This window comes from Coffea arabica, chromosome 1c (assembly GCF_036785885.1).
Source record: "Coffea arabica cultivar ET-39 chromosome 1c, Coffea Arabica ET-39 HiFi, whole genome shotgun sequence".
Lineage (NCBI taxonomy): Eukaryota > Viridiplantae > Streptophyta > Magnoliopsida > Gentianales > Rubiaceae > Coffea > Coffea arabica.
The window spans coordinates 23,645,478-23,789,656 of record NC_092310.1 but is presented as its reverse complement, the minus strand read 5'-3'; positions in this window follow the sequence as shown (position 1 = coordinate 23,789,656).

Below are 144,179 nucleotides of genomic sequence, written 5' to 3'. Positions count from 1 at the left end.
AGTCGCAAGTATATCGACCTAGTTCTCGAGCGTAAATTTGGGCAGCACGCCCTTTGTATTTACCTATTTTCCAGCCATTTATGGCTTCATTCTTTTCCTCAATCAAACCCAAAGTCATATACAAAATCATCTCATTTCAATAGCCATTCCATAGGCTCCAAGTCATACAAGTACAAAATCAAGCTAGGAGCATGTGCGAAAATGAAGTTTGAGTCAAGAAACAAAAGACAGATTTGACGTTATTTTGTGTAACAGACACAACTAAAGCTACACTTATTGGATTGGGGTGAAATTTATACCGTTTCGAAGCTAAGGAAGAGAGCTACAACTTTTATGAAGACCACCTAGTCCAGTTAGTAGTGTATTTAGGTCAAAATTTGAAATTACTGAACCAGAATCGCACAAACAGGTCAGTTAACTGCGCTATGTTTAAACGACAAGAACTCAGGCTACCAAAGTCCAATCGAGGTGATTCCAGGGGCGTTGGAAAGCTAAGACATAGTAATATAACTTTCATGTTTTGACCAAAGGCTAATTCAGTACACATTAGGGTGAACAGACACGGTTAGTGTTGTGAAATATCAAAATTGTCCACTGGACTAAACCTATGAGAGTCAGGGTTATTTTTGTCTTTTCATAGGCTATGTTGCTCCGATTGAGTTGAAATTTTGTAGGCAACTATAAAACATCATTCCCTACAACTTTCATGTTTTGTGATAAGGCTCAAGGGACTTTTATCACAAGAACAGATTATAGCAAAGTTATGGATATTTTAGCAATCACGCAGCTATAAGGATCTCTCGGCCTCCCCTGGTGAAATATAGAAGTTTAGAACTCCATAAGGGATATAAGAAAACTTGGAATTTTATTTGATAATTCTCAGATCAAACTTCGATGATCCCTTCTACTGAAGGATGTCATCTATTTATACAAGTAGATTTGGCCTTCAAGACAAACGGCCTTTCAGAAAAGTAAACAACACTTGACTCTTCTGAAACGTAAACAACACTTGACTCTTCGGAAAAGTAAACAACACTTGACTCTTCGGAAAAGTAAACAACACTTTTTAGGGGGACCCTTCCATATCAATATCATTCCAGGCCCACTGGTAATCATCATCCGGTGTATTCGATGGAGTGGTATCTGGATCAGTAATGTTAAACATTTCAATGTGATGTTGATGTGCCTGTTTATTCTTCCTTCTATTTTCAATGCTTTTCCATTCTGGTCTGTTTTTGAAAATATAGGAAGAAACTGCTGAGGTTGCTGTGGAACCTTGTGATGTTCCTGTTCCATCATATGGGTCTTGAGAATCCTGCATTACAGTGTCATTCATTTTGTCCTGGTATTCTCTTTTTGCTCGTTTGATTTTAGTCCAATGAGGGTGACTAGAGTGATAGTTCCATGAGCCATAGTGACCAGGCCAAATTTCAGGAGGAATGCATCTGTTTTCCTGAAAAATATATCTCTGTGCCTCCTCATACTCATCATCAAGGTCTAAAATAGTATGATCCATTTCTCTATAAATTACTGCACTTGGACAGGATTGGATTTGAGTGTTTATCAAGTGGCAGGGTCTATGGAAATGAAAAATAACATATTTAGACTGAGTTGAGAATAATCCAGACCAATATGTCAATGGTCGAAACCATTTCAGAAAAGTTTGGAGGTTTGGATTTAATGGTTGATTAAAGAACGGTGATTGAAATTCCATAAGAATATGATACTGATGGCAAAGACACCAAAAATACCATAATAGTGGTTTTGGAAAATCATCATGTCTGGCAATGAAAATTTGAGAGAAAGGGTATTCAGGATTTGTTCCAAAGGGATTTAGGATTGATCCTCCATATGAACTAAATATTTCAAGTTCATATTGATTTTGGATTCTTTCAATATCTTCTTTTTCCCATGGATGAGGAATTTGATGAATATCTGGGGGTTCAGAAAAAATAGGTGAGAACATAAAACATGGTGGAACAGAGGTTGTCAAGGCTTGTTGAGGTCAAGGTTCTTTCCTTGAGAAGAAATCAGCAACAATGTTCTTTTTCCCCTTAATATTTTTGACATCAAAAGAATATTGGGAAAACCATGCTGACCATCTAAGTAATTGGGGATTAGGGACAAGGTTTTGTTTGAAGTGCAGCATTTTAGGAAATGATCCCATATCCATTTCGACCAAGAAATGATGAGATATAAGGAAAAAAGAGAATTTCTTTATACCATTCTTGACTGCAAGGATTTCTTTGAAAGTGGAATGATAATGTTGTTCAGAAACTTTGAATTTTCCACTGGCAAATCCACAACAATGTTTTGTTCCCTGTTCATCTTCTTCAAGTAGTACAGCTCCCCAATATTTATCACTGGCATCGGTCTGTAAGATCTTCTTTCCATCAGATGGGATATGAAGTGTAGGAAGATGTTGAAGTTCTTCCTTGAGAATTTGGATTGCTTGGGTTTGTGAAACACCCCATAGTGGAGGTTTCTTTTTGAGCATTTTAGTCAAAGGACTAATATGCTTTGAAGCCTTGGGAAGAAATTCCCGGACATAGTTAACAACACCAAGGAATTGTTGAACTTGTGTTTTTGAAAGATTTTCTTCAGGGAAATCTTTAACAGATTGTCCAACATGTTGTTCAGGAGTGCATTTTCCTTTAGCAATTTTCATGCTAAGGAATGAAATTTCTTGCTGAGCCAAAAACATTTTCTTTTCGGAAAGCATTATCCCATATTGCTTAACAAGATGATGAAAATCTTTAAGCAATTCAAGATGTTCCTCAAGAGTATTACTGAAAAGAAGAATGTCATCAATGTAAGTGCTGAATGTAAGATAGGCTGAAAGATCCTTATCATCGCTTTTTGGAAAAGAGAAGGTGCGGTTTTTAAACCAAAAGGCATCACCTTCCATTGGAAATGATGATTTGGAATACAAAATCCAGTTTTATGCCTATCTTCAGGATGAATTCCCAACTGCCAGAATCCAGATTTTAAATCAAATTTGGAAAACCAGTTGGCTTTGGATATCTGGGTGAAAATGGTAAATCTGTTGGGAATTGGAAATTTATCATCAAGTAGGAAATATTAAGAGGTTGGTAATTAATTACCAATCTCATTTTCCCTCTTACCTGTTCAGATCTTTTATTGACATAGAATGCTTGGCATGCCCATTGAGAATGAGAAATCTCAATAAGTCCAAACTTCAAGAGTTCCTGGCATTCTTGTTCTGCAAGCTTTGTGTCATTTGGATTCATGCCAGAATGACTAGCTTTTGTGGGATTGATATCCTCATTCTTTTTGAAATGGAGTCGGATATAAAACTCAGGATTTTCCCACAAAGGATGATCACATTTTTGTAAAAACTCTTGATGATTTGTTGAGCATGATTCTTGAATGATCTGATTCTGAATCTGCTAGAGTTGATCTTTTTGAAAACTTTCTTCTTGTATCAAATACAGCTTTGGGACTTCAATAAAAGGTTTGAAAAACTTTTTTGATTTTATCCTATGTCCTGTAATAAGATACTTGTTTTGTTTGTAAAGATCAAACCCTAATAACAAATCCTTACCAGTAAAATTTGCTCCCAAAAATTTTGAACTAACACAGCAATCTGGGAGAAGTTTGAGAGTGATGAGATTTTTAGTGATAAATCTTGTTTCAAAAAGATTTCCATCAGCTCCTCGAAACTTATTTACTTCTGGGATCCAATATGAGTCTAGTAGGATATCTTTCCTCATAATAGAAGTATGAGCTCCTGTATCAAAGAATGCAATAAGAGGTATAGGCTGAGAATATTTATCTAGTAGAATATGAATAAGAGTTTGTGGATAAACTTCCTTTTCAGTTTCCTCTCTGTTTGCTAAAGCAACAGGGCCAATATTTAGGATTTCTTCAGGGACCTGTAGAGCCAAGAGAGTAGTATCAGTAGGTTCTTCTTGTTCAGAAAATTCGGACTCTAAATCAGATATAGAAAAATGAAGTTCATTCTGAATTTCTGAAATTAATTTTACTCCCTTTTGATTCTGAGGACAATTTTTTGCAAAATGTCCAGGCTTTCCACAGATAAAACATTTGTTGCCTTTTGTGCCTCTGAACCTTTTAGACTTTCGTCTAAAATATCTCCATTTCTTTCTGAAGGATTTTCTTGGAAAGTTCTTGTATGTTTTGGTAAAGCTTTTGAATCTTTTGAACCTTTTGGATCCTTTTCTTTTCTGAGATGGAGTACAAGCTTGACACTTGCCTTTTGTTATCAATTCTGGCTTCTTGCAAGCTTGGTCTAAACAAACATCTCCTTTGAGGTATTCTCGAATAACCTTTCTTTTGTGACAAAGGTCATCAAGAGATAAGAAAACTGCTTGCTTGATTTGTCCAATGGTTAGATTTAAGATTGATCCATATTTATTATGGATATACATTTCTGCACCATCTGCAAGTGGCTTGGGAAGAGAACTGATAAAAGGTTGTTTGAGATTGATATCTGCACCAAGAGAATAAAACAATTTAATCATCTTTTTGAAATGCTTATTTAGGTCACGTCGATCATAAGATAAACATTTCATTTGGAAGAATTCTTTTCTTTTGGTCTCTTGAGATTCTCTGACATTTCCAAGAAATGTTAGCTGCAAAATATGAATGTTCTCCATAAAATCTTGTCTGGTCAAGAATGTCATTTTATCTGCATCTCCAATGGTTGTCCACCAATCTTTGAGGATTCCAGCCAGATGAGCTGTGAAAGTTGACAAAATTTCAAAGTGAGATTCTTTTGTTAGATTTTGAGCAAGCATCCAAGCATGAAATTCTTGGAATCTTGCTTCCCACTTTTCAGGTGGAATATTATCAATTGTAAACAGAGGTACTCCCTTTGATTTTGGAAAAGTAGCTCGCTGGGGTCGATCAAATGATGTTTCTCCTTGCTCTTCTTCATTTTCATCAGGTTCAATTATTTCAGGTTCTGGTTCTGCCATGTGAATCTGAGGAATTGTTTCTTCTTCCGATGAGTGTTCTGAAGAATTATCTGTTGATACTAATTCATCATCTGAGGATTCTGAGGAAATACTGTCTTCTGAGCTGGTATCCTTAGAGGAATCATCATGAAATTCAGTATAAGTAGAAATATACGGAACTGAATCATCATGAAGTTCTTCTAATACTAATGACAAAGGATTATCATAAACTCTAGTGGTCTCATTCGCTTTTCTTTCCAGTTCAACAGAAAAAGTAGGATTAGTATAAGTACTAATCATTAATGAGGATGGAGGTTCCTGTTGACTGTTGAGAGGATGACGGCTGTTCTATCGCAGCCTGCTTTGCCTTTCTTTCTCTTTCAGCTTCAGCTTTTCTTTGTTCTCTATCAGCCATTCTTTTTGCTATTTCAGCATCCTTTTGAATTTGTTTATTCCTACGATATTCTTGTAGAGTTGCTGCAATATCAAAAGGTTTTGTAGCCTGTGGCTGTGGTTCTGGGAAATAAAGAGATGGTGATGGGGTGGAAACCCCACCAAAGTAGAAAGATGTCGGCCAATTTCTAAGGGGTACTGCTCCATACATTGAACTTACCTTAGAAAGGGGTGTAGATGGTCCTACATCATATGTAGGAACTTGGCCTGTTGTTTTCAAAACATGCAGCTGATCTTGAATAAACTTTGTTTCTTTTTCTTTATTGAGAATAAAATCAGCTAAAGTGGATGGATCTGTTGGCATGATGTATTTGAGCTCTTGAAGTCTTTTTTCAAAAACTTCAATCATATGAGATACCTGTGATTGTTGGGTTGACACAGGGGTATCAATTTGTTCAATCTTGTCTTTGGCCTCTGAGATGTTCTTATGAATGGATATAAGGGCAGTGTTTTGGACTAGAGAGTTCTCAGTTTGCCAATTAAGAACATCTTCTGTAGGATTTGGTCTGGTAGTTTCTCCACTTGGCAAGACTGTTGAGGAAATATTTTGGATTTTTGGGGTATGCCTTGAACCATTTTTGTTAAAAGTTTCCAATTTTGGGAAATCTGCTTCATTGAACATAAAGCATTCCTGAATCTGTGGAGGATAAATTGGAACTAATGGTTCAGGTTTACAGAATGGCTTTGGATTCCATTTCTTTTTTGACTCCTTTGCTTCTTTATCCAAAATATCCAGACATTTTTGATAATAAGGATGAAGATCCTTTTTTGAAAAGGAATAAGGTGTATTTGGGATTTTGGAAATCCAATCAGAGGGAATTTGGTAACTATTGAATTGACTTATTTGGGAGACAAAAGTATCTGTATCTGGATCTTGTGGATCTAGATCTGGCTTGCAAGGTCGGGGCTCAACTTGCTTGGATTTTGATATTTTCTTACAAGATAAATCTGGTAAGTCAGACCAAGAATATTTTCCACTTGACTTTCCTCACAAACATTGCGGACATCAAAATAAATATGGCCTGAAATAGGATCCTGGAACCATGAGACTGGAAGTCCTTCTTTGTCAAAATATTTAATAATATCTTGACTTTGATGTACCTGTTGAAGGTTCTGTGGATGGTCATCATGTATCTCCCATTGTTTCTCAAATTCTGAGGGATAATACATAGGAACCTGTGCACACATAATAGAAGGAGGATGAGATTTTGAAATTAGTCCTTTAAAATGAGAATGATCAAATGAAATTGATGTTCTCCCTTCTTTTGTATGAGTGATCCTTGAATTAGATGATTCAAGGGGTTCATTGGCCTGGGTGTGTAGATCTTCATAATCTGTAATCCAATCATTTGGTAATAATTAGATTAGCTCTTGCTTTGAAATCTGCCGGGGAACATGGGTGCAGGATGCATCATTCTTTTCATCCACTCTTATTAAAAGAGCATTTTTGTGACGCCCCGAAAAGAAAGAGAGTGAGAACCCGGAAATTTTATAATTTTCTAAGGTTTATTTTATTTAATCGTCCGCCTTTTCTACAGTTTCTTTATTAGAAAAATTTCCCAAATAAAGTTTATGAGCAAAGATAGTTTTAAAATGATTTTTCTAGTATCGGTTAGTTTTTGAGAAATTAAGAGCGTATATCGGACGTGGGACCCGCTAGTGCAGAAAGTTCGGTAAAATTCGGCCAATTAGGTTAAGTTTAGTATACTGGGTTTTAGTTACTAGGTGCTAAGAGATAATTAGAGGTTACTTAAATGAATTGGTCTTGGAGAGACAAGAAGATAATCTCAAGCTTAAAGGGTGACAAGTGTCACCTTGTTAGTGAAGGTTGGACTTTGACATTTGACCATCTTACTACCTTTACCAAATAAGTACCAAATTGACCAAAATCATCTTCATTCTTCATGCTTCTTGGCTGAACACATTGAGAGAGAAAAGAGAGAAAACCTTTCATTTGGTCACTTCAATTCTTGTCCAAATCTTGAGTTCCAACCGATTAAATTGCAAACCACTCCATAAAACTTGCTAGCTAAGGAAGATTGAAGCTCTTGGTGGAGTTGTTTTGGAAGAAAAACCCCTAAGCCATCACCTTTCTTGATATTTGAAGGTATCATGTCTAGCCATCCTTTCTTTGTTCTTGATCATGTTAAATTAATGACTTGTGATGGCTAAAGAGATGTTTTTGGGGAAGATTGGCACATGAATGCATGAATTTCCATATTAGGGTTCCATTTTTCCCCTTTCTGCCCGTTTTTGTTCGATCAGGTTAGAGGCCGAATTAGCCTTAGCACAAAACATAAAAGTTGTAGATAATGATGTTTTATAGTTGCCTGTAAAATTTCAGCCCAATCGGAGTAACGTAGCCTGTGAAAAGACCGAAATACCCCTACTACCCTATTTCTATCCGAACATGCCAATCAGCTTCTGTAATTGGTTGTTTTGACCAGGAATATTACTGCTTTGGTTGTTGATGTTTTCTTAAGAATTATAGCCTTGTATCTTAGCTTTCTAATGGCTTTGCAATTACCTGAATTGGAGTTGTGTGTGCTGAGATATGAGTGAATAAAGCAGGACTGCTAGTTGATTTCCGCAGTGAATTTCGAACTGGAAACTCTGGAGTTGTTTTGGAAATTTGACCTAGTTAGGGTGAGAACTGGACTGAGTGGTCTTCATGAAAGTTGTAGGGAATCATATTTTAGAGGTGTCTGCAAACTTTCAGGTCAATCGGAGTAGCGTAGCTTGAGAAAAGATGGAATTACCCTTGCTGCCCTGGTTTTACCCGAATTTGGGAATTGCTTCTGTAATGGGTTATTTTGGTTGGGAATGCTTTGGAATTGGTTGTTGAGGTCTTCTGATGTATTGTAGCCCTGTTTCTTAGCTTTCGGATGGCTTTAGAATAACTTGATTTGGACTTGGAGAGCCTGAGTTATGATGTTTCCGCTAGAATACGTTTTGGTGAATCTGTTTTACATTTTTGGTGTAGTATCTTGCATTTTTGACCTGCTTACACTCGAAACTGGGTTGACTGACCTTCTGTAATATTGTAGCCCTGTCTCTTAGCTTCGAAACGGTGGGTCTTGCACCTTCATCCGACAATCGTAGTGCCTTTGGTACCATTACCGCAAAATGACGTCAAAACTGTTTTTCTGGTTTTGAGCTTAACTTTCATTTCCGGACTTTTCCCTAGCTTGAATTGTACTCGTACTACTTGGAGCTTATTGAACGGTTATTGAATGAACTTATTTGTGTGACTTTGGGACTGGCTGAGGAAATAATGAAGCCTTGATGGCTGGGAAAGTAAGCAAATTTAGGGGAAGTGCTGTCCGAACTTTGAAAGGACTTAATTGCATTGAGTTTGTGATCTAAGACTTGGATTTGAGCAAGGCAATGATATATGATGGATGGTTTCTGAGCCATAGAGGTGAGTGACCTCAAACTATTTCTAAAGTTATTTATGAACCGTTTCCTGCATTATTTACTTTTGAACTGTTTCCACAGTTACTTTTGAACCGTTTTCTTGCATTAGTTACCTTTAAACTGTTTCCAAAGTTACTTTTGAACTGTTTTCTTGCATATCATGCGTGCTTGCATATGAGTGTTCCTTGTTGCTGTATTCCTTGATTTATTGGCTTGTTATTATTGATTGATAATGTGTTAAGTGCTTTCAATGATTGTTAAAACGAGTTTTCTAGGCGAGTGTGTACTTTATCGCACTCGACCTAAATAAATACGAAATTTTCAATGATTAATGATTAAATGCTAGTTGCGCATGAATGTAAGCCGTTTGGCTGAACTGGCCACTGCCCTTTGTTACCGATCGACTCGAGCCAGAAGCGGACTCGGTCGGGCGATAGGGTGACCCTGGGTGAATTTGGTATACTCGAGTATTACCTTGTAGTCCGGCTACGTCCGGATGGGTGGAGTCCGGCCAATGGTCGGATGGGTGGAGTCCGGTCAACGTCCGGAAAAGGGGATGAACGAACAAAAGGATGAACGAGGGATTCTACTTACAAAAAAATGTATTTTCAAACGATTGGAGGAATAAGGGGAAATGTCAGGGGAACGAACGAACAAACGAATAGCTCCATGTGAGCCCGTATCCTTTTAATGAATGTTACTATCGCTTTCCATTGTAAATGTTCCTTGAATTATTGATACTCCATTTTAATGTATTGTAAATGTTGTCATTGTTTCTGGACTTATCATTTGATTTATGACATCATTGATTTATGACATCATTGAAATGAACTATTGTGAAACCGATTTGATTACTGATTTTAATGGTCACTCGCTGAGCTTCTAGCTCATCCCAAAATGTTTTATTCCCCTCCACAGGGCTCGTGGCGAAGGAAGGACTTGTAGTACTTGTTCACGTGACTGGATGGCATATATCTTGTATAATTTGGATTTGGAATCATTTTATGTATAGTTGAGAATCGTTTCCGCTTCGCTTATGACATGTAATTATTGGAGACTTGGATGTATGTTTGTGGACCGTGTGATGTATATTTGAGATTTATATTGTAATTCATTTGAGGATTGTAGTGAACGACTGAGTCCCGGCGAGAGTTGGGCAGGCGACCCGCCGAACCCTCTGGTTCGCCCTACGGGGAGGTGGGGCCGTCACAGTTGGTATCAGAGCTTAGGCTTCAGATCTCGGTAGTGTATCCTAGGCTTGAAGTTTAGGATGCCGGACTGTGGGTTTGGTTTGCAATATTAGTGATTCTTGCGGGATATCTCGACTTGATTGGTACAAGATGGAATGTCGAGGACGACATTCTTATAAGGAGGGGAGTTTGTGACGCCCCGAAAAGAATGAGAGTGAGAACCCGGAAATTTTCTAATTTTCTAAGGTTTATTTTATTTAATCGTCCGCCTTTTCTACAGTTTCTTTATTAGAAAAATTTCCCAAATAAAGTTTATGAGCAAAGATAGTTTTAAAATGATTTTTCTAGTATCGGTTAGTTTTTGAGAAATTAAGAGCGTATATCGGACGTGGGACCCGCTAGTGCGGAAAGTTCGGTAAAATTCGGCCAATTAGGTTAAGTTTAGTATACTGGGTTTTAGTTACTAGGTGCTAAGAGATAATTAGAGGTTACTTAAATGAATTGGTCTTGGAGAGACAAGAAGATAATCTCAAGCTTAAAGGGTGACAAGTGTCACCTTGTTAGTGAAGGTTGGACTTTGACATTTGACCATCTTACTACCTTTACCAAATAAGTACCAAATTGACCAAAATCATCTTCATTCTTCATGCTTCTTGGCTGAACACATTGAGAGAGAAAAGAGAGAAAACCTTTCATTTGGTCACTTCAATTCTTGTCCAAATCTTGAGTTCCAACCGATTAAATTGCAAACCACTCCATAAAACTTGCTAGCTAAGGAAGATTGAAGCTCTTGGTGGAGTTGTTTTGGAAGAAAAACCCCTAAGCCATCACCTTTCTTGATATTTGAAGGTATCATGTCTAGCCATCCTTTCTTTGTTCTTGATTATGTTAAATTAATGACTTGTGATGGCTAAAGAGATGTTTTTGGGGAAGATTGGCACATGAATGCATGAATTTCCAGATTAGGGTTCCATTTTTCCCCTTTCTGCCCGTTTCTGTTCGACCAGGTTAGAGGTCGAATTAGCCTTAGCACAAAACATGAAAGTTGTAGATAATGACGTTTTATAGTTGTCTGTAAAATTTCAACCCAATCGGAGTAACGTAGCCTGCGAAAAGACCGAAATACCCCTACTGCCCCGTTTCTATCCGAAGATGCCAATCAGCTTCTGTAATTGGTTGTTTTGACCAGGAATACTACTGCTTTGGCTGTTGATGTCTTCTTAAGAATTATAGCCTTGTATCTTAGCTTTCTAATGGCTTTGGAATTACCTGAATTGGAGTTGTGTGCGCTGAGATATGAGTGAATAAAGCAGGACTGCTAGTTGATTTCCGCAGTGAATTTCGAACTGGAAACTCTGGAGTTGTTTTGGAAATTTGACCTAGTTAGGGTGAGAACTGGACTGAGTGGTCTTCATGAAAGTTGTAGGGAATCATATTTTAGAGATGCCTGCAAACTTTCAGGTCAATCGGAGTAGCGTAGCTTGAGAAAAGATGGAATTACCCTTGCTGCCCTGGTTTTACCCGAATTTGGGAATTGCTTCTGTAATGGGTTATTTTGGTTGGGAATGCTTTGGAATTGGTTGTTGAGGTCTTCTGATGTATTGTATCCCTGTTTCTTAGCTTTCGGATGGCTTTAGAATAACTTGATTTGGACTTGGAGAGCCTGAGTTATGATGTTTCCGCTAGAATACGTTTTGGTGAATCTGTTTTACATTTTTGGTGTAGTATCTTGCATTTTTGACCTGCTTACACTCGAAACTGGGTTGACTGACCTTCTGTAATATTGTAGCCCTGTCTCTTAGCTTCGAAACGGTGGATCTTGTACCTTCATCCGACAATCGTAGTGCCTTTGGTACCATTACCGCAAAATGACGTCAAAACTGTTTTTCTGGTTTTGAACTTAACTTTCATTTCCGGACTTTTCCTTAGCTTGATTTGTACTCGTACTACTTGGAGCTTATTGAACGGTTATTGAATGGACTTATTTGTGTGACTTTGGGACTGGCTGAGGAAATAATGAAGCCTTGATGGCTGGAAAAGTAAGCAAATTTAGGGGAAGTGCTGTCCGAACTTTGAAAGGATTTAATTGCATTGAGTTTGTGATCTAAGACTTGGATTTGAGCAAGGCAATGATATATGATGGATGGTTTCTGAGCCATAGAGGTGAGTGACCTCAAACTATTTCTAAAGTTATTTATGAACCGTTTCCTGCATTATTTACTTTTGAACTGTTTCCACAGTTACTTTTGAACCGTTTTCTTGCATTAGTTACCTTTAAACTGTTTCCAAAGTTACTTTTGAGCTGTTTTCTTTCATATCATGCGTGCTTGCATATGAGTGTTCCTTGTTGCTGTATTCCTTGATTAATTGGCTTGTTATTATTGATTGATAATGTGTTAAGTGCTTTCAATGATTGTTAAAACGAGTTTTCTAGGCGAGTGTGTACTTTATCGCACTCGACCTAAATAAATACGAAATTTTCAATGATTAATGATTAAATGCTAGTTGCGCATGAATGTAAGCCGTTTGGCTGAACTGGCCACTGCCCTTTGTTACCGATCGACTCGAGCCAGAAGCGGACTCGGTCGGGCGATAGGTTGACCCTGGGTGAATTTGGTATACTCGAGTATTACCTTGTAGTCCGGCTACGTCCGGATGGGTGGAGTCCGGCCAATGGTCGGATGGGTGGAGTCCGGTCAACGTCCGGAAAAGGGGATGAACGAACAAAAGGATGAACGAGGGATTCTACTTACAAAAAAATGTATTTTCAAACGATTGGAGGAATAAGGGGAAATGTCAGGGGAACGAACGAACAAACGAATAGCTCCATGTGAGCCCGTATCCTTTTAATGAATGTTACTATCGCTTTCCATTGTAAATGTTCCTTGAATTATTGATACTCCATTTTAATGTATTGTAAATGTTGTCATTGTTTCTGGACTTATCATTTGATTTATGACATCATTGAAATGAACTATTGTGAAACCGATTTGATTACTGATTTTAATGGTCACTCGCTGAGCTTCTAGCACACCCCAAAATGTTTTATTCCCCTCCACAGGGATCGTGGCGAAGGAAGGACTTGTAGTACTTGTTCGCGTGACTGGATGGCATATATCTTGTATAATTTGGATTTGGAATCATTTTATGTATAGTTGAGAATCGTTTCCGCTTCGCTTATGACATGTAATTATTGGAGACTTGGATGTATGTTTGTGGACCGTGTGATGTATATTTGAGATTTATATTGTAATTCATTTGAGGATTGTAGTGAACGACTGAGTCCCGGCGAGAGTTGGGCAGGCGACCCGCCGAACCCTCTGGTTCGCCCTACGGGGAGGTGAGGCCGTCACAGTTGGTATCAGAACTTTGGCTTCAGATCTCGGTAGTGTATCCTAGGCTTGAAGTTTAGGATGCCGGACTGTGGGTTTGGTTTGCAATATTAGTGATTCTTGCGGGATATCTCGACTTGATTGGTACAAGATGGAATGTCGAGGACGACATTCTTATAAGGAGGGGAGTTTGTGACGCCCCGAAAAGAATGAGAGTGAGAACCTGGAAATTTTCTAATTTTCTAAGGTTTATTTTATTTAATCGTTCGCCTTTTCTACAGTTTCTTTATTAGAAAAATTTCCCAAATAAAGTTTATGAGCAAAGATAGTTTTCAAATGATTTTTCTAGTATCGATTAGTTTTTGAGAAATTAAGAGCATATATCGGACGTGGGACCCGCTAGTGCGGAAAGTTCGGTAAAATTCGGCCAATTAGGTTAAGTTTAGTATACTGGGTTTTAGTTACTAGGTGCTAAGAGATAATTAGAGGTTACTTAAATGAATTGGTCTTGGAGAGACAAGAAGATAATCTCAAGCTTAAAGGGTGACAAGTGTCACCTTGTTAGTGAAGGTTGGACTTTGACATTTGACCATCTTACTACCTTTACCAAATAAGTACCAAATTGACCAAAATCATCTTCATTCTTCATGCTTCTTGGCTGAACACATTGAGAGAGAAAAGAGAGAAAACCTTTCATTTGGTCACTTCAATTCTTGTCTAAATCTTGAGTTCCAACCGATTAAATTGCAAACCACTCCATAAAACTTGCTAGCTAAGGAAGATTGAAGCTCTTGGTGGAGTTGTTTTGGAAGAAAAACCCCTAAGCCATCACCTTTCTTGATATTTGAAGGTATCATGTCTAGCCATCCTTTCGTTGTTCTTGATTATGTTAAATTAATGACTTGTGATGGCTAAAGAGATGTTTTTGGGGAAGATTGGCACATGAATGCATGAATTTCCAGATTAGGGTTCCATTTTTCCCCTTTCTGCCCGTTTCTGTTCGACCAGGTTAGAGGTCGAATTAGCCTTAGCACAAAACATGAAAGTTGTAGATAATGACGTTTTATAGTTGTCTGTAAAATTTCAACCCAATCGGAGTAACGTAGCCTGCGAAAAGACCGAAATACCCCTACTGCCCCGTTTCTATCCGAAGATGCCAATCAGCTTCTGTAATTGGTTGTTTTGACCAGGAATACTACTGCTTTGGCTGTTGATGTCTTCTTAAGAATTATAGCCTTGTATCTTAGCTTTCTAATGGCTTTGGAATTACCTGAATTGGAGTTGTGTGCGCTGAGATATGAGTGAATAAAGCAGGACTGCTAGTTGATTTCCGCAGTGAATTTCGAACTGGAAACTCTGGAGTTGTTTTGGAAATTTGACCTAGTTAGGGTGAGAACTGGACTGAGTGGTCTTCATGAAAGTTGTAGGGAATCATATTTTAGAGATGCCTGCAAACTTTCAGGTCAATCGGAGTAGCGTAGCTTGAGAAAAGATGGAATTACCCTTGCTGCCCTGGTTTTACCCGAATTTGGGAATTGCTTCTGTAATGGGTTATTTTGGTTGGGAATGCTTTGGAATTGGTTGTTGAGGTCTTCTGATGTATTGTATCCCTGTTTCTTAGCTTTCGGATGGCTTTAGAATAACTTGATTTGGACTTGGAGAGCCTGAGTTATGATGTTTCCGCTAGAATACGTTTTGGTGAATCTGTTTTACATTTTTGGTGTAGTATCTTGCATTTTTGACCTGCTTACACTCGAAACTGGGTTGAGTGACCTTCTGTAATATTGTAGCCCTGTCTCTTAGCTTCGAAACGGTGGATCTTGTACCTTCATCCGACAATCGTAGTGCCTTTGGTACCATTACCGCAAAATGACGTCAAAACTGTTTTTCTGGTTTTGAACTTAACTTTCATTTCCGGACTTTTCCTTAGCTTGATTTGTACTCGTACTACTTGGAGCTTATTGAACGGTTATTGAATGGACTTATTTGTGTGACTTTGGGACTGGCTGAGGAAATAATGAAGCCTTGATGGCTGGAAAAGTAAGCAAATTTAGGGGAAGTGCTGTCCGAACTTTGAAAGGATTTAATTGCATTGAGTTTGTGATCTAAGACTTGGATTTGAGCAAGGCAATGATATATGATGGATGGTTTCTGAGCCATAGAGGTGAGTGACCTCAAACTATTTCTAAAGTTATTTATGAACCGTTTCCTGCATTATTTACTTTTGAACTGTTTCCACAGTTACTTTTGAACCGTTTTCTTGCATTAGTTACCTTTAAACTGTTTCCAAAGTTACTTTTGAGCTGTTTTCTTTCATATCATGCGTGCTTGCATATGAGTGTTCCTTGTTGCTGTATTCCTTGATTAATTGGCTTGTTATTATTGATTGATAATGTGTTAAGTGCTTTCAATGATTGTTAAAACGAGTTTTCTAGGCGAGTGTATACTTTATCGCACTCGACCTAAATAAATACGAAATTTTCAATGATTAATGATTAAATGCTAGTTGCGCATGAATGTAAGCCGTTTGGCTGAACTGGCCACTGCCCTTTGTTACCGATCGACTCGAGCCAGAAGCGGACTCGGTCGGGCGATAGGTTGACCCTGGGTGAATTTGGTATACTCGAGTATTACCTTGTAGTCCGGCTACGTCCGGATGGGTGGAGTCCGGCCAATGGTCGGATGGGTGGAGTCCGGTCAACGTCCGGAAAAGGGGATGAACGAACAAAAGGATGAACGAGGGATTCTACTTACAAAAAAATGTATTTTCAAACGATTGGAGGAATAAGGGGAAATGTCAGGGGAACGAACGAACAAACGAATAGCTCCATGTGAGCCCGTATCCTTTTAATGAATGTTACTATCGCTTTCCATTGTAAATGTTCCTTGAATTATTGATACTCCATTTTAATGTATTGTAAATGTTGTCATTGTTTCTGGACTTATCATTTGATTTATGACATCATTGAAATGAACTATTGTGAAACCGATTTGATTACTGATTTTAATGGTCACTCGCTGAGCTTCTAGCACACCCCAAAATGTTTTATTCCCCTCCACAGGGATCGTGGCGAAGGAAGGACTTGTAGTACTTGTTCGCGTGACTGGATGGCATATATCTTGTATAATTTGGATTTGGAATCATTTTATGTATAGTTGAGAATCGTTTCCGCTTCGCTTATGACATGTAATTATTGGAGACTTGGATGTATGTTTGTGGACCGTGTGATGTATATTTGAGATTTATATTGTAATTCATTTGAGGATTGTAGTGAACGACTGAGTCCCGGCGAGAGTTGGGCAGGCGACCCGCCGAACCCTCTGGTTCGCCCTACGGGGAGGTGAGGCCGTCACAGTTGGTATCAGAACTTTGGCTTCAGATCTCGGTAGTGTATCCTAGGCTTGAAGTTTAGGATGCCGGACTGTGGGTTTGGTTTGCAATATTAGTGATTCTTGCGGGATATCTCGACTTGATTGGTACAAGATGGAATGTCGAGGACGACATTCTTATAAGGAGGGGAGTTTGTGACGCCCCGAAAAGAATGAGAGTGAGAACCTGGAAATTTTCTAATTTTCTAAGGTTTATTTTATTTAATCGTTCGCCTTTTCTACAGTTTCTTTATTAGAAAAATTTCCCAAATAAAGTTTATGAGCAAAGATAGTTTTCAAATGATTTTTCTAGTATCGATTAGTTTTTGAGAAATTAAGAGCATATATCGGACGTGGGACCCGCTAGTGCGGAAAGTTCGGTAAAATTCGGCCAATTAGGTTAAGTTTAGTATACTGGGTTTTAGTTACTAGGTGCTAAGAGATAATTAGAGGTTACTTAAATGAATTGGTCTTGGAGAGACAAGAAGATAATCTCAAGCTTAAAGGGTGACAAGTGTCACCTTGTTAGTGAAGGTTGGACTTTGACATTTGACCATCTTACTACCTTTACCAAATAAGTACCAAATTGACCAAAATCATCTTCATTCTTCATGCTTCTTGGCTGAACACATTGAGAGAGAAAAGAGAGAAAACCTTTCATTTGGTCACTTCAATTCTTGTCTAAATCTTGAGTTCCAACCGATTAAATTGCAAACCACTCCATAAAACTTGCTAGCTAAGGAAGATTGAAGCTCTTGGTGGAGTTGTTTTGGAAGAAAAACCCCTAAGCCATCACCTTTCTTGATATTTGAAGGTATCATGTCTAGCCATCCTTTCTTTGTTCTTGATTATGTTAAATTAATGACTTGTGATGGCTAAAGAGATGTTTTTGGGGAAGATTGGCACATGAATGCATGAATTTCCAGATTAGGGTTCCATTTTTCCCCTTTCTGCCCGTTTCTGTTCGACCAGGTTAGAGGTCGAATTAGCCTTAGCACAAAACATGAAAGTTGTAGATAATGACGTTTTATAGTTGTCTGTAAAATTTCAACCCAATCGGAGTAACGTAGCCTGCGAAAAGACCGAAATACCCCTACTGCCCCGTTTCTATCCGAAGATGCCAATCAGCTTCTGTAATTGGTTGTTTTGACCAGGAATACTACTGCTTTGGCTGTTGATGTCTTCTTAAGAATTATAGCCTTGTATCTTAGCTTTCTAATGGCTTTGGAATTACCTGAATTGGAGTTGTGTGCGCTGAGATATGAGTGAATAAAGCAGGACTGCTAGTTGATTTCCGCAGTGAATTTCGAACTGGAAACTCTGGAGTTGTTTTGGAAATTTGACCTAGTTAGGGTGAGAACTGGACTGAGTGGTCTTCATGAAAGTTGTAGGGAATCATATTTTAGAGATGCCTGCAAACTTTCAGGTCAATCGGAGTAGCGTAGCTTGAGAAAAGATGGAATTACCCTTGCTGCCCTGGTTTTACCCGAATTTGGGAATTGCTTCTGTAATGGGTTATTTTGGTTGGGAATGCTTTGGAATTGGTTGTTGAGGTCTTCTGATGTATTGTATCCCTGTTTCTTAGCTTTCGGATGGCTTTAGAATAACTTGATTTGGACTTGGAGAGCCTGAGTTATGATGTTTCCGCTAGAATACGTTTTGGTGAATCTGTTTTACATTTTTGGTGTAGTATCTTGCATTTTTGACCTGCTTACACTCGAAACTGGGTTGAGTGACCTTCTGTAATATTGTAGCCCTGTCTCTTAGCTTCGAAACGGTGGATCTTGTACCTTCATCCGACAATCGTAGTGCCTTTGGTACCATTACCGCAAAATGACGTCAAAACTGTTTTTCTGGTTTTGAACTTAACTTTCATTTCCGGACTTTTCCTTAGCTTGATTTGTACTCGTACTACTTGGAGCTTATTGAACGGTTATTGAATGGACTTATTTGTGTGACTTTGGGACTGGCTGAGGAAATAATGAAGCCTTGATGGCTGGAAAAGTAAGCAAATTTAGGGGAAGTGCTGTCCGAACTTTGAAAGGATTTAATTGCATTGAGTTTGTGATCTAAGACTTGGATTTGAGCAAGGCAATGATATATGATGGATGGTTTCTGAGCCATAGAGGTGAGTGACCTCAAACTATTTCTAAAGTTATTTATGAACCGTTTCCTGCATTATTTACTTTTGAACTGTTTCCACAGTTACTTTTGAACCGTTTTCTTGCATTAGTTACCTTTAAACTGTTTCCAAAGTTACTTTTGAGCTGTTTTCTTTCATATCATGCGTGCTTGCATATGAGTGTTCCTTGTTGCTGTATTCCTTGATTAATTGGCTTGTTATTATTGATTGATAATGTGTTAAGTGCTTTCAATGATTGTTAAAACGAGTTTTCTAGGCGAGTGTATACTTTATCGCACTCGACCTAAATAAATACGAAATTTTCAATGATTAATGATTAAATGCTAGTTGCGCATGAATGTAAGCCGTTTGGCTGAACTGGCCACTGCCCTTTGTTACCGATCGACTCGAGCCAGAAGCGGACTCGGTCGGGCGATAGGTTGACCCTGGGTGAATTTGGTATACTCGAGTATTACCTTGTAGTCCGGCTACGTCCGGATGGGTGGAGTCCGGCCAATGGTCGGATGGGTGGAGTCCGGTCAACGTCCGGAAAAGGGGATGAACGAACAAAAGGATGAACGAGGGATTCTACTTACAAAAAAATGTATTTTCAAACGATTGGAGGAATAAGGGGAAATGTCAGGGGAACGAACGAACAAACGAATAGCTCCATGTGAGCCCGTATCCTTTTAATGAATGTTACTATCGCTTTCCATTGTAAATGTTCCTTGAATTATTGATACTCCATTTTAATGTATTGTAAATGTTGTCATTGTTTCTGGACTTATCATTTGATTTATGACATCATTGAAATGAACTATTGTGAAACCGATTTGATTACTGATTTTAATGGTCACTCGCTGAGCTTCTAGCACACCCCAAAATGTTTTATTCCCCTCCACAGGGATCGTGGCGAAGGAAGGACTTGTAGTACTTGTTCGCGTGACTGGATGGCATATATCTTGTATAATTTGGATTTGGAATCATTTTATGTATAGTTGAGAATCGTTTCCGCTTCGCTTATGACATGTAATTATTGGAGACTTGGATGTATGTTTGTGGACCGTGTGATGTATATTTGAGATTTATATTGTAATTCATTTGAGGATTGTAGTGAACGACTGAGTCCCGGCGAGAGTTGGGCAGGCGACCCGCCGAACCCTCTGGTTCGCCCTACGGGGAGGTGAGGCCGTCACAGTTGGTATCAGAACTTTGGCTTCAGATCTCGGTAGTGTATCCTAGGCTTGAAGTTTAGGATGCCGGACTGTGGGTTTGGTTTGCAATATTAGTGATTCTTGCGGGATATCTCGACTTGATTGGTACAAGATGGAATGTCGAGGACGACATTCTTATAAGGAGGGGAGTTTGTGACGCCCCGAAAAGAATGAGAGTGAGAACCTGGAAATTTTCTAATTTTCTAAGGTTTATTTTATTTAATCGTTCGCCTTTTCTACAGTTTCTTTATTAGAAAAATTTCCCAAATAAAGTTTATGAGCAAAGATAGTTTTCAAATGATTTTTCTAGTATCGATTAGTTTTTGAGAAATTAAGAGCATATATCGGACGTGGGACCCGCTAGTGCGGAAAGTTCGGTAAAATTCGGCCAATTAGGTTAAGTTTAGTATACTGGGTTTTAGTTACTAGGTGCTAAGAGATAATTAGAGGTTACTTAAATGAATTGGTCTTGGAGAGACAAGAAGATAATCTCAAGCTTAAAGGGTGACAAGTGTCACCTTGTTAGTGAAGGTTGGACTTTGACATTTGACCATCTTACTACCTTTACCAAATAAGTACCAAATTGACCAAAATCATCTTCATTCTTCATGCTTCTTGGCTGAACACATTGAGAGAGAAAAGAGAGAAAACCTTTCATTTGGTCACTTCAATTCTTGTCTAAATCTTGAGTTCCAACCGATTAAATTGCAAACCACTCCATAAAACTTGCTAGCTAAGGAAGATTGAAGCTCTTGGTGGAGTTGTTTTGGAAGAAAAACCCCTAAGCCATCACCTTTCTTGATATTTGAAGGTATCATGTCTAGCCATCCTTTCGTTGTTCTTGATTATGTTAAATTAATGACTTGTGATGGCTAAAGAGATGTTTTTGGGGAAGATTGGCACATGAATGCATGAATTTCCAGATTAGGGTTCCATTTTTCCCCTTTCTGCCCGTTTCTGTTCGACCAGGTTAGAGGTCGAATTAGCCTTAGCACAAAACATGAAAGTTGTAGATAATGACGTTTTATAGTTGTCTGTAAAATTTCAACCCAATCGGAGTAACGTAGCCTGCGAAAAGACCGAAATACCCCTACTGCCCCGTTTCTATCCGAAGATGCCAATCAGCTTCTGTAATTGGTTGTTTTGACCAGGAATACTACTGCTTTGGCTGTTGATGTCTTCTTAAGAATTATAGCCTTGTATCTTAGCTTTCTAATGGCTTTGGAATTACCTGAATTGGAGTTGTGTGCGCTGAGATATGAGTGAATAAAGCAGGACTGCTAGTTGATTTCCGCAGTGAATTTCGAACTGGAAACTCTGGAGTTGTTTTGGAAATTTGACCTAGTTAGGGTGAGAACTGGACTGAGTGGTCTTCATGAAAGTTGTAGGGAATCATATTTTAGAGATGCCTGCAAACTTTCAGGTCAATCGGAGTAGCGTAGCTTGAGAAAAGATGGAATTACCCTTGCTGCCCTGGTTTTACCCGAATTTGGGAATTGCTTCTGTAATGGGTTATTTTGGTTGGGAATGCTTTGGAATTGGTTGTTGAGGTCTTCTGATGTATTGTATCCCTGTTTCTTAGCTTTCGGATGGCTTTAGAATAACTTGATTTGGACTTGGAGAGCCTGAGTTATGATGTTTCCGCTAGAATACGTTTTGGTGAATCTGTTTTACATTTTTGGTGTAGTATCTTGCATTTTTGACCTGCTTACACTCGAAACTGGGTTGAGTGACCTTCTGTAATATTGTAGCCCTGTCTCTTAGCTTCGAAACGGTGGATCTTGTACCTTCATCCGACAATCGTAGTGCCTTTGGTACCATTACCGCAAAATGACGTCAAAACTGTTTTTCTGGTTTTGAACTTAACTTTCATTTCCGGACTTTTCCTTAGCTTGATTTGTACTCGTACTACTTGGAGCTTATTGAACGGTTATTGAATGGACTTATTTGTGTGACTTTGGGACTGGCTGAGGAAATAATGAAGCCTTGATGGCTGGAAAAGTAAGCAAATTTAGGGGAAGTGCTGTCCGAACTTTGAAAGGATTTAATTGCATTGAGTTTGTGATCTAAGACTTGGATTTGAGCAAGGCAATGATATATGATGGATGGTTTCTGAGCCATAGAGGTGAGTGACCTCAAACTATTTCTAAAGTTATTTATGAACCGTTTCCTGCATTATTTACTTTTGAACTGTTTCCACAGTTACTTTTGAACCGTTTTCTTGCATTAGTTACCTTTAAACTGTTTCCAAAGTTACTTTTGAGCTGTTTTCTTTCATATCATGCGTGCTTGCATATGAGTGTTCCTTGTTGCTGTATTCCTTGATTAATTGGCTTGTTATTATTGATTGATAATGTGTTAAGTGCTTTCAATGATTGTTAAAACGAGTTTTCTAGGCGAGTGTATACTTTATCGCACTCGACCTAAATAAATACGAAATTTTCAATGATTAATGATTAAATGCTAGTTGCGCATGAATGTAAGCCGTTTGGCTGAACTGGCCACTGCCCTTTGTTACCGATCGACTCGAGCCAGAAGCGGACTCGGTCGGGCGATAGGTTGACCCTGGGTGAATTTGGTATACTCGAGTATTACCTTGTAGTCCGGCTACGTCCGGATGGGTGGAGTCCGGCCAATGGTCGGATGGGTGGAGTCCGGTCAACGTCCGGAAAAGGGGATGAACGAACAAAAGGATGAACGAGGGATTCTACTTACAAAAAAATGTATTTTCAAACGATTGGAGGAATAAGGGGAAATGTCAGGGGAACGAACGAACAAACGAATAGCTCCATGTGAGCCCGTATCCTTTTAATGAATGTTACTATCGCTTTCCATTGTAAATGTTCCTTGAATTATTGATACTCCATTTTAATGTATTGTAAATGTTGTCATTGTTTCTGGACTTATCATTTGATTTATGACATCATTGAAATGAACTATTGTGAAACCGATTTGATTACTGATTTTAATGGTCACTCGCTGAGCTTCTAGCACACCCCAAAATGTTTTATTCCCCTCCACAGGGATCGTGGCGAAGGAAGGACTTGTAGTACTTGTTCGCGTGACTGGATGGCATATATCTTGTATAATTTGGATTTGGAATCATTTTATGTATAGTTGAGAATCGTTTCCGCTTCGCTTATGACATGTAATTATTGGAGACTTGGATGTATGTTTGTGGACCGTGTGATGTATATTTGAGATTTATATTGTAATTCATTTGAGGATTGTAGTGAACGACTGAGTCCCGGCGAGAGTTGGGCAGGCGACCCGCCGAACCCTCTGGTTCGCCCTACGGGGAGGTGAGGCCGTCACAGTTGGTATCAGAACTTTGGCTTCAGATCTCGGTAGTGTATCCTAGGCTTGAAGTTTAGGATGCCGGACTGTGGGTTTGGTTTGCAATATTAGTGATTCTTGCGGGATATCTCGACTTGATTGGTACAAGATGGAATGTCGAGGACGACATTCTTATAAGGAGGGGAGTTTGTGACGCCCCGAAAAGAATGAGAGTGAGAACCTGGAAATTTTCTAATTTTCTAAGGTTTATTTTATTTAATCGTTCGCCTTTTCTACAGTTTCTTTATTAGAAAAATTTCCCAAATAAAGTTTATGAGCAAAGATAGTTTTCAAATGATTTTTCTAGTATCGATTAGTTTTTGAGAAATTAAGAGCATATATCGGACGTGGGACCCGCTAGTGCGGAAAGTTCGGTAAAATTCGGCCAATTAGGTTAAGTTTAGTATACTGGGTTTTAGTTACTAGGTGCTAAGAGATAATTAGAGGTTACTTAAATGAATTGGTCTTGGAGAGACAAGAAGATAATCTCAAGCTTAAAGGGTGACAAGTGTCACCTTGTTAGTGAAGGTTGGACTTTGACATTTGACCATCTTACTACCTTTACCAAATAAGTACCAAATTGACCAAAATCATCTTCATTCTTCATGCTTCTTGGCTGAACACATTGAGAGAGAAAAGAGAGAAAACCTTTCATTTGGTCACTTCAATTCTTGTCTAAATCTTGAGTTCCAACCGATTAAATTGCAAACCACTCCATAAAACTTGCTAGCTAAGGAAGATTGAAGCTCTTGGTGGAGTTGTTTTGGAAGAAAAACCCCTAAGCCATCACCTTTCTTGATATTTGAAGGTATCATGTCTAGCCATCCTTTCGTTGTTCTTGATTATGTTAAATTAATGACTTGTGATGGCTAAAGAGATGTTTTTGGGGAAGATTGGCACATGAATGCATGAATTTCCAGATTAGGGTTCCATTTTTCCCCTTTCTGCCCGTTTCTGTTCGACCAGGTTAGAGGTCGAATTAGCCTTAGCACAAAACATGAAAGTTGTAGATAATGACGTTTTATAGTTGTCTGTAAAATTTCAACCCAATCGGAGTAACGTAGCCTGCGAAAAGACCGAAATACCCCTACTGCCCCGTTTCTATCCGAAGATGCCAATCAGCTTCTGTAATTGGTTGTTTTGACCAGGAATACTACTGCTTTGGCTGTTGATGTCTTCTTAAGAATTATAGCCTTGTATCTTAGCTTTCTAATGGCTTTGGAATTACCTGAATTGGAGTTGTGTGCGCTGAGATATGAGTGAATAAAGCAGGACTGCTAGTTGATTTCCGCAGTGAATTTCGAACTGGAAACTCTGGAGTTGTTTTGGAAATTTGACCTAGTTAGGGTGAGAACTGGACTGAGTGGTCTTCATGAAAGTTGTAGGGAATCATATTTTAGAGATGCCTGCAAACTTTCAGGTCAATCGGAGTAGCGTAGCTTGAGAAAAGATGGAATTACCCTTGCTGCCCTGGTTTTACCCGAATTTGGGAATTGCTTCTGTAATGGGTTATTTTGGTTGGGAATGCTTTGGAATTGGTTGTTGAGGTCTTCTGATGTATTGTATCCCTGTTTCTTAGCTTTCGGATGGCTTTAGAATAACTTGATTTGGACTTGGAGAGCCTGAGTTATGATGTTTCCGCTAGAATACGTTTTGGTGAATCTGTTTTACATTTTTGGTGTAGTATCTTGCATTTTTGACCTGCTTACACTCGAAACTGGGTTGAGTGACCTTCTGTAATATTGTAGCCCTGTCTCTTAGCTTCGAAACGGTGGATCTTGTACCTTCATCCGACAATCGTAGTGCCTTTGGTACCATTACCGCAAAATGACGTCAAAACTGTTTTTCTGGTTTTGAACTTAACTTTCATTTCCGGACTTTTCCTTAGCTTGATTTGTACTCGTACTACTTGGAGCTTATTGAACGGTTATTGAATGGACTTATTTGTGTGACTTTGGGACTGGCTGAGGAAATAATGAAGCCTTGATGGCTGGAAAAGTAAGCAAATTTAGGGGAAGTGCTGTCCGAACTTTGAAAGGATTTAATTGCATTGAGTTTGTGATCTAAGACTTGGATTTGAGCAAGGCAATGATATATGATGGATGGTTTCTGAGCCATAGAGGTGAGTGACCTCAAACTATTTCTAAAGTTATTTATGAACCGTTTCCTGCATTATTTACTTTTGAACTGTTTCCACAGTTACTTTTGAACCGTTTTCTTGCATTAGTTACCTTTAAACTGTTTCCAAAGTTACTTTTGAGCTGTTTTCTTTCATATCATGCGTGCTTGCATATGAGTGTTCCTTGTTGCTGTATTCCTTGATTAATTGGCTTGTTATTATTGATTGATAATGTGTTAAGTGCTTTCAATGATTGTTAAAACGAGTTTTCTAGGCGAGTGTATACTTTATCGCACTCGACCTAAATAAATACGAAATTTTCAATGATTAATGATTAAATGCTAGTTGCGCATGAATGTAAGCCGTTTGGCTGAACTGGCCACTGCCCTTTGTTACCGATCGACTCGAGCCAGAAGCGGACTCGGTCGGGCGATAGGTTGACCCTGGGTGAATTTGGTATACTCGAGTATTACCTTGTAGTCCGGCTACGTCCGGATGGGTGGAGTCCGGCCAATGGTCGGATGGGTGGAGTCCGGTCAACGTCCGGAAAAGGGGATGAACGAACAAAAGGATGAACGAGGGATTCTACTTACAAAAAAATGTATTTTCAAACGATTGGAGGAATAAGGGGAAATGTCAGGGGAACGAACGAACAAACGAATAGCTCCATGTGAGCCCGTATCCTTTTAATGAATGTTACTATCGCTTTCCATTGTAAATGTTCCTTGAATTATTGATACTCCATTTTAATGTATTGTAAATGTTGTCATTGTTTCTGGACTTATCATTTGATTTATGACATCATTGAAATGAACTATTGTGAAACCGATTTGATTACTGATTTTAATGGTCACTCGCTGAGCTTCTAGCACACCCCAAAATGTTTTATTCCCCTCCACAGGGATCGTGGCGAAGGAAGGACTTGTAGTACTTGTTCGCGTGACTGGATGGCATATATCTTGTATAATTTGGATTTGGAATCATTTTATGTATAGTTGAGAATCGTTTCCGCTTCGCTTATGACATGTAATTATTGGAGACTTGGATGTATGTTTGTGGACCGTGTGATGTATATTTGAGATTTATATTGTAATTCATTTGAGGATTGTAGTGAACGACTGAGTCCCGGCGAGAGTTGGGCAGGCGACCCGCCGAACCCTCTGGTTCGCCCTACGGGGAGGTGAGGCCGTCACAGTTGGTATCAGAACTTTGGCTTCAGATCTCGGTAGTGTATCCTAGGCTTGAAGTTTAGGATGCCGGACTGTGGGTTTGGTTTGCAATATTAGTGATTCTTGCGGGATATCTCGACTTGATTGGTACAAGATGGAATGTCGAGGACGACATTCTTATAAGGAGGGGAGTTTGTGACGCCCCGAAAAGAATGAGAGTGAGAACCTGGAAATTTTCTAATTTTCTAAGGTTTATTTTATTTAATCGTTCGCCTTTTCTACAGTTTCTTTATTAGAAAAATTTCCCAAATAAAGTTTATGAGCAAAGATAGTTTTCAAATGATTTTTCTAGTATCGATTAGTTTTTGAGAAATTAAGAGCATATATCGGACGTGGGACCCGCTAGTGCGGAAAGTTCGGTAAAATTCGGCCAATTAGGTTAAGTTTAGTATACTGGGTTTTAGTTACTAGGTGCTAAGAGATAATTAGAGGTTACTTAAATGAATTGGTCTTGGAGAGACAAGAAGATAATCTCAAGCTTAAAGGGTGACAAGTGTCACCTTGTTAGTGAAGGTTGGACTTTGACATTTGACCATCTTACTACCTTTACCAAATAAGTACCAAATTGACCAAAATCATCTTCATTCTTCATGCTTCTTGGCTGAACACATTGAGAGAGAAAAGAGAGAAAACCTTTCATTTGGTCACTTCAATTCTTGTCTAAATCTTGAGTTCCAACCGATTAAATTGCAAACCACTCCATAAAACTTGCTAGCTAAGGAAGATTGAAGCTCTTGGTGGAGTTGTTTTGGAAGAAAAACCCCTAAGCCATCACCTTTCTTGATATTTGAAGGTATCATGTCTAGCCATCCTTTCGTTGTTCTTGATTATGTTAAATTAATGACTTGTGATGGCTAAAGAGATGTTTTTGGGGAAGATTGGCACATGAATGCATGAATTTCCAGATTAGGGTTCCATTTTTCCCCTTTCTGCCCGTTTCTGTTCGACCAGGTTAGAGGTCGAATTAGCCTTAGCACAAAACATGAAAGTTGTAGATAATGACGTTTTATAGTTGTCTGTAAAATTTCAACCCAATCGGAGTAACGTAGCCTGCGAAAAGACCGAAATACCCCTACTGCCCCGTTTCTATCCGAAGATGCCAATCAGCTTCTGTAATTGGTTGTTTTGACCAGGAATACTACTGCTTTGGCTGTTGATGTCTTCTTAAGAATTATAGCCTTGTATCTTAGCTTTCTAATGGCTTTGGAATTACCTGAATTGGAGTTGTGTGCGCTGAGATATGAGTGAATAAAGCAGGACTGCTAGTTGATTTCCGCAGTGAATTTCGAACTGGAAACTCTGGAGTTGTTTTGGAAATTTGACCTAGTTAGGGTGAGAACTGGACTGAGTGGTCTTCATGAAAGTTGTAGGGAATCATATTTTAGAGATGCCTGCAAACTTTCAGGTCAATCGGAGTAGCGTAGCTTGAGAAAAGATGGAATTACCCTTGCTGCCCTGGTTTTACCCGAATTTGGGAATTGCTTCTGTAATGGGTTATTTTGGTTGGGAATGCTTTGGAATTGGTTGTTGAGGTCTTCTGATGTATTGTATCCCTGTTTCTTAGCTTTCGGATGGCTTTAGAATAACTTGATTTGGACTTGGAGAGCCTGAGTTATGATGTTTCCGCTAGAATACGTTTTGGTGAATCTGTTTTACATTTTTGGTGTAGTATCTTGCATTTTTGACCTGCTTACACTCGAAACTGGGTTGAGTGACCTTCTGTAATATTGTAGCCCTGTCTCTTAGCTTCGAAACGGTGGATCTTGTACCTTCATCCGACAATCGTAGTGCCTTTGGTACCATTACCGCAAAATGACGTCAAAACTGTTTTTCTGGTTTTGAACTTAACTTTCATTTCCGGACTTTTCCTTAGCTTGATTTGTACTCGTACTACTTGGAGCTTATTGAACGGTTATTGAATGGACTTATTTGTGTGACTTTGGGACTGGCTGAGGAAATAATGAAGCCTTGATGGCTGGAAAAGTAAGCAAATTTAGGGGAAGTGCTGTCCGAACTTTGAAAGGATTTAATTGCATTGAGTTTGTGATCTAAGACTTGGATTTGAGCAAGGCAATGATATATGATGGATGGTTTCTGAGCCATAGAGGTGAGTGACCTCAAACTATTTCTAAAGTTATTTATGAACCGTTTCCTGCATTATTTACTTTTGAACTGTTTCCACAGTTACTTTTGAACCGTTTTCTTGCATTAGTTACCTTTAAACTGTTTCCAAAGTTACTTTTGAGCTGTTTTCTTTCATATCATGCGTGCTTGCATATGAGTGTTCCTTGTTGCTGTATTCCTTGATTAATTGGCTTGTTATTATTGATTGATAATGTGTTAAGTGCTTTCAATGATTGTTAAAACGAGTTTTCTAGGCGAGTGTATACTTTATCGCACTCGACCTAAATAAATACGAAATTTTCAATGATTAATGATTAAATGCTAGTTGCGCATGAATGTAAGCCGTTTGGCTGAACTGGCCACTGCCCTTTGTTACCGATCGACTCGAGCCAGAAGCGGACTCGGTCGGGCGATAGGTTGACCCTGGGTGAATTTGGTATACTCGAGTATTACCTTGTAGTCCGGCTACGTCCGGATGGGTGGAGTCCGGCCAATGGTCGGATGGGTGGAGTCCGGTCAACGTCCGGAAAAGGGGATGAACGAACAAAAGGATGAACGAGGGATTCTACTTACAAAAAAATGTATTTTCAAACGATTGGAGGAATAAGGGGAAATGTCAGGGGAACGAACGAACAAACGAATAGCTCCATGTGAGCCCGTATCCTTTTAATGAATGTTACTATCGCTTTCCATTGTAAATGTTCCTTGAATTATTGATACTCCATTTTAATGTATTGTAAATGTTGTCATTGTTTCTGGACTTATCATTTGATTTATGACATCATTGAAATGAACTATTGTGAAACCGATTTGATTACTGATTTTAATGGTCACTCGCTGAGCTTCTAGCACACCCCAAAATGTTTTATTCCCCTCCACAGGGATCGTGGCGAAGGAAGGACTTGTAGTACTTGTTCGCGTGACTGGATGGCATATATCTTGTATAATTTGGATTTGGAATCATTTTATGTATAGTTGAGAATCGTTTCCGCTTCGCTTATGACATGTAATTATTGGAGACTTGGATGTATGTTTGTGGACCGTGTGATGTATATTTGAGATTTATATTGTAATTCATTTGAGGATTGTAGTGAACGACTGAGTCCCGGCGAGAGTTGGGCAGGCGACCCGCCGAACCCTCTGGTTCGCCCTACGGGGAGGTGAGGCCGTCACAGTTGGTATCAGAACTTTGGCTTCAGATCTCGGTAGTGTATCCTAGGCTTGAAGTTTAGGATGCCGGACTGTGGGTTTGGTTTGCAATATTAGTGATTCTTGCGGGATATCTCGACTTGATTGGTACAAGATGGAATGTCGAGGACGACATTCTTATAAGGAGGGGAGTTTGTGACGCCCCGAAAAGAATGAGAGTGAGAACCTGGAAATTTTCTAATTTTCTAAGGTTTATTTTATTTAATCGTTCGCCTTTTCTACAGTTTCTTTATTAGAAAAATTTCCCAAATAAAGTTTATGAGCAAAGATAGTTTTCAAATGATTTTTCTAGTATCGATTAGTTTTTGAGAAATTAAGAGCATATATCGGACGTGGGACCCGCTAGTGCGGAAAGTTCGGTAAAATTCGGCCAATTAGGTTAAGTTTAGTATACTGGGTTTTAGTTACTAGGTGCTAAGAGATAATTAGAGGTTACTTAAATGAATTGGTCTTGGAGAGACAAGAAGATAATCTCAAGCTTAAAGGGTGACAAGTGTCACCTTGTTAGTGAAGGTTGGACTTTGACATTTGACCATCTTACTACCTTTACCAAATAAGTACCAAATTGACCAAAATCATCTTCATTCTTCATGCTTCTTGGCTGAACACATTGAGAGAGAAAAGAGAGAAAACCTTTCATTTGGTCACTTCAATTCTTGTCTAAATCTTGAGTTCCAACCGATTAAATTGCAAACCACTCCATAAAACTTGCTAGCTAAGGAAGATTGAAGCTCTTGGTGGAGTTGTTTTGGAAGAAAAACCCCTAAGCCATCACCTTTCTTGATATTTGAAGGTATCATGTCTAGCCATCCTTTCTTTGTTCTTGATTATGTTAAATTAATGACTTGTGATGGCTAAAGAGATGTTTTTGGGGAAGATTGGCACATGAATGCATGAATTTCCAGATTAGGGTTCCATTTTTCCCCTTTCTGCCCGTTTCTGTTCGACCAGGTTAGAGGTCGAATTAGCCTTAGCACAAAACATGAAAGTTGTAGATAATGACGTTTTATAGTTGTCTGTAAAATTTCAACCCAATCGGAGTAACGTAGCCTGCGAAAAGACCGAAATACCCCTACTGCCCCGTTTCTATCCGAAGATGCCAATCAGCTTCTGTAATTGGTTGTTTTGACCAGGAATACTACTGCTTTGGCTGTTGATGTCTTCTTAAGAATTATAGCCTTGTATCTTAGCTTTCTAATGGCTTTGGAATTACCTGAATTGGAGTTGTGTGCGCTGAGATATGAGTGAATAAAGCAGGACTGCTAGTTGATTTCCGCAGTGAATTTCGAACTGGAAACTCTGGAGTTGTTTTGGAAATTTGACCTAGTTAGGGTGAGAACTGGACTGAGTGGTCTTCATGAAAGTTGTAGGGAATCATATTTTAGAGATGCCTGCAAACTTTCAGGTCAATCGGAGTAGCGTAGCTTGAGAAAAGATGGAATTACCCTTGCTGCCCTGGTTTTACCCGAATTTGGGAATTGCTTCTGTAATGGGTTATTTTGGTTGGGAATGCTTTGGAATTGGTTGTTGAGGTCTTCTGATGTATTGTATCCCTGTTTCTTAGCTTTCGGATGGCTTTAGAATAACTTGATTTGGACTTGGAGAGCCTGAGTTATGATGTTTCCGCTAGAATACGTTTTGGTGAATCTGTTTTACATTTTTGGTGTAGTATCTTGCATTTTTGACCTGCTTACACTCGAAACTGGGTTGAGTGACCTTCTGTAATATTGTAGCCCTGTCTCTTAGCTTCGAAACGGTGGATCTTGTACCTTCATCCGACAATCGTAGTGCCTTTGGTACCATTACCGCAAAATGACGTCAAAACTGTTTTTCTGGTTTTGAACTTAACTTTCATTTCCGGACTTTTCCTTAGCTTGATTTGTACTCGTACTACTTGGAGCTTATTGAACGGTTATTGAATGGACTTATTTGTGTGACTTTGGGACTGGCTGAGGAAATAATGAAGCCTTGATGGCTGGAAAAGTAAGCAAATTTAGGGGAAGTGCTGTCCGAACTTTGAAAGGATTTAATTGCATTGAGTTTGTGATCTAAGACTTGGATTTGAGCAAGGCAATGATATATGATGGATGGTTTCTGAGCCATAGAGGTGAGTGACCTCAAACTATTTCTAAAGTTATTTATGAACCGTTTCCTGCATTATTTACTTTTGAACTGTTTCCACAGTTACTTTTGAACCGTTTTCTTGCATTAGTTACCTTTAAACTGTTTCCAAAGTTACTTTTGAGCTGTTTTCTTTCATATCATGCGTGCTTGCATATGAGTGTTCCTTGTTGCTGTATTCCTTGATTAATTGGCTTGTTATTATTGATTGATAATGTGTTAAGTGCTTTCAATGATTGTTAAAACGAGTTTTCTAGGCGAGTGTATACTTTATCGCACTCGACCTAAATAAATACGAAATTTTCAATGATTAATGATTAAATGCTAGTTGCGCATGAATGTAAGCCGTTTGGCTGAACTGGCCACTGCCCTTTGTTACCGATCGACTCGAGCCAGAAGCGGACTCGGTCGGGCGATAGGTTGACCCTGGGTGAATTTGGTATACTCGAGTATTACCTTGTAGTCCGGCTACGTCCGGATGGGTGGAGTCCGGCCAATGGTCGGATGGGTGGAGTCCGGTCAACGTCCGGAAAAGGGGATGAACGAACAAAAGGATGAACGAGGGATTCTACTTACAAAAAAATGTATTTTCAAACGATTGGAGGAATAAGGGGAAATGTCAGGGGAACGAACGAACAAACGAATAGCTCCATGTGAGCCCGTATCCTTTTAATGAATGTTACTATCGCTTTCCATTGTAAATGTTCCTTGAATTATTGATACTCCATTTTAATGTATTGTAAATGTTGTCATTGTTTCTGGACTTATCATTTGATTTATGACATCATTGAAATGAACTATTGTGAAACCGATTTGATTACTGATTTTAATGGTCACTCGCTGAGCTTCTAGCACACCCCAAAATGTTTTATTCCCCTCCACAGGGATCGTGGCGAAGGAAGGACTTGTAGTACTTGTTCGCGTGACTGGATGGCATATATCTTGTATAATTTGGATTTGGAATCATTTTATGTATAGTTGAGAATCGTTTCCGCTTCGCTTATGACATGTAATTATTGGAGACTTGGATGTATGTTTGTGGACCGTGTGATGTATATTTGAGATTTATATTGTAATTCATTTGAGGATTGTAGTGAACGACTGAGTCCCGGCGAGAGTTGGGCAGGCGACCCGCCGAACCCTCTGGTTCGCCCTACGGGGAGGTGAGGCCGTCACAGTTGGTATCAGAACTTTGGCTTCAGATCTCGGTAGTGTATCCTAGGCTTGAAGTTTAGGATGCCGGACTGTGGGTTTGGTTTGCAATATTAGTGATTCTTGCGGGATATCTCGACTTGATTGGTACAAGATGGAATGTCGAGGACGACATTCTTATAAGGAGGGGAGTTTGTGACGCCCCGAAAAGAATGAGAGTGAGAACCCGGAAATTTTCTAATTTTCTAAGGTTTATTTTATTTAATCGTTCGCCTTTTCTACAGTTTCTTTATTAGAAAAATTTCCCAAATAAAGTTTATGAGCAAAGATAGTTTTCAAATGATTTTTCTAGTATCGATTAGTTTTTGAGAAATTAAGAGCATATATCGGACGTGGGACCCGCTAGTGCGGAAAGTTCGGTAAAATTCGGCCAATTAGGTTAAGTTTAGTATACTGGGTTTTAGTTACTAGGTGCTAAGAGATAATTAGAGGTTACTTAAATGAATTGGTCTTGGAGAGACAAGAAGATAATCTCAAGCTTAAAGGGTGACAAGTGTCACCTTGTTAGTGAAGGTTGGACTTTGACATTTGACCATCTTACTACCTTTACCAAATAAGTACCAAATTGACCAAAATCATCTTCATTCTTCATGCTTCTTGGCTGAACACATTGAGAGAGAAAAGAGAGAAAACCTTTCATTTGGTCACTTCAATTCTTGTCTAAATCTTGAGTTCCAACCGATTAAATTGCAAACCACTCCATAAAACTTGCTAGCTAAGGAAGATTGAAGCTCTTGGTGGAGTTGTTTTGGAAGAAAAACCCCTAAGCCATCACCTTTCTTGATATTTGAAGGTATCATGTCTAGCCATCCTTTCTTTGTTCTTGATTATGTTAAATTAATGACTTGTGATGGCTAAAGAGATGTTTTTGGGGAAGATTGGCACATGAATGCATGAATTTCCAGATTAGGGTTCCATTTTTCCCCTTTCTGCCCGTTTCTGTTCGACCAGGTTAGAGGTCGAATTAGCCTTAGCACAAAACATGAAAGTTGTAGATAATGACGTTTTATAGTTGTCTGTAAAATTTCAACCCAATCGGAGTAACGTAGCCTGCGAAAAGACCGAAATACCCCTACTGCCCCGTTTCTATCCGAAGATGCCAATCAGCTTCTGTAATTGGTTGTTTTGACCAGGAATACTACTGCTTTGGTTGTTGATGTCTTCTTAAGAATTATAGCCTTGTATCTTAGCTTTCTAATGGCTTTGGAATTACCTGAATTGGAGTTGTGTGTGCTGAGATATGAGTGAATAAAGCAGGACTGCTAGTTGATTTCCGCAGTGAATTTCGAACTGGAAACTCTGGAGTTGTTTTGGAAATTTGACCTAGTTAGGGTGAGAACTGGACTGAGTGGTCTTCATGAAAGTTGTAGGGAATCATATTTTAGAGGTGCCTGCAAACTTTCAGGTCAATCGGAGTAGCGTAGCTTGAGAAAAGACGGAATTACCCTTGCTGCCCTGGTTTTACCCGAATTTGGGAATTGCTTCTGTAATGGGTTATTTTGGTTGGGAATGCTTTGGAATTGGTTGTTGAGGTCTTCTGATGTATTGTAGCCCTGTTTCTTAGCTTTCGGATGGCTTTAGAATCACTTGATTTGGACTTGGAGAGCCTGAGTTATGATGTTTCCGCTAGAATACGTTTTGGTGAATCTGTTTTACATTTTTGGTGTAGTATCTTGCATTTTTGACCTGCTTACACTCGAAACTGGGTTGAGTGACCTTCTGTAATATTGTAGCCCTGTCTCTTAGCTTCGAAACGGTGGGTCTTGTACCTTCATCCGACAATCGTAGTGCCTTTGGTACCATTACCGCAAAATGACGTCAAAACTGTTTTTCTGGTTTTGAGCTTAACTTTCATTTCCGGACTTTTCCCTAGCTTGAATTGTACTCGTACTACTTGGAGCTTATTGAACGGTTATTGAATGAACTTATTTGTGTGACTTTGGGACTGGCTGAGGAAATAATGAAGCCTTGATGGCTGGAAAAGTAAGCAAATTTAGGGGAAGTGCTGTCCGAACTTTGAAAGGATTTAATTGCATTGAGTTTGTGATCTAAGACTTGGATTTGAGCAAGGCAATGATATATGATGGATGGTTTCTGAGCCATAGAGGTGAGTGACCTCAAACTATTTCTAAAGTTATTTATGAACCGTTTCCTGCATTATTTACTTTTGAACTGTTTCCACAGTTACTTTTGAACCGTTTTCTTGCATTAGTTACCTTTAAACTGTTTCCAAAGTTACTTTTGAACTGTTTTCTTTCATATCATGCGTGCTTGCATATGAGTGTTCCTTGTTGCTGTATTCCTTGATTAATTGGCTTGTTATTATTGATTGATAATGTGTTAAGTGCTTTCAATGATTGTTAAAACGAGTTTTCTAGGCGAGTGTGTACTTTATCGCACTCGACCTAAATAAATACGAAATTTTCAATGATTAATGATTAAATGCTAGTTGCGCATGAATGTAAGCCGTTTGGCTGAACTGGCCACTGCCCTTTGTTACCGATCGACTCGAGCCAGAAGCGGACTCGGTCGGGCGATAGGGTGACCCTGGGTGAATTTGGTATACTCGAGTATTACCTTGTAGTCCGGCTACGTCCGGATGGGTGGAGTCCGGCCAATGGTCGGATGGGTGGAGTCCGGTCAAAGTCCGGAAAAGGGGATGAACGAACAAAAGGATGAACGAGGGATTCTACTTACAAAAAAATGTATTTTCAAACGATTGGAGGAATAAGGGGAAATGTCAGGGGAACGAACGAACAAACGAATAGCTCCATGTGAGCCCGTATCCTTTTAATGAATGTTACTATCGCTTTCCATTGTAAATGTTCCTTGAATTATTGATACTCCATTTTAATGTATTGTAAATGTTGTCATTGTTTCTGGACTTATCATTTGATTTATGACATCATTGAAATGAACTATTGTGAAACCGATTTGATTACTGATTTTAATGGTCACTCGCTGAGCTTCTAGCTCACCCCAAAATGTTTTATTCCCCTCCACAGGGCTCGTGGCGAAGGAAGGACTTGTAGTACTTGTTCACGTGACTGGATGGCATATATCTTGTATAATTTGGATTTGGAATCATTTTATGTATAGTTGAGAATCGTTTCCGCTTCGCTTATGACATGTAATTATTGGAGACTTGGATGTATGTTTGTGGACCGTGTGATGTATATTTGAGATTTATATTGTAATTCATTTGAGGATTGTAGTGAACGACTGAGTCCCGGCGAGAGTTGGGCAGGCGACCCGCCGAACCCTCTGGTTCGCCCTACGGGGAGGTGGGGCCGTCACAGTTGGTATCAGAGCTTAGGCTTCAGATCTCGGCAGTGTATCCTAGGCTTGAAGTTTAGGATGCCGGACTGTGGGTTTGGTTTGCAATATTAGTGATTCTTGCGGGATATCTCGACTTGATTGGTACAAGATGGAATGTCGAGGACGACATTCTTATAAGGAGGGGAGTTTGTGACGCCCCGAAAAGAATGAGAGTGAGAACCCGGAAATTTTCTAATTTTCTAAGGTTTATTTTATTTAATCGTCCGCCTTTTCTACAGTTTCTTTATTAGAAAAATTTCCCAAATAAAGTTTATGAGCAAAGATAGTTTTCAAATGATTTTTCTAGTATCGGTTAGTTTTTGAGAAATTAAGAGCGTATATCGGACGTGGGACCCCGCTAGTGCGGAAAGTTCGGTAAAATTCGGCCAATTAGGTTAAGTTTAGTATGCTGGGTTTTAGTTACTAGGTGCTAAGAGATAATTAGAGGTTACTTAAATGAATTGGTCTTGGAGAGACAAGAAGATAATCTCAAGCTTAAAGGGTGACAAGTGTCACCTTGTTAGTGAAGGTTGGACTTTGACATTTGACCATCTTACTACCTTTACCAAATAAGTACCAAATTGACCAAAATCATCTTCATTCTTCATGCTTCTTGGCTGAACACATTGAGAGAGAAAAGAGAGAAAACCTTTCATTTGGTCACTTCAATTCTTGTCCAAATCTTGAGTTCCAACCGATTAAATTGCAAACCACTCCATAAAACTTGCTAGCTAAGGAAGATTGAAGCTCTTGGTGGAGTTGTTTTGGAAGAAAAACCCCTAAGCCATCACCTTTCTTGATATTTGAAGGTATCATGTCTAGCCATCCTTTCTTTGTTCTTGATTATGTTAAATTAATGACTTGTGATGGCTAAAGAGATGTTTTTGGGGAAGATTGGCACATGAATGCATGAATTTCCAGATTAGGGTTCCATTTTTCCCCTTTCTGCCCGTTTCTGTTCGACCAGGTTAGAGGCCGAATTAGCCTTAGCACAAAACATGAAAGTTGTAGATAATGATGTTTTATAGTTACGTATAAAATTTCAGCCCAATCGGAGTAACGTAGCCTATGAAAAGACCGAAATATCCCTACTGCCCTGTTTCTATCCGAACATGCCAATCAGGAATACTACTGCTTTGGTTGTTGATGTCTTCTTAAGAATTATAGCCTTGTATCTTAGCTTTCTAATGGCTTTGGAATTACCTGAATTGGAGTTGTGTGTGCTGAGATATGAGTGAATAAAGCAGGACTGCTAGTTGATTTCCGCAGTGAATTTCGAACTGGAAACTCTGGAGTTGTTTTGGAAATTTGACCTAGTTAGGGTGAGAACTGGACTGAGTGGTCTTCATTAAAGTTGTAGGTAATCATATTTTAGAGGTGCCTGCAAACTTTCAGGTCAATCGGAGTAGCGTACCTTGAGAAAAGACGGAATTACCCTTGCTGCCCTGGTTTTACCCGAATTTGGGAATTGCTTCTGTAATGGGTTATTTTGGTTGGGAATGCTTTGGAATTGGTTGTTGAGGTCTTCTGATGTATTGTAGCCCTGTTTCTTAGCTTTCGGATGGCTTTAGAATCACTTGATTTGGACTAGGAGAGCCTGAGTTATGATGTTTCCGCTAGAATACGTTTTGGTGAATCTGTTTTACATTTTTGGTGTAGTATCTTGCATTTTTGACCTGCTTACACTCGAAACTGGGTTGAGTGACCTTCTGTAATATTGTAGCCCTGTCTCTTAGCTTCGAAACGGTGGGTCTTGCACCTTCATCCGACAATCGTAGTGCCTTTGGTACCATTACCGCAAAATGACGTCAAAACTGTTTTTCTGGTTTTGAGCTTAACTTTCATTTCCGGACTTTTCCCTAGCTTGAATTGTACTCGTACTACTTGGAGCTTATTGAACGGTTATTGAATGGACTTATTTGTGTGACTTTGGGACTGGCTGAGGAAATAATGAAGCCTTGATGGCTGGAAAAGTAAGCAAATTTAGGGGAAGTGCTGTCCGAACTTTGAAAGGATTTAATTGCATTGAATTTGTGATCTAAGACTTGGATTTGAGCAAGGCAATGATATATGATGGATGGTTTCTGAGCCATAGAGGTGAGTGACCTCAAACTATTTCTAAAGTTATTTATGAACCGTTTCCTGCATTATTTACTTTTGAACTGTTTCCACAGTTACTTTTGAACCGTTTTCTTGCATTAGTTACCTTTAAACTGTTTCCAAAGTTACTTTTGAGCTGTTTTCTTTCATATCATGCGTGCTTGCATATGAGTGTTCCTTGTTGCTGTATTCCTTGATTAATTGGCTTGTTATTATTGATTGATAATGTGTTAAGTGCTTTCAATGATTGTTAAAACGAGTTTTCTAGGCGAGTGTGTACTTTATCGCACTCGACCTAAATAAATACGAAATTTTCAATGATTAATGATTAAATGCTAGTTGCGCATGAATGTAAGCCGTTTGGCTGAACTGGCCACTGCCCTTTGTTACCGATCGACTCGAGCCAGAAGCGGACTCGGTCGGGCGATAGGGTGACCCTGGGTGAATTTGGTATACTCGAGTATTACCTTGTAGTCCGGCTACGTCCGGATGGGTGGAGTCCGGCCAATGGTCGGATGGGTGGAGTCCGGTCAAAGTCCGGAAAAGGGGATGAACGAACAAAAGGATGAACGAGGGATTCTACTTACAAAAAAATGTATTTTCAAACGATTGGAGGAATAAGGGGAAATGTCAGGGGAACGAACGAACAAACGAATAGCTCCATGTGAGCCCGTATCCTTTTAATGAATGTTACTATCGCTTTCCATTGTAAATGTTCCTTGAATTATTGATACTCCATTTTAATGTATTGTAAATGTTGTCATTGTTTCTGGACTTATCATTTGATTTATGACATCATTGAAATGAACTATTGTGAAACCGATTTGATTACTGATTTTAATGGTCACTCGCTGAGCTTCTAGCACACCCCAAAATGTTTTATTCCCCTCCACAGGGATCGTGGCGAAGGAAGGACTTGTAGTACTTGTTCGCGTGACTGGATGGCATATATCTTGTATAATTTGGATTTGGAATCATTTTATGTATAGTTGAGAATCGTTTCCGCTTCGCTTATGACATGTAATTATTGGAGACTTGGATGTATGTTTGTGGACCGTGTGATGTATATTTGAGATTTATATTGTAATTCATTTGAGGATTGTAGTGAACGACTGAGTCCCGGCGAGAGTTGGGCAGGCGACCCGCCGAACCCTCTGGTTCGCCCTACGGGGAGGTGAGGCCGTCACAGTTGGTATCAGAACTTTGGCTTCAGATCTCGGTAGTGTATCCTAGGCTTGAAGTTTAGGATGCCGGACTGTGGGTTTGGTTTGCAATATTAGTGATTCTTGCGGGATATCTCGACTTGATTGGTACAAGATGGAATGTCGAGGACGACATTCTTATAAGGAGGGGAGTTTGTGACGCCCCGAAAAGAATGAGAGTGAGAACCCGGAAATTTTCTAATTTTCTAAGGTTTATTTTATTTAATCGTCCGCCTTTTCTACAGTTTCTTTATTAGAAAAATTTCCCAAATAAAGTTTATGAGCAAAGATAGTTTTCAAATGATTTTTCTAGTATCGGTTAGTTTTTGAGAAATTAAGAGCGTATATCGGACGTGGGACCCCGCTAGTGCGGAAAGTTCGGTAAAATTCGGCCAATTAGGTTAAGTTTAGTATACTGGGTTTTAGTTACTAGGTGCTAAGAGATAATTAGAGGTTACTTAAATGAATTGGTCTTGGAGAGACAAGAAGATAATCTCAAGCTTAAAGGGTGACAAGTGTCACCTTGTTAGTGAAGGTTGGACTTTGACATTTGACCATCTTACTACCTTTACCAAATAAGTACCAAATTGACCAAAATCATCTTCATTCTTCATGCTTCTTGGCTGAACACATTGAGAGAGAAAAGAGAGAAAACCTTTCATTTGGTCACTTCAATTCTTGTCCAAATCTTGAGTTCCAACCGATTAAATTGCAAACCACTCCATAAAACTTGCTAGCTAAGGAAGATTGAAGCTCTTGGTGGAGTTGTTTTGGAAGAAAAACCCCTAAGCCATCACCTTTCTTGATATTTGAAGGTATCATGTCTAGCCATCCTTTCTTTGTTCTTGATTATGTTAAATTAATGACTTGTGATGGCTAAAGAGATGTTTTTGGGGAAGATTGGCACATGAATGCATGAATTTCCAGATTAGGGTTCCATTTTTCCCCTTTCTGCCCGTTTCTGTTCGACCAGGTTAGAGGCCGAATTAGCCTTAGCACAAAACATGAAAGTTGTAGATAATGATGTTTTATAGTTACGTATAAAATTTCAGCCCAATCGGAGTAACGTAGCCTATGAAAAGACCGAAATATCCCTACTGCCCTGTTTCTATCCGAACATGCCAATCAGGAATACTACTGCTTTGGTTGTTGATGTCTTCTTAAGAATTATAGCCTTGTATCTTAGCTTTCTAATGGCTTTGGAATTACCTGAATTGGAGTTGTGTGTGCTGAGATATGAGTGAATAAAGCAGGACTGCTAGTTGATTTCCGCAGTGAATTTCGAACTGGAAACTCTGGAGTTGTTTTGGAAATTTGACCTAGTTAGGGTGAGAACTGGACTGAGTGGTCTTCATTAAAGTTGTAGGTAATCATATTTTAGAGGTGCCTGCAAACTTTCAGGTCAATCGGAGTAGCGTACCTTGAGAAAAGACGGAATTACCCTTGCTGCCCTGGTTTTACCCGAATTTGGGAATTGCTTCTGTAATGGGTTATTTTGGTTGGGAATGCTTTGGAATTGGTTGTTGAGGTCTTCTGATGTATTGTAGCCCTGTTTCTTAGCTTTCGGATGGCTTTAGAATCACTTGATTTGGACTAGGAGAGCCTGAGTTATGATGTTTCCGCTAGAATACGTTTTGGTGAATCTGTTTTACATTTTTGGTGTAGTATCTTGCATTTTTGACCTGCTTACACTCGAAACTGGGTTGAGTGACCTTCTGTAATATTGTAGCCCTGTCTCTTAGCTTCGAAACGGTGGGTCTTGCACCTTCATCCGACAATCGTAGTGCCTTTGGTACCATTACCGCAAAATGACGTCAAAACTGTTTTTCTGGTTTTGAGCTTAACTTTCATTTCCGGACTTTTCCCTAGCTTGAATTGTACTCGTACTACTTGGAGCTTATTGAACGGTTATTGAATGGACTTATTTGTGTGACTTTGGGACTGGCTGAGGAAATAATGAAGCCTTGATGGCTGGAAAAGTAAGCAAATTTAGGGGAAGTGCTGTCCGAACTTTGAAAGGATTTAATTGCATTGAATTTGTGATCTAAGACTTGGATTTGAGCAAGGCAATGATATATGATGGATGGTTTCTGAGCCATAGAGGTGAGTGACCTCAAACTATTTCTAAAGTTATTTATGAACCGTTTCCTGCATTATTTACTTTTGAACTGTTTCCACAGTTACTTTTGAACCGTTTTCTTGCATTAGTTACCTTTAAACTGTTTCCAAAGTTACTTTTGAGCTGTTTTCTTTCATATCATGCGTGCTTGCATATGAGTGTTCCTTGTTGCTGTATTCCTTGATTAATTGGCTTGTTATTATTGATTGATAATGTGTTAAGTGCTTTCAATGATTGTTAAAACGAGTTTTCTAGGCGAGTGTGTACTTTATCGCACTCGACCTAAATAAATACGAAATTTTCAATGATTAATGATTAAATGCTAGTTGCGCATGAATGTAAGCCGTTTGGCTGAACTGGCCACTGCCCTTTGTTACCGATCGACTCGAGCCAGAAGCGGACTCGGTCGGGCGATAGGGTGACCCTGGGTGAATTTGGTATACTCGAGTATTACCTTGTAGTCCGGCTACGTCCGGATGGGTGGAGTCCGGCCAATGGTCGGATGGGTGGAGTCCGGTCAAAGTCCGGAAAAGGGGATGAACGAACAAAAGGATGAACGAGGGATTCTACTTACAAAAAAATGTATTTTCAAACGATTGGAGGAATAAGGGGAAATGTCAGGGGAACGAACGAACAAACGAATAGCTCCATGTGAGCCCGTATCCTTTTAATGAATGTTACTATCGCTTTCCATTGTAAATGTTCCTTGAATTATTGATACTCCATTTTAATGTATTGTAAATGTTGTCATTGTTTCTGGACTTATCATTTGATTTATGACATCATTGAAATGAACTATTGTGAAACCGATTTGATTACTGATTTTAATGGTCACTCGCTGAGCTTCTAGCTCACCCCAAAATGTTTTATTCCCCTCCACAGGGCTCGTGGCGAAGGAAGGACTTGTAGTACTTGTTCACGTGACTGGATGGCATATATCTTGTATAATTTGGATTTGGAATCATTTTATGTATAGTTGAGAATCGTTTCCGCTTCGCTTATGACATGTAATTATTGGAGACTTGGATGTATGTTTGTGGACCGTGTGATGTATATTTGAGATTTATATTGTAATTCATTTGAGGATTGTAGTGAACGACTGAGTCCCGGCGAGAGTTGGGCAGGCGACCCGCCGAACCCTCTGGTTCGCCCTACGGGGAGGTGGGGCCGTCACAGTTGGTATCAGAGCTTAGGCTTCAGATCTCGGTAGTGTATCCTAGGCTTGAAGTTTAGGATGCCGGACTGTGGGTTTGGTTTGCAATATTAGTGATTCTTGCGGGATATCTCGACTTGATTGGTACAAGATGGAATGTCGAGGACGACATTCTTATAAGGAGGGGAGTTTGTGACGCCCCGAAAAGAATGAGAGTGAGAACCCGGAAATTTTCTAATTTTCTAAGGTTTATTTTATTTAATCGTCCGCCTTTTCTACAGTTTCTTTATTAGAAAAATTTCCCAAATAAAGTTTATGAGCAAAGATAGTTTTAAAATGATTTTTCTAGTATCGGTTAGTTTTTGAGAAATTAAGAGCGTATATCGGACGTGGGACCCGCTAGTGCGGAAAGTTCGGTAAAATTCGGCCAATTAGGTTAAGTTTAGTATGCTGGGTTTTAGTTACTAGGTGCTAAGAGATAATTAGAGGTTACATAAATAAATTGGTCTTGGAGAGACAAGAAGATAATCTCAAGCTTAAAGGGTGACAAGTGTCACCTTGTTAGTGAAGGTTGGACTTTGACATTTGACCATCTTACTACCTTTACCAAATAAGTACCAAATTGACCAAAATCATCTTCATTCTTCATGCTTCTTGGCTGAACACATTGAGAGAGAAAAGAGAGAAAACCTTTCATTTGGTCACTTCAATTCTTGTCCAAATCTTGAGTTCCAACCGATTAAATTGCAAACCACTCCATAAAACTTGCTAGCTAAGGAAGATTGAAGCTCTCGGTGGAGTTGTTTTGGAAGAAAAACCCCTAAGCCATCACCTTTCTTGATATTTGAAGGTATCATGTCTAGCCATCCTTTCTTTGTTCTTGATTATGTTAAATTAATGACTTGTGATGGCTAAAGAGATGTTTTTGGGGAAGATTGGCACATGAATGCATGAATTTCCAGATTAGGGTTCCATTTTTCCCCTTTCTGCCCGTTTCTGTTCGACCAGGTTAGAGGCCGAATTAGCCTTAGCACAAAACATGAAAGTTGTAGATAATGATGTTTTATAGTTGCCTATAAAATTTCAGTCCAATCGGAGTAACGTAGCCTATGAAAAGACCGAAATACCCCTACTGCCCTGTTTCTATCCGAACATGCCAATCAGCTTCTGTAATTGGTTGTTTTGACCAGGAATACTACTGTTTTGGTTGTTGATGTCTTCTTAAGAATTATAGCCTTGTATCTTAGCTTTCTAATGGCTTTGGAATTACCTGAATTGGAGTTGTGTGTGCTGAGATATGAGTGAATAAAGCAGGACTGCTAGTTGATTTCCGCAGTGAATTTCGAACTGGAAACTCTGGAGTTGTTTTGGATATTTGACCTAGTTAGGGTGAGAACTGGACTGAGTGGTCTTCATTAAAGTTGTAGGGAATCATATTTTAGAGGTGCCTACAAACTTTCAGGTCAATCGGAGTAGCGTAGCTTGAGAAAAGACGGAATTACCCTTGCTGCCCTGGTTTTACCCGAATTTGGGAATTGCTTCTGTAATGGGTTATTTTGGTTGGGAATGCTTTGGAATTGGTTGTTGAGGTCTTCTGATGTATTGTAGCCCTGTTTCTTAGCTTTCGGATGGCTTTAGAATCACTTGATTTGGACTTGGAGAGCCTGAGTTATGATGTTTCCGCTAGAATACGTTTTGGTGAATCTGTTTTACATTTTTGGTGTAGTATCTTGCATTTTTGACCTGCTTACACTCGAAACTGGGTTGAGTGACCTTCTATAATATTGTAGCCCTGTCTCTAAGCTTCGAAACGGTGGGTCTTGAACCTTCATCCGACAATCGTAGTGCCTTTGGTACCATTACCGCAAAATGACGTCAAAACTGTTTTTCTGGTTTTGAGCTTAACTTTCATTTCCGGACTTTTCCCTAGCTTGAATTGTACTCGTACTACTTGGAGCTTATTGAACGGTTATTGAATGAACTTATTTGTGTGACTTTGGGACTGGCTGAGGAAATAATGAAACCTTGATGGCTGGGAAAGTAAGCAAATTTAGGGGAAGTGCTGTCCGAACTTTGAAAGGACTTGATTGCATTGAGTTTGTGATCTAAGACTTGGATTTGAGCAAGGCAATGATATATGATGGATGGTTTCTGAGCCATAGAGGTGAGTGACCTCAAACTATTTCTAAAGTTATTTTTGAACCGTTTCCTGCATTATTTACTTTTGAACTGTTACTTTTGAACCGTTTTCTTGCATTAGTTACCTTTAAACTGTTTCCAAAGTTACTTTTGAACTGTTTTCTTTCATATCATGCGTGCTTACATATGAGTGTTCCTTGTTGCTGTATTCCTTGATTAATTGGCTTGTTATTATTGATTGATAATGTGTTAAGTGCTTTCAATGATTGTTAAAACGAGTTTTCTAGGCGAGTGTGTACTTTATCGCACTCGACCTAAATAAATACGAAATTTTCAATGATTAATGATTAAATGCTAGTTGCGCATGAATGTAAGCCGTTTGGCTGAACTGGCCACTGCCCTTTGTTACCGATCGACTCGAGCCAGAAGCGGAGTCGGTCGGGCGATAGGGTGACCCTGGGTGAATTTGGTATACTCGAGTATTACCTTGTAGTCCGGCTACGTCCGGATGGGTGGAGTCCGGCCAATGGTCGGATGGGTGGAGTCCGGTCAAAGTCCGGAAAAGGGGATGAACGAACAAAAGGATGAACGAGGGATTCTACTTACAAAAAAATGTATTTTCTAACGATTGGAGGAATAAGGGGAAATGTCAGGGGAACGAACGAACAAACGAATAGCTCCATGTGAGCCCGTATCCTTTTAATGAATGTTACTATCGCTTTCCATTGTAAATGTTTCTTGAATTATTGATACTCCATTTTAATGTATTGTAAATGTTGTCATTGTTTCTGGACTTATCATTTGATTTATGACATCATTGAAATGAACTATTGTGAAACCGATTTGATTACTGATTTTAATGGTCACTCGCTGAGCTTCTAGCTCACCCCAAAATGTTTTATTCCCCTCCACAGGGCTCGTGGCAAAGGAAGGACTTGTAGTACTTGTTCACGTGACTGGATGGCATATATCTTGTATAATTTGGATTTGGAATCATTTTATGTATAGTTGAGAATCGTTTCCGCTTCGCTTATGACATGTAATTATTGGAGACTTGGATGTATGTTTGTGGACCGTGTGATGTATATTTGAGATTTATATTGTAATTAATTTGAGGATTGTAGTGAACGACTGAGTCCCGGTGAGAGTTGGGCAGGCGACCTGCCGAACCCTCTGGTTCGCCCTAGGGGGAGGTGGGGCCGTCACAATTTTCCCCTCCTGGAATGGCTAGATCTAGAGCATGATTCTGCACACGATAGACCATTTGGTAATGAAGGGTTGCAGCAATAGCATTTGATACCTGTTCAGCACCAATTATTTGTACCTGCACTTTAAGAGCTTCAAGCAGATGTGGATCTGCTAAAGACATGTTAAAATTAGGAAAGAGAGTAACAAAAACAGTTCCAGCATTAAGTGTAGTGTCAGTTGTTGCAATACAAGCATGCTGGTATTGTTTAAATCTGGTATCAAGTAGTGCTATTCGAGCAACTACTAGGAGTCCTTTCCTTCCATGAAATGATAGGGAAATCCTGATGGCTCCAAAGTGTATATGGGTATAACCTTGCTGTTTCCATTGCATAGGGAAATCATTAGGAATATGCAAAGTTATAAACTGTTCTCTTCTGGTAGCAGGAATGGGATGTTGGTCAACCTTTGATGCTTGAATGTATTCTTTAACTCCTTTTGGGTGTGCTCGTATTAAAGATTTAATAACACGAGTAGGAGAAAAAGATTGTTTACCATAAGCACTGTAGGGATTAATAGTAGGAATAGAGGTAGGGTTAACCACCTCTGGTTCAATAGAAACTTCATACAGATAATCTAATTTATTACTATGAACTGTCTTAATTTCTAAACCACTATCAGTAGTAATAGAAGAAAACTTAGAAGAAGAAGCCATAGATTAAACACGATCAATACTCAAATCTTTATTAATAACAACTTTCTTTTTGGATTTTTTGATATCTTCCTGCATACGCTCTTCTGAAGAGATTACACAAATACGATGATACAACAAATCTATCTTAACTTGTCTACTTACAATACTATAAGACCACTGATGATGATATTCAGAATATTGGACAATCTCAGCTTGATAACGTTCAATTTTTTCAAAACACTGAGCTTTAGTAAGCTCAATATATTTGTCATAAATATGAGGACCACCAACTACTTATACTGAATTTCATGATGATTCCTCTAAGGATACCAGCTCAGAAGATAGTATTTCCTCAGAATCCTCAGATGATGAATCAGTATCAACAGATAATTCTTCAGAACACTCATCGGAAGAAGAAACAATTCCTCAGATTCACATGGCAGAACCAGAACCTGAAATAATTGAACCTGATGAAAATGAAGAAGAGCAAGGAGAAACATCATTTGATCGACCCCAGCGAGCTACTTTTCCAAAATCAAAGGGAGTACCTCTGTTTACAATTGATAATATTCCACCTGAAAAGTGGGAAGCAAGATTCCAAGAATTTCATGCTTGGATGCTTGCTCAAAATCTAACAGAAGAATCTCACTTTGAAATTTTGTCAATTTTCACAGCTCATCTGGCTGGAATCCTCAAAGATTGGTGGAAAACCATTGGAGACGCAAATAAAATGACATTCTTGACCAGACAAGATTTTATGGAGAATATTCATATTTTGCATCTAACATTTCTTGGAAATGTCAGAGAATCTCAAGAGACCAAAAGAAAAGAATTCTTCCAAATGAAATGTTTATCTTATGATCGACGTGATCTAAATAAGCATTTCAAAAAGATGATTAAATTGTTTTATTCTCTTGGTGCAGATATCAATCTCAAACAACCTTTTACCAGTTCTCTTCCAAAGCCACTTGCAGATGGTGCAGAAATGTATATCCATAATAAATATGGATCAATCTTAAATCTAACCATTGGACAAATCAAGCAAGCAGTTTTCTTATCTCTTGATGACATTTGTCACAAAAGAAAGGTTATTCGAGAATATCTCAAAGGAGATGTTTGTTTAGACCAAGCTTGCAAGAAGCCAGAATTGATAACAAAAGGCAAGTGTCAAGCCTGTACTCCATCTCAGAAAAGAAAAGGATCCAGAAGGTTCAAAAGATTCAAAAGCTTTACCAAAACATACAAGAACTTTCCAAGAAAATCCTTCAGAAAGAAATGGAGATATTTTAGACGAAAGTCTAAAAGGTTCAGAGGCACAAAAGGCAACAAATGTTTTATCTGTGGAAAGCCTGGACATTTTGCAAAAAATTGTCCTCAGAATCAAAAGGGAGTAAAATTAATTTCAGAAATTCAGAATGAACTTCATTTTTCTATATCTGATTTAGAGTCCGAATTTTCTGAACAAGAAGAACCTACTGATACTACTCTCTTGGCTCTACAGGTCCCTGAAGAAATGTGAAGACTTGCAAATTCCTTATATATTTCTTGAAAATTTCCTTTTATTTGAAAATTATTTGGAAAATATTATTCTATACCATCTTACTAATCAATCACCCTAGAAAAATGCCAATGATCATAGGAAATTAGGGTTTTCCTTTTCTATTTCAAATCGAAGTGAAATAGGATTTTTCGTGTATCCGTAGTGTAATTATCCGGTATGGAGCGAGGATCAAATTTGGTGCTTAAGAGTGACTTTTAGGTGAGAAATAATATGTGATTAGAAGTAATGATATAAAGTTAGTGAATAGGAAGAAAAAAAACCCTAGTACGTGTGATTGAAGAAAAATCGGCCCGAACCGACGGATACCGTTTGTTACCGAGTGAGTACACCACTTGACCACCACTTTATTACCTTAATCTCCTTGTTTTAGTTGAGCTAATTAGCTCTTAATTAATCCTTAAGCCAGCCACCATTATTGACTAAGGAAAAGAGAGATATTTTGGTGGACATATTTGGGATTAAGCCATGTGTCACAAATCCAACCAAGGTCTTGACCAAGACCTTTGACCAAGACATTTTCCTTCCTTTTTATCTTCTTCTTGGCTCCATTTTCTTCCATTTTGCTTGAGCTTGGCCGAAATTTTAGGGGAGGGAAAAAACAAGAGAGAAACCTTCAACTCCAACTTCAACTTGTGCTTGAATCTTGAGTTCCAATCAAAGTTTGTACCAACTACTCCATATAACTTGCTCACTAAGGAGATTTAAAGGCTTTGGTGGAGTTGTTTTGGAAGCAAGAGACCTAAGCTACTACCTTTTGTGAGTTATCAAGGTATGGTGTGTAAATATCCATTGTTTGTTTTCAATAATGGTGAATTCATGACTTGTGATGGCTAAAGAGATGTTTTAGTGGAAGATTTTATGATTTTTGGTGGAGATTGATGAATTGTTATTTGATGCTTGATTTTTCTGATTTCATATGTTTGGTGTTGGTTAGTCATGGATTGTTGGTTAGTTATAGTGTAAATGAAGTTGATATATGTTGGATGTGATAGATTGTACAAAAAATTCTGGTTTGGGGCAAGATTCCAGATTAGGGTTTCACTAACCCCTGTTCTGCCCGTTTCTGTTCGACCAGGTTAGAGGCCGAATTGGCCTTAGCACAAAACATGAAAGTTGTATAGAATGATGTTTTCTAGTTGCCTGTAAATTTTCAGCCCAATCCAAGCTCGGTAGCCTGAGATAAGACGGAAATACTCAGACTGGTCTAGGTAGGAGTTCAGCGAACAGGGTTGTCTTTTCACCCAACCTGACCGTGACTTTTCACCATGATCCTTACTGAATTAGATTTTGGCCAAAACATGAAAGTTGTAGCCAATAGTATAAACTAGTTTCCTAAAAAGTTTCAACTTGATCCGACCACTGTAGCATGTGAAATGACTGAAATACCCTTGACTGTCCATGAAACCTGTTACGCGCCCAGAATTCTATTTTCGTGTAGTTTTCCATTTTTGATCATGAAAATACATGATTTGGCCTTGGAGGTCTTCATAATAAATGTAGGGTTGTGTTTTAGCTTCGAAACACCATAAGATACACTTCAATCGGACTTCGTTAGCCTGAGTTATTGCTGTTTAACAATTGTGCGGTTAGCCAACCTGTTTGTGAGATTCTGGTTTCATATATGTCAATTTTGACCTAGCTACACTATGATCTGGACTGAGTGGCCTTCTTCAACCTTGTAGCCCCCTGTCTTAGCTTCGAAATGGTATAAGTTGCACCTCAATCCGATAAGCGTAGCCTCGGATGTGCCCATTCCGCAAAACCCGTCAAAACTGTCTTTTGTAAACTTCGTTTCCACACTTGTTGTTAGCTTAAATTTTTGTCCTTGTATTGTATTGAGCATATTGAGTGGCTGTTTATGTTGTGTGTAATGTTGGGATTGATTGAGGAAAATAATGAGGCCATAAATGGCTGGAAAATAGGTAAATACAAAGGGCGTGCCGCCCAAATTTTCGCTCGAGGACTAATTTTCTATTTGAACTTGTATATTTCGTTTGGCAAATACTATGACCATTTTTCCACCTTAAAACATGGTCCTTCTTCAATTGAAAATTCCAAATGTTTGCTTACTCTTACCAAATAAAGAAAAGTGGTTTAGGGTTTTCCTGGGTACCTTGTTCTCCTTTTTACATGAATTTCATTAAGACCTTTAGTTTATAAAATCTACTTGAATATGAGATGATTTTGAACCATATAAACGATTCCGAAAATAGCATTTCTTAGCCTATCGAGTTGGATTCCGACTTGTCTTTGGTTCAAGTGTTTTCATTGGAAAACATTATAATCCTTTTGAGTTTGGTTTTACATTTGGTCTATGAAACCCTAATTATTTTGTCTACGGGTCTAAATGTCCTCGTTTCACTTTAAATACTTAATTGTTTGTGCTAGATGAGTTGTAATATTCTGTCTCGTTAACTTTAGGTTTTCTCGGTGACTAAGGATAATATCCGGAAGGATATTTTGCAAGGTGCTTTGCGTACATAGGTGAGTGTTCCTTGTTTGTTATGTTTCATGATTATATGGCTTGTATGAATGATTGATAACATGTTAAATGCTTTCAATGATTGCCAAAACGAGTTTTTGAGGCGAGTGTGTACTTTATCGCACTCAGCCTAAATGGTTGTGAAATTTTAATGATTGAACGATTGAAATGTTAATTGTGCATGAATGTAAGCCTTTTGGCTGAACTGGTCACTGCCCCTTGTTACCGGTCGTCTCGAGCCAGAAGCGGACTCGGTCAGGCGATTAGGGACCTGGGTGAACGTTTTGGTATACTCGAGTATTACCTTGTAGGTTGGTGGAGGTTGGTGGAGCCTGGACAATGTCCGGGATGGGGTGAATGAATGAATGAACGCATGAATGAACGAGGGGCTTTACTTATACAAACATGCATTTTCAAATAATTGAAGGTATAAGGGAATGAAAGGGGAATGAATGAATGAACGAACGAAAGCATGGCTCCCTGTGAGCCCGTATCCTTTTAATGAAGGTGTTTATCGCTTTATCTGATATTTGTATCTTGAATTATTGATTATATGTACCGAATGTAATGAACTTCTTGTTTGCCTATGTGTGCGGAACCTCACTGAGCTTTTAGCTCATCCCTTTAGTTTTGTTTTCCTTAACAGGGGAAGGTGAGCAAGGACGAGAGCCTGTGTAGACTAGCCTGCTCTAGTTTTTTTTTTTTTTAATGGTTCTCACCCTAGTGCTTGGCACGGGTTGGTTGTATGGTGAATTGAGAACCTCTGTATATTTGACGGTTGTACTTCCTTTTGAGATATCTATGTATATGAGTTTTGTTTAAGTTGGATTGTTGTTATGTTATTCTTATGGTTGTTCCGATGGTTGCTTGGATGTGATCGACTGAGTCCCGGCAAGAGTTGGGCAGGCGGTCCGCCGAACCCTTTGGTTCGCCTTAGGGGGAGGTGGGGCTGTCACAAGAAATCCTAAATATTGGCCCTGTTGCTTTAGCAAACAGAGAAACTGAGAAGGAAGTTTATCCACAAACTCTTATTCATATTCTACTGGATCAATATTCTCAGCCTATACCTCTTATTGCATTCTTTGATACAGGAGCTCATACTTCCATTATGAGGAAAGATATCCTACCAGACTCATATTGGATCCCAGAAGTAAATAAGTTTCGAGGAGCTGATGGAAATCTTTTTGAAACAAGATTTATCACTAAAAATCCCATCACTCTCAAACTTCTCCCAGATTGCTGTGTTAGTTCAAAATTTTTGGGAGCAAATTTTACTGGTAAGGATTTGTTATTAGGATTTGATCTTTACAAACAAAACAAGTATCTTATTACAGGACATGGGATAAAATCAAAAAAGTTTTTCAAACCTTTTATTGAAGTCCCAAAGCTGTATTTGATACAAGAAGAAAGTTTTCAAAAAGATTAACTCCAGCAGATTCAGAATCAGATCATTCAAGAATCATGCTCAACAAATCATCAAGAGTTTTTACAAAAATGTGATCATCCTTTGTGGGAAAATCCTGAGTTTTATATCCGACTCCATTTCAAAAAGAATGAGGATATCAATCCCACAAAAGCTAGTCATTCTGGCATGAATCCAAATGACACAAAGCTTGCAGAACAAGAATGCCAGGAACTCTTGAAGTTTGGACTAATTGAGATTTCCCATTCTCAATGGGCATGCCAAGCATTCTATGTCAATAAAAGATCTGAACAGGTAAGAGGGAAAATGAGATTGGTAATTAATTACCAACCTCTTAATATTTTCCTACTTGATGATAAATTTCCAATTTCCAACAGATTTACCATTTTCACCCAGATATCCAAAGCCAACTGGTTTTCCAAATTTGATTTAAAATCTGGATTCTGGCAGTTGGGAATTCATCCTGAAGATAGGCATAAAACTGGATTTTGTATTCCAAATCATCATTTCCAATGGAAGGTGATGCCTTTTGGTTTAAAAACCGCACCTTCTCTTTTCCAAAATGCGATGATAAGGATCTTTCAGTCTATCATACATTCAGCACTAATTTCCATTTATGACATTCTTCTTTTCAGTAATACTCTTGAGGAACAACTTGAATTGCTTAAAGATTTTCATCATCTTGTTAAGCAATATGGGATAATGCTTTCCGAAAAGAAAATGTTTTTGGCTCAGCAAGAAATTTCATTCCTTGGCATGAAAATTGCTAAAGGAAAATGCACTCCTGAACAACATGTTGGACAATCTGTTAAAGATTTCCCTGAAGAAAATCTTTCAAAAACACAAGTTCAACAATTCCTTGGTGTTGTTAACTATGTCCGGGAATTTCTTCCCAAGGCTTCAAAGCATATTAGTCCTTTGACTAAAATGCTCAAAAAGAAACCTCCACTATGGGGTGTTTCACAAACCCGAGCAATCCAAATTCTCAAGGAAGAACTTCAACATCTTCCTACACTTCATATCCCATCTGATGGAAAGAAGATCTTACAGACCGATGCCAGTGATAAATATTGGGGAGCTGTACTACTTGAAGAAGATGAACAGGGAACAAAAACATTGTTGTGGATTTGCCAGTGGAAAATTCAAAGTTTCTGAACAACATTATCATTCCACTTTCAAAGAAATCCTTGCAGTCAAGAATGGTATAAAGAAATTCTCTTTTTTCCTTATATCTCATCATTTCTTGGTCGAAATGGATATGGGATCATTTCCTAAAATGCTGCACTTCAAACAAAACCTTGTCCCTAATCCCCAATTACTCAGATGGTCAGCATGGTTTTCCCAATATTCTTTTGATGTCAAAAATATTAAGGGAAAAAATAACATTGTTGCTGATTTCTTCTCAAGGAAAGAACCTTTACCTCAACAAGCCTTGACAACCTCTGTTCCATCATGTTTTATGTTCTCACCTGTTTCTTCTGAACCCCCAGATATTCATCAAATTCCTCATCCATGGGAAAAAGAAGATATTGAAAGAATCCGAAATCAATATGAACTTGAAATATTTAGTTCATATGGAGGATCAATCCTAAATCCCTTTGGAACAAATCCTGAATACCCTTTCTGTCAAAATTTCATTGCCAGACATGATGATTTTCCAAAACCACTATTATGGTATTTTTGGTGTCTTTGCCATCAGTATCATATTCTTATGGAATTTCAATCACCGTTCTTTAATCAACCATTAAATCCAAACCTCCAAACTTTTCTGAAATGGTTTCGACCATTGACATATTGGTCTAGATTATTCTCAACTCAGTCTAAATATGTTATTTTTCATTTCCATAGACCCTGCCACTTGATAAACACTCAAATCCAATCCTGTCCAAGTGCAGTAATTTATAGAGAAATGGATCATACTATTTTAGACCTTGATGATGAGTATGAGGAGGCACAGAGATATATTTTTCAGGAAAACAGATGCATTCCTCCTGAAATTTTGCCTGGTCACTATGGCTCATGGAACTATCACTCTAGTCACCCTCATTGGACTAAAATCAAACGAGCAAAAAGAGAATACCAGGACAAAATGAATGACACTGTAATGCAGGATTCTCAAGACCCATATGATGGAACAGGAACATCACAAGGTTCCACAGCAACCTCAGCAGTTTCTTCCTATATTTTCAAAAACAGACCAGAATGGAAAAGCATTGAAAATAGAAGGAAGAATAAACAGGCACATCAACATCACATTGAAATGTTTAACATTACTGATCCAGATACCACTCCATCGGATACACCAGATGATGATTACCAGTGGGCCTGGAATGATATTGATATGGAAGGGTTCCCCTAAAAAGTGTTGTTTACTTTTCCGAAGTGTCAAGTGTTGTTTACTTTTCCGAAGAGTCAAGTGTTGTTTACTTTTCTGAAAGGCCGTTTGTCTTAAAAGGCCAAATCTACTTGTATAAATAGATGACATCCTTCAGTAGAAGGGATCATCGAAGTTTGATCTGAGAATTATCAAATAAAATTCCAAGTTTTCTTATATCGCTTATGGAGTTCTAAACTTCTATATTTCAGCAGGGGAGGCCGAGAGATCCTTATAGCTGCGTGATTGCTAAGATATCCATAGCTTTGCTATAATCTGTTCTTGTGATAAAAGTCCCTTGAACTTTTGAAAGCCCAAAGGAGAGAGGCTGTTGTGTTCGGGAATACCTTCAAAGAACAAATTATGGTGTTGTTTACTTTTCCGAAGAGTCAAGTGTTGTTTACTTTTCTGAAAGGCCGTTTGTCTTGAAAGGCCAAATCTACTTGTATAAATAGATGACATCCTTCAGTAGAAGGGATCATCGAAGTTTGATCTGAGAATTATCAAATAAAATTCCAAGTTTTCTTATATCCCTTATGGAGTTCTAAACTTCTATATTTCACCAGGGGAGGCCGAGAGATCCTTATAGCTGCGTGATTGCTAAGATATCCATAGCTTTGCTATAATCTGTTCTTGTGATAAAAGTCCCTTGAACTTTTGAAAGCCCAAAGGAGAGAGGCTGTTGTGTTCGGGAATACCTTCAAAGAACAAATTATGGTATTGATATGGTATCCAAGCAGGCACTCTAGTATTTGGTATCAGAGCCATACCCTGGTGAATACTTTTCCCATAGCTACTCTTTCATCCTTATCATATGAATAATTTTCCTGATTTTGCTCAACATGTTTTTCAACAGCATAATCTTTTAGACTCATGGATCTTACGCAATTATGGTAGTTATGATGCATGGTATGAACATATTCGTGAAATAGTTGGTGGTCCTCATATTTATGACAAATATATTGAGCTTACTAAAGCTCAGTGTTTTGAAAAAAATGAACGTTATCAAGATGAGATTGTCCAATATTCTGAGTATCTTAATCAGTGGTCTTATAGTATTGTAAGTAGACAAGTTAAGATAGATTTGTTGTATCATCGTATTTGTGTAATCTCTTCAGAAGAGCGTATGCAAGAAGATATCAAAAAATCCAAAAAGAAAGTTGTTATTAATAAAGATTTGAGTATTGATCGTGTTTAATCTATGGCTTCTTCTTCTAAGTCTTCTTCTATTACTACTAATAGTGGATTAGAAATTAAGACAGTACATAGTAACAAGTTAGATTACTTGTATGAAGTTTCTATTGAACCAGGGGTGGTTAATCCTACCTCTATTCCTACTATTAATCCTTATAGTGCTTATGGCAAACAATCTTTTTCTCCTACTCGTGTTATCAAATCATTAATAAGAGCACATCCAAAAGGAGTTAAAGAATACATTCAAGCATCAAAGGTTGACCAACATCCCATTCCTGCTACCAGAAGAGAACAGTTTATAACTTTGCATATTCGGAATGATTTCCCTATGCAATGGAAACAGCAAGGTTATACCCACATACACTTTGGAGCTATCAGGATTTCCCTATCATTTCATGGAAGGAAAGGACTCCCAGTAGTTGCTCAAATAGCACTACTTGATACCAGATTTAAACAATACCAGCAGGCTTGTATTGCAACAACTGAAACTACACTTAATGCTGGAACTGTTTTTGTCACTCTCTTTCCTAATTTTAACATGTCTCTAGCAGATCCACATCTGCTTGAAGCTCTTAAAGTGCAGGTACAGATAATTGGTGCTGAACAGGTATCGGATGCTATTGCTGCAACCCTTCATTACCAGATGGTCTACCGTGTTCAAAATCATGCTCTTGATCTAGCCATTCCGGGAGGAGAAAATGCTCTTTTAATAAGAGTAGATGAGAAGAATGGTGCATCCTGCACCCATGTTCCCCGGCAGATTTCAAAGCAAGAGCTAATCCAATTATTACCAAATGATTGGATTACAGATTATGAAGATCTACACACCCAGGCCAATGAACCCCTTGAATCATCTAATTCAAGGATCACTCATACAAAAGAAGGGAGAACATCAATTTCATTTGATCATTCTCATTTTAAAGGACTAATTTCAAAATCTCATCCTCCTTCTATTATGTGTGCACAGGTTCCCATGTATTATCCCTCAGAGTTTGAGAAACAATGGGAGATACATGATGACCATCCATAGAACCTTCAACAAGTACATCGAAGTCAAGATATTATCAAATATTTTGACAAAGAAGGACTTCCAGTCTCATGGTTCCAGGATCCTATTTCAGGGCATATTTATTTTGATGTCTGCAATGTTTGTGAGGAATGTCAAGTGGAAAATATTCTTGGTCTTGACTTACCAGATTTATCTTGTAAGAAAAGATCAAAATCCAAGCAAGTTGAGCCCCGACCTTGCAAGCCAGATATAGATCCACAAGATCCAGATACAGATACTTTTGTCTCCCAAAGAAGTCAATTCAATAGTTACCAAATTCCCTCTGATTGGATTTCCAAAATCCCAAATACACCTTGTTCCTTTTCAAAAAAGGATCTTCATCCTTATTATCAAAAATGTCTGGATATTTTGGATAAAGAAGCAAAGGAGTCAAAAAAGAAATGGAATCCAAAGCCATTCTGTAAACCTAAACCATTAGTTCCAATTTATCCTCCACAGATTCAAGAATGCTTTATGTTCAATGAAGCAGATTTCCCAAAATTGGAAACTTTTAACAAAAATGGTTCAAGGCATACCCCAAAAATCCAAAATATTTCCTCAACAGTCTTGCCAAGTGGAGAAACTACCAGACCAAATCCTACAGAAAATGTTCTTAATTGGCAAACTGAGAATTCTCTTGTTCAAAACACTGCCCTCATATCCATTCACAAAAACATCTCAGAGGCCAAAGACAAGATTGAACAAATTGATACCACTGTGTCAACCCAACAATCACAGGTATCTCATATGATTGAAATTTTTGAAAAAAGACTTCAAGAGCTCAAATACATCATGCCAACAGATCCATCCACTTTAGCTGATTTTATTCTCAATAAAGAAAAAGAAACAAAGTTTATTCAAGATCAGCTGCATGTTTTGAAAACAACAAGCCAAGTTCCTACATATGATGTAGGACCATCTACACCCCTTTCTAAGGTAAGTTCAATGTATGGAGCAGTACCCCTTAGAAATTGGCCGACACCTTTCTACTTTGGTGGGGTTTCCACCCCATCACCATCTCTTTATTTCCCAGAACCACAGCCACAGGCTACAAAACCTTTTGATATTGCAGCAACTCTACGAGAATATCGTAGGAATAACCAAATTCAAAAGGATGCTGAAATAGCAAAAAGAATGGCTGACAGAGAACAAAGAAAAGCTGAAGCTGAAAGAGAAAGAAAGGCAAAGCAGGCTGCGATAGAACAACCGTCATCCTCTCAACAGGAACCTCCATCCTCATTAATGATTAGTACTTATACTAATCCTACTTTTTCTGTTGAACAGGAAAGAAAAGTGAATGAGGCCACTAGAGTTTATGATAATCCTTTGTCATCAGTATTAGAAGAACTTCATGATGATTCAGTTCCGTATATTTCTACTTATACTGAATTTCATGATGATTCCTCTAAGGATACCAGCTCAGAAGACAGTATTTCCTCAGAATCCTCAGATGATGAATCAGTATCAACAGATAATTCTTCAGAACACTCATCGGAAGAAGAAACAATTCCTCAGATTCACATGGCAGAACCATAACCTGAAATAATTGAACCTGATGAAAATGAAGAAGAGCAAGGAGAAACATCATTTGATCGACCCCAGCGAGCTACTTTTCCAAAATCAAAGGGAGTACCTCTGTTTACAATTGATAATATTCCACCTGAAAAGTGGGAAGCAAGATTCCAAGAATTTCATGCTTGGATGCTTGCTCAAAATCTAACAGAAGAATCTCACTTTGAAATTTTGTCAATTTTCACAGCTCATCTGGCTGGAATCCTCAAAGATTGGTGGACAACCATTGGAGATGCAGATAAAATGACATTCTTGACCAGACAATATTTTATGGAGAACATTCATATTTTGCATCTAACATTTCTTGGAAATGTCAGAGAATCTCAAGAGACCAAAAGAAAAGAATTCTTCCAAATGAAATGTTTATCTTATGATCGACGTGATCTAAATAAGCATTTCAAAAAGATGATTAAATTGTTTTATTCTCTTGGTGCAGATATAAATCTCAAACAACCTTTTATCAGTTCTCTTCCAAAGCCACTTGCAGATGGTGCAGAAATGTATATCCATAATAAATATGGATCAACCTTAAATCTAACCATTGGACAAATCAAGCAAGCAGTTTTCTTATCTCTTGATGACCTTTGTCACAAAAGAAAGGTTATTCGAGAATATCTCAAAGGAGATGTTTGTTTAGACCAAGCTTGCAAGAAGCCAGAATTGATAACAAAAGGCAAGTGTCAAGCATGTACTCCATCTCAGAAAAGAAAAGGATCCAGAAGGTTCAAAAGATTCAAAAGCTTTACCAAAACAAACAAGAACTCCCCAAGAAAATCCTTTAGAAAGAAATAGAGATATTTTAGACGAAAGTCTACAAGGTTCAGAGGCACAAAAGGCAACAAATGTTTTATCTGTGGAAAGCCTGGACATTTTGCAAAAAATTGTCCTCAGAATCAAAAGGGAGTAAAATTAATTTCAGAAATTCAGAATGAACTTCATTTTTCTATATCTGATTTAGAGTCCGAATTTTCTGAACAAGAAGAACCTACTGATACTACTCTCTTGGCTCTACAGGTCCCTGAAGAAATCCTAAATATTGGCCCTGTTGCTTTAGCAAACAGAGAAACTGAGAAGGAAGTTTATCCACAAACTCTTATTCATATTCTACTGGATAAATATTCTCAGCCCATACCTCTTATTGCATTCTTTGATACAGGAGCTCATACTTCCATTACGAGGAAAGATATCCTACCAGACTCATAAGGGATCCCAGAAGTAAAGAAGTTTCGAGGAGCTGATGGAAATCTTTTTGAAACAAGATTTATCACTAAAAATCCCATCACTCTCAAACTTCTCCCAGATTGCTGTGTTAGTTCAAAATTTTTGGGAGCAAATTTTACTGGTAAGGATTTGTTATTAGGATTTGATGTTTACAAACAAAACAAGTATCTTATTACAGGACATGGGATAAAATCAAAAAAGTTTTTCAAACCTTTTATTGAAGTCCCAAAGCTGTATTTGATACAAGAAGAAAGTTTTCAAAAAGATCAACTCCAGCAGATTCAGAATCAGATCATTCAAGAATCATGCTCAACAAATCATCAAGAGTTTTTACAAAAATGTGATCATCCTTTGTGGGAAAATCCTGAGTTTTATATCCGACTCCATTTCAAAAAGAATGAGGATATCAATCCCACAAAAGCTAGTCATTCTGGCATGAATCCAAATGACACAAAGCTTGCAGAACAAGAATGCCAGGAACCCTTGAAGTTTCGACTAATTGAGAATTCCCATTCTCAATGGGCATGCCAAGCATTCTATGTCAATAAAAGATCTGAACAGGTAAGAGGGAAAATGAGATTGGTAATTAATTACCAACCTCTTAATATTTTCCTACTTGATGATAAATTTCAAATTCCCAACAGATTTACCATTTTCACCCAGATATCCAAAGCCAACTGGTTTTCCAAATTTGATTTAAAATCTGGATTCTGGCATGAATCCAAATGACACAAAGCTTGCAGAACAAGAATGCCAGGAACTCTTGAAGTTTGGACTAATTGAGATTTCCCATTCTCAATGGGCATGCCAAGCATTCTATGTCAATAAAAGATCTGAACAGGTAAGAGGGAAAATGAGATTGGTAATTAATTACCAACCTCTTAATATTTTCCTACTTGATGATAAATTTCCAATTTCCAACAGATTTACCATTTTCACCCAGATATCCAAAGCCAACTAGTTTTCCAAATTTGATTTAAAATCTGGATTCTGGCAGTTGGGAATTCATCCTGAAGATAGGCATAAAACTGGATTTTGTATTCCAAATCATCATTTCCAATGGAAGGTGATGCCTTTTGGTTTAAAAACTGCACCTTCTCTTTTCCAAAAAGCGATGATAAGGATCTTTCAGCCTATCTTACATTCAGCACTAATTTACATTGATGACATTCTTCTTTTCAGTAATACTCTTGAGGAACATCTTGAATTGCTTAAAGATTTTCATCATCTTGTTAAGCAATATGGGATAATGCTTTCCGAAAAGAAAATGTTTTTGGCTCAGCAAGAAATTTCATTCCTTGGCATGAAAATTGCTAAAGGAAAATGCACTCCTGAACAACATGTTGGACAATCTGTTAAAGATTTCCCAGAAGAAAATCTTTCAAAAACACAAGTTCAACAATTCCTTGGTGTTGTTAACTATGTCCGGGAATTTCTTCCCAAGGCTTCAATGCATATTAGTCCTTTGACTAAAATGCTCAAAAAGAAACCTCCACTATGGGGTGTTTCACAAACCCGAGCAATCCAAATTCTCAAGGAAGAACTTCAACATCTTCCTACACTTCATATCCCATCTGATGGAAAGAAGATCTTACAGACCGATGCTAGTGATAAATATTGGGGAGCTGTACTACTTGAAGAAGATGAACAGGGAACAAAGCATTGTTGTGGATTTGCCAGTGGAAAATTCAAAGTTTCTGAACAACATTATCATTCCACTTTCAAGGAGATCCTTGCAGTTAAGAATGGTATAAAGAAATTTTCGTTTTTCCTTATATCTCATCATTTTTTGGTTGAAATGGATGTGGGATCATTTCCTAAAATGCTGCACTTCAAACAAAACCTTGTCCCTAATCCCCAATTACTCAGATGGTCAGCATGATTTTCCCAATATTCTTTTGATGTCAAAAATATTAAGGGAAAAAAGAACATTGTTGCTGATTTCTTCTCAAGGAAAGAACCTTTACCTCAACAAGCCTTAACAACCTCTGTTCCACCATGTTTTATGTTCTCACCTGTTTCTTCTGAACCCCCAGATATTCATCAAATTCCTCATCCATGGGAAAAAGAAGATATTGAAAGAATCCGAAATCAATATGAACTTGAAATATTTAGTTCATATGGAGGATCAATCCTAATCCCTTTGGAACAAATCCTGAATACCCTTTCTGTCAAATTTTCATTGCCAGACATGATGATTTTCCAAAACCACTGTTATGGTATTTTTGGTGTCTTTGCCATCAGTATCATATTCTTATGGAATTTCAATCACCGTTCTTTAATCAACCATTAAATCCAAACCTCCAAACTTTTCTGAAATGGTTTCGACCATTGACATATTGGTCTGGATTATTCTCAACTCAGTCTAAATATGTTATTTTTCATTTCCATAGACCCTGCCACTTGATAAACACTCAAATCCAATCCTGTCCAAGTGCAGTAAATTATAGAGAAATGGATCATACTATTTTAGATCTTGATGATGAGTATGAGGAGGCACAGAGATATATTTTTCAGGAAAACAGATGCATTCCTCCTGAAATTTGGCCTGGTCACTATGGCTCATGGAACTATCACTCTAGTCACCCTCATTGGACTAAAATCAAACGAGCAAAAAGAGAACACCAGGACAAAATAAATGACACTGTAATGCAGGATTCTCAAGACCCATATGATGGAACAGGAACATCACAAGGTTCCACAGCAACCTCAGCAGTTTCTTCCTATATTTTCAAAAACAGACCAGAATGGAAAAGGATTGAAAATAGAAGGAAGAATAAACAGGCACATCAACATCACATTGAAATGTTTAACATTACTGATCCAGATACCACTCCATCGGATACACCGGATGATGATTACCAGTGGGCCTGGAATGATATTGATATGGAAGGGTCCCCCTAAAAAGTGTTGTTTACTTTTCCGAAGAGTCAAGTGTTGTTTACTTTTCCGAAGAGTCAAGTGTTGTTTACTTTTCTGAAAGGCCGTTTGTCTTGAAAGGCCAAATCTACTTGTATAAATAGATGACATCCTTCAGTAGAAGGGATCATCGAAGTTTGATCTGAGAAATATCAAATAAAATTCCAAGTTTTCTTATATCCCTTATGGAGTTCTAAACTTCTATATTTCACCAGGGGAGGCCGAGAGATCCTTATAGCTGCGTGATTGCTAAGATATCCATAGCTTTGCTATAATCTGTTCTTGTGATAAAAGTCCCTTGAACTTTTGAAAGCCCAAAGAAGAGAGGCTATTGTGTTCGGGAATACCTTCAAAGAACAAATTATGGTATTGATATGGATAGCTTGTATTGCAACAACTGAAACTACACTTAATGCTGGAACTATTTTTGTCACTCTCTTTCCTAATTTTAACATGTCTCTAGCAGATCCACATCTGCTTGAAGCTCTTAAATTGCAGGTACAGATAATTGGTGCTGAACAGGTATCGGATGCTATTGCTGCAACCCTTCATTACCAGATGGTCTACCGTGTTCAAAATCATGCTCTTGATCTAGCCATTCCGGGAGGAGAAAATGCTCTTTTAATAAGAGAAGATGAGAAGAATGGTGCATCCTGCACCCATGTTCCCCGGCAGATTTCTAAGCAAGAGCTAATCCAATTATTACCAAATGATTGGATTACAGATTATGAAGATCTACACACCCAGGCCAATGAACCCCTTGAATCATCTAATTCAAGGATCACTCATACAAAAGAAGGAGAATATCAATTTCATTTGATCATTCTCATTTTAAAGGACTAATTTCAAAATCTCATCCTCCTTCTATTATGTGTGCACAGGTTCCCATGTATTATCCCTCAGAGTTTGAGAAACAATGGGAGATACATGATGACCATCCATAGAACCTTCAACAGGTACATCGAAGTCAAGATATTATTAAATATTTTGACAAAGAAGGACTTCCAGTCTCATGGTTCCAGGATCCTATTTCAGGGCATATTTATTTTGATGTCTGCAATGTTTGTGAGGAATGTCAAGTGGAAAATATTCTTGGTCTTGACTTACCAGATTTATCTTGTAAGAAAAGATCAAAATCCAAGCAAGTTGAGCCCCGACCTTGCAAGCCAGATATAGATCCACAAGATCCAGATACAGATACTTTTGTCTCCCAAAGAAGTCAATTCAATAGTTACCAAATTCCCTCTGATTGGATTTCCAAAATCCCAAATACACCTTGTTCCTTTTCAAAAAAGGATCTTCATCCTTATTATCAAAAATGTCTGGATATTTTGGATAAAGAAGCAAAGGAGTCAAAAAAGAAATGGAATCCAAAGCCATTCTGTAAACCTAAACCATTAGTTCCAATTTATCCTCCACAGATTCAGGAATGCTTTATGTTCAATGAAGCAGATTTCCCAAAATTGGAAACTTTTAACAAAAATGGTTCAAGGCATACCCCAAAAATCCAAAATATTTCCTCAACAGTCTTGCCAAGTGGAGAAACTACCAGACCAAATCCTACAGAAGATGTTCTTAATTGGCAAACTGAGAATTCTCTTGTTCAAAACACTGCCCTCATATCCATTCACAAAAACATCTCAGAGGCCAAAGACAAGATTGAACAAATTGATACCACTGTGTCAACCCAACAATCACAGGTATCTCATATGATTGAAATTTTTGAAAAAAGACTTCAAGAGCTCAAATACATCATGCCAACAGATCCATCCACTTTAGCTGATTTTATTCTCAATAAAGGAAAAGAAACAAAGTTTATTCAAGATCAGCTGCATGTTTTGAAAACAACAGGCCAAGTTCCTACATATGATGTAGGACCATCTACACCCCTTTCTAAGGTAAGTTCAATGTATGGAGCAGTACCCCTTAGAAATTGGCCGACACCTTTCTACTTTGGTGGGGTTTCCACCCCATCACCATCTCTTTATTTCCCAGAACCACAGCCACAGGCTACAAAACCTTTTGATATTGCAGCAACTCTACGAGAATATCGTAGGAATAAACAAATTCAAAAGGATGCTGAAATAGCAAAAAGAATGGCTGACAGAGAACAAAGAAAAGCTGAAGCTGAAAGAGAAAGAAAGGCAAAGCAGGCTGCGATAGAACAACCGTCATCCTCTCAACAGGAACCTCCATCCTCATTAATGATTAGTACTTATACTAATCCTACTTTTTCTGTTGAACAGGAAAGAAAAGCGAATGAGGCCACTAGAGTTTATGATAATCCTTTGTCATCAGTATTAGAAGAACTTCATGATGATTCAGTTCCGTATATTTCTACTTATACTGAATTTCATGATGATTCCTCTAAGGATACCAGCTCAGAAGACAGTATTTCCTCAGAATCCTCAGATGATGAATCAGTATCAACAGATAATTCTTCAGAACACTCATCGGAAGAAGAAACAATTCCTCAGATTCACATGGCAGAACCATAACCTGAAATAATTGAACCTGATGAAAATGAAGAAGAGCAAGGAGAAACATCATTTGATCGACCCCAGCGAGCTACTTTTCCAAAATCAAAGGGAGTACCTCTGTTTACAATTGATAATATTCCACCTGAAAAGTGGGAAGCAAGATTCCAAGAATTTCATGCTTGGATGCTTGCTCAAAATCTAACAGAAGAATCTCACTTTGAAATTTTGTCAATTTTCACAGCTCATCTGGCTGGAATCCTCAAAGATTGGTGGACAACCATTGGAGATGCAGATAAAATGACATTCTTGACCAGACAAGATTTTATGGAGAACATTCATATTTTGCATCTAACATTTCTTGGAAATGTCAGAGAATCTCAAGAGACCAAAAGAAAAGAATTCTTCCAAATAAAATGTTTATCTTATGATCGACGTGATCTAAATAAGCATTTCAAAAAGATGATTAAATTGTTTTATTCTCTTGGTGCAGATATAAATCTCAAACAACCTTTTATCAGTTCTCTTCCAAAGCCACTTGCAGATGGTGTAGAAATGTATATCCATAATAAATATGGATCAATCTTAAATCTAACCATTGGACAAATCAAGCAAGCAGTTTTCTTATCTCTTGATGACCTTTGTCACAAAAGAAAGGTTATTCGGGAATACCTTCAAAGAACAAATTATGGTATTGATATGGTATCCAAGCAGGCACTCTGGTATTTGGTATCCGAGCCATACCCTGGTGAATACTTTTCCCATAGCTACTCTTTCATCCTTATCATATGAATAATTTTCCTGATTTTGCTCAACATGTTTTTCAACAGCATAATCTTTTAGACTCATGGATCTTACGCAATTATGGTAGTTATGATGCATGGTATGAACATATTCGTGAAATAGTTGGTGGTCCTCATATTTATGACAAATATATTGAGCTTACTAAAGCTCAGTGTTTTGAAAAAAATGAACGTTATCAAGATGAGATTGTCCAATATTCTGAGTATCTTAATCAGTGGTCTTATAGTATTGTAAGTAGACAAGTTAAGATAGATTTGTTGTATCATCGTATTTGTGTAATCTCTTTAGAAAAGCGTATGCAAGAAGATATCAAAAAATCCAAAAAGAAAGTTGTTATTAATAAAGATTTGAGTATTGATCGTGTTTAATCTATGGCTTCTTCTTCTAAGTCTTCTTCTATTACTACTAATAGTGGATTAGAAATTAAGACAGTACATAGTAACAAGTTAGATTACTTGTATGAAGTTTCTATTGAGCCAGAGGTGGTTAATCCTACCTCTATTCCTACTATTAATCCTTATAGTGCTTATGGCAAACAATCTTTTTCTCCTACTCGTGTTATCAAATCATTAATAAGAGCACATCCAAAAGGAGTTAAAGAATACATTCAAGCATCAAAGGTTGACCAACATCCCATTCCTGCTACCAGAAGTGTATGTGGGTATAACCTTGCTGTTTCCATTGCATAGGGAAATCATTCGAGAATATCTCAAAGGAGATGTTTGTTTAGACCAAGCTTGCAAGAAGCCAGAATTGATAACAAAAGGCAAGTGTCAAGCCTGTACTCCATCTAAGAAAGAAAAGGATCTAGAAGGTTCAAAAGATTCAAAAGCTTTACCAAAACATACAAGAACTTTCCAAGAAAATCCTTCAGAAAGAAATGGAGATATTTTAGACAAAAGTCTAAAAGGTTCAGAGGCACAAAAGGCAACAAATGTTTTATCTGTGGAAAGCGTGGACATTTTGCAAAAAATTGTCCTCAGAATCAAAAGGGAGTAAAATTAATTTCAGAAATTCAAAATGAACTTCATTTTTCTATATCTGATTTAGAGTCCGAATTTTCTGAACAAGAAGAACCTACTAATACTACTCTCTTGGCTCTACAGGTCCCTAAAGAAATCCTAAATATTGGCCCTGTTGCTTTAGCAAACAGAGAAACTGAGAAGGAAGTTTATCCACAAACTCTTATTCATATTCTACTGGATAAATATTCTCAGCCCATACCTCTTATTGCATTCTTTGATACAGGAGCTCATACTTCCATTATGAGGAAAGATATCCTACCAGACTCATATTGGATCCCAGAAGTAAATAAGTTTCGAGGAGCTGATGGAAATCTTTTTGAAACAAGATTTATCACTAAAAATCCCATCACTCTCAAACTTCTCCCAGATTGCTGTGTTAGTTCAAAATTTTTGGGAGCAAATTTTACTGGTAAGGATTTGTTATTAGGATTTGATCTTTACAAACAAAACAAGTATCTTATTACAAGACATGGGATAAAATCAAAAAAGTTTTTCAAACCTTTTATTGAAGTCCCAAAGCTGTATTTGATACAAGAAGAAAGTTTTCAAAAAGATCAACTCCAGCAGATTCAGAATCAGATCATTCAAGAATCATGCTCAACAAATCATCAAGAGTTTTTACAAAAATGTGATCATCCTTTGTGGGAAAATCCTGAGTTTTATATCCGACTCCATTTCAAAAAGAATGAGGATATCAATCCCACAAAAGCTAGTCATTCTGGCATGAATCCAAATGACACAAAGCTTGCAGAACAAGAATGCCAGGAACTCTTGAAGTTTGGACTAATTGAGATTTCCCATTCTCAATGGGCATGCCAAGCATTCTATGTCAATAAAAGATCTGAACAGGTAAGAGGGAAAATGAGGTTGGTAATTAATTACCAACCTCTTAATATTTTCCTACTTAATGATAAATTTCCAATTCCCAACAGATTTACCATTTTCACCCAGATATCCAAAGCCAACTGGTTTTCCAAATTTGATTTAAAATCTGGATTCTGGCAGTTGGGAATTCATCCTGAAGATAGGCATAAAACTGGATTTTGTATTCCAAATCATCATTTCCAATGGAAGGTGATGCCTTTTGGTTTAAAAACCGCACCTTCTCTTTTCCAAAAAGCGATGATAAGGATCTTTCAGCCTATCTTACATTCAGCACTAATTTACATTGATGACATTCTTCTTTTCAGTAATACTCTTGAGGAACATCTTGAATTGCTTAAAGATTTTCATCATCTTGTTAAGCAATATGGGATAATGCTTTCCGAAAAAAAATGTTTTTGGCTCAGCAAGAAATTTCATTCCTTGGCATGAAAATTGCTAAAGGAAAATGCACTCCTGAACAACATGTTGGACAATCTGTTAAAGATTTCCCTGAAGAAAATCTTTCAAAAACACAAGTTCAACAATTCCTTGGTGTTGTTAACTATGTCCGGGAATTTCTTCCTAAGGCTTCAAAGCATATTAGTCCTTTGACTAAAATGCTCAAAAAGAAACCTCCACTATGGGGTGTTTCACAAACCCGAGCAATCCAAATTCTCAAGGAAGAACTTCAACATCTTCCTACACTTCATATCCCATCTGATGGAAAGAAGATCTTACAGACCGATGCCAGTGATAAATATTGGGGAGCTGTACTACTTGAAGAAGATGAACAGGGAACAAAACATTGTTGTGGATTTGCCAGTGGAAAATTCAAAGTTTCTGAACAACATTCCACTTTCAATGAAATCCTTGCAGTCAAGAATGGTATAAAGAAATTCTCTTTTTTTTCCTTATATCTCATCATTTCTTGGTCGAAATGGATATGGGATCATTTTCCTAAAATGCTGCATTTCAAACAAAACCTTGTCCCAATCCCCAATTACTCAGATGGTCAGCATGGTTTTCCCAATATTCTTTTGATGTCAAAAATATTAAGGGAAAAAAGAACATTGTTGCTGATTTCTTCTCAAGGAAAGAACCTTTACCTCAACAAGCCTTAACAACCTCTGTTCCACCATGTTTGATGTTCTCACCTGTTTCTTCTGAACCCCCAGATATTCATCAAATTCCTCATCCATGGGAAAAAGAAGATATTGAAAGAATCCGAAATCAATATGAACTTGAAATATTTAGTTCATATGGAGGATCAATCCTAAACCCCTTTGGAACAAATCCTGAATACCCTTTCTGTCAAATTTTCATTGCCAGACATGATGATTTTTCAAAACCACTATTATGGTATTTTTGGTGTCTTTGCCATCAGTATCATATTCTTATGGAATTTCAATCACCGTTCTTTAATCAACCATTAAATCCAAACCTCCAAACTTTTCTGAAATGGTTTCGACCATTGACATATTGGTCTGGATTATTCTCAACTCAGTCTAAATATGTTATTTTTCATTTCCATAGACCCTGCCACTTGATAAACACTCAAATCCAATCCTGTCCAAGTGCAGTAATTTATAGAAAAATGGATCATACTATTTTAGACCTTGATGATGAGTATGAGGAGGCACAGAGATATATTTTTCAGGAAAATAGATGCATTCCTCCTGAAATTTGGCCTGGTCACTATGGCTCATGGAACTATCACTCTAGTCACCCTCATTGGACTAAAATCAAACGAGCAAAAAGAGAATACCAGGACAAAATAAATGACACTGTAATGCAGGATTCTCAAGACCCATATGATGGAACAGGAACATCACAAGGTTCCACAGCAACCTCAGCAGTTTCTTCCTATATTTTCAAAAACAGACCAGAATGGAAAAGCATTGAAAATAGAAGGAAGAATAAACAGGCACATCAACATCACATTGAAATGTTTAACATTACTGATCCAGATACCACTCCATCGGATACACCGGATGATGATTACCAGTGGGCCTGGAATGATATTGATATGGAAGGGTCCTCCTAAAAAGTGTTGTTTATTTTTCCGAAGAGTCAAGTGTTGTTTACTTTTCCGAAGAGTCAAGTATTGTTTACTTTTCCGAAGAGTCAAGTGTTGTTTACTTTTCTGAAAGGCCGTTTGTCTTGAAAGGCCAAATCTATTTGTATAAATAGATGACATCCTTCAGTAGAAGGGATCATCGAAGTTTGATATGAGAATTATCAAATAAAATTCCAAGTTTTCTTATATCCCTTATGGAGTTCTAAACTTCTATATTTCACCAGGGGAGGCCGAGAGATCCTTATAGCTGCGTGATTGCTAAGATATCCATAGCTTTGCTATAATCTGTTCTTGTGATAAAAGTCCCTTGAACTTTTGAAAGCCCAAAGGAGAGAGGCTGTTGTGTTCGGGAATACCTTCAAAGAACAAATTATGGTATTGATATGGTATCCAAGCAGGCACTCTGGTATTTGGTATCCAAATAGATTCAGGCAGAACAGGGCAGATTACTACCAATGGACCCACAAACCAGAATTTTCTTTAAACCAAGTCAACTACCATCTAAACACTAGATATTTCATATATCAAAACTATCAAACCATGACTAATCATCAATCTTCATATTATGGCAGAAATTTCACCAAGAAAACTGAAATATCCATAAATCCGGTACAACCCATGCAATTTTCTCACAAAATTACTAATTCAACAACTATAACCACAAATTGCCCATTAATTGAAGTAAAGAAGGGGTTTCTTGAAAAGTTACCTTATCTCTTTAAGGAAGATGGTAGTTTAAGTTTTGTCCTCCAAAAATAACTCCACAAACACCCTGAAAACCACCTTGCCTAGCACTTTTATGGTGGGTTTTGCAAAATTTCTGGTTGGAGTTCAATATGGATCAAGAAATTGAAATGAAAAATGAAGTTTCTCTCCCTTTCCTTCCCTCAAAATTTTCGACCAGCTTATGGAGAAGATGAAGATGATCTTGGTCAAAGTTTATGTTTAGTAAAGGTGGAGAAAAAAATAGTCAAATTCCAACACCAACCAAATCGCGACACTTGGCACCTTTTGTTTTCAAACTTATCCTCTTGTCTCTCAATGGTAATCTATCTAACTAACCTCCAATTATCTCCTAACACCTTGTAAAATAATAACACTTAGCACAAAACTCACTTAGTCACCAAAATTATATCGCACTAGCGGGTCCCACGTCTATAACGCACTTCAAACTAACGTACACTAACTCATACTAGGAAAATAATTTTAAAACTATACTTACTTGTAAAAATGTATAGAAATTTTAATATTTCCAAGGAAAGTATAAAATGTAGGCAAAAGGAATAAAATAATGCTGAGAAAAAGTGAAAATTTTTGGGTTCTCACACTCTCTCCTCCTTAAGAAATTTCGTCCTCGAAATTTTTACCTTCCATTGCCTCAGAGGACCCCGGAACTTGTTGCTGATCTACGGCATAAACCTGTGCTGATACTTTTGTTCGGTTTCCTTTTTCATTAGTTTGTTTCGGTTTGGTTCCTTCCACTTGTTGAGTACTACCCTCTTGTGGCTGTTTCTTCGGGCAATTGCTAAGTTGATGATTGCTACTCCCACAAATCAAACATTTTTCCCCTTTCCGCCAGCAATCATTCTCAGTGTGATTTGCCCTTTCACAGTATCCACAGGCCAATCGAGGACCTACTGTTTGACCTTCTCGAGAAATGTCCTTTGATCCGATCTGACTTCTTTTTGTAGGCCTTTCATCTAATGCTCTTAATGTCCAAGGTGGGCGAGGTGAATGGTTCACTTTTTGCACTTTGGAGAGCATTATCTTTTCTCCGAATTCCTCAGGTATGCCGCTGGATGTATCTCTTTTCCGCATTTGAAAGGCTTTTACTTGGGCTTTCGCATCCTCAATTCTTTGAGCCTTCTCAAGAGCCTCTGTAAACGTATTAACTTGAACCGCCGCTAATGGCTCCTGGATTCCAAATTTAGTCCTTGTATAAATCGTCTTGTTCTCCTTTGCTCCGTAACCACCAATTCGGAAGCGAATTTAGACAGTCTAGTAAATTTGGTCTCATATTCGGCCACACTCAGGGTTCCCTGATGCAACCCAATAAATTCATTCTCTCTCCTTTCTTGGACCAAAGGTGGGAGATACTTTTCGTTAAATTCCCTTACAAAGTTCGCCCATGTCCATACCGTCTGTTCTCATTCCCACTTGGCCTTAATTACATTCCACCACGCGCGGGCTGGTCCTTCGAATTGAAATACAACAAAATTTACTTGTCTTTGCTCTGTGTAATTCATAGTTGCGAAGATATTAATCATTGCCTCCAACCACTGCTCAGCTATATCCAGATCAGGCCCTCCTTGAAATTTCGGAGGTAGAAACTTTTGGAACCTCTCAAGAGCCCTATCCTCTCCTATCTTAGGATTTCGGGGTTGATTCACTGGCATTTGTCCTTGTTAATCTACCAGTCGTGCTAGGATATTTGTCATTTGTTGCATCGCCGTCGCCATTTGATCTCTGGCCTCAACCCTCGGTCCATGTTCTTGCTCGGCCACTGTTTCTCTTTCTTCTCTCGGTTCTTGAGCTTGCCTAGCCCACGGCCACGACTAGCTCCACGTCCACGACTACGTCTCCCCTCCATTCCTTTTTTTCTTTTTTTTTTGTTTTTTAAAAAAGTGATTTAGTATGTAACAAAGTAAATTGACTAGAACGGCAAAATTTACCACATCAAGTTCACAAAGAAACATATCAAGTAGATAAGATCAAATGCAACAAGTACTATACATGTGGATATTACCATGCCACAAGCCAAATACACATGGTAGCAGTACAAAGACAAAACAAGAAGATAACACGACAAGCCGTTTCACATTTGGTTAACATAGCCCCCGTCCGATCTGTGATGGCCCCACCTCCCCCTAGGGCGTAACCCGCCTGCCCAACTCTCGCCGGGACTCGATGCTCTAGAACTAGAAAATAGAGTTCATGCCAAAAGAAAATTCTGTTTAAACGATTACATTTTCAAAAGTTGCATAAATTAGTACATCAAGTGTGAGGACCCGTAATTTTCTTAATTTCTAGGGTTTTAATTTCTTTTAATTACACGTTTTTCCACCTTTTCTTTATTCAAAAAATTGTGCAAATAAATTTTATGAGTAAATATAGTTTTTAAATGATTTTTCTAGTATCGGTTAGTTTTTGAGAAATTATGAGCGTATATCGGATGTGGGACCCGCTAGTGCGGAAATTCGGAAAATTTCGGCCAACTAGGTTAAGTTTTGTATACTGGGTTTAATTTATCAGGTGTTAAGAGATAATTAGAGGATACCTAGATGGACTATCATTGGAGAGACAAAAGGATAGAGTTGCATTAAAAAGGGTGACAAGTATCACCTTCCTATTCAACCTTGACTTTGACCATTATTTCTTACCTTTACTAATACTCAATTTTGACCCAAAAAGCACCCAAATTTCTGCAAGCTTGGCCGACCCTCTCTCTCTCAAGAAAGAAAGAAAACTCTTCAAGTTTTAGCTCCAATCTTGCTCAAGTTGAACCATCCAACCATTTGATCTTGCAATTACTCCATAAAACCCCTCCACTTAGTGATTGTGAAGTGATTGGTGAAGTTATTTGGAAAGCTAAGAGGACTAGTAGCTCTCTCTCTCTTGTTTCTAAGGTGAGTTGTGAAGAACCACCCTCCTCCCTTAATTGATGCTTAAATCATGATTAGTGGTGGTATGAGATGCAATATTATGGATTATTTCTTGATTTGTGGTTGAAGTGATGAAGTTTTATTATTTTTGGGGATTTTTCTGTTTTGATATGAACATGATTGTGTGGCTATCTATGATGATTGGAAATGGTATATAATGACTCTAGGAGGTGGAAAAAGTGATTAATTGCAACCAATTTCTGGTTTGGAAGAAATTTCAGAAAATTAGGGTTCTTGAGGGAGCATTCTGTCTGAATTTTTAGCTCCTAGTTAGAGGCCGAATTGGCCTTGGCTTAAAACATGAAAGTTGTAGGGAATGATATTTTAGAGGTGCCTACAAAATTTCAGGTCAATCGGAGTAGTGTAGAATGAGAAGAGTCGAAATTACTATTGCTGTTCTGGTTTTACCCGAATGTAAGAATTGCGCCTGTAATTGTTTTGGCTGGAATTGCTTCCGAATTGGTTGTTGAGGCCTTCTGATGAAATTTATCCCTGTTTCTTAGTTTTCAGCTGGTTTTGGAATTTCTGGATTTGGACTTGGAGAGCTTGAGTTATGAGGTTTTCTCTAGAATGCGTTGTGGTGAATCTGTTTTTCCGGTTCTGGTATAGTATCTTGCATTTTTGACCTTGTTACACTCAAAACTGGACAAAGTTTCCTTCTGGAACATTGTACCCATATCTCTTAGCTTCGAAACGGTGGGTCTTACGCCTTCATCCGATAATCGTAGTGCCTTTGGTGTCATTACCGCAAAATGAGGTCAAAAACTGTTTTTTTTCAGGGCTAAAGCTAATTCCATTTCCGGATTTTTCTGGTTTTCTCTAATGCTTATGTATACTTATGAAACCTTATTTTGGTAGTTTGGCATTGGTTTATGACTCGTTATCGAGTCTCATTGTACTTGTTTGCATGTTTTAGGGCTTGACTTTTATTTCCGGTCATTTTTCTAGCTAACTTTTATACTTGGATAACTTTGAGCCTATTGAATGGCTGTGGTGATGAATGTATGTTGAGTATGCCTTTGGGAGTTGATTGAGGAAAATAATGAAGCCTTGATGGCTGGAAAAGTAAGAAATTTAGGGGAAGTGCTGTCCAATTTTCTAGGCCGTTTGGTTCCTTTAAGTTTGAATTGACTTTTGATAGAAACGAACGGCTTTTGGGTTGTTTGAGCCTAGGCCTTCATGTTATCTTTTCGTTCCCAAAAATCATGTTTTCCACCCTTGCATTAGTAGTTATTTGGTGAGGCATACGACTAATAGTCGAACCTCACATGTGCATTCTGTTTACTCGATTTTGAGATGTGAAACCTTCAATTGGTTTACTTTGATTATTTTAGGGTTTCTTGGCGATTAAAGCCAATCTGAAGTGAAAACTTTTGAAGTATCTGAACTTGAACCAGTGAGTGTACCACTCCCCTCACTTGTTGTTTAACTCGGTTTCTGAACATGCAATCTGTGATATGAACGTCTGAACTATCTGTTTATTTTGTTTGAGACGAGAGTGTACTTTATCACACTCGTTCTCTTGTCTGTTTATATGCCAATTTTGGTACAAATCTAATCTGTTATCTGTTATCTGGTATCGGTATCTGTATCTGTTCGGACGTCGTTCGGAAGTTTGTATCCAACGACCTTTCTGTGACCTCTGAGCTCAACCCCTGTGGCTAGTTACTCGAGTCGGGCCGGCAAGGGCCTGGACGATTAGATAACGAACCACGGTAGTCTGTTTTGGGATTTTTGGGTATTGAGACCCTTGATTCCGGGTATACTCGAGTATTACCATTTCTGTTTCTGTTGAGGTGAGCGGGCCCGGTAAAGGGGTGTTTGGTGGACGGAATTTGGTGTAAAGTGGGGTCTACGGACGCGTTGGTTCTATATACATTGACGGAGAGTCAACCGGCTTGGATCAAGTACTGCGCTGGAAAGCTGGCTCTTGAGAGCCACCTGTATCCTTCCTATTTGAGTCCTTGTGTTTACCTGTCTTACTTTATAGCGGCATGTGTATCTGATTTGTATAACGTGAAATGCCATGATTTTTCTGCTACATGTTTGGTACCTCATTGGGCGTAAGCTCACCCCCTCCTCGTTATTTTTGTTTTCCTTACAGGAACCTCTTTTGGAAATCATGATTTTGAGAAGGGAGTTGAGCTAGTTAGATATTCTTTTGCTTTTTTTGTATAGCTCCTCGAGAGTGAGAAAACTCTAAATGTATTTCGTTTCACTGGTTCCCTTTGATTTGTAAACCTAGCGACATGTATTTATGAAAGTGTTTTTTCCATGTGATTTTGGTAAGTTACTTTTAAGCTTGGCGGTCTTCAATCGTTCAATTCTTTTTGGGTCCTATCGCGCATAACATAGGATTTGTGTGATTCCACTCCGTAGTCCTGGCGAGAGCTGGGCAGGCGGTCCACCGAACCCTTTGGTTCGCCTTAGGGGAAGGCGGGGTTGTCACAGGTGGTATCAGAGCTGCTTCGCGTGGTCTCTGCGCGGAGTGAGCTTGGGGCCAAGTGGTGTTATGGTCCTGTTTTTGGTGAAGGTGTCTGAAAGGGTTAAGTGCTCTTTTGAGCATAAGTTATGAACCGGGCATGTTATAAGTGTAAAAATCTTTATCATGAAATTTGAGGAAGATAGATCTGTATGTCAGGTAGGAATCTTTAATATGGATGATTTACGCTTGGGACCGGCCGGCTCGAGTTGTGAATTATCTTATTTGGGATTCTTGTGCCCGGCTACCAAATCAATGAGAACCTAGGTTAGAAAGGACTTAGGCGAACTAGAAAGGCGATTCTATGGAACTTCGTATGGTCTGTTAGGGTGTGGTTAAGCATGATTATCTTGGATTAAGATATAAATTGGGGCATTCTCGTGGATTCGAGATTAGGGATGGAGCCCTAGAGGGGAAAAGGTTTTTCGTTCGTTAGTGTTGTACTTGTGACCTAGTCTGTCTATAGTACTTTCGGATGATTCCGTTACTTTCATGGATCTCTCATATTTGTATCTACTTGACTGCTACTGTGTGACTGGTTCGGTCTAGTTGTGTGTATATATGCTTTTGCTCTGTGTGTACCTCTTGTTATTTGCTTATGCTTATAATTATCTTTAATATTATCTTTGCACCTCGACCCTAGATTGACTTAGATTCATGGAGGGCACACGTAGTGGCCGAGGACGTGGGCGCGGGCGTAGACAACCCACGCCGGACAGAGGTGCTGGGGAAACCTCCTATGGACCAAACCCTGAACCTAGGATTGACCCCAACGTTCAAATAGCCGCTGCTATGCAGCAAATGACTGATTTGCTAGCCCAAGTAGTGCACCAACAGGGTCAAAACCCTAACCCCAACCCTGGGAACCCTGGTAATCACATAGAGGGCAAGGATAGAGCCCTTGAGACATTTCAAAAGTTCTCCCCGCCCAAATTTCTCGCAGGCCCTGACCCTGACGTGGCTGAGAGGTGGCTGGAGAAGATGATCGATATTTTTGCTGCATTACACTACACTGAGGAGAGACAGGTGACATTTGCTGTCTTTCAACTAGAGGGAGCCGCCCGTTCCTGGTGGAATGTCATTCGAATGAAGTGGGAAAGAGAACAAACCCCGAGGACGTGGGCGAACTTTATGAGAGAATTTAATGCCAAGTTTTTCCCTCCTCTAATCCAAGAAAAGAAGGAAGATGAATTCATTCGGCTTCGCCAAGGAACTCAGACCGTAGCCGAGTATGAGAGTCAATTCACTCGGTTGTCTAAGTTTGCGCCCGAATTGATTGTAACCGAACAAAGACGGATAAGGCGATTCATCCAAGGATTAAATGTTGAAATTCAGAAGGATCTGGCAGTAGCCCAACTTAATGCCTTTAGTGATGCGGTGGAGCCTGCCCAGCGAGTTGAAACTGCGAGGTTACAAGTTAGGAACTTCCAAGCCAAAAAAAGGGGCTTTCCTGGGAGCAACTCGGAACAGGAAGATAAGAGCACGCCCCCTAAGAGTGGAAAAGGAAACGGGGGAGTACGACAACCGGGGGTGGACAGTGGTGTCTCACCGAGAGGATCGGTCACTGCTACTCGAGGTCCCTGTGGATATTGCGGAGGACCAAATCACACGGAGGCAAATTGTTGGAAGAAAGAAGGAAAATGCCTGCGCTGTGGTAGCGCCGAACATCGAATTGCTAACTGTCTAGCACGATTGCGCGAAGGGAGAGGGACTCCGCCACCAACCAAGACCAACTCTCAGCAACCCGCCAAGACCAACCCTGGACAGTCGAAAGGAGAAGGGACTGGAGCGAAAGTACCGGCTCGAGTATATTCCCTGGAGCATCATCAGGTCCCTGACTTGTCTAAGGACGACGTAGAAGGTATGGTCTGTGGGGTACCTTAGATTTGATAGATTTCGTTGATAAGAAAATTTCGAGGACGAAATTTCTTTAAGAGGGAGAGAGTGTGAGGACCCATAATTTTCTTAATTTCTAGGGTTTTAATTTCTTTTAATTACACGTTTTTTCACCTTTTCTTTATTCAAAAAATTGTGCAAATAAATTTTATGAGTAAATATAGTTTTTAAATGATTTTTCTAGTATCGGTTAGTTTTTGAGAAATTATGAGCGTATATCGGATGTGGGACCCGCTAGTGCGGAAAATTCGGAAAATTTAGGCCAACTAGGTTAAGTTTTGTATACTGGGTTTAATTTATCAGGTGTTAAGAGATAATTAGAGGATACCTAGATGGACTATCATTGGAGAGACAAAAGGATAGAGTTGCATTAAAAAGGGTGACAAGTGTCACCTTCCTATTCAACCTTGACTTTGACCATTATTTCTTACCTTTACTAATACTCAATTTTGACCCAAAAAGCACCCAAATTTCTGCAAGCTTGGCCGACCCTCTCTCTCTCAAGAAAGAAAGAAAACTCTTCAAGTTTTAGCTCCAATCTTGCTCAAGTTGAACCATCCAACCATTTGATCTTGCAATTACTCCATAAAACCCCTCCACTTAGTGATTGTGAAGTGATTGGTAAAGTTATTTGGAAAGCTAAGAGGACTAGTAGCTCTCTCTCTCTTGTTTCTAAGGTGAGTTGTGAAGAACCACCCTCCTCCCTTAATTGATGCTTAAATCATGATTAGTGGTGGTATGAGATGCAATATTATGGATTATTTCTTGATTTGTGGTTGAAGTGATGAAGTTTTATTATTTTTGGGGATTTTTCTGTTTTGATATGAACATGATTGTGTGGCTATCTATGATGATTGGAAATGGTATATAATGACTCTAGGAGGTGGAAAAAGTGATTAATTGCAACCAATTTCTGGTTTGGAAGAAATTTCAGAAAATTAGGGTTCTTGAGGGAGCATTCTGTCCGAATTTTTAGCTCCTAGTTAGAGGCCGAATTGGCCTTGGCTTAAAACATAAAAGTTGTAGGGAATGACATTTTAGAGGTGCCTACAAAATTTCAGGTCAATCGGAGTAGTGTAGAATGAGAAGAGTCGAAATTACTACTGCTGTTCTGGTTTTACCCGAATGTAAGAATTGCGCCTGTAATTGGTTGTTTTGGCTGGAATTCCTTCCGAATTGGTTGTTGAGGCCTTCTGATGAAATTTAGCCCTGTTTCTTAGCTTTCAGCTGGTTTTGGAATTTCTGGATTTGGACTTGGAGAGCTTGAGTTATGAGGTTTTTGCTAGAATGCATTGTGGTGAATCTGTTTTTCCGGTTCTGGTATAGTATCTTGCATTTTTGATCTTGTTACACTCAAAACTGGACAAAGTTTCCTTCTGGAACATTGTATCCATATCTCTTAGCTTCGAAACGGTGGGTCTTACACCTTCATCCGATAATCGTAGTTCTTTTGGTGTCATTACCGCAAAATATGGTCAAAAACTGTTTTTTTCAGGGCTAAAGCTAATTCCATTTTTGGATTTTTCTGGTTTTCTCTAATGCTTATGTATACTTATGAAACCTTATTTTGGTAGTTTGGCATTGGTTTATGACTCGTTATCGAGTCTCATTGTACTTGTTTGCATGTTTTAGGGCTTGACTTTTATTTCCGGTCATTTTCCTAGCTAACTTTTATACTTGGATAACTTTGAGCCTATTGAATGGCTGTGGTGATGAATGTATGTTGAGTATGCCTTTGGGAGTTGATTGAGGAAAATAATGAAGCCTTGATGGCTGGAAAAGTAAGAAATTTAGGGGAAGTGCTGTCCAATTTTCTAGGCCGTTTGGTTCCTTTAAGTTTGAATTGACTTTTGATAGAAATGAACGGCTTTTGGGTTGTTTGAGCCTAGGCCTTCATGTTACCTTTTCGTTCCCAAAAATCATGTTTTGCACCCTTGCATTAGTAGTTATTTGGTGAGGCATACGACTAATAGTCGAGCCTCACATGTGCATTCTGTTTACTCGATTTTGAGATGTGAAACCTTCAATTGGTTTACTTTGATTATTTTAGGGTTTCTTGGCGATTAAAGCCAATCTGAAGTGAAAACTTTTGAAGTATCTGAACTTGAACCAGTGAGTGTACCACTCCCCTCACTTGTTGTTTAACTCGGTTTCTGAACATGCAATCTGTGATATGAACGTCTGAACTATCTGTTTATTTTGTTTGAGACGAGAGTGTACTTTATCACACTCGTTCTCTTGTCTGTTTATATGCCAATTTTGGTACAAATCTGAATCTGTTATCTGTTATCTGGTATCGGTATCTGTATCTGTTCGGACGTCGTTCGGAAGTTTGTATCCAACGACCTTTCTGTGACCTCTGAGCTCAACCCCTGTGGCTAGTTACTCGAGTCGGGCCGGCAAGGGCCTGGATGATTAGATAATGAACCACGGTAGTCTGTTTTGGGATCTTTGGGTATTGAGACCCTTGATTCCGGGTATACTCGACATTACCATTTCTGTTTCTGTTGAGGTGAGCGGGCCCGGTAAAGGGGTGTTTGGTGGACGGAATTTGGTGTAAAGTGGGGTCTACGGACGCGTTGGTTCTATATACGTTGATGGAGAGTCAACCGGCTTGGATCAAGTACTGCGCTGGAAAGCTGGCTCCTGAGAGCCACCTGTATCCTTCCTATTTGAGTCCTTGTGTTTACCTGTCTTACTTTATAGCGGCATGTGTATCTGATTTGTATAACGTGAAATGCCATGATTTTTCTGCTACATGTTTGGTACCTCATTGGGCGTAAGCTCACTCCCTCCTCGTTATCTTTGTTTTCCTTACAGGAACCTCTTTTGGAAATCATGATTTTGGGAAGCGAGTTGAGCTAGTTAGATATTCTTTTGCTTTTTTTGTATAGCTCCTCGAGAGTGAGCAAACTCTAAATGTATTTCGTTTCACTGGTTCCCTTTGATTTGTAAACCTAGCGACATGTATATATGAAAGTGTTTTTCCCATGTGATTTTGGTAAGTTACTTTTAAGCTTGGCGGTCTTCAATCGTTCAATTCTTTTTGGGTCCTATCACGCGTAACATAGGATTTGTGTGATTCCACTCCGTAGTCCTGGCGAGAGCTGGGCAGGCGGTCCGCCGAACCCTTTGGTTCGCCTTAGGGGAAGGCGGGGCTGTCACATCAAGTCATACATACCACGAGTACCTGAAAGTAAACCCTAAAAAAGCTGATAACTACAACCATCACGACAACTATATACATCTTACTCGTCAACTTATAACAAGTACAAGTTCAACTCGTCTATAATCAAAACACTAAACCCTTTCCCGAGCGATCCCTGTGTCGGCCCCCTGCTAAGGAAAACAAATAGAATGGGGTAAGCTATATGCTTAGTGAGTAATCAGGGGAAAAAATGTAAACTCACATAATTAAACAAGTAAATCAGGATAATTCACATCAATAATCGAAAGGTAACATCACAATGGTAGGATACGGGTGGCTCCAAAGCCAGTTCAATTCCCCGAACTTGAACGCCTGTTGACACTCCGTCAATCAAAGTACTCATGGTCCGTAGACTCCACTTAAACTTCCCCGTTCACCTTATCAACCCCCGCTGGCCAGTCAACAGCACACAGCAGCTCGAGCGAAATAAAATAACTTAGCTTTCGTCAAAACTTTAACAAGGAACTAAATCCCAAGTTTAGCATGGAACTATCTTCGACCAAACCCCAGCTGGCTCGAATAGTTCGTCTAACCCTTGGAACCGGGCTGGAACCAAGCCCTGAGATATCCGATCTCTCAATAGATGGTATCTCTCAACAAAGTACTTACCCCAAACAGCACACAGCAAATGGGGTTCAATTCAAGCCATGTAATCACCTCCATCAGCACACAGCAAAAGGGTGATACTCAAGTCATGTAATCACCCTCCTCAGCACACAGCAAAAGGGTGATACTCAACATAAGGCATGTATTCTCACATAGGAAATCTTTTTCTAGTATCGGTTAGTTTTTGAGAAATTAAAAGCGTATTTTGGACGTGGGACCCGCTAGTGCGGTAAATGCATTATATTTTTGACAACTTGTTGGAATTTTGTATTAAGTGATATTATTTTACAAGGTGCTAAGAGATAATTAGAGGTTACTTAGATGGTTTAATCTTGGAGAGACAAAAGGATAAGATTAAAATCCTAGAGGACCATTTGTCACCTAACTATTGGACCTTGACTTTGACTTGGACTTGTCTTAACCTTTACTAAACCAAATTTTGACCCAATTTCTTCCATTTTTATTGTCTTGGCCGAAATTTTTGGTGAGGAAAGAACAAGAGAGAGTTTCTTCAACTTCAACTTCAATTTTTGCTCAAATCTTGAGTTCCAACCGATTAAATTGCAAATCACTCCATAAAACTTGCTAGCTAAGGAAGATTGAAGCTCTTGGTGGAGTTATTTGGAAGGTTAAGGTGCCTAGTTGTTCTCTCTCTTCTATTGCTAAGGTGAGTGGTGATTGAACTTCCTCCTACACTTAATGAAGCTTAAGTTATGCCTAGTGGGAGCTAAAGTGCTGAAATTTGTGGTTTATTTCTTGGTTTGAGATGAATTGGTGAAGTTTTTAATTTATTGATGATTTTTCTGGTTTAATTTGATCATAATGTTGTGGCTGTCCATGATGGTTGGAAATGATGTGTAATAACTCTAGTAGGTGCAAATGATTGGTAATTGCAACCAATTTTGGGGTTGGAAGGAATTTGAGAAAGTTAGGGTTTTATATCCCCAATTCTGTCCGGTTTTGTATCTCATGGTTAGAGGCCGAATTGGCCTTAGCTTAAAACATAAAAGTTGTAGGGAATGACATTTTAAAGGTGCCTACAAAATTTCAGGTCAATAGGAGTAGCGTAGAGTGAGAAAAGTCGAAATTACTATTGCTGTTCTGGTTTACCCGAAATTGGGATTTGCGACTGTAATTGGTTGTTTTGGCTGGAATTGCTTCCGAATTGGATGTTGAGGCCTTCTGATGAAATTTATCCCTATTTCTTAGCTTTCGGTTGGTTTTGGAATTTCTGGATTTGGACTCGGAGAGCCTGAGTTATGATGTTTCCGCTAGAATACGTTTTGTGAATCTGTTTTTGTGATTCTGGTATGGTATCTTGCATTTTTGACCTGGTTACACTCGAAACTGGGTTGAGTGACCTTCTGCAATATTGTAACCCTATCTCTTAGCTTCGAAACGGTGTATCTTGTACCTTCATCCGACAATCGTAGCGCCGTTGGTACCATTACCGCAAAATGACGTCAAAGCCTATTTTTCTGGTTTTGAGCTTAACTTTCATTTCCAGATTTTTTCCTAGCTTGACTTGTCTTTGTACTACTTGGAGCTTGCTGAATGGCTATTGGATGAACTTGTTGTTGTGTGTGTACCTTTGGGTTGGAATAAGGAAATCATGAAGCCATGACGGCTGGAAAAGAAAGCAAATTTAGGGGAAGTGCTGTCCGAACTTTTAAAGGATTTGAGTTTGTGATCTAAGACTTGGATTTGAGCAAGGCAATGATATTTGATGGATGATTTCTGAGCCATGGAGGTGAGTGACCCTAAACTATTTCCAAAGTACTTGTGAAACGTTTCTTGCATTATTTACTTTTGAACTGTTTCCAAAGTTACTTTTGAACTGTTTTCTTGCATATCATGCGTGCTTATATGAGAGTGTTCCTTGTTTGATATATTTTCTTGACTTATTGGCTTGTTATTATGGATTGATAATGTGTTAAGTGCTTTCAATGATTGTTAAAACGAGTTTTCTGGGCGAGTGTGTACTTTATCGCACTCGGCCTAAATAAATGTGAAATTTTCATGATTAATGATTAAATGCTACTTGCACATGAATGTAAGCCTTTTGGGCTGAACTGGCCATTGCCCCTTGTTACCGGTCGTCTCGAGCCAGAAGCGGACTCGGTCGGGCGATTAGGGACCTGGGTGAACGTTTGGTATACTCGAGTATTACCTTTGTAGGTTGGTGGAGGTTGGTGGAGCCTGGACGATGTCTGGGAAAGGTTGAATGGAAAAAATGCAATTTCAAATGAAAAAGAAAGGAAATGGCAGGAGAACGAACGTATCCTTTTCATGAATATTACAATCGCTTTCCATTGTACATGTTTCTTGAATTATTGATACTTCATATTTAATGTTTTGTAAAAGTTGTAATTGTTTCTGGACATATCATTTGATTTATGACATCATTGATTTATGACATCATGGAAATGAACTATTGTGAAACCGATTTGATTACTGATTTTCTGGTTACTCGCTGAGCTTCTAGCTCACCCCAAAACTATTTTTTTTCCCCCCACAGGGCTCAAGACGAAGGAAGGACTTGTAGTGCTTATTCACGTGACTGGATGGCTGATATCATGTATAGTTTGGATTTGGAATCATTTGATGTATAGTTGGGAATTAGTTTCCGCTTCGCTTATGACATGTAATTATTGGAGAATTTGATGTGTAATTTGAGATTTTTATTGTAATATATTTGAGGATTGTAGTGATCGACTGAGTCCCGGCGAGAGTCGGGCAGGCGACCCGCCGAACCCTCTGGTTCGCCCTAGGGGGAGGTGGGGCCGTCACAGTTGGTATCAGAGCTTAGGCTTCAGATCTCTGTAGTGTATCCCAGCCTTGAAGTTTAGGATGCCGGACTGTGGGTTTGATTTGACTCTTGAGAGATTTTTGCGGGATGTCTTGACTTGATTGGTACAAGATGGAATGTCGAGGACGACATTCTTTTAAGGAGGGGAGATTGTTACGCCCCGAAAAAAATGAGTTTGAGAACCCGGAAATTTTCTAATTTTCTAGGGTTTATTTTTTTTAACGCCCGCCTTTTCTACATTTGCTTGATTAGAAAAATTTCCCAGATAAAGTTTATGAGCAAAAATAGTTTTAAAATGATTTTTCTAGTATCGGTTAGTTTTTGAGAAATTAAAAGCGTATTTTGGACGTGGGACCCGCTAGTGCGGTAAATGCATTATATTTTTGACAACTTGTTGGAATTTTGTATTAAGTGATATTATTTTACAAGGTGCTAAGAGATAATTAGAGGTTACTTAGATGGTTTAATCTTGGAGAGACAAAAGGATAAGATTAAAATCCTAGAGGACCATTTGTCACCTAACTATTGGACCTTGACTTTGACTTGGACTTGTCTTAACCTTTACTAAACCAAATTTTGACCCAATTTCTTCCATTTTTATTGTCTTGGCCGAAATTTTTGGTGAGGAAAGAACAAGAGAGAGTTTCTTCAACTTCAACTTCAATTTTTGCTCAAATCTTGAGTTCCAACCGATTAAATTGCAAATCACTCCATAAAACTTGCTAGCTAAGGAAGATTGAAGCTCTTGGTGGAGTTATTTGGAAGGTTAAGGTGCCTAGTTGTTCTCTCTCTTCTATTGCTAAGGTGAGTGGTGATTGAACTTCCTCCTACACTTAATGAAGCTTAAGTTATGCCTAGTGGGAGCTAAAGTGCTGAAATTTGTGGTTTATTTCTTGGTTTGAGATGAATTGGTGAAGTTTTTAATTTATTGATGATTTTTCTGGTTTAATTTGATCATGATGTTGTGGCTGTCCATGATGGTTGGAAATGATGTGTAATAACTCTAGTAGGTGTAAATGATTGGTAATTGCAACCAATTTTGGGGTTGGAAGGAATTTGAGAAAGTTAGGGTTTTATATCCCCAATTTTGTCCGGTTTTGTATCTCATGGTTAGAGGCCGAATTTGATACGAACGTCGCCAACCTTGTGACGAAACCCGTAAAAGATTAGCTTCAGGATCGACAAGAGGACACCAAGTTTGAAGCGGATGACCTCAACCCGTTAATCACGTGGTTAACGAACCTTGGTATAATGGTAGAAGACGCCACAACCTAGTGCGATTCTAGATTGATAAGTCACGAACACCTAGAGAAATTCTAAGGTATTCAAGAAGCCTTGGAGAAACCAAGAAAACTCTCAAAATCTGATTTATTGATTGAATGCCTAAACCATTGGAAGTGTGGGCTATTTATAGCCTTACATAGAGATGAACAACTAAATGTGGAACTAGTCTAGAGTTGTGGTCTTGACTAAGACTAACAATTGTAGGCTTGACTATTCCATAAGACTAAGAATTGTGGGCTTGACCAAACCTTATGAGGTCATCCCTTAGGTAAACAACCTTATGAGGTCATTGCTTAGGTAAATAACCTTATGAGATCATCGCTTAGGTAAATAAAGCAAGGCTATGGACCATTAAGCCCTTATTACAATGACTTAACTAAAACCGCAAATGTGACTAGAGAAGGGTCACACATGATTCTCTTTGGCGTGCACTACATGGATGACTTTCATTCCTTCATGCTCAAGCCCCTCAATGACCTTGGGGACAATTTCTTGGCCTTGTATCTCATGAACAAGTCCTTGGAGTTCCTTCCTCATCTTGTTAGCTCGTGCTCGAGTTACGGGTCCTAGGGGAACTCGAATAGTTCGCACTGGTGTCTCTGGGTTCGTATCATCCCCCTCCTCTTCAAAAGGATTTGTCCTCAAATCAGCTTCATCGTCTGCAAGAAAAGGAGATAGATCAGAGACATTGAATGTAGCGCTCACATTGTACTCACCGGGTAGGTCCAGTTTGTAAGCATTGTCATTGATGCGCTTGATGACTTGGAATGGCCCATCTCCTCGGGGAAGTAATTTATTGCGCCTTTGGACTGGGAACCTTTCCTTGCGTATATGTAACCACACCCAGTCACCAGGTTCAAACACAACGCGTTGGCGTCCCTTGTTAACCCGTTGAGCAACTTGGTCCATCCTTCGCTCAATGTTTAGGCGTACCTGCTCGTGTAATTTCTTGACAAAATCTGCTCGTTTAGCACCATCCATGTTAATGTGCTCAAAAGAAGGTAAAGGTGATAAGTCTAGTGGTGTTAAAGGATTAAAACCATAGACTATTTCAAATGGTGAAAAGTGAGTAGAACTATGCACCGTGCGATTGTATGCAAACTCAACATGGGGTAAACACTCTTCCCAGGTTCTAATGTTTTTTCTAATGATGGCACGCAAGAGTGTAGATAGTGTACGATTGACAACCTCAGTTTGGCCATCAGTTTGTGGGTGACTAGTAGTAGAAAATAGCAATTTGGTACCCAATTTTCCCCACAAAGTTTTCCAAAAGTAACTCAAAAATTTGACATCCCTATCAGAGACAATTGTCCTAGGCATGCCATGCAATCTAATGATTTCTTTGAAAAACAAATCAGCAATGTGCGATGCATCATCTGTTTTGTGACATGGTATAAAATGTGCCATTTTTGAAAATCTGTCAACAATAACAAAGATCCTATCATTTCCCCTCTTTGACCTAGGCAACCCTAAAACAAAATCCATGGAAATGTCGGTCCAAGGTTCCTTAGGTACAGGTAAAGGACTATAAAGGCCATAGGGTTGAAGTTTAGACTTAGCTTTGTGGCAAGTAATGCATTTAGCCACCATTCGCTCCACATCTCGTTTCATCCTTGGCCAATGGAAGTGCTCTTGAAGGATAGCTAAGGTTTTAGCTACGCCAAAGTGTCCCATCAAGCCACCTCCGTGTGCTTCCCTAACAAGTAAAGAGCGAATAGAGCAGTTAGGTATACATAGTCGATTGAGGTAGAAAAGAAATCCATCAAGGATGTAGAATTTACCTTGAGTTGCTGAACCACAAGAGTCATAAATACCTGAGAAATCTGGGTCATTGGTGTATAACTCTTTGACTAATTCAAATCCTAACAACCTTGCATCAAGTTGAGTGAGCAAAGAGTACCGACGTGATAATGCATCAGCAACAACATTAGTTTTCCCCACTTTGTACTTAATCACATAAGGGAAGGTTTCAATAAATGCAATCCACCTAACATGACGCTTATTCAACTTGTGTTGTGACTTAATGTGCTTAAGCGACTCATGGTCAGTGTGTATGACAAATTCCCTTGGTCTCAAGTAATGTTGCCAAGTTTCTAAAGCACGGATTAAGGAGTACAACTCCTTATCATAAGTGGAATAGTTCAAAGCTGCCCCATTGAGTTTTTCACTAAAGTATGCAATTGGTTTGCCCTCTTGCATTAGGACAGCTCCAATACCCACCCCAGATGCATCACACTCTATTTCAAACATCTTGTCAAAGCATGGTAATGCAAGTAGTGGTGCATGTGTGAGTTGATGTTTAAGCATTTGGAAAGCACGTACTTGAGCATCTCTCCACACAAATGGCTCATTTTTCTTAATTACAGCAGTTAGAGGTGCAGCAATGGTACTAAAATCTTTAACAAATCGTCTATAAAAACTAGCAAGACCATGGAAGCTACGTACCTCACCCACCGTGCTTGGAGTAGGCCATTCTCGAATTGCTTTAACCTTCTCCTCGTCCACTTTGATTCCCTGTTTACTCACAACAAAGCCTAGGAAGACAAGTTGATCAGTACAAAAGGAGCACTTCTTAAGGTTAGCATAGAGCTTTTCCCTTCGAAGTACATCAAGAACAAGCTTCACATGTTCAACATGCTCATCTAAGCTCCTACTATAAATCAGGATATCGTCAAAATATACAACTACAAATTTTCCAAGGAATGGACGAAGTACGTGATTCATCAACCTCATGAACGTACTAGGTGCATTAGTTAGTCCAAATGGCATAACTAACCACTCGTACAAGCCATGTTTGGTTTTAAAGGCCGTTTTCCATTCATCCCTCTTTCATCCTAATTTGATGATAACCGCTTTTTAGATCAATTTTAGTGAAAATCACAGCACCATATAGCTCATCTAACATATCATCAAGTCTAGGAATAGGGTGACGATATTTTACCGTTATTGCATTAACGGCCCTACAGTCAGTGCACATTCGCCAACTTCCATCCTTTTTAGGCACCAAGATGACGGGAACCGCACATGGGCTCAAGCTTTCTCGTGCCCATCCCTTTGTTAGAAGCTCTTCGATTTGGCGTTGGAGCTCCTTTGTCTCATCTGGACCCATTTTGTAGGCTGGTCTGTTAGGAAGTGGGGCACCTAGAACCAAGTCAATTTGATGCTCAATTCCCCTTATTGGTGGTAGTCCATTTGGAATCTCATCGGGAAAGACATCCTCATAATCCTGCAAAAGAGAGACAATACTAGATGGTAGAGTGTTAGTAAGATCACTTGTAACAACCAACACCTCTTTGCACAAAAGTACAAAGATGGGTGTATTAACACTCAAAGCTTTTCTTACTACATTGGCTTTTATCAATAGACTTTGCCTTTTCTCTCTCTTTTCAATTTTGGCCGGCTCACTATATGTCTTTTTCCTCTCAATTTTCTCGGCCTTATCATTTCCTGTTGAGCTCTCGATTTTTTCTATTTTTTTCTTCTCATTCTCAAGCTCGCTCTCCTTGTTCAGGCTTTCTTGATCTTCACGAACTTGGATAGGAGTGAGTGGCACAAGCACAATCCTCTTCTCGCCTTGCTTGAAGGAGTATTTATTGGTAATGCCATCGAATGTAACTCCCTTGTCGAATTGCCATGGTCTCCCCAATAGTATGTGACATGCTTGCATAGGGACCACGTCGCATAACACCACGTCCTCATACTTTCCAATTCAGAAAGGTACTTGGACTTGCTTGGTCACACGAACATCCCCACTATCATTCAACCATTGTAAACGATAAGGTGTTGGATGTCGTAGAGTGGGTAGTGCTAGTTTCTCCACCATCAAGGCACTAGCTAGTTAGCACAACTACCTCCATCTATGATCAAACTACATACCTTGCCTTTGATATAGCAACGGGTGTAGAAAATGTTCTCCCTTTGTGCATGGTCGGCAGCTTTCACTTGGGTTGCTAAGGCTCGTCTGACAACGAGTCCAACTCGTTCATCGACGGGTAATGCTTCCTCTTCTTCCTCTTCTTCCTCAAGGGATGGCAACTCCTCCTTCTCATCCTCATCATCGGTGAAAAACTCACCATTGGGTAAGATGATCATAGTGCGTTGGTTCGGGCATTGGCTAGCAATATGCCCTCGGCCTTGGCATTTGAAGCATCTAGTATCTCGATTTCGCCCCATGCTGGACTCAATGGCAATCTTTGGTGTTGCCGTAGACTCCCACTTAGTCATATCCGGCCTTGGTCTTGAAGGGATGGAATTACTCGGCCCTTTATCCTCTTTCTTTGGTGGTGTAGTTCGGAGATAAGAGGGTGAAAAGTTGGAGTAACTCCGAGTCGAACCCCTCCTCTTAATCCTCCTTTCAATCTTGATGGCCTTTTCCACCAAATCCCCAAGTTCCACATAGTGGTGTAACTCTACTTGGTCAGCGATTTCGGGCCTTAGTCCGTTCAAGAAGCGTGCCATTGTTGCTTCTCGATCCTCCATGATGTCTGCCCGTAGCATGAGTATTTCCATTTCTTTGTGATAGTCCTCGACATTTCGTGCTCCTTGGTTGAGGCTTTGAAGCTTTTGGTACAAGTCACGGTAGTAGTGACTAGGTACGAAACGCTTCCTCATTAGTCGTCTTAGCTCTGTCCAAGTTTGTATGGTAGGTTCACGACTCCTCCTTCGACTAGTGGAGAGTTGATCCCACCACACAACGGCGTAGTCGGTGAATTCGACCACGGCCAACTTGACCTTTTGCTCTTCCGAGTAAGTATTGCAGTCGAAAACAAGTTCAATCCGCTTCTCCCACTCTAAGTAGGCATCAGGGTCTGATCGTCCTTGGAAAGGAGGAATTTTCATCTTTATGCCCGGAATGTGGTCATTTGAAGGCCTAGCATCACGCTTGGACCTACTTTGCTTATGCTCATAGTTGTTGTCTGAGTTAGAGTCGCTAGACTCATGTGCATAAGCCTTTCCACGGCTGCCTTTGGAGCTTCCATGAGACAACTCTAAGCTGTCAATGCGTTGGTGCATCAGTTCAAGTTTTTGGTCCATCATGCGTCCCAATTCGCCTTTGATTGCTTCTGTGAAAAGTTTAAGATCAAAAGCTTGGGAGCTTGCTCCCCCCTCGTTAGCCATGGTAGGGTAAAAAAAATAATAATGGAAAGAAGCAAAGTTTATCTCGCACACTTCCTCACGTGTTTACTCTCGCTCTCGTGTTTGAACACTCTAAGAACTCACCAAGGTATTTTCAAGGCTCCTCGGTCAACTCCTCGAAGAAGTTAGAACTCCTTCTAGTGTGGATCGACTTACCAACCAGGGTCACAAGATTGTAGCACTTTGAACGAAAAAAGAACAAAAGATGAAGGGACTGACCACGACTCAATGAATGACTCAAAGTTGAATTTTAAGGATCCTAGACAAAAACTCTACCCAAAACTGGAATTTTGAGCTGCTGGTTGCTGCATTTCTGGGCAGTGTTTTGGTAGATAAATGGACACTTAGAGGATTCAGAATGACACTTAAAACTAACCTAATGATGCACGAAAATTTCCAGAATTAATGATTGGACAGAAATTCCCCAATGGTTGCAAAGATGGAATCCGAATGGAAGATGAATTTGTGTTGTGGTAGGACTGTTTTGGAAACCCAAGGCTGACTTTTCTTCTTTAATCCTTTGGAAACAAGGATTAGTCTTCCTATTTGCTGGTTCCCATAAATTCTAAGGTCAAGTTCAAGATTGGAACTGATTTGGTTGTTTTTGGGAACAAGGGTGGAAAATTTGACTTGAACAGGTTGGAAAATTTGACTTGAATAGGTTGGGAAATTTGACTTGAATAGGCTGAATATTCTTCTTCTTCCTTTGTTTTTGTTTTCTAATCAGCCAAGAAGAGCCAAATTTCGTGGCTAAAATGTTCTTAGTCAAGAAAGAAAATTGTTGTGGTGAAGACAAGGATTTTGGCAGCTGAAATTTTGCAGCCTTGTTGTTTACCAAGATTTGGTTCCCAAAACCCAGAAACTTCAAGATTCTTTCAAGAATTCAAGATGTTAATTCCCAGAATTCAAGAAACACAAAATTGAAGATGATTTCCTCCCTAAACAATCCAAGATTTCACGATTTGATCAAGACAGATTTTGGTTGGCTTCAAGAATCCCAACTAAAGTTCCAAGAACTTCAAGATTGTGGTTTTAAACAATCAGGAACTTCAAGAAACCCAAGTTTTGGTCAAGACAGATTTCCAGGAATTTTTGTAAGGTTAGCCAGCTATTTTTTTTTTTGTATGTAAACAAGAACACAAGGTAATAACTAGATAGGACTCTAAAACCCTTGCTACAAACTGATTTTTTTCGGATGAACAGTAACCTCGAATGATCAAATAGAACAAAAGACTGGAATTGAATGGATATAACAGGATAGAAACAAGACTCAAACAAGGAATCAAGAATAAGACACAAAAAAAAAAAAGGCTGGACCAAACCAGGCTAACCACAGCAATTAACAACAACTAGACACAAGTTTATGTCGTAACAAATCTGGAAAAATAACGCAAGAACACGAAGTAACAAATCTGGAAATTGCGGATAGCAACTTAGAACACGAAAACAGAATTTTCGACAACTTGACTCGAAAAGCAAATAAAAAAAAGGATATAACGTGATACCTCTTAATTAGCTCTGATTACCAATTGATACGAACGTCGCCAACCTTGTGACGAAACCCGTAAAAGATTAGCTTCAGGATCGACAAGAGGACACCAAGTTTGAAGCGGATGACCTCAACCCGTTAATCACGTGGTTAACGAACCTTGGTATAATTGTAGAAGACGCCACAACCTAGTGCGATTCTAGATTGATAAGTCACGAACACCTAGAGAAATTCTAAGGTATTCAAGAAGCCTTGGAGAAACCAAGAAAACTCTCAAAATCTGATTTATTGATTGAATGCCTAAACCATTGGAAGTGTGGGCTATTTATAGCCTTACATAGAGATGAACAACTAAATGTGGAACTAGTCTAGAGTTGTGGTCTTGACTAAGACTAACAATTGTAGGCTTGACTATTCCATAAGACTAAGAATTGTGGGCTTGACCAAACCTTATGAGGTCATCCCTTAGGTAAACAACCTTATGAGGTCATTGCTTAGGTAAATAACCTTATGAGATCATCGCTTAGGTAAATAAAGCAAGGCTATGGACCATTAATCCCTTATTACAATGACTTAACTAAAACAGCAAATGTGACTAGAGAAGGGTCACACATGATTCTCTTTGGCGTGCACTACATGGATGACTTTCATTCCTTCATGCTCAAGCCCCTCAATGACCTTGGGGACAATTTCTTGGCCTTGTATCTCATGAACAAGTCCTTGGAGTTCCTTCCTCATCTTGTTAGCTCGTGCTCGAGTTACGGGTCCTAGGGGAACTCGAATAGTTCGCACTGGTGTCTCTGGGTTCGTATCAAAATTGGCCTTAGCTTAAAACATGAAAGTTGTAGGGAATGACATTTTAGAGGTGCCTACAAAATTTCAGGTCAACCGGAGTAGCGTAGAGTGAGAAAAGTCGAAATTACTATTTCTGTTCTGGTTTACCCGAAATTGGGATTTGCGACTGTAATTGGTTGTTTTGGCTGGAATTGCTTCCGAATTGGATGTTGAGGCCTTCTGATGAAATTTATCCCTATTTCTTAGCTTTCGGTTGGTTTTGGAATTTCTGGATTTGGACTCGGAGAGCCTGAGTTATGATGTTTCCGCTAGAATACGTTTTGTGAATCTGTTTTTGTGATTCTGGTATGGTATCTTGCATTTTTGACCTGGTTACACTCGAAACTGGGTTGAGTGACCTTCTGTAATATTGTAACACTATCTCTTAGCTTCGAAACGGTGTATCTTGTACCTTCATCCGACAATCGTAGCGCCGTTGGTACCATTACCGCAAAATGACGTCAAAGCCTATTTTTCTGGTTTTGAGTTTAACTTTCATTTCCAGACTTTTTCCTAGCTTGACTTGTCTTTGTACTACTTGGAGCTTGCTGAATGGCTATTGGATGAACTTGTTGTTGTGTGTGTACCTTTGGGTTGGAATAAGGAAATCATGAAGCCATGACGGCTGGAAAAGAAAGCAAATTTAGGGGAAGTGCTGTCCGAACTTTTAAAGGATTTGAGTTTGTGATCTAAGACTTGGATTTGAGCAAGGCAATGATATTTGATGGATGATTTCTAAGCCATGGAGGTGAGTGACCCTAAACTATTTCCAAAGTACTTGTGAAACGTTTCTTGCATTATTTACTTTTGAACTGTTTCCAAAGTTACTTTTGAACTGTTTTCTTGCATATCATGCGTGCTTATATGAGAGTGTTCCTTGTTTGATATATTTTCTTGACTTATTAGCTTGTTATTATGGATTGATAATGTGTTAAGTGCTTTCAATGATTGTTAAAACGAGTTTTCTGGGCGAGTGTGTACTTTATCGCACTCGGCCTAAATAAATGTGAAATTTTCATGATTAATGATTAAATGCTACTTGCACATGAATGTAAGCCTTTTGGGCTGAACTGGCCATTGCCCCTTGTTACCGGTCGTCTCGAGCCAGAAGCGGACTCGGTCGGGCGATTAGGGACCTGGGTGAACGTTTGGTATACTTGAGTATTACCTTTGTAGGTTGGTGGAGGTTGGTGGAGCCTGGACGATGTCCGGGAAAGGTTGAATGGAAAAAATGCAATTTCAAATGAAAAAGAAAGGAAATGGCAGGAGAACGAACGTATCCTTTTCATGAATATTACAATCGCTTTCCATTGTACATATTTCTTGAATTATTGATACTTTATATTTAATGTTTTGTAAAAGTTGTAATTGTTTCTGGACTTATCATTTGATTTATGACATCATTGATTTATGACATCATGGAAATGAACTATTGTGAAACCGATTTGATTACTGATTTTCTGGTTACTCGCTGAGCTTCTAGCTCACCCCAAAACTATTTTTTCCCCCCACAGGGCTCAAGACGAAGGAAGGACTTGTAGTGCTTATTCACGTGACTGGATGGCTAATATCATGTATAGTTTGGATTTGGAATCATTTGATGTATAGTTGGGAATTAGTTTCCGCTTCGCTTATGACATGTAATTATTGGAGAATTTGATGTGTAATTTGAGATTTTTATTGTAATATATTTGAGGATTGTAGTGATCGACTGAGTCCCGGCGAGAGCCGGGCAGGCGACCCGCCGAACCCTCTGGTTCGCCCTAGGGGGAGGTGGGGCCGTCACAGTTGGTATCAGAGCTTAGGCTTCAGATCTCTGTAGTGTATCCTAGGCTTGAAGTTTAGGATGCCGGACTGTGGGTTTGATTTGACTCTTGAGAGATTTTTGTGGGATGTCTTGACTTGATTGGTACAAGATGGAATGTCGAGGACGACATTCTTTTAAGGAGGGGAGATTGTGACGCCCCGAAAAAAATGAGTTTGAGAACCCGGAAATTTTCTAATTTTCTAGGGTTTATTTTTTTTAACGCCCGCCTTTTCTACATTTGCTTGATTAGAAAGATTTCCCAGATAAAGTTTATGAGCAAAAATAGTTTTAAAATGATTTTTCTAGTATCGGTTAGTTTTTGAGAAATTAAAAGCGTATTTTGGACGTGGGACCCGCTAGTGCGGTAAATGCATTATATTTTTGACAATTTGTTGGAATTTTGTTTTAAGTGATATTATTTTACAAGGTGCTAAGAGATAATTAGAGGTTACTTAGATGGTTTAATCTTGGAGAGACAAAAGGATAAGATTAAAATCCTAGAGGACCATTTGTCACCTAACTATTGGACCTTGACTTTGACTTGGACTTGTCTTAACCTTTACTAAACCAAATTTTGACCCAATTTCTTCCATTTTTATTGTCTTGGCCGAAATTTTTGGTGAGGAAAGAACAAGAGAGAGTTTCTTCAACTTCAACTTCAATTTTTGCTCAAATCTTGAGTTCCAACCGATTAAATTGCAAATCACTCCATAAAACTTGCTAGCTAAGGAAGATTGAAGCTCTTGGTGGAGTTATTTGGAAGGTTAAGGTGCCTAGTTGTTCTCTCTCTTCTATTGCTAAGGTGAGTGGTGATTGAACTTCCTCCTACACTTAATGAAGCTTAAGTTATGCCTAGTGGGAGCTAAAGTGCTGAAATTTGTGGTTTATTTCTTGGTTTGAGATGAATTGGTGAAGTTTTTAATTTATTGATGATTTTTCTGGTTTAATTTGATCATGATGTTGTGGCTGTCCATGATGGTTGGAAATGATGTGTAATAACTCTAGTAGGTGTAAATGATTGGTAATTGCAACCAATTTTGGGGTTGGAAGGAATTTGAGAAAGTTAGGGTTTTATATCCCCAATTCTGTCCGGTTTTGTATCTCATGGTTAGAGGCCAAATTGGCCTTAGCTTAAAACATGAAAGTTGTAGGGAATGACATTTTTTAGGTGCCTACAAAATTTCAGGTCAATCGGAGTAGCGTAGAGTGAGAAAAGTCGAAATTACTATTTCTGTTCTGGTTTACCCGAAATTGGGATTTGCGACTGTAATTGGTTGTTTTGGCTGGAATTGCTTCCGAATTGGATGTTGAGACCTTCTGATGAAATTTATCCCTATTTCTTAGCTTTCGGTTGGTTTTGGAATTTCTGGATTTGGACTCGGAGAGCCTGAGTTATGATGTTTCCGCTAGAATACGTTTTGTGAATCTGTTTTTGTGATTCTGGTATGGTATCTTGCATTTTTGACCTGGTTACACTCGAAACTGGGTTGAGTGACCTTCTGTAATATTGTAACCCTATCTCTTAGCTTCGAAACGGTGTATCTTGTACCTTCATCCGACAATCGTAGCGCCGTTGGTACCATTACCGCAAAATGACGTCAAAGCCTATTTTTCTGGTTTTGAGCTTAACTTTCATTTCCAGACTTTTTCCTAGCTTGACTTGTCTTTGTACTACTTGGAGCTTGCTGAATGGCTATTGGATGAACTTGTTGTTGTGTGTGTACCTTTGGGTTGGAATAAGGAAATCATGAAGCCATGACGGCTGGAAAAGTAAGCAAATTTAGGGGAAGTGCTGTCCGAACTTTTAAAGGATTTGAGTTTGTGATCTAAGACTTGGATTTGAGCAAGGCAATGATATTTGATGGATGATTTCTGAGCCATGGAGGTGAGTGACCCTAAACTATTTCCAAAGTACTTGTGAAACGTTTCTTGCATTATTTACTTTTGAACTGTTTCCAAAGTTACTTTTGAACTGTTTTCTTGCATATCATGCGTGCTTATATGAGAGTGTTCCTTGTTTGATATATTTTCTTGACTTATTGGCTTGTTATTATGGATTGATAATGTGTTAAGTGCTTTCAATGATTGTTAAAACGAGTTTTCTGGGCGAGTGTGTACTTTATCGCACTCGGCCTAAATAAATGTGAAATTTTCATGATTAATGATTAAATGCTACTTGCACATGAATGTAAGCCTTTTGGGCTGAACTGACCATTGCCCCTTGTTACCGGTCGTCTCGAGCCAGAAGCGGACTCGGTCGGGCGATTAGGGACCTGGGTGAACGTTTGGTATACTCGAGTATTACCTTTGTAGGTTGGTGGAGGTTGGTGGAGCCTGGACGATGTCCGGGAAAGGTTGAATGGAAAAAATGCAATTTCAAATGAAAAAGAAAGGAAATGGCAGGAGAACGAACGTATCCTTTTCATGAATATTACAATCGCTTTCCATTGTACATGTTTCTTGAATTATTGATACTTCATATTTAATGTTTTGTAAAAGTTGTAATTGTTTCTGGACTTATCATTTGATTTATGACATCATTGATTTATGACATCATGGAAATGAACTATTGTGAAACCGATTTGATTACTGATTTTCTGGTTACTCGCTGAGCTTCTAGCTCACCCCAAAACTATTTTTTTCCCCCCACAGGGCTCAAGACGAAGGAAGGACTTGTAGTGCTTATTCACGTGACTGGATGGCTGATATCATGTATAGTTTGGATTTGGAATCATTTGATGTATAGTTGGGAATTAGTTTCCGCTTCGCTTATGACATGTAATTATTGGAGAATTTGATGTGTAATTTGAGATTTTTATTGTAATATATTTGAGGATTGTAGTGATCGACTGAGTCCCGGCGAGCGCCGGGCAGGCGACCCGCCGAACCCTCTGGTTCGCCCTAGGGGGAGGTGGGGCCGTCACAGGGTACACTACAGAGATCTGAAGCCTAAGCTCTGATACCAACTGTGACAGCCCCACCTCCCCCTACGGCGAACCAAATGGTTCGGCGGACCGTCTGCCCAGCTCTCGCCGGGACTCAGTCGTTCACTACAGTCCTCAATTAAATTACAATATAAATCTCAAATATTACATCAATGTTCCACAACTTTACATTGCATTACAAACTAAAACCTCAAGAGATAAAAGTAATACTAATTTCCCGAATAAAACAAAGGTCCCCAATTCTCACATAATTACAAGTACAATCGCAGTCTCAACTATTACACAGGATAAAACTAACTTCAACTGAACAGGAGATAATCCAATCATGACCCCAGAGAACTTTAACACAATGGCTTCCTTCGCCTCGAGCCCTGTGGAGGGGAATAAAACATTTTGGGGTGAGCTAGAAGCTCAGCGAGTAACCAGTAAAATCAGTTATCAAATCAGTTTCACAATCATTCATTTTAATGATGTTATGAATCCGAAATCCAATGTACGTTTATTGCTCTCGTGAGCCAGTGAGATCATTGCACTTAAACACCCAACGCTCAAATAGATCATTTAACGTTAAACAGTAAGAGGGAGCCCGTTGCTGCTCCACATGAACAGTGAGTAGTGGTGGAGACGTTGGTGTTCGGCACAAGACTCCCCAAGAACTCATTGAAGCCAAATCATGTCATGAACTCACATGCAGGCACACATGATATGCAAACGAGTAAATAATGCAAGGAAACGTTCAAAAGTAACTTTGGAACAGTTTTGGGATTACTCACCTCCGCGGCTCAGGAACCATCCATCACATATCGTTGCCTTGCCTAAATCCAAACCCTAGATCACAACCTCAAAGCAATCAAACACTTTCAAAGTTCGGACAGCATTTCCCCTTAATTTCTTTATTTGTCCAACCTACAATCAAATACCCAATCATATAGCAATTAACCACACTTGCACATACGGTTCGTAAACGATAAAACATATCCAATTAGGGCCACAATACCCCTCAATCAAGCCAATTAGAAGCTTAATAACCAATCTATAAGAAAGCCCCAAATTAAACCCTAAAACCGGAAATTCACACCACTAGCGGAAATTTTCCGCAAACAACTGCAATTAACGTATAAAGAGTCCATTTAACACCATAACAATCCATCAATTCAAGACCAATCCATGATTATAATATAAAATCAGAAAATCCCCTAATAAATCAGAAATTCACCATAAATTCCTTCAACCCATTAAATACTCCACAATACAACATACTTAACCACCACAACCATTAATTAACCAATATTAGAACAAAAGGGAACTTGTTTAGCCAACTTACCTCAAACTCAAGAAAGCTATCAACTTAAAGCTTCCCTTCCAAAATCAATCCATCAACAGCTTTAAACCACCATAGTGAGCCCTTGCATGAAATATTTTCCAAAACCATCGGTTAAAACTCAAGATTTGAGTAGAAATTGAAGATGGAAAAATGAAGAGCTTTTCTTGTTTTTCTCTCAAGAGGCACGGATGAACCAGGAAAGAAATGAAGATATTTTGGCCAAAATAGGATAAGTAATGAAAGAAACAGCCGGTCATAGCCTCTGACCGACTGTGACACGTCACAATCCGGCTGGATTCTGGCCAGAGGCGAAACCCATTTTTTTCAAAATCCTCAGGCAATCCGGCCAAGATCCGGCCGGATTTGCGACCGGATTTGGCCCTTCAGCTTTTCACAGAATTTTTTGTTTCTTTTCCAATTTAAAAACTGTGCTCCTCCGCTCGTCCAACAAAAATATACATAAAATGAAAACCATTCTTTTCGGGGCGTCACAATCTCCCCCCTTAAAAGAATGTCATCCTCGACATTCCATCTTGTACTAAACAAGTCAAGACATCCCGCAAGAATCATTCAAGCGTTCCAAGCAATGTTCTAGAATTAATACTTAGTCAAGACCATTAGTAGATATTTTCCACCAACCAATCACATAAAAGATGATTATTCACTTCCTAGTCCTTGCAACTTCCTTTTTGTTTTCTCACACTCTTGCCCACAAATGTTTGGAACTCTTGCACTTAACTCTATAGGATACAACTTATTCTAATCCAACATACTTTGTCACACTTAATCATTTCACTAATCACCTTATTATCTTAACCTCCCATACTTAATCATACTTTCTCCATAATAAAAACAATAAAACAACCATTATAACATTGGCGAAATTAGGGTTTTAATAAAATTCCAAATTAAGGTTTTTCGATTCTAAAAGCAAAATCACATGTAAAGAATTACCATCATCCTTAAAATCAAATTTTATAGCAAAATTTAGCACTAATAATCCTTATTCAAAATTAAGGACGAATCGGGATCTCACAACCTCCCCCTCTTAGAAGAATTTCGTCCTCGAAATTCATACTTTTGGTGTCCCTGATCGGCCTAGAAATGGTTCCCTTCGTCCCTGATTTATTTCCTCCCCTCGACTTCTGAGGGCACTGAGCAACTAGGTGTTCATTGCTTCCACATCGGAAATATCGCCGACTTTTCTCTTTTTTCCAACAGGTATCTTCCGTATGGTTAGTGGCCCCACAGACATCACATACTCTTCTGGTTCCGAACATCGATTCCCCATGTGAGACACCACTTTGGGGCCCTTTTCCTACCTGATCTTCCCTTGTTTTACCTTGATTCGGAGTCCCCACTGGTCGTGTACCATCGGCTTCCTTACTCCTCTTATTAGGTGGCTCGCTTCCCGAGCTTTGCCCACCAGTGTAGGTATAGGTATCAGATGGTGTTCTCTTCTTGTCACGGAAAGCTTTCACCTGACTCCTTGCCGTCTCTATTCGCTGTGCCTTTTCCAGGGTCTGGCTGAATGTATCCAACTGGGCAGCCGCCAGTGCCTCTTGTATTTCCACGTTTAAACCCTGGACAAACCGACGAATTCTCTTTCGGTCTGTTAGTACTAATTCTGGAGCAAACCGAGAGAGTTTGGTAAATTGTGTCTCGTACTCTGCCACACTTAACGGCCCTTGACGCAGGCGGATAAAGTCCTCTTCCCGCCTTTCTTGAACAATCGTTAAACTCACGGGTGAAATTGACCCAAGTCCAGGGGGTCTGCTCTCGTTCCCACTTAGCCTTTATTACATTCCACCATGCTCGGGCTGGTCCCTCAAATTGGAAGACAGCAAAAGATACTTGCCGTTCCTCTGGATACCCGAGCGCAGCGAATATATCCATCATGCGGGTCCATCCATCCCTCAGTTAAGTCAGGGCTTGGTCCACCTATGAATTTCGGGGGTGCAAATTTTTGAAACCGTTCTAAGGCATGGTCCACTCCCTCATGATTGCCCAGATTATTTCCAGGGTTTCCGGCATTATTCCCATGACCCTGACCCTGTTGGTCTACTATTCGTGCCAGCAAATCTGCCATCCGTTTTATGGCTGTAGCTACTTGGTTATCAGCTTGGTGGTTCGCATTTTTATTTTCTACCCTTTCAGGTTCTGGTCTCCGTCCCCTACCTTTTCCTCGGCCTCGGCCTCGCCCCCTACCTCCATCTCTGTGACGCCCCGAGGCAGAAGAAAAGGGAAAATTTTCTGGTGAATAGAGTTTTGTGGGAAAATCCGGCCAGAAGCCGTGCAAATTCCTTATATTTTTCTTAAAATTCCCTTTTCTTTGACAAATACCACTTTATAATGGCCATACTACTCAATCACCCCACAATAAGTGCCAATGAACCTAGAAAATAGGATTTTTCACTTCGGTTTCAAATTGAGCAAAATTAGGTTTTCTCGATTTTCTCGCCGGATGAATTTTCGGTATGGAGCAAGGATTAAATTTGGTGAATAAAAGTGACTTTTAAGTGAGAAATAATATGTGATTAGGAGAAATGAAATAAAGTTAGTGAATGGGAAGTAAAAACCCTAGTGCGGGTGTTTTTAAGGAAAACGGCGCGAACCGACGGGTCCCGCGCACTACCGTTTGAACGCACCACTGGACCACCACTTTCTTGCACCACAAGCTTATTGATATTTGAGCCAAAATATCTTCTTATATTACAGCTAAGGGGACCGAAATTTGTGGCTTATAAGCAAGGGGAAGAAAGAGAAAAAATTAGTGGCTAAGAATTGTCCAAGTGTTAGCCAAATTGTGGTCTTAATTAACTCTAACCTTCTTACTTCTTATAAGACAAAAATCAGCTTCATTTCTCTTCATTTTCTGCCAAGGGAGCCGAGAGAGGGAGAGGGAAGAACAAGAGTGAGCTTTCTTCATTTCTTCTTGATTCAAGCTACAAAGTGAGGAATCCAAAGAACTAAACCGATTAATCTTGTCTTTGAGGGGTTAGATAGTGTTTGGTGGTGAAAGTTTGGCAAGGGAAAGCTTGGGGCTGCCCTTAGTGATCTCTAACCAAGGTAAGAGAGCTTATCTCTCCAAGTTTTAGTTTCAATCTTGTTCAATTAAGCTTGGTAACTTGATTTTACGGTGAAATCATGGATGATTAACATGTTTTAGTAGTTTTCCCCTTTCTTATTCGATGAACTAGGGCTTGGGGAAATTCTGCCCAAATTGTTGTAAGATGCTTATATGTTGCAATTGAGGTTTCATAAGGTGTTGTGGTAGTGATTAGACCAAGAAATTAAGGAAAGATTCACTAGAAACCGAAAATTTCAGAATCTGGAAAATTATTGCCAACTTTCTGTCCGAAATTTTAACTGTATGTTAGAGGCTGATTTGGCCTTGGGTCAAAGAAGGAAAGTTGTAGAGAATGGTATTTTATCGGTGCCTATAAAATTTCAGCTCAATCGGAGCAACGTAGGTCATGAAAAGTCCGAAATACCCCTACTGTTTTAATTGTTTCCCAGCAGTCCGTTTCTTCAGCTAAGTTCAGTTTATCGCATTTTTTGACCAGGATCCATTCTGATTTAGCTCTGGGTCAAAACATGAAAGTTGTAGTGTTCTGAAGTAGCTTTAAAATGCCTCTAAGAACACCTGAATTGGACTTTTGTACACTGAGTTATGTCCATTACAGTGTTCTGCATTTAAACAGCCGACGAATTGGTTTCTGGTTTAGTAATTCGAGAATTTGACTAAGTTACATTAGGAACTGGACTAAGTGACCTTCATGAATTTTGTAGCTCTGTGTCTTAGCTTCGAAACGGCGTAGGTTTCGTTTTAATCCGATAAGCGTAGCCTCGGATATGTTATTTCCGCATTTGTACGACAAATCTGTCTTGAACTAAATTGAATTTCTGCACTTGTACTTAATGCGATTCTTGTTATTATGATATTGTGAGCCTATGGAACGGCTCTTGACATAAATTGCTGATATGTATGATGTTGGGTTGTGTTTGAGAAAAACAATGAAGCCTAAAAGGCTGGAAAATTAGGTAAACACAAAGGGCATGCTGCCCGAATTTATACTCGAGGACTAGGAAACGAGACTTGTAACTTGTGTAAAGTTAAGTGATTATTACTTGAACTAGCAAGCACCTTTGCTACTTTGTTTATCGAGGGTTATACACAAGGACTTGGCCGAACTTGTACCCTTGAGGAAAAGACATAATGGCCAATGTAAACTTGTATTTCCTTGTACTTTCAACTCAAGTGTTATTTCCAAGTATCTATACTACAAAACCTTATGATTTGAAAAGCGAGCAAGTGTTTCACGAATGCCTTTCAAATGAATTTCAATTGGTTGATTCTTAATGAACGGAACGTTTAAGTTTCGAATCTTACTCGTGTTTCAAGTTCTCAAATTGGATTTTTATCGCAGAGCTGGACTTCAAACCTGGAGTATAGTTGAACGTGAATACTTGAAGCACTATATTTTGTGTGAGTGATCCCTCGACTGTCCCAAAGTTACTTTTGAACTAATTCTTGCATTTATTACTCCATTGCATATCATTTGGGGGTTCGGGTGTGTGCCATGACATAATTTGGCTCCAATGAGTTCCTGGAAAGTCTTGTGCTTAGAACCAATGTCTCCACTATTGTTTACACGTTCTTTGGAGCACGATGGCTCCTTACTTCTGTTTCATGGTTACATGATCTAAACGAGCATTGGATATTTAAGTACAAGAACTTCACTGGCTCACATGAGCAATAAATGAACATTTGATTACTGCATCATGACATCATATTAATGCTTTATTGTGAAATATACTTGGCTGTTGATTTTACTGGTCACTCGCTGAGCTTCTAGCTCACCCCCTATTATCTTCTTCTCCCCACAGGGATCGAGGTAAAGGAAGACCTTGTATTTGGATCTTTGTGTGGCTGGATGGCGTACATCTTGTATAGTTTAGTTTTGGTTTTGATTTATGTACTTTTGGGCTTGTATAAATATTTGGAATTGAATCGGATGTAAATCTACATTTTTCGCTTGGAACTAGTTTCCGCTTCGATTGTGATATGTAAATTTTGGAGAATATGATGTAAAAGTTGAGTTTTATCTTGTAATTCATCCGAGGACTGTAGGGAATGACTTAGTCCTGGCGAGAGCTGGGCAGGCGGCCCGTTGACCCCTCTGGTTCGCCTTAGGGGAAAATGGGGTCGTTACAATCTCGGCCACCGGCTTCCATTTGTTTTGAAAACTTTACCATATAAAACACACTAAATGATCAAGATTTTTGGACATGCATATACAGGTTTACGCCAAAGATATGCACAAATTAGCCAAAATGCGGTTAGTATCAAAACACTGAACACATCGATTTCAAAACAAATCAATAGGACAACAAAATAATTCAAGTCAATGGCCCTAACGCAACTCCCCTGCGGAGCCCACCTAATCTACCAGCACCGCCCCGACGGCCCTAGGGTGCAAACCTAAAGAATAGGTCCAAATAGCTAACTGCAACATTAAGTAAGAACCAAGTCGGTTCACACTGGGACTGGCCATCTCCAAGTGCAATCAACTCAATCCCCACTTTGCCTTATGGGAAAATTACAAAAGTCCAATATCAAAATCCTAGCATTCAATATTTACCTTAATAGCCAAATACCCCACAGTCCGACATCCTAAACGTTGAAACCTCGGATGCACTACAAATATCTGAAACCTACGCTCTGATACCAACTGTGACAGCCCCACCCCCCTAAGGCGTACCAAAGGGTTCAGCGGACCGCCTGCCCAACTCTCGCCGGGACTCAGAGGCAAAAGCAAATAAAAGCTATTCACACGGCAAAAGAGTACTATTCATATTATATACATCGGCAAAAGAGTTCTATTTACATCCCCAAAAGCAACTACTCAGACCATTACATCCTTATTATTATAACTAAAACCAAAGAGTGAACCCTAAGAAGGGTCCTTACACGGATCACTATAATAGGGAAAAACATTTTAACTATTCGGAGATTACAAACGAAGCCTAACTATACTAGTGATGGTGCCAAAATTTCCCCACATCGGCCCTGCTAAGGAAAACAAAAGAAAAGGGGTAAGCTAGAAGTTTAGTGACTAACCAGGGGTAAAAATGTAATTTTTACATGTCAACATTTGCACAGTGAGAGCAAAGCAAAAGCAGAAAAGTAACATCACATGGTAAGGATACGGGTGGCTCCCAAGCCAACTCATTTGTCAAGCTTGATCACTGGTTGACCCTTGAGATCCTGAGCCACACAACTCGCTTCTATTAAAGGATCCCAGATAAAGAGACCATGAGCCTCAGCTCAAGTCACGAGCAATACATGCTCAAAATATTTTTCAAGCAATAAATGCTCTAAAATCGTAGTTCAAGCAATAAATGCTCTGGTTCAAGCAATAAATGCTCCGCAAATGTTTCACAAGCAATAAATGCTCCATAACAAATCACAAAAAATCATATTTCACAGGTATCAAGAGCAACTAATAGGTCTTAGATCGAGTGCGATAAAATATACCCTCGCCTAAGTACCCATTTTTCATAGTAAACTCATATTAGTATTGAGTTACACAAAAACCCTGATTACTCACCTAAAGAGCAAGTATAACAAGAGAAAGTACGGAAATGAATTCAAGTCGCCAGCTAGTGGGCCCCACCGGCTCCGTCTAGCCCGTCACCTCCTGTAGCAGAAGGTTGAGCCATATTATCACACAAACAACTACTAAAGTGCACAAATTAAGCAAAACGGCAAAATTGGCACATGCATGTGCGGAAACGGCAAACGAAAACATAAACGGCCGGCAACGGAAACGGTAGATTTGGCACCTAGAACCGTTTTGATCAAATTTCAGGCTGCGGTTATCGGATCGAAGTGCATTAGGTACTGCTGCGAAGCTAAGAAGAAGGGTTATAATTTTCATGAAGACACCTCAATCTATATCTGAATGAAAGTAGGTCGAAATTATGGAAAACAGTACCAGAAATTTGCATTTTAGGGTGACGGACAGGGTTTGTTTGCTGGACCATAACTCACAGCTCACAAATCCAAATCAAGAAATTCCAAAGGCGTTGGAAAGCTAAGACATAAGGCTATAACTTTTGTATTTTGACCCAAAACTGAATCAGTACGAAGCATAGGGAAAAAGGGGTTCAAAGTTACTGTCAGAACTGTCCAAATTCGAAGGCAGTTCTGACAACCGATCTTATTCTGGTCATAACTGAAGCTACGGAACTCGGATTTGGATGCACTTTATACTGTTTCGAAGCTAAGACCAAGATCTACATTTATTATGAAGGGGTCAACACCCAATTCGCACGTTATCAAAACGGACAGAGCATGGTCAAAAGCAAAATTAAAAAGCGTAACACAATCCAGTGTACAAAATAGGTGCAAGTGTTTTTGGGTATAACTCGGGCTACACTGATCCGTTTGACCTAAAATTTTGCAGACACATCAAGAACTTAAGAAGCTACAACTTTCATGAAGACCACTCAGGCCAGTTCTCACCCTAACTAGGTCAAATTTACCAAAACAACTCCATATTTTCCAGTTCAAAATTCACTGCAGAATTCAACTAGCAGTCCTGCTTTATTCACTCATATCTCAGCACACACAACTCCAATTCAGGTAATTCCAAAGCCATTTGAAAGCTAGGATACAAGGCTATAAGTCTTAAGAAGACATCAACAACCAAATCAGTAGTATTACTGGTCAAAACAACCAATTACAGAAGCTGATTAGCATGTTCGGATAGAAACAGGGCAGCAGGGGTATTTCAGTCTTTTCATAGGCTACGTTGCTCCGATTGAGCTGACATTTTGTAGGCACCTATAAATCATCATTCTCTACAACTTTCATGTTTTGTGCTAAGCCTAATTCGGCCTCTAACATGGAGCACTAAAACCGGACAGAATAGGGCTACAATTTCCCAGAAATCTGGAATTCATGCATTCAAGTGTTAATCTTCACAAAACAACATCTAAAACCACTAAAAACCACTAATAAGCAATTAATTGAAGTAAAGAGGATGTTCTTGGCAAAATACCTTGAAACTACAAGAAAGGTAGTAGCTTGGAGCTTGTCCCTTCAAAATCACTCCACTCAATCCTTTAATCTACCTTAGTAACCAACTTTTATGGAGTGATTTGCAATTCTATCGGTTAAAACTCAAGATTGAAGTAAGAAATTGGAGTGAAAGATGAAGGTGTTTCTCTCTCTCTCTTTAGTTTTTGATTTGGTTTATGTCTTGTGTTCTCTTGGATGTTCTAGAATTAATACTTAGTCAAGACCATTAGTAGATATTTTCCACCAACCAATCACATAAAAGATGATTATTCACTTCCTAGTCCTTGCAACTTCCTTTTTGTTTTCTCACACTCTTGCCCACAAATGTTTGGAACTCTTGCACTTAACTCTATAGGATACAACTTATTCTAATCCAACATACTTTGTCACACTTAATCATTTCACTAATCACCTTATTATCTTAACCTCCCATACTTAATCATACTTTCTCCATAATAAAAATAATAAAACAACCATTATAACATTGGCGAAATTAGGGTTTTAATAAAATTCCAAATTAAGGTTTTTCGATTCTAAAAGCAAAATCACATGTAAAGAATTACCATCATCCTTAAAATCAAATTTTATAGCAAAATTTAGCACTAATAATCCTTATTCAAAATTAAGGACGAATCGGGATCTCACACTTGAAACTAATCTTGAAGTTCTTGAAACTTTGATACATATCTTGAAAGTTCTTGGTAGATTGAAGGAGAACATTGGAGGGCTGACCAGGTTGCTGGGATTTTATTCACTCGACCAAGTTGTTGAATTGTTCTTTAAGTCAAAAAAAAAAAACAGAAACGAAAACGAAAAGAAAAACACCCATTCGGTTAGGACAAGGAGGCCGAACAAGAAAATAAAAGGGAGAACTTGGTTCTTTATTGCCAAAACAGATTTGTTACATCTTGTTTCTACCCAAAACAGAAATTTAAAACCCAAGAAAAGTGCTCAAAAGTTTTGGCCTACCTCTTCTTGGAATTCTTGATCACTTTGAGCCTTGATCACTTGTACCACCCTTTGCGATTCTTGAGGTTCTTGATCATCTTGAGCCTTGAAAACTTGCACCTCTCTTTGAATAAAAAGTTTCTTGTATGCTCTTTGATACGTTCCTCGATCAACACGTTTCGAGACACGTAGCACGTTTGCCCAAGGATCTAGCGAGGATGTCCAACACTTGGAATTGCGGGATCTAGAACCAAACGGACGACACGATTGGATTCAAGACGGTAGTACGACGACTCCAATGAAGGTGACTACTCCACGGGATAGGTCGGTAGAACAATCTAGGACGGGACGCAAGATTGCTCAAAACCCTTGCCAAAGCAAGTAAAGTGCTCAACCTCTCTTCTTAGAAGAAGGAACGAATTAAACCAATTTTATTGATAAAACGACTACCCTTAAACCTTACAAAGCAAGCCTATTTATAGGCTAAAGTGACTAAAACCCTAAATGCTAGGAAAAGGAAAAAGTCGGCCCATGTTTTTGGAACAAGATGGGCCGGCCCATGCTCTTACTTAATCATTAACTAATTGCTAACTAATTGATGGGGCCTAAGGCCTTATTCTCTTGGTGGCCCGCTTGACTCTTCGTGGACTTGGATCATGGTGTAAATGACTCGATTGTCTCTCTCCAAGCCCTCAATATCTTAATGAACTCCATGTTGGTCTTGAACGTTCCTTGAATTGCTTAGCCCGTGCACATGTGACTGGGCCCAATGGTACTTGAACTGGGTCATTGGTGGGCCAAGGTCCGTGCACACATCAGTCCCCTCCTCTTAAGAAGGATTTGTCCTCAAATCTAGATGGGGATGGAAGATACTAACAAGAGTTAGTAGTATGACAACTCAAATCGATAGTGCGTTTGGAAGTCAGCCACGTTGGGAACAAATGAAAGGTCACGAGCCAAGTTAAATGTTGTTTGGTCAGCTTCATTAGGCTCTCAAACAAGGACATGCGCCAAGATAGGAAAGAGCTTGTGTAAGGCTCGCGAAACTTCCAGGTAGCAATCCAAAGCACTCGAATCATCCTTCGGCCATGCATTGTTATAGTGTCACCATTCTCATGCACAAGATAAGGATCTTCAGAATGATGCTCATGGGAGCAAGAGAAATTCCAAATCGGGTTTTTCAAGGTGGTATGACTCGTCCCTGGTTGTTGCTGATTTGGCACAACTTGCCTATTTGGAGGTGAAACATTGAACCAATCAGGTTGCACTTCCCTAGAAGTACGAACCAGTGATGTAAGACCAACGTTCGGATCTTTATTGACACATTTGTGGATATCACCCGACAAAAGTGGCAGCAATGAAGTGAGACGCACTCCATACGAATCATATGAATTTGTGCAAGTTGGAGTTGGTGAAGTAAGCTCGTGGTGACCAGCTTTTGGACATGTGAAGAAGCACGAACGTGCTCCACTTTCAGCAGGAATAAGCACGAAATCGGGTTGCAAGTCCTTAACCATAGTTGGAAAATTTTGGACAGCGTTACAACCTACAAAAACAAAATAACCTTCAACTTGAAGCAATTCGGAAATCGGGTAAAGAACTAATGGTACATTATCAACTAGATGGTAAGAAGGTGTAGAACAAGATGGAAATGAGAAAACTCCCTTTGACACTTCAATATTCCTTCTATCAATTGATTCAACTTGAGATGCCAGTGCTAGTCCTTTACACTTCTCTTTAACACCTACATGAGAGCAACAAGAGTTAGTGCTAGTATCATGCTCAAAATAAGGCAAAGGTGAGGAATGAACCATAGGTAGAGAACAAGCAGTAGAATCTGAAATTTCCCTTTTAAGACGAGCTCGAATCAATCCTCCAATGGTGTGGACAGGTTTGAGTTGACATGGTTCCATGAATTGAGACCAAAGAGATTTAGCTCCTAGAAGACAAACTCCATGGAAACTCGCAAAGTGTCCAAGTGACGTGGGAATGGAACATGCCATAACCAACTCTACTTGACTTTGTTTAATCTGCACAAAAGAAGAGGTACTAAACAAAACACATGTTAGCTTGTTAGCAAACAAAACGTCCACACTTTCAACTTTTGCGAACATGGCCAACTCCTCCTCTTTACTCATCAATAAGGCCAAACTATTCTTGCCTTTTCCCACTCCATTTGTCTCGGACCATTGTCCATTCATTGCACTTGAGTTCGGATTATGTTCATGGCTTAGCTGCATCTCATTCATAGAGGGCTCTTCAATCGACGAGGGACTAGGATGAATATTTCCTTTGTTACCACCGGTCGACACATGATTAAGTTGCTCAAAGTGGGAATCCCATACTTGGCTAAGTCTTTCCATCATAGAATCAACCCATGCTTTAGTTTGACTTCGGAATTCATCCTTTGCTTCACGAAGCTTTGACTCAATTCGAAAATTCTCGAGCTCCTCGTCTTGATTGTCAAGACGCTTCTTAGATGAACCTTGTTTGCTTGAAGTTGACCTTGATTTAGATGCTCTACGCAAGCTGCTTTGCTCCTTCTCATACTCATCACAATCTTGTTTATACCTTTCGTATACACACAAAGCACGGTGGCGTTGCATCTCCTCCCGGAGTGAATGATACCCACATTGTGAACTGGATTGCATGGAACTAGAGTACTTGGAGGTACTTCGCTTGGGACCTCTCCTCTTGAAAGGTTCGGTCTCTACGAATTCTTGATTGTATGAGTAAGATGCAACTCTAGTGGGCATGACTATGTGACCTGCAAAACGGTTAGTAGAGCAAAGGAATTTTCCTCCCACACACAAGCTCACGCATGTACACTCTACTCTCGTGTATCACTCAAGCTGATGACACTCTAATGGTCTTACCATTACGCTTACGTTGCCGGATTGAGTAACTTGAGCAATGCCGCACAAGGTCCAAGAATTGTCCACCAAGCTTCGCACAAGAGTAACCAACGAGCAAAGATACTTTGGACACACTTGAGATACTGTTTTATGACCTAAATAATGTAGGTGAGCAGCCCAAGATGATTGACACTAGATAATACACAAAACTCAAAAGCTGAAATTTTTGGAATTCCTAGAAGGAACTCTACCCGAGCCAATTTCTGGAATTTGATGGGTTGCTGTTTTCGTGCCCTTTTGGTCAGGGTTTTGGGGTATTGTTGGTGCTGTTTTGGTGAATGAGTCAACCCTTAACACTTAGCCCAACCCCGATCACAAAGTGATGTTCCACTAATTCGAGAATGCGGCTGGTTTGGCTGAATGGGAAACTGAATTTGGGAAACCGAATTGGTGAATATATGGGCAGTGGTTGTCGGTCAAGACATTGGGAAATGGTTTTGGTGTGGTGGCCGAATGTGAGACAGAATTTGGGAAACTGAATTGTTTATTTGAATTGGTTATATGTGGGCGGTGGAGGGTGGTTGATGGAAGGCTGGATTTTATATAAAGTGGACTGTTGAGTCGGTGAAGGCTTTGGGAAGTGGCTTGGTGTTTGGCCGACTGGAGACAGAATTTTAGGAAACTGAATTGTTTATTGTGGTGGCCGAATGTGAGACAGAATTTTGGGAAACTGATTTGTTTATTGAATTGGTTATATGTGGGCAGTGGAGGTCGGTTGAATGGAAGGCTTGCTGGTGTATTAAGTGGGCTGGTGAGTCGGTGAAGGCTTGGGAAATGAGTTGGTCCAAATAGCTAACTGCAACATTAAGTAAGAACCAAGTCGGTTCACACTGGGACTGGCCATCTCCAAGTGCAATCAACTCAATCCCCACTTTGCCTTATGGGAAAATTACAAAAGTCCAATATCAAAATCCTAGCATTCAATATTTACCTTAATAGCCAAATACCCCACAGTCCGGCATCCTAAACGTTGAAACCTCGGATGCACTACAAATATCTGAAACCTACGCTCTGATACCAACTGTTACAGCCCCACCCCCCCTAAGGCGTACCAAAGGGTTCAGCGGACCGCCTGCCCAACTCTCGCCGGGACTCAGAGGCAAAAGCAAATAAAAGCTATTCACACGGCAAAAGAGTACTATTCATATTATATACATCGGCAAAAGAGTTCTATTTACATCCCCAAAAGCAACTACTCAGACCATTACATCCTTATTATTATAACTAAAACCAAAGAGTGGACCCTAAGAAGGGTCCTTACACGGATCACTATAATAGGGAAAAACATTTTAACTATTCGGAGATTACAAACGAAGCCTAACTATACTAGTGATGCTGCCAAAATTTCCCCGCATCGGCCCTGCTAAGGAAAACAAAAGAAAAGGGGTAAGCTAGAAGTTTAGTGACTAACCAGGGGTAAAAATGTAATTTTTACATGTCAACATTTGCACAGTGAGAGCAAAGCAAAAGCAGAAAAGTAACATCACATGGTAAGGATACGGGTGGCTCCCAAGCCAACTCATTTGTCAAGCTTGATCACTAGTTGACCCTTGAGATCCTGAGCCACACAACTCGCTTCTCTTAAAGGATCCCAGATAAAGAGACCATGAGCCTCAGCTCAAGTCACGAGCAATACATGCTCAAAATATTTTTCAAGCAATAAATGCTCTAAAATCGTCAAGCAATAAATGCTCTAAAATCGGTCTTGGCTGTCTTGATTGTTGCGCAAGAAAGAAGGGCCGAATCTAGTTTGTGTTGGGTGTAGAGTGTGCAGCTGTGACAGGAGGTTTTTGTAGGGAAATTAGCCGACCTTGGGGAAGGGTTTAAGGAGAAAAAATTCTGGAAATTTTCGGTCAACACAAGGATAGGGGCCGAATCTGTTTTGGAGAAGGGTTTTGAAGTTGTTAAAAGTTGTTCAAGAGAGATTCCAAAACTGACTTGTTTTCCCAATTGGTTTAGGAAACTAAGTAAAATACTTGGATAACTCTTGTTCTCACTTGGACACTTTCCTAGATTCTCTCCTCCACTCTAGGAAACTCTCCTATATTCTCTCATCCACTTTAGGAAAATTTCCTATATTCTCTCATCCATTCTAGGAAACTCTCCTATTTTCTCTCCTAACTTTAGGGACCAACTCCTACTTTCACTCCCACGTTTTAGGAACCACTCCTACATCTTAGGAAACCTAGGGTTTCCTTTCTTAGCATTGTTTCCAAGTCTGTCCGCCACCAATAACCTTTCAAATTTTGTCCTTTCCATCTCAAAATCTCAACCAATTGTGTCCAGCATTCTTGAATACTCTTGAGGTTAAGTTGGTGACGATCATTGGACTCGAGCAGCATTTCTCAACTACCTAAACCGACAGGTAAAAGTACTTGGTAAGTCTAATAGAGCGATTTGAGTACTATACACGAGCGTGAGTGATACACTAAGGGAGTGAAGTGAGGTTATACTTGCATTTTTGCCTTGTTACTAACCTTTTACGGGACACCACGAGAGATATGGAGAGCAACAACAAGCAACCACCGACTACTCATTGTTGTTCACCGCAATGAAGAATGAGCTTAGGCGATGTGAACAACAAATGGAGGAGTTGCACACCTGCTTTGAGGAGCTGTCCAAGAGTCTCACACGAGGCTCTCGTTCTAGATCTCACAACCGGAGCAACCGAGGTGCCAAAACGGCCAACAGTGAGGACTACTCCGCTAGTGAGGATGAGGAGCAACCAAAGAGGCATCGAAGGGACACGCCTAAGAACGAACTAAAGGGACTTAAGATTCAAGTACCCGCGTTCAAAGGCAAGAGTGACCCTAAGGCGTACTTGGAGTAGGAAGGCCGCATCGAAATGGTTTTCGACTGCTACGATTATAGCGAGGAACAAAAAGTCAAATTTGCCACCATTGAGTTCACCGACTAGGGACCAAGTGAGGACCCATAGGAGAAGAATGGGAGAACCACGACTTCGAACTTGGCGAGAGCTCAAGTTATTGATGCGTAAGCGATTCGTTCCAAGCTACTACAACCGAATCTCCACTCCAAACTGCAAACTCTCACTCAAGGCAACATGAGTGTGGAGGACTATTACAAGGAGATCGAGATGGCCATGATGAAGGCGAACCTTCAGGAAGATAGTGAAGCAACTTTGGCTAGGTTTCTTCGGGGTCTCAACCCAGACCTTCAAGAAGCCTTGGAGCTCCAACACTATGTGGACATGCAAGACCTTCTTGAACTCGCTATCAAGGCCGAGAGGGGAAAGAAACTAAGGCGAGGAGCCCGTACCTTCCAGTCTTCCAGCTCGACCTCATGGAAGGGCAACCAACCACGGAGGGCGACCCACGAATCTGGGTATTCGGCCACACCAACTTCTTGAAACCGAATTCAAGGTAATGCTCCTAATCGAAATTCCTCTTCCACCCCTAATAAAATTGCCGATACATCCAGGACTACTTCTAAGGCACCACATGAGGCCCCTAAGACTAGGAGTAGGGACATCAAATGCTTTAAGTGCCAAGGGTTTGGACATATTCAGTCTCAATGTCCAAACCAACGGGTCATGCTAATCACTCACAATGGCGAGATCGTGTCCGATGATGACGACTGTGAGGAGATACCCGAATTGATCAAAGGCGACTGCCTAATGAAGATTCAGCTGAGGAAGATTGCTCGCCTACACAAGGAGAAGTAGGGTGCTTGGTGGCACGACGAGTGCTAACCGCACGAGTTAAGGAGGACGAACAACTACAAAGAGAGAACCTGTTTTACACCCGTTGCAAAGTAGGAGACAAGGTGTGTAGCCTCATCATCGACGGTGGGAGTTGCACGAACGTGGCAAGCCTACTCATGGTTGAGAGTTTAGGACTCCCAACTACTAGACATCCACACCCTTATCGCCTCCAATGGCTAAGTGAGGATGGAGAGGTACATGTCTTCAAATAGGTACGCGTTTCTTTTTCCATTGGAACTTACATTGATGAAGTCATGTGTGACGTGGTGCCAATGCATGCTACGCATGTCATCCTGGGGAGACCCTGGCAATTAAATAAACACGTTACATTCGATGGAAGGGCAAACAAGTACACACTCTTGCATGATGGCAAACGCAAGGTCCTCACACCACTCACACATGCACAAGTGTATGAGGACCAACTCAAGTTGCAAAGAGAGTGTGAACAAGACAGTCAAAGGAGGAAACTAAAGGCGGTCGACTCTGGCAAAAGCTCCACTTCTACAAGTGAGCAATCGACCAAGGGTCAAGTGAGCACACCTAGTGTTACACATGACAAATCACCCACGAATCTGGGTATTCGGCCACACCAACTTCTTCAAACCGAATTCAAGGTAATGCTCCTAATCGAAATTCCTCTTCCACCCCTAATAAAATTGCCGATACATCCAGGACTACTTCTAAGGCACCACATGAGGCCCCTAAGACTAGGAGTAGGGACATCAAATGCTTTAAGTGCCAAGGGTTTGGACATATTCAGTCTCAATGTCCAAACCAACGGGTCATGCTAATCACTCACAATGGCGAGATCGTGTCCGATGATGACGACTGTGAGGAGATACCCGAATTGATCAAAGGCGACTGCCTGGATGAAGATTCAGCTGAGGAAGATTGCTCGCCTACACAAGGAGAAGTAGGGTGCTTGGTGGCACGACGAGTGCTAACCGCACGAGTTAAGGAGGACGAACAACTACAAAGAGAGAACCTGTTTTACACCCGTTGCAAAGTAGGAGACAAGGTGTGTAGCCTCATCATCGACGGTGGGAGTTGCACGAACGTGGCAAGCCTACTCATGGTTGAGAGTTTAGGACTCCCAACTACTAGACATCCACACCCTTATCGCCTCCAATGGCTAAGTGAGGATGGAGAGGTACATGTCTTCAAATAGGTACGCGTTTCTTTTTCCATTGGAACTTACATTGATGAAGTCGTGTGTGACGTGGTGCCAATGCATGCTACGCATGTCATCCTGGGGAGACCCTGGCAATTAAATAAACACGTTACATTCGATGGAAGGGCAAACAAGTACACACTCTTGCATGATGGCAAACGCAAGGTCCTCACACCACTCACACATGCACAAGTGTATGAGGACCAACTCAAGTTGCAAAGAGAGTGTGAACAAGACAGTCAAAGGAGGAAACTAAAGGCGGTCGACTCTGGCAAAAGCTCCACTTCTACAAGTGAGCAATCGACCAAGGGTCAAGTGAGCACACCTAGTGTTACACATGACAAATCACCCACTACGCCTACCACTAGAAAGCAAAACATGATCATTAAGGCCAAGGACGTTAGAAAAGTTGTCAATTCTGATCAGCCTGTACTTCTTATGATTTGCAAACATGTGCTTTTAGATGTTGCTGAACTCGATAAGGCATTGCCTTCGAGTATGGTTGCTCTTTTGCAGGAATTTGATGATGTTTTCCCTGACGAAGTCCCTGATGGCTTATCATGCATTCGAGGAATTGAGCACCAAATCGACCTAATTCCTGGAGCACACTACCCAACAAACCTGCTTACCGCATGGGCCCTGAGGAGACAAAGGAACTTCAACGGCAAGTTGTTGGCCTATTAGGTAAGGGTTGGGTAAAAGAGAGTCTCAGTCCTTGTGCTGTGCCTGTGGTACTTGTCTCCAAAAAGGATGCGCATGTGCACCGACTGTAGGGCTGTTAATGCCATCACTGTGAAATATCGCCATCCCATCCCTAGATTAGATGATATGCTTGATGAACTCGATGGTGCTATAATATTCACCAAAATTGATTTAAGGAGTGGCTATCATCAAATTAGGATGAAAGAAGGCGATAAGTGGAAAACGGCCTTCAAAACCAAACATGGTCTCTATGAGTGGCTAGTCATGCCTTTTGGACTGACTAATGCCCCTAGCACGTTCATGCGATTAATGAACCATGTTTTGAGAAATTTCATTGGAAAATTTGTCATTGTTTACTTTGATGATATTCTCATATACAGTCGCAGTGAGCAAGAGCACCTGGAGCATGTGCGATTAGTTCTTGAGACACTTCGACAGGCGCGCTTATATGCTAACCTCAAGAAGTGCACCTTTTGTACTAATGAACTTGTGTTTCTGGGTTATATAGTAAGTTCGCAGTGTATCAAAGTAGACGAGTCCAAGATTGAGGCCATCAAGCAATGGCCAACTCCTACATCCGTCCCTGAGGTGCGCAGCTTTCTTGGATTGGCGGGCTTCTACCGGCGCTTTTTTAAGGACTTCAGCACCATTGTCGCCCCAATGACTGCCGTGACCAAGAAGAATGACAAGTTCTATTGGGGGGAAGCCCAAGAACAAGCATTTCTTACCCTAAAAAACAAACTCACACATGCACCCGTTTTAGCATTACCAAACTTTAACAAGACCTTTGAAATCGAATGTGATGCTTCTGGTGTAGGCATTGGCGTTGTACTCATATAAAACAAAAGGCCTTGTGCCTTCTTTAGCGAAAAACTGAGAGGAGCTGCCTTAAACTACTCAACGTATGACAAGGAGTTGTATGCACTGGTGAGGGCCTTGGAGACCTGACAACACTATCTTCGCCCTCGGGAGTTTGTGATACACACTGATCACGAGTCACTGAAGTTTCTCAAGGGGCAACCTAAGTTGAGCAAGAGACATGCCAAATGGGTAAACTTCATTGACACCTTCTCCTATGTGATTAAGTACAAGACTGGCAAAACGAATGTGGTAGCTGATGCTTTATCACGTAGACATTCTTTGCTTGTCTTCCTTAATGCTAAGTTATTAGGGTTCGAGATGATTAAGGAGTTCTACACACAGGATCATGACTTTGGTGACATATATGCTGCGTGTGTTAAGAACCCACATGGAAAGTACTTTTTGCATGATGGATTTCTATTTCATGTGGATAAACTGTGTGTACCTAATTCTTCCGTCCGTGATCTTTTGGTTAGGGAGGCACATGGTGGTGGTCTCATGGGATACTTTGGCATGGTTAAGACTCTAGCCAATGTTACAAGAGCATTTTTACTGGCCTCACATGCGTCAAGATGTTGAGCGCATGGTTGAAGTCTAAAACAAATCCGTACGGCTTGTATACCCCATTGCCTATTCCCCACTATCCTTGGGTAGACTTGTCCATGGACTTTGTCTTAGGACTCCCTAGGTCACCTAGGGAAAATGACTCCATCTTTGTAGTGGTTGATAGATTCTCTAAGATGGCTCATTTTATCCCCTGTCACAAAACTGACGATGCATCTCATATTGCTAATTTGTTCTTCAAAGAAATTGTCCGTCTACAGGGTATGCCTAGGACCATTGTTAGTGATAGAGATGTCAAATTTCTGAGTTACTTTTGGAAGACTTTGTTGTCTAAACTTGGCACTAGGTTATTATTCTCCACACCAGTCATCCACAAAGCGATGGACAGACTGAAGTTGTCAATCACACACTTGGCACACTACTTCGGGCTTTGATTAAGAAGAATCTTAAAACTTGGGAAGAGTGCTTGCCTCATGTTCAATTTGCCTACAATCAAACTGTTCACAGTGCTACACACTACTCACCTTTTGAGATTGTTTATGGCTTTAACCCGCTGACCCCCCTTGATTGTTTATTGTAATTTTTTTAATGTTTCTGATATTTTGAACTGAGTTTCCTTTGATGTTTTTAATAATTAATGGATTTGATATGAATGTGGGTATGAATGTTGGTTTTATTGTTGTTCATTGTTATTTTTTGGTCTCTTTTGATGTGATTTTTTTGTTATTGACTGATGATGGTTGCAACTACTGTTCTTTTTATGGCAATTACGGGAAAAAGAAGGCTGAATTTGTGAGCAGGTTACATGAAGCCGTTCGGGCAAACATTGAGAGGCATACTCAACAATACCTCCAGCAAGCCAACAAGCACCGTCGTAAGATGGTTTTTAAACCTGCAGATTGGGTTTGGCTATACTTGCGAAAGGAGAGATTCCCCAAGCAGCGACAAAACAAGTTGTCCCCAAGAGGTGATGGACCCTTCCGAGTGCTCCATTGAGTTAATGACAACGCTTACAAATTGGAGCTCCCTGGAGAGTACAGTGTTAGCGCGACCTTCAATGTCGCGGATTTGAGCCCGTTTCTTGACGAGGAGGATCCAGATTTGAGAGCAAATCCTTCTCAAGAGGAGGGGACTGATGTGTGCATGGATCAGGGCCCACACAATGACCCAGTCCGAGTTCTATTGGGCCCAGTCACACGTGCACGAGCCAAGCTCTTCAAAGAATCCCTCCAAGGCCTTGTTCGAATAGTCCAAGACCAACATAGAGTCCATAGAGATATTGAAGGCCTAGAAGGGGACAAGCAAATCAACTACACCGTGATCCAAGCCCATGGAGAGTCAAGCGGGCCTCCAAGTGATTGGGCCGAATAGGGGCTTTAGGCTTTAATGTTGCTTAGGGTTAGATTAACTGCGTAGTAGAAGCATGGGCCGGCCCACCTTGACACCAAGATGGCCGACCACTCCTTTAGGGTTTCCTTAGGGTTTTTCTTGGCTAAACACAAGTTTTATGAATAAAGTTTTCCTTTATTTCGATTCTTTCTCTAAGAGAGAGTATTGATTCTTTTACTTGCTTGGCAAGGGTTATTGAGCGATCTTGCATTTTGTCCATGATTGTTCAAACTGACCTATCCATTGGAGTAATCACCTTCACTGGAGTCGTCATTCTACCACTTTAAACCAACTCGTGTCGTCCGTGTTGATTTAAGGTCCCGCAATCCAAGCGTATCACATTTTATCCTTGGGCAAACATGCTAGATCCTTGGGCAAACATGCTACGTGTCTCGAAACAAGTTGATCGAGGAACGTATCACATTTTATCCCCTGTCACAAAACTGATGATGCATCTCACATTGCTAATTTGTTCTTCAAAGAAATTGTCCGTCTACATAGCATGCCTAAGACCATTGTTAGTGATAGAGATGTAAAGTTTTTGAATTACTTTTGGAAGACTTTGTGGTCTAAACTTGGCACTAGATTGTTATTCTCCAACACCAGTCATCCACAAAGCGATGGACAAACTAAAGTTGTCAATCGCACACTTGGTACTCTACTTCGGGCTTTTGCTTAAAAAGAATCTTAAATCTTGGGAAGAGTGTTTGCCTCACATTGAATTTGCTTACAATCGAACTGTTCATAGTGCAACACACTACTCACCGTTTGAGATTGTCTATGACTTTAACCCCCTGACCCCCTGGATTTAGTACCCTTACCTTCCTCTGAGCACACAAGCTTAGATGGGAAAAGAAAGCTGATTTTGTGCGTAGGTTACATGAAGCCGTTCGAGCAAACATTGAGAGGCGTACTCAGCAATACATCTAGCAAGCCAACAAGCACCGTCGTAAGATAGTTTTTCAGCCTGGAGACTGGGTTTGGCTACACTTGAGAAAAGAGAGATTCCCCAAGCAGCGACAAAGCAAGTTATCTCCAAGAGGTGATAGACCCTTTCGAGTGCTCCAACGAGTTAATGACAACGCTTACAAATTGGAGCTACCTGGGGAGTACAATGTTAGCGCGACCTTCAATGTCACGGATTTGAGCCCAATTGATACGAATGCGCGGATCTAGACGAGCAATCAAGTTGAAAATGCGGCACGTATGACCCCTCTAAACCCCGAGTTGATGAACTAAGATGAATCTCAACCCAACAACTAACGATTTAGTGAACCAACGGTCTGGGTAGAAGAACGCCACAATCAAGGTGTATACTTGATTGATAAGTTCAATTTGAATAACTCAAGAAAACTCTCAAGTATTCAAGCAAAAGCTCTCTTGGAAGAGAAAAGTGAATAAACTCACAAATATTATCTAATTTCTGACCCCCATAACAAGGAGGAAGTATGGCTATTTATAGCCTTTACAAGCATTAACCCTAATCCCAAAATTGACTAAACTAACCCTACCAATTAATGACAAGGATTTGGCCAGCCCTAAGTTCATAATGGACTGACTTTAACTAATATTTAACTATAAAAAAAAGATAAATAATAGAACTAGTTTAACCCTTCCTTAAGCGTGACCGCTAGGTGAGGGCACGCCTAACTAGCAACAGGCGCTGGAGGGTCTTCTACTTGGAGCAATGTGTAAAGTTTTGAATCTTCATTCTCCAAGCCTTCAATAATCTTTAAATCATCTCCCATGCGGCCTTGGATTGTACTCACAAGGGCTTGTAAAGATTCACGCATCTTCTTGGCACGAGCTCTTGAGACTGGACCACTTGGTACTTGAATGGCTTGTGCAACTTGTGTTTGACCAGCCTTGAGCCCCTCATCAATCCCCTCCTCTTGAAGGCGATTTGTCCCCAAATCAAGCTCGTCATCTGCATGAAAAGGACTCAAGTCAGCCACATTGAATGTAGCATGTACTCCATACTCACCTGGAAGGTCAAGTTTGTAGGCATTGTCATTGATGCGCTCCACAACTTGAAATGGGCCATCACCCCGTGGAAGGAGTTTGTTGCACCTTTGGGTTGGAAAACGCTCCTTTCTCATGTGTATCCAAACCCAATCACCTGGTTCAAACACCATCTTGTGACGTCCCTTGTTGGCACTTTGAATGTATTGAAGGGTACGTTTCTCAATATTAGCTCTAGCCTTGGTATGCAAATCCCGCACGAACTCAGCCTTTTTCTTACCATCTAGGTTAACTCTCTCAGAAATAGGTAAAGGAGACAAGTCTAAAGGTGTGAGAGGGTTAAATCCATAAACAATTTCAAAAGGTGAAAATTGAGTAGAAGTATGCACAGTGCGATTATATGCAAATTCAACATGAGGCAAGCAATCTTCCCAAGATGTAATGTTCTTTTTAATAATTGCTCGCAACAATGTAGATAAAGTCCGATTAACCACTTCAGTTTGTCCATCAGTTTGTGGGTGACTAGAAGTAGAAAAAAGTAATTTAGTCCCTAGTTTACACCACAAAGTTTTCCAAAAGTAGCTAAGGAACCTTACATCCCTATCAGAAACAACGGTACGAGGTACCCCATGTAAACGCACTATGTCTCTAAAGAATAAATCAGCCACATGTTTAGCATCATCAGTTTTATGGCAAGGAATGAAGTGAGCCATCTTTGAGAAACGATCAACTACCACATAAATGGAATCATGCCCTTGTCTAGTTCTGGGCAATCCAAGTACAAAGTCCATAGACAAATCTACCCAAGGTTCATGTGGAATGGGTAAAGGAGTGTAGAGTCCATAAGGATGTACCTTTGATTTTGCTTGGTGACAAGTTACACACCTTTGTGTATGCCTCTCGACATCCCTCTTCATGCGAGGCCAGTAGAAATGCTCTTGGAGAATTGACAAGGTCTTGGCCACTCCAAAATGTCCCATGAGGCCTCCACCATGAGCCTCTCTAACCAACAAAAGTTGCATGGAGCACATTGGAATACATAGTTTACCTTTGTAGTACAAGAATCCCTGCGACATAGAATAATGCTCACGAATAACTCGTGGCAAGGTTGTGAAAATCTCACCAAAGTCTAGGTCAGTTGCATATAAATCTTTAATGAATTCAAAGCCAAGCAACTTAGTGTCTAATGTAGTGATTAGTGTATACCTTCTAGAAAGTGCATCAGCCACTACATTAGTCTTTCCAACCTTATATTTGATGACAAAAGCAAAACTATCAATGAAAGCTACCCACCTCGCATGCCTTTTGCTCAATTTGGTTTGTGATTTGATGTGTTTGAGCGATTCATGATCAGTGTGGAGTATGAATTCCCGAGGTCTGAGGTAGTGTTGCCAAGTTTGGAGAGCTCGCACCAAGGCCATCAACTCCTTGTCATAAGTTGAGTAGTTCAACGAAGCACCGTTCAACTTCTCACTAAAGTAGGCCACTGGTTTCCCCTCTTGAATTAGCACAGCTCCAATACCTACACCAGAAACATCACATTCTACCTCAAAAGCCTTGTCAAAATTAGGTAAACTTAATACAGGTGCATGTGTAAGCTTGTGTTTAAGTAACTGGAAAGACTTAGCTTGTTCTTCTTCCCATTGGAACGGCACATTTTTCTTGATAATGGCTGTAAGTGGGGCAGCAATAGTGCTGAAATCCTTGACAAAGCGTCTATAGAAGCTTGCCAAGCCATGAAAACTCCTTACCTCACTTACACTGGTTGGCCACTCATTTATGGCCTTCACCTTTTCTTGGTCAACTCGTATTCCCTGTTCACTCACAACATAACCTAGGAAGACAAGATGGTTAGTGCAAAAAGTACACTTCTTAAGGTTAGCATAGAGGCTTGCCTTTCGTACCTATGATTGAAGTGCATCTAAGACCATTCGTACATGCACAACATGCTCTTCTGCACTCTTACTATAGATCAAAATGTCATCAAAGTAGACTACCACAAATTGACCAATAAAAGAACGCAAAACATGGTTCATTAACCTCATGAAGGTACTAGGTGCATTAGTTAAGCCAAAAGGCATGATCAACCACTCATACAGACCATGTTTTGTTTTAAATGCTGTTTTCCACTCATCCCTTTCTTTCATGCGTATTTGGTGATAACCACTTTTCAAGTCAATCTTAGTAAATATAATAGCACCATGTAACTCATCAAGCATGTCATCTAATCGAGGTATGGGATGGCGATACTTTACCGTTATGGCATTTATGGCTCTACAATCGGTGCACATCCTCCATCCTCCATCTTTCTTTGGCACAAGTAGGACAGGTACAGCACAAGGACTTAGACTCTCTTGAATCCAGCCCTTACTAAGCAAGTCCTCTACTTGCCTTTGTTGCTCCTTAGTTTCCTCCGGATTAGTCCTATATGGTGCCTTATTTGGAAGGGAAGAGCCAGGAATGAAATCAATTTGATGTTCAATTCCCCTCAAAGGTGGTAACCCATTAGGTATATCCTCAGGGAATACATCTTGGTACTCCTGTAAAAGGTTAGCAAAAGCACTAGGCAAGGAAGCACCAAGTTCATTAGTGAGCAAAGACTCTTTACAAAACAAGATAAGCGAAATCTGGTTAGAGTGCAAAGCCTTTCTCACATCTCTAGTTCTAGCAAGCATGATGGATTTTCTCTCCTTTTTTCCTTCAATGGACGAATGTGAAGTGTCAATTTTATGAGAAGATGGTTCGGCCATTTTGCTCTTTGTATCATGCAAATTTTTCTTTTTATTGTCACAATGCATGTCATATTCCTTTTGCAACCCAATTTGGTCCTCATGCACTTGTTGAGGTGTAAGAGGTGCAAGTGTGATCTTTTTAGTGTTATGCACAAAGGAATACTTATTCAAGAATCCATCAAAAATGACCCTTTTATCAAATTGCCATGGCCGACCCAAAATAATATGAGTAGCTTGCATAGGCACAACATCACATAAAACATCATCTTTATATCTACCAATGGCAAAATTAATTAAAACTTGCTTATTCAACCACTATTATTCAACACTTATTATTCAACCATTGTAGTTTGTAAGGTCGGGGGTGATCACTTGTTGGCAAGTTCAATCGTTCCACCATGAGTGCACTAGCAACATTGGTACAGCTCCCTGGGTCAATTACCAAGCTACAAAGCTTGTCCATCACATGGCACCTTGAGTAAAATATGTTCTCTCGTTGAAGGTCATCTCTACCAGCTTGAGTAGTTAGAGCTCGCCTTGCAACCATACCAACTTTACCATGAGCTGGTATCTCCTCAAATTCCTCATCTTCCTCGACCAAGGGAGGCATGTCCTCACACTCATCCTCCTCATCCGTTTGTACTTCCCCATTTGGTAGCATAAGCATAACCCTTTGATTTGGGCATTGGGAAGCAATATGTCCAAATCCTTGACACTTAAAGCACTTAGTGTCTCGGTATCGAACTTTGCTTACCTCATGAGTAGGCCTACCATCGCTCCTTGAGGGTGGTTTTGAGGAAGTTGCATTCGGCCTTAGTGATTCCTTGGTTGTCCCACCTTGTTTGGTCAAAGGGAATGCACTAGAGGGGCTGACCTCCCTCCTGAAGGGTTGGTCTCTCCAATGTCCAGCTTGAAAGTTGGGATTTTGTCGAAATGGACCCCTCCTCTTGAGCCTCCTTTCAATCTTAATAGCTTTGTCTAGCATATCATGGAGGTCAACATAATGGTGCATCTCCACTTGATCCGCTATTTCAGGCCTCAATCCACTTAAAAATCGTGCCATAGTAGCTTCCCGGTCCTCGACAATGTCAGCCCTTAACATAGCTATCTCCATCTCCTTATGGTAGTCCTCCACGCTTTTGGTTCCTTGTGTCAAATTTTGAAGTTTGAGGTACAAGTCACGGTGATAGTGACTAGGAACAAAGCGTTTTTTCATGACACCCTTCAATTCGGTCCATGTAGTGATAGGGTATTCACCACTTCGCCTTTGACTAGTAGTGATTTGATCCCACCACACTATGGCGTAGTCGGTGAATTGCATGACTGCAAGTCTCATTTGCTGCTCCTCGGTGTAATCTCCACTCGTTTCTCCCATTCCAAATAGACATCGGGGTCGGATTTGCCTTGGAAAGTAGGCAATTGCATTTTAACGCCTTTGATTGGATCCACACGAGCTTTGCAGTGTTTATTCCTCCATGTCCTCGACCCATATTCCTCCTCGGAGTTGGAACTTTCATAGTCACGGGTTGGTCTTTGTGTCTCCGGGACTTAGAATTGGTTTGGGAGTGTTCGAGACTATCCATCCTCTCATGCAATGGTTCTAATTCCTGTTTCATTATCTTGAGCAATTTTTCAGTCATAGCCTCCATCACAAGTTTAATATCAAAAGGAGTAGTTTCCTTCCCTTCGGACATGTTGAGGTATTCCTGCAAAAATAGGGTTAGTGGAAATAACACCTCACTCACTCCCTTAGTATGTCACTCACACTCGTGTTTCACTCAAGTGTATTAAAACACTCTAATGATCTCACCAATCACTTCTCAAGTCACTAGATTGCTTTTCTTGAAGAAATCAGAATTTTCTTGAAGAAATTCAATCAAACTTGAACCAAATTACACCCAAGTGTGGCGGATGAAGGCTGTGATTTTTTGGAAGTTTATTGGACTGATTTTAAGACACAAAAGGAAATGTATAATATGCTGGAAAAAAAATACCCGAAGCTGTCCGCCCAAGAAAAAAAAAACCCAGAAAAGGGAAAGTTTGGATTGTGACTAGTAGCTAATTTTAGGAGTTAACTACCAAGTGGAATCCAAAACTGATTAGGACTCTTGGGACTTGTAAACCACGTTTGTATTGGCTGGAAATACTATAAAATATGCACCAAGGATCGGCTGGGCAGTTGGCACAAACCACAATCAAGAAACAAAAGCAAGAGGAGGCTACAAAGTAGGAAACCATATCTTATCTTCCCACCTTTTGTGGCTATTTAATAGCAAGGTTTCTTGGTTGTTTTGGGGTGTTAATGGCTGCTGGTTTTCTGGTATTTCGTGGACAAAGAGAGGCGGCCAATAGTTCAAGATTGAAGGCAACAAGGTTTGTTCTTTCAACCCAAGCTCGGCTAGGCTACCCAAGCAAATTATCGTCTTGTTCTTGAAATCCGATTTGTGTTTTCTTTTTCTTTCTTGCGTTGTTTTTTTTTTTTTTTTTGCAAGATGGATCTTTCTTTCTTTTTCAATTCGGATCCTACACACAAGAAACAAGATCTTTGTGTCAAATTTGAGCAAGGGCAGCCGCAAGTTCGAGACAAGAACTTTGGTTTGGTTTTGAAGGTTCAAGATTTGGAAAGGTTGAGAACAAGATTTTCAAGAACCCTTGTTTTCCCACCCAAGAACTTCAAGATTCAATCAAAATTTCCAGATTTCAAGAGTTTGAACAACAATATCCAACAAAAACTTGGCAGCCCACGAAAATGCAAGAAACTACAAAACCCTAGCGTAATTTCCAAGAAAAACCCTAACACCAATTTTCAAGAAGTTCAAGATATCAATTTTGTAGCCCAAGAACTTCAAGATTCAATCCCCACAATATCAAGGAAGCTAGGAAATTTCAAGGTCAGGCATGGTTTCATCAAGACACAACCAGAAAATAGGTTTTTCCCTCTCTTTTTCGGATGAACAGTGTTTTCGGGTGAATAGTACCCGATGAACAGTAACCCTTTTTTTTTTGGATGACTCTATATGAATTCAAGACTTCAAGATACAAGACACAAGACCCACGAAATCAAGACATACGATGGATGAATTGCGGACAACAACCAACACGAAAATTCAAGACAATCAACGAAAACAAGGATAAACAACAAGAACACAAGATAAAACCCTAGCCGCCTATGGAATTCCTATACGACCAGAATTAACACTATAAGAAACAGAAATTTTTTTTTCTTTAAGGAAAACTTACAAGATGCAATGGGATATACTTGATGTCGTCGACTAGCTCTTGATACGTTGAACTGATACGAATGCGCGGATCTAGACGAGCAATCAAGTTGAAAAGGCGGCACGTATGACCCCTCTAAACCCCGAGTTGATGAACTAAGATGAATCTCAACCCAACAACTAACGATTTAGTGAACCAACGGTCTGGGTAGAAGAACGCCACAATCAAGGTGTATACTTGATTGATAAGTTCAATTTGAATAACTCAAGAAAACTCTCAAGTATTCAAGCAAAAGCTCTCTTGGAAGAGAAAAGTGAATAAACTCACAAATATTATCTAATTTCTGACCCCCATAACAAGGAGGAAGTATGGCTATTTATAGCCTTTACAAGCATTAACCCTAATCCCAAAATTGACTAAACTAACCCTACCAATTAATGACAAGGATTTGGCCAGCCCTAAGTTCATAATGGACTGACTTTAACTAATATTTAACTATAAAAAAAAGATAAATAATAGAACTAGTTTAACCCTTCCTTAAGCGTGACCGCTAGGTGAGGGCACGCCTAACTAGCAACAGGCGCTGGAGGGTCTTCTACTTGGAGCAATGTGTAAAGTTTTGAATCTTCATTCTCCAAGCCTTCAATAATCTTTAAATCATCTCCCATGCGGCCTTGGATTGTACTCACAAGGGCTTGTAAAGATTCACGCATCTTCTTGGCACGAGCTCTTGAGACTGGACCACTTGGTACTTGAATGGCTTGTGCAACTTGTGTTTGACCAGCCTTGAGCCCCTCATCAATCCCCTCCTCTTGAAGGCGATTTGTCCCCAAATCAAGCTCGTCATCTGCATGAAAAGGACTCAAGTCAGCCACATTGAATGTAGCATGTACTCCATACTCACCTGGAAGGTCAAGTTTGTAGGCATTGTCATTGATGCGCTCCACAACTTGAAATGGGCCATCACCCCGTGGAAGGAGTTTGTTGCACCTTTGGGTTGGAAAACGCTCCTTTCTCATGTGTATCCAAACCCAATCACCTGGTTCAAACACCATCTTGTGACGTCCCTTGTTGGCACTTTGAATGTATTGAAGGGTACGTTTCTCAATATTAGCTCTAGCCTTGGTATGCAAATCCCGCACGAACTCAGCCTTTTTCTTACCATCTAGGTTAACTCTCTCAGAAATAGGTAAAGGAGACAAGTCTAAAGGTGTGAGAGGGTTAAATCCATAAACAATTTCAAAAGGTGAAAATTGAGTAGAAGTATGCACAGTGCGATTATATGCAAATTCAACATGAGGCAAGCAATCTTCCCAAGATGTAATGTTCTTTTTAATAATTGCTCGCAACAATGTAGATAAAGTCCGATTAACCACTTCAGTTTGTCCATCAATTTGTGGGTGACTAGAAGTAGAAAAAAGTAATTTAGTCCCTAGTTTACACCACAAAGTTTTCCAAAAGTAGCTAAGGAACCTTACATCCCTATCAGAAACAACGGTACGAGGTACCCCATGTAAACGCACTATGTCTCTAAAGAATAAATCAGCCACATGTTTAGCATCATCAGTTTTATGGCAAGGAATGAAGTGAGCCATCTTTGAGAAACGATCAACTACCACATAAATGGAATCATGCCCTTGTCTAGTTCTGGGCAATCCAAGTACAAAGTCCATAGACAAATCTACCCAAGGTTCATGTGGAATGGGTAAAGGAGTGTAGAGTCCATAAGGATGTACCTTTGATTTTGCTTGGTGACAAGTTACACACCTTTGTGTATGCCTCTCGACATCCCTCTTCATGCGAGGCCAGTAGAAATGCTCTTGGAGAATTGACAAGGTCTTGGCCACTCCAAAATGTCCCATGAGGCCTCCACCATGAGCCTCTCTAACCAACAAAAGTTGCATGGAGCACATTGGAATACATAGTTTACCTTTGTAGTACAAGAATCCCTGCGACATAGAATAATGCTCACGAATAACTCGTGGCAAGGTTGTGAAAATCTCACCAAAGTCTAGGTCAGTTGCATATAAATCTTTAATGAATTCAAAGCCAAGCAACTTAGTGTCTAATGTAGTGATTAGTGTATACCTTCTAGAAAGTGCATCAGCCACTACATTAGTCTTTCCAACCTTATATTTGATGACAAAAGCAAAACTATCAATGAAAGCTACCCACCTCGCATGCCTTTTGCTCAATTTGGTTTGTGATTTGATGTGTTTGAGCGATTCATGATCAGTGTGGAGTATGAATTCCCGAGGTCTGAGGTAGTGTTGCCAAGTTTGGAGAGCTCGCACCAAGGCCATCAACTCCTTGTCATAAGTTGAGTAGTTCAACGAAGCACCGTTCAACTTCTCACTAAAGTAGGCCACTGGTTTCCCCTCTTGAATTAGCACAGCTCCAATACCTACACCAGAAACATCACATTCTACCTCAAAAGCCTTGTCAAAATTAGGTAAACTTAATACAGGTGCATGTGTAAGCTTGTGTTTAAGTAACTGGAAAGACTTAGCTTGTTCTTCTTCCCATTGGAACGGCACATTTTTCTTGATAATGGCTGTAAGTGGGGCAGCAATAGTGCTGAAATCCTTGACAAAGCGTCTATAGAAGCTTGCCAAGCCATGAAAACTCCTTACCTCACTTACACTGGTTGGCCACTCATTTATGGCCTTCACCTTTTCTTGGTCAACTCGTATTCCCTGTTCACTCACAACATAACCTAGGAAGACAAGATGGTTAGTGCAAAAAGTACACTTCTTAAGGTTAGCATAGAGGCTTGCCTTTCGTACCTATGATTGAAGTGCATCTAAGACCATTCGTACATGCACAACATGCTCTTCTGCACTCTTACTATAGATCAAAATGTCATCAAAGTAGACTACCACAAATTGACCAATAAAAGAACGCAAAACATGGTTCATTAACCTCATGAAGGTACTAGGTGCATTAGTTAAGCCAAAAGGCATGATCAACCACTCATACAGACCATGTTTTGTTTTAAATGCTGTTTTCCACTCATCCCTTTCTTTCATGCGTATTTGGTGATAACCACTTTTCAAGTCAATCTTAGTAAATATAATAGCACCATGTAACTCATCAAGCATGTCATCTAATCGAGGTATGGGATGGCGATACTTTACCGTTATGGCATTTATGGCTCTACAATCGGTGCACATCCTCCATCCTCCATCTTTCTTTGGCACAAGTAGGACAGGTACAGCACAAGGACTTAGACTCTCTTGAATCCAGCCCTTACTAAGCAAGTCCTCTACTTGCCTTTGTTGCTCCTTAGTTTCCTCCGGATTAGTCCTATATGGTGCCTTATTTGGAAGGGAAGAGCCAGGAATGAAATCAATTTGATGTTCAATTCCCCTCAAAGGTGGTAACCCATTAGGTATATCCTCAGGGAATACATCTTGGTACTCCTGTAAAAGGTTAGCAAAAGCACTAGGCAAGGAAGCACCAAGTTCATTAGTGAGCAAAGACTCTTTACAAAACAAGATAAGCGAAATCTGGTTAGAGTGCAAAGCCTTTCTCACATCTCTAGTTCTAGCAAGCATGATGGATTTTCTCTCCTTTTTTCCTTCAATGGACGAATGTGAAGTGTCAATTTTATGAGAAGATGGTTCGGCCATTTTGCTCTTTGTATCATGCAAATTTTTCTTTTTATTGTCACAATGCATGTCATATTCCTTTTGCAACCCAATTTGGTCCTCATGCACTTGTTGAGGTGTAAGAGGTGCAAGTGTGATCTTTTTAGTGTTATGCACAAAGGAATACTTATTCAAGAATCCATCAAAAATGACCCTTTTATCAAATTGCCATGGCCGACCCAAAATAATATGAGTAGCTTGCATAGGCACAACATCACATAAAACATCATCTTTATATCTACCAATGGCAAAATTAATTAAAACTTGCTTATTCAACCACTATTATTCAACACTTATTATTCAACCATTGTAGTTTGTAAGGTCGGGGGTGATCACTTGTTGGCAAGTTCAATCGTTCCACCATGAGTGCACTAGCAACATTGGTACAGCTCCCTGGGTCAATTACCAAGCTACAAAGCTTGTCCATCACATGGCACCTTGAGTAAAATATGTTCTCTCGTTGAAGGTCATCTCTACCAGCTTGAGTAGTTAGAGCTCGCCTTGCAACCATACCAACTTTACCATGAGCTGGTATCTCCTCAAATTCCTCATCTTCCTCGACCAAGGGAGGCATGTCCTCACACTCATCCTCCTCATCCGTTTGTACTTCCCCATTTGGTAGCATAAGCATAACCCTTTGATTTGGGCATTGGGAAGCAATATGTCCAAATCCTTGACACTTAAAGCACTTAGTGTCTCGGTATCGAACTTTGCTTACCTCATGAGTAGGCCTACCATCGCTCCTTGAGGGTGGTTTTGAGGAAGTTGCATTCGGCCTTAGTGATTCCTTGGTTGTCCCACCTTGTTTGGTCAAAGGGAATGCACTAGAGGGGCTGACCTCCCTCCTGAAGGGTTGGTCTCTCCAATGTCCAGCTTGAAAGTTGGGATTTTGTCGAAATGGACCCCTCCTCTTGAGCCTCCTTTCAATCTTAATAGCTTTGTCTAGCATATCATGGAGGTCAACATAATGGTGCATCTCCACTTGATCCGCTATTTCAGGCCTCAATCCACTTAAAAATCGTGCCATAGTAGCTTCCCGGTCCTCGACAATGTCAGCCCTTAACATAGCTATCTCCATCTCCTTATGGTAGTCCTCCACGCTTTTGGTTCCTTGTGTCAAATTTTGAAGTTTGAGGTACAAGTCACGGTGATAGTGACTAGGAACAAAGCGTTTTTTCATGACACCCTTCAATTCGGTCCATGTAGTGATAGGGTATTCACCACTTCGCCTTTGACTAGTAGTGATTTGATCCCACCACACTATGGCGTAGTCGGTGAATTGCATGACTGCAAGTCTCATTTGCTGCTCCTCGGTGTAATCTCCACTCGTTTCTCCCATTCCAAATAGACATCGGGGTCGGATTTGCCTTGGAAAGTAGGCAATTGCATTTTAACGCCTTTGATTGGATCCACACGAGCTTTGCAGTGTTTATTCCTCCATGTCCTCGACCCATATTCCTCCTCGGAGTTGGAACTTTCATAGTCACGGGTTGGTCTTTGTGTCTCCGGGACTTAGAATTGGTTTGGGAGTGTTCGAGACTATCCATCCTCTCATGCAATGGTTCTAATTCCTGTTTCATTATCTTGAGCAATTTTTCAGTCATAGCCTCCATCACAAGTTTAATATCAAAAGGAGTAGTTTCCTTCCCTTCGGACATGTTGAGGTATTCCTGCAAAAATAGGGTTAGTGGAAATAACACCTCACTCACTCCCTTAGTATGTCACTCACACTCGTGTTTCACTCAAGTGTATTAAAACACTCTAATGATCTCACCAATCACTTCTCAAGTCACTAGATTGCTTTTCTTGAAGAAATCAGAATTTTCTTGAAGAAATTCAATCAAACTTGAACCAAATTACACCCAAGTGTGGCGGATGAAGGCTGTGATTTTTTGGAAGTTTATTGGACTGATTTTAAGACACAAAAGGAAATGTATAATATGCTGGAAAAAAAATACCCGAAGCTGTCCGCCCAAGAAAAAAAAAACCCAGAAAAGGGAAAGTTTGGATTGTGACTAGTAGCTAATTTTAGGAGTTAACTACCAAGTGGAATCCAAAACTGATTAGGACTCTTGGGACTTGTAAACCACGTTTGTATTGGCTGGAAATACTATAAAATATGCACCAAGGATCGGCTGGGCAGTTGGCACAAACCACAATCAAGAAACAAAAGCAAGAGGAGGCTACAAAGTAGGAAACCATATCTTATCTTCCCACCTTTTGTGGCTATTTAATAGCAAGGTTTCTTGGTTGTTTTGGGGTGTTAATGGCTGCTGGTTTTCTGGTATTTCGTGGACAAAGAGAGGCGGCCAATAGTTCAAGATTGAAGGCAACAAGGTTTGTTCTTTCAACCCAAGCTCGGCTAGGCTACCCAAGCAAATTATCGTCTTGTTCTTGAAATCCGATTTGTGTTTTCTTTTTCTTTCTTGCGTTGTTTTTTTTTTTTTTTTTGCAAGATGGATCTTTCTTTCTTTTTCAATTCGGATCCTACACACAAGAAACAAGATCTTTGTGTCAAATTTGAGCAAGGGCAGCCGCAAGTTCGAGACAAGAACTTTGGTTTGGTTTTGAAGGTTCAAGATTTGGAAAGGTTGAGAACAAGATTTTCAAGAACCCTTGTTTTCCCACCCAAGAACTTCAAGATTCAATCAAAATTTCCAGATTTCAAGAGTTTGAACAACAATATCCAACAAAAACTTGGCAGCCCACGAAAATGCAAGAAACTACAAAACCCTAGCGTAATTTCCAAGAAAAACCCTAACACCAATTTTCAAGAAGTTCAAGATATCAATTTTGTAGCCCAAGAACTTCAAGATTCAATCCCCACAATATCAAGGAAGCTAGGAAATTTCAAGGTCAGGCATGGTTTCATCAAGACACAACCAGAAAATAGGTTTTTCCCTCTCTTTTTCGGATGAACAGTGTTTTCGGGTGAATAGTACCCGATGAACAGTAACCCTTTTTTTTTTGGATGACTCTATATGAATTCAAGACTTCAAGATACAAGACACAAGACCCACGAAATCAAGACATACGATGGATGAATTGCGGACAACAACCAACACGAAAATTCAAGACAATCAACGAAAACAAGGATAAACAACAAGAACACAAGATAAAACCCTAGCCGCCTATGGAATTCCTATACGACCAGAATTAACACTATAAGAAACAGAAATTTTTTTTTCTTTAAGGAAAACTTACAAGATGCAATGGGATATACTTGATGTCGTCGACTAGCTCTTGATACGTTGAACTGATACGAATGCGCGGATCTAGACGAGCAATCAAGTTGAAAAGGCGGCACGTATGACCCCTCTAAACCCCGAGTTGATGAACTAAGATGAATCTCAACCCAACAACTAACGATTTAGTGAACCAACGGTCTGGGTAGAAGAACGCCACAATCAAGGTGTATACTTGATTGATAAGTTCAATTTGAATAACTCAAGAAAACTCTCAAGTATTCAAGCAAAAGCTCTCTTGGAAGAGAAAAGTGAATAAACTCACAAATATTATCTAATTTCTGACCCCCATAACAAGGAGGAAGTGTGGCTATTTATAGCCTTTACAAGCATTAACCCTAATCCCAAAATTGACTAAACTAACCCTACCAATTAATGACAAGGATTCGGCCAGCCCTAAGTTCATAATGGACTGACTTTAACTAATATTTAACTATAAAAAAAAGATAAATAATAGAACTAGTTTAACCCTTCCTTAAGCGTGACCGCTAGGTGAGGGCACGCCTAACTAGCAACAGGCGCTGGAGGGTCTTCTACTTGGAGCAATGTGTAAAGTTTTGAATCTTCATTCTCCAAGCCTTCAATAATCTTTAAATCATCTCCCATGCGGCCTTGGATTGTACTCACAAGGGCTTGTAAAGATTCACGCATCTTCTTGGCACGAGCTCTTGAGACTGGACCACTTGGTACTTGAATGGCTTGTGCAACTTGTGTTTGACCAGCCTTGAGCCCCTCATCACCATTTCTTGACAAGGAGGATTCAAATTTGAGGGCAAATCCTTCTCAAGAGGAAGGGATTGATGTGTGCGCGGATCAGAGCCCACGCAATGACCCAGTCCGAGTTCCATTGGGCCCAATCACACGTGCACGAGCCAAGCTCTTCAAAAAATCCCTCCAAGGCCTTGTTCGAATTGTCCAAGACCAACATGGAGTCCATAGAGATATTGAAGACTTAGAAGGAGACAATCAAATTATCTACACTATGATCCAAGCCCATGAAGAGACAAGTGGACCTCCAAGGGAGTTGGTCGAGTAGGGCCTTAGGCCTTAGTGTCCAATAGAGTTGGATTAGTTATTTAGTAGAGCATGGGCCTGCCCATCTTGACCCCAAGATGGCCAAACTTCCTTTCCCTGTTTCCCTAGGGTTTTAGTAACCCTTAGCCTATAAAAAGACTTGCTTTGTAAGGTTTTGAGGAGACGTTTTGATCAATAAAGCTTGATTATTTTCGATTCTTCTTATTAAGAGAGATTCGAGCCTTTTACTTGCTTTGGCAAGGGTTATTGAGCAATCTTGCATCGTGTCCTTGATTGTTCTACCGACCTATCCACTTGAGTAATCACCTCGATTGGAGTCGTCGTTCTACCACCTTCAACCGATTCGTGTTGTCCGTGTTGGTTTTAGGATCTGCAATCCAAGCATTGGACAACCTCGCTAGATCCTTCGGCAAACGCGCTACGTGTCTCGAAACAAATTGATCAAGGACCGTATCAGCAAGTAAAGGAACGAAATTCTCACAATAAGAAAATCGAAAGAACAATTTGATTAATCAATCGAGTCTACCCTTCATGCTTACAAAGCAAGCCTCTCCTTGTCATACGTGGGGTAGTTTAAGGCAACTCCTCCCAGTTTTTCGCTAAAGAAGGCACAAGGCCTTTTGTCTTGTATGAAGACAGTGCCAATACCTATACTAGAAGCATCACATTCGATTTCAAAAGTCTTGTTAAAGTTTGGTAATGCTAAAACAGGTGCATGTGTGAGTTTGTTTTTGAGGGTAAAAAATGCTTGTTCTAGGGCTTCCCCCCAATGGAACTTGTCATTCTTCTTGGTCACGGCGGTCATTGGGGCGGCAATGGTGCTGAAGTTCTTGACAAAGCGTCGGTAGAAACCCGCTAATCCAAGAAAGCTACACACCTCAGGGATGGATGTAAGAGTTGGCCATTGCTTGATGGCCTTAATCTTGGACTCGTCTACTTTGATACCCTACGAACTTACTACATAGCCCAGAAACACAAGTTCATTACTACAAAAGGTGCACTTCTTAAGGTTAGCGTATAGACGCGCTTTTCGAAGTGTCTCAAGAACTAGTCTCACATGCTCCAAGTGCTCATGTTCACTGCGACTATATATCAGAATATCATCAAAGTAAACAATGACAAATTTGCCAATAAAATGTCTCAAAACATGGTGCTAGGAGTATTAGTCAATCCAAAAGGCATGACCAAAAGGCATGAGTCCATGTTTGGTTTTGAAGGCCTTTTTCCATTCATCGCGTTCTTTCATCCTAATTTGATGATAGCCACTCCTTAGGACAATTTTAGTGAATATAACATCACTATCAAGTTCATCAAGCATATCATCTAGTCTAGGGATGGGATGACAATATTTAACAGTAATAGCATTGACGGCCCTACAGTCAATGCACATGTGCCAAGTACCATCCTTTTTGGGGACAAGTACCATAGGCACAGCATAAGGATTGAGACTCTCTTGTACCCAGCTCTTATCTAATAGGCCATCAACTTGCCTTTGAAGCTCCTTTGTCTCCTCAGGGCCCATGCGGTAAGCAGGTTTGTTGGGTAGGGCTGCTCCAGGAATCAGGTCAATTTGGTGCTCAATCCCTCGAATGGGTGGTAAGCCATCAGGGACCTCGTTAGGGAAAATATCCTCAAATTCCTGCAAAAGAGCAACCATGCTCCAAGGCAATGCCTTGTCGAGCTCAGTAACATCTAAGAGCACATGTTTGCAAATCATAAGAAGTACAGGCTGATCAGAATTCACAACTTTTCTAACGTCCTTAGCATTAATAATCATGTATTGCTTCCTAGTGGTAGGTGTAGTGGGTGTGATTTTTCATGTGTAACACTAGGTGTGCTCACTTGACCCTTGGTCGATTGCTCACTTGTAGAAGTGGAGCTTTTACCAGGGTCGACCGCCTTTAGTTTCTTCCTTTGACGGTCTTGTTCACACTCTTTTTGCAACTTTAGTTGGTCCTCATACTTTTGTGTAGGTGTGAGGGGTGTGAGGACCTTACGTTTGCCATCGTGCAAAAGTGTGTACTTATTTGCCCTTCCGTTGAATGTGATGCATGCATTGGCACTACGTCACACACGACGTCATCAGTGTAAGTACCAATTGAGAAGGGAACGCGTACCTGTTTGAAGACACGTACCTCTCCATCCTCATTTAGCCATTGGAGGTGATAAGGATGTGGATGTCTAGTAGTTGGAAGCCCTAGACTCTCAACCATGAGCAAGCTGGCCACATTCGTGCAACTCCCACTGTCGATGATGAGGCTACACATTTTGTCACCTACTTTACAATGGGTGTAAAATAGGTTTTCTCTTTGTAGTTGCTCATCCTCCTTAACTCGGGCGGTTAGCACTCGTTGTGCCACCAAGCAACCTACTTCTCCTTGTGTAGGCGAGCAATCTTCCCCAGCTGAATCCTCTTTCAGGCAGTCGTTTTGGAGTAATTCGGGTATCTCCTCACAATCGTCATCATCGAACACGATCTCGCAATTGTGAGTGATCAACATGACCCGCTGGTTCGGACATTGAGACTGAATGTGTCCAAACCCTTGGCATTTTAAACACTTGATGTCCCTACTCCTAGTCTTAGGAGTCTCATGTGGTGTCTTAGAGATAGACTTGGATGCATCAAGAGCTTTTTAGGGGGTAAAATTGGTATTACGGGTAGAGGCATTACCTTGAATTCGACTAGAAATGGGTGGTGTGGCCGAGTTTTCGGCTTCGTGGAGCGCTCTCCGTGGTTGGCTGCCTCTCCATGAAATTGAGTTGGAAGATTGGAAGGCACAGGCTCCTCGCTTCAGTTTCTTCCCTCTCTCGGCCTTGATAGCGAGTTCAAGAAGGTCATGCATGTCCAAATAAGATTGGAGCTCTAAGGCTTTTTGAAGGTTCTGGTTGAGGCCTCTAAGAAACCTAGCTATGGTTGCTTCACTATCTTCCTGAAGGTTCGCCCTCATCATGGCCATCTCGATCTCCTTGTAGTAATCCTCCACACTCATGCTACCTTGAGTGAGGGTTTGAAGTTTGGCATGGAGATCTCGTTGTAGTAGCTTGGAACGAATCTCTTACGCATCAGTGCCTTGATTTCTCGCCAAGTTCGGACGCGTGGTTCTCCCATTCTCCTTCTATGGGTCCTTACTTGGTCCCACCAAACTAGGGCGTAGTCGGGGAACTCAACGGTGGCAGCTTTTACCTTTTGTTCCTCACTATCATCGTAGCAATCGAAGACCATCTCGATGCGGCCTTCCCACTCCAAATAAGCTTCAGGGTCACTTTTGCCTTTGAACGCGGGGACTTGGATCTTAAGTCCCTTGAGTTCATTTTTGGATGCGTCCTTTGTGAGACCCCGGTTAGTCCTTACGTTTGATAGTAGGTGAGGGGAATTATTTGTGCGGTAAAATTGGGTTTTAGGGCTAATTAGAAAACCCTAAGTTTGGTTAGGATTGAAACCCTAGTTTTTGTATTAATCATAAGTTCGAGTGGTAGTTAAAGTTAGTTATGCTAGTGTGTGTTTTAGTACAGGTAAATATAGGATTTGATCCATTTTATATAGGTTAAGTGAGTTTAAAAGTTAGAAAAATCCTAAACTAGAAAAAGTTTCTAGTGATATGATTTATTAGAATCCTAAGTTGGGTTTTTATACCCTTAATATTTCCCATGATAAAAAGATTGTTGTTTGATTGCATTGGTGTATGTTAATACATGGTTAAGTATAGATGACTAAGTTAGTGGAGTGATTAGTAGAGAAACTAAGTAAGATTAATTAGTTTGGATTAGATTAAATTTAGATCATATGGAGTAAAATGTAAGAAGTTCAAATGTTTAAGGGTAAGAGTTAATCAAATACAAAGTTGGAGTGTAAGGGCTAAAGAGCAAAAATTGAAGCTTTTATGTGATTGGTTGTTAGAGAAAATATCTTCCAAAGCTTTGACTAATCTATATATCATAGGATTTGCTAGATAAGCTTAAGAAATAAAACAAAACAAACCAAGGGAGAGAGAGAGAGAGAGGTAGCCGAACCTAAGCTTGAGAAGGGAGAAAAAATTTCCTTCAAGTTCTTCATCTTCTAGCCTTCCATCTTGCTTTTGGAGCTTAAGGGATCAACTTGGGTACTTGATTGTTGAGGTTTGATCAACTACAAAGCCTATTTGAAGGTAAATCATCTCTCTTGGAAGTTAAAGTTGGGGGATTAATTTTTTGAAGCCATGAGAGTGATGTATTTTGTTGTGATTATGGACTTGTATGGTGTATGTGGTGTTTATATTGAAGTTTAATGGTTCTTTTGTTGGGATATGGTTGCCTAAATTTCGGTCAAGATTATGAAAGGTTAGGATTTTTGCTTCATGGTTCATTAAGTTGATTTGGTTGGTTGTTGGCTTGTAAATGGAATTTGTGATGTATTAATTGTTCTTGTATGGTTAGATTTTAGCAAAATCAGATTTGACTATGAAACCCTAGTTTAATAGGAAGGTATTTTGGTTGAGTTAGGGTTTGGATGACTGGGGTTTAGTTGGTTAAGATGTTGAAGTTAGTTGGAGTTAGCAAGATTAGTGCCTAGACTAAGGTTAGTGTTTGTTAAGTTTTGGGATTAAATTGGGAAAGGAATTTTGGTTTTCTTGTAGGGCATATAGGAGGTGGTTTATGTGTGTATATTTGGTATAACATTGGTTGGAAAATTTGCATGGGAACCAAGAAAAAGGACCATGCATTTGAGATGTGCGAAAACGGTTAAATCTGGAAAACAGGGCAGTCCAGAACCTGAACTTTGGCTCCTTTTTCCTTTATGCTACGTATTGATTCAGAGTTTGGCCAAAACATAAAAGTTGTAGCTTCTTAAGTCCTTGTTGTTCCTGCAAAATTTCAGGTGAAACGGATCTGTGTAACCTGAGTTATGGCCAAAATACTCGCTTCTATTCTAAACTTGGAATTTTGCTGCGATTCTTGATTTCGCTTCTAACCATGCTCAGTTCACCTTGATAACGTGTGAACTGGGTGTTGAGGTCTTCATAAGATTCGTAGATCTCTGTTTTAGCTTCAAAATGGTATAAAATACGTCCAAATCCGAGTTCTGCAGCTCTAGTTATACCCAAAACAAAATCGGGTGTTAGAACTGCCGTTGAAGTTGGCCAGTTCTGACAGGAACTTTGGACCCATTTTTTCCTATGCTTTGTACTGATTCAGTTTTTGGTCAAAACACAAAAGTTATAGCCTTACAAATGATTTTTCTAACGCCTCTAGAATTTCTTGATTCCAATCTCTGAGTCGTGAGTTATAGTCTTTCAAACAGGGCCTGTTTGGTAAGCCGAAATGAAATGGCTGGAACTGTTTTGTGCTTTTTTGTCCTAGTTCCATTGATATCTGGCTTGAGGTGTCTTCATGAAAGTTGTTGCCCTCCTCAGCTTCGAAACGGTATCTCATACACCTTAATCCGACATTCCTATCCTAACTTGTAGTCAAAACAGTTTGGGATGGCAAATCTGCCCATTTCCGTTTGCCGGCCGTTTCCGCTTCCGTTCACCATTTTCGCGCGCGTGTGTGTCCATTTTGCCGTTTCACTTTATTTACACATTTTTGATGTCGTTTGTGTTGTAATGTGGTACAATCTTCTATTTCAGACGGTGGTGAGCTAGACAGAGCCAGTGGGGCCTACTAGCTATTATACGTGACGTGATTTCCGCTCTGTTACCATACTTTCTTTTTGAGTAAGTGATACGAACCAAGAGACACAATTGCGAACTATTCGAGTTCCCCTAGGACCCGTAACTCGAGCACGAGCTAAGAAGATGAGGGAGGAACTCCAAGGACTTGTTCATGAGATACAAGGCCAAGAAATTGTCCCCAAGGTCATTGAGGGACTTGAGCATGAAGGAATGAAAGTCATCCATGTAGTGCACGTCAAAGAGAACCATGTGTGACCCTTCTCTAGTCACATTTGCTGTTGTAGTTAAGTCATTGTAATAAGGGCTTAATGGTCCATAGCCTTGCTTTATTTACCTAAGCGATGACCTCATAAGGTTGTTTACCTAAGGGATGACCTCATAAGGTTTGGTCAAGCCCACAATTCTTAGTCTTATGGAAATAGTCAAGCCTACAATTGATAGTCTTAGTCAAGACCACAACTCTAGACTAGTTCCACATTTAGTTGTTCATCTCTATGTAAGGCTATAAATAGCCCACACTTCCAATGGTTTTAGGCATTCAATCAATAAATCAGATTTTGAGAGTTTTCTTGGTTTCTCCAAGGCTTCTTGAATACCTTAGAATTTCTCTAGGTGTTCGTGACTTATCAATCTAGAATCGCACTAGATTGTGGCGTCTTCTACCATTATACCAAGGTTCGTTAACCACGTGATTAACGGGTTGAGGTCATCCGCTTCAAACTTGGTGTCCTCTTGTCGATCCTGAAGCTAATCTTTTACGGGTTTCGTCACAAGGTTGGCGACGTTCGTATCAGTTGGTAATCAGATCTAGTTAAGAGGTATCACGTTATATCCCTTTATTTATTTCCCTTTCAAGTCAAGTTGTCCAAAATTCTGTTTTCAGTTTGCTATTCGCAATTTCCAGATTTCTTACATTGTGTTCTTGCATTATTTTTCCAGATTTGTCGCGTCATAAACTTGCGTCTAGTTGTTGTTAATTGCTGTGGTTAGCCTTGTTTGGTCCAGCCTTTTTTTTGTGTCTTATTCTTGATTCTTTGTTTGTGTTTGTGTCTTATTTCTATCCTGTTATATCCATTCAATTCCAGTCTTTTGTTCTATTTGATCATTCGAGGTTACTGTTCATCCGAAAAAAAATCAGTTTGTAGCAAGGGTTTTAAAAGTCCTATCTAGTTATTACCTTGTGTTCTTGTTTACATAAAAAAAAAAAATAGCTGGCTAACCTTACAAAAATTCCTGGAAATCTGTCTTGATCAAAACTTGGGTTTCTTGAAGTTCCTAATTGTTTAAAACCACAATCTTGAAGTTCTTGGAACTTTAGTTGGGATTCTTGAAGACAACCAAAATCTGTCTTGATCAAATCGTGAAATCTTGGATTGTTTGGGGAGGAAATCATCTTCAATTTCGTGTTTCTTGAATTCTGGAAATTAACATCTTGAATTCTTGAAAGAATCTTGAAGTTTCTGGGTTTTGGGAACCAAATCTTGGTAAACAACAAAGCTGCAAAATTCCAGCTGCCAAAATCCTTGTCTTCACGACAACAATCTTCTTTCTTGACTAAGAACATTTTAGCCACGAAATTTGACTCTTCTTGGCTGATTAGAAAACAAAAACAAAGGAAGAAGAAGAACATTCAGCCTATTCAAGTCAAATTTCCCAACCTATTCAAGTCAAATTTTCCAAACTATTCAAGTCAAAATTTCCAACCTGTTCAAGTCAAATTTTTCACCCTTGTCCCCAAAAAAACAACCAAATCAGTTCCAATCTTGAACTTGACCTTAGAATTCATGGGAACCAGTAAATAGGAAGACTAATCCTCGTTTCCAAAGGATTAAGGAAGAAAAGCCAGCCTTGGGTTTCCAAAACAATCCTACTGCAACACAAATTCATCTTCCATTTGGATTCCATCTTTGCAACCATTGGGGATTTCTGTCCAATCATTAATTCTGGAAATTTTTGTGCATCATTAGGTCAGTTTTAAGTGTCATTCTGAATCCTCTAAGTGTCCATTTATCTACCAAAACACTGCCCAGAAATGCAGCAACCAACAGCTCAAAATTCCAGTTTTGGGTAGAGTTTTGTCTAGGATCCTTAAAATTCAACTTTGAGTCATTCATTGAGTCGTGGTCAGTCCCTTCATCTTTTGTTCTTTTTTCGTTCAAAGTGCTACAATCTTGTGACCCTGGTTGGTAAGTCGATCCACACTAGAAGGAGTTCTAACTTCTTCGAGGAGTTGACCGAGGAGTCTTGAAAATACCTTGGTGAGTTCATTAGAGTGTTCAAACACGAGAGCAAGAGTAAACACGTGAGGAAGTGTGCGAGATAAACTTTGCTTCTTTCCATTATTATTTTTTTTACCCTACCATGGCTAACGAGGAGGGAGCAAGCTCCCAAGCTTTTGATCTTAAACTTTTCACAGAAGCAATCAAAGGCGAATTGGGACGTATGATGGACCAAAAACTTGAACTGATGCACCAACGCATTGACAGCTTAGAGTTGTCTCAT